Source organism: Haliotis asinina, chromosome 1 (genome assembly GCF_037392515.1).
Source record: "Haliotis asinina isolate JCU_RB_2024 chromosome 1, JCU_Hal_asi_v2, whole genome shotgun sequence".
Classification (NCBI taxonomy): Eukaryota; Metazoa; Mollusca; class Gastropoda; order Lepetellida; family Haliotidae; genus Haliotis; species Haliotis asinina.
The window spans coordinates 51,388,188-51,510,083 of record NC_090280.1 but is presented as its reverse complement, the minus strand read 5'-3'; the positions used below and the strand labels follow the sequence as shown (position 1 = coordinate 51,510,083).

The following is a 121,896-nucleotide window of genomic DNA, read 5'->3' as shown; positions in this document are numbered from 1 at the left end:
ATTATCAACTACCAAACTCTATGGTGACAGGAATATTGTGGAGAATTCCTCTTGCTGTAGACCTCCCTGCAGACACCCATGCTGCCGTGGAGACGGTTCTCGTGTCGATATCAGCGCGAGATATCCTTTCCACGACAGCTAAGCTCTTTAATACCGAGCTCCTCCCCTTGAAAAATGTAACCAATATAAAAGAAGCATTGCGCATGCGCGTGCGAGGAACGAGCGCGATATAAACACGGGAAGTTAATTTTTGATTCGATGTCGCTAAAAGCAGTGTCATTTGTGATCAGGGGCGCTACTGGGAGTTTCATCGCACGGAATGGAATCTTGGCGACCGACCCTCGTACCCCGACCTCCTCAGTTTGTGGGTTTTCAGGGGTAAGTGAAATAACATTTTAAATTTAAAATACGCAGTATTTATTTCAGGGAAAATCTTGTGAAAAAAATGTGATTATAAACTGTGATCCAACCAATTAAGCATTTTGAAATTGTTCGGCCACTTTATCCTGTAGGCTAATGGCATCAAATTAAGAATTTTAGCATATTGTGATAGCGTTTTCCTATGTCGGAGGTGCTAATACCGACGGCACGTGCATGGCACGCGACCGTCCGCGCGGGACATAATCGAGATAAAGAATGAAGGGGGCGTTGTGATGTTCCACCGTCACAACAAGACACAGCAGCTATCGTAGTTGTTGTCACCGTCATGTACTCATGTCAAAACTATTTTGTATGCAAGTATGTAATAATAATGATATTCATAATAGGGTCATTTATATGGAGCTGCATTCTGACAGTAGAGTATTCTCAAAACGCTTACAACAAGAATGGAATTAAAAACATCCATGTTCATTATATGGATGTGTATACACATGTTGGTGTGTGGACGGTATCTGAAATGCCAGAAAAGTTCTTATGTTAGTGCATGTATTATGAAATTAACACCTTCAGCAACCAAATGTAGTAGAAGTAGTAGTGGCATCAGTAGTAGTAGTAGTAGTAGTAGTAGTAGTAGTAGTAGTAGTAGTAGTAGTAGTAGTAGTAGTAGTAGTAGTAAGGGTAGTAAGGGTAGTAAGGGTAGTTGTAATTTGGTCCCACACATTGTAGTAGTAACAGCTGCCTTTGAGCCGTAGTACTTAGTAAATGTGATTGTAATTCAAGGTTGCACCAGTCGGTACTTTAACTTTAAACTTGTAGGCATCCTCTCGATATTCGTTGAAGTTATACTGCTTAAAGTAGATAACGTATATGCAGATGGATATGATATTCGCTCAGAGTGTGTGTCAGTCCATCTTCCTTGGCAACACAGCACCGACAGGGACCAGCGATAAATATTATTTTTCATAGACAATATGTTTATTGGAGGCTCTGAACTACATTTAGATATGATACACATAGAGGCTAGAATTTGTGCGTGTCAACTTCTTTATTTTGATTTAAACGTGGTGTCCGTCAAACTAAAGAAGCTGGCACCCATGAATTCCTGCCTTTAATATGGTCATTTAAAATCCATAAATTCCTGCCTTCAATATGTTCATTTCAACTCATGTTTCTTTAGCAGGATCATTTAATTAAAACACAACCAGGCAGATATGTGACAACAATACACTCAATAATATTGAGAAGTAGAATTTTTGGCAAAGGTTGGTGGTGAATTAAACATTGTCACACATACTATGCTGGAAGTATTTTGAATTTAATTCACGGTGAAAATCATGCTATAAAAATAATGAAGAATATCTGTTTGAAACAAAGAAGTAAAAGAGAAAAAAATAATTCGATTATTCGGTTGCAATTAAAACGAAATTAATGTATGCACTGTTAGATACCAAACTGTATATGATTAAGTGAAATGGCACCATGTAAAAGGTTTTACATTATGATACTGAGAAGCAAAGGTTACATAAAAAGATTTATAGAACCAGATTCGAAATACAATATAGAGAAAAATCATAATTGTATTTAAATAATAACGTTTTAAAAAGATGGAATGTGCATTATAAAATGTTTTATGTGATTAGAATTGAAATGAAATACAGCATTATACTAATTGCTTCCTACCTAACAAAAGTAGAGGAATACAAGATATTTATGTTGCAATAACTTAGTGAAATATGAAATAAACCCACATGAGACAACAGACCATAACTCTCAAGTAGGAGAGGACACTGGAGAGCTTTATGTTGTTAAAGAGAGCTGAGAAGTGTTTAATACCGTGGGCCCAGCTGCCATGGGTGTTTGTTGTATCGTCATGCATAATATATACACGTATCCCCACGTTACACGCGAGCTCTGGAGCCCTGTATCCCAATGTTGCATGCGAGTATGCTAAAGCATATGCGGATGTGCCTTTGTGCTTCTTTGCTATTATATCATTTTTCACGTTCGACTCGCTATTGTCAAACTTGAATCGTATTACATTGCCTAAGATCGTTTGATGTGATTAAAATCGTACACTGACATACGAAAGAAAGACTTAATCTGAGATTTCGTATCTTAGTTTCTCAAAATAAACACGGGGAGGATTACATGTTTTGAGGAGGTAGAGACGCTGCATGTTCGTGCCGTATCTGCCACTGTGATAGAGGAGAAGAGAGGCTAGATACTTGGTGCTGGGTGTGTCACTGTGATAGAGAGACTAGATACTTGGTGCTGGGTGTGTCACTGTGATAGAGGAGATATATAGAGACTAGATACTTGATGTGGAGAGTGTCACTGTGACAGAGGAGAAAGAGAGACTAGATACTTGATGTAGAGTCTGTCGTTGTGATAGAGGAGATAGAGAGGCTAAATACTTGGTGCTGGGTGTGTCACTGTGATAGAGAGACTAGATACTTGATGTGGGGCGTGTCACTGTGACAGAGGAGAAAGAGAGACTAGATACTTGGTGCTGTGTGTGTCACTGTGATAGAGAGACTAGATACTTGATGTGGAGCGTGTCACTGTGACAGAGGAGAAAGCGAGACTAGATACTTGGTGCTGGGTATGTCACTGTGATAGAGAGACTAGATACTTGATGTGGGGCGTGTCACTGTGACAGAGGAGAAAAAGAGACTAGATACTTGGTGCTGGGTATGTCACTGGGATAGAGAGACTAGATACTTGATGTGGAGCGTGTCACTTTGACAGAGGAGAAAGCGAGACTAGATACTTGGTGCTGGGTGTGTCACTGGGATAGAGAGGCTAGACGCTTGGTATGGGTGTGTCACTGTGATAAGATAGATACTTGGTGCTGTGTGTGTCACTATGATAGAGAAGATGCATACTTGGTGCTGGGTGTGTCATTGTGATAGAGTGGATGTATACTTGGTGCTGGGTGTGTCACTGTGGTAGAGGAGAGACAGAGGGTAGATACTTGGTGCAGGGCATATCACTGTGATAGAGAGGCGAAATACTTGATGCAGAGTGTGTCACTGTGATGGAGAGACTAGATACTTGGTGTTCACATTTTTCATGATTTTTACCAGATACAAATCAGTTGTTTATTTATCCTAATATATTAAGGGCTGTTTTAAATGACATTTTGAATGTATCACTGGAGTCCAGAGACACAGTATCACTGTCGTCAGTTTAATATACTCAATATATAAAAGTCTCAGTCTACCACAGAAATGGCATTTGAACAGCGGGATGGGATCGCTATTTCTTACTTTTCTGTTTCTTTGGAAAAGGTCGGAAGGAAGAAATAATCAGTGAAGATTATAGTAAAAATACCTGAAAGCAAAAAAAAAAATAAAATGATTATACACCGCAACAGTAAAAATGATGCCTAATTAGGACTGACTAAATACAATGGCGTCCTCTAGGAAGGGTGATTCAAGGGTATCTTCCCATTATCACCACTCCCAGTATGACTATTCGGCATGCATACTAAACTGACGCTTCAGGTATTCTGGGCGGTGCGGTAGCCTAGTGGTTAAAGCGTTTGCTAGTCACGCCGACGACCCGGGCTCGATTCCCCACATGGGTACAATGTGTGAAGTCCATTTCTGGTGTCCCCGGCCGTGCTGAATGAGGCTTAAAACTAAACTCACTCACTTCAGCTATTCCGTCGCCAGCCATAGTTGGCACTTGGAATTTGGCTGAGTGGGTGAGTGAGTTTAGATGTAAACCGCACTCTTCAACACTGGAGGTATATGGCAGAGGTCGGTAAATCATCGAGTCTGGAAACAAAATGCAAGGCGAATCATTGAAAAACGTTGTCATGACAACCTAATCTTATAGTCTTTAAAAGACTGTCGGTAGTTTTCTTCATCTGTATTGTATGCGTCACATTGATCAGTATTTCCCCTGGTACATAGTTATCGAGTAATCAAACACTCAGACTTGAAAAAAATGTTTAAACTTTTACAGTGTGTATTATTGGTTTGTAAAATTCACTAACCTAAGCTTTACACAAGGTATTACAATGCATGGATTCTCCACCCATTTAACCAACTAGTTCCCATGAAGTAGAATTCTAAAAACACTGGAGTGAGCTATCAGTAGGTTGTATTACCATATGAGTCAAATTGCAGTTGTGTTGCATTATCAACCCGTGTATTTATTATCATCTAATGACCCTTTTATCACACACCTGTGGCGTAGTTGTTGGGAAAGTTTGTGGAAGGCGCCGCGGCACATTTGGCTTTGAAATGTTTAAACTTTCAAACCGAGGCTCTCTACAAATTCTCTTTCTTGAATTTTCAATGATAATAGTAACTAAATCTAAATTATACCACTGGTAATTTCTGTTTGAAATTGTCCATACATTTGTAAAATAATTTACACCATGGACTACTTTGCATTTCCTTATTTTCAATGATATTTATTTTCAGGAATATTTTCGGCTAAAAATTACTTTTAAAGGTTTATTTTTCATTTTTGATTACAACATGTAAACTATGTGTACACATCGGGGAGGGATGTCCTGATGTAACTTTCTTTCCAGCCTAGGTGAAATAGTTTTCTTTTTTGTTAAACAAAACATTCGCCGACATCTGCTTAACATTTCCTTGTTTAATGGATGACGTATAGGCCGTTTTACCAAATGGTAAGTAATACTACCATTGAGTGATCGGAATCGAACCCACGTCCTCACAATATGTAACCAACGCTATATCCTCTAGACTACCCTGATCGTCTCTCTACCCTTCACCATGTGGTTCTTCGTGGAATTCTAACTGTTCTCATGTTTATAACTCTGACTTCACTCAAACACGGATATCTACCTGGTTGGCGGTCCTTTGATCTTATTCTTGCATTAAGTTTGTAGCTGGCATAATGGGAAAATCATCAATATTTATATCCAAGAAACATTGTGTTTCTCTTTGGGTTACATTCCACCCCTGGCGCTTCTTCCCAAGACTCCTATTACAACCCCGCTACTCTACCTGGTCATACACTAAACACCTGTAATAAGTGGTGCGTTTTAACACCTGGAATATTGCATTAAGGGAGGAGGGATATTTTCATAGTCACCCACCTCCACCTCTGCCTTTACTGTTAGGGTATCGGGGATGAGAGGCGAATGAATAATTCTATCAGATTAAGTTTTGGTGGCATTGTTCGGGTGTGTCCAAAGCTGGCACAAAGATTATTCTGATCGTCTAGCGCCACGCGAGATGGTCACGTGTTCACAGCACGCCCCTAAGAGGTCTATCGCCCATCTGCGATGCGCTCCAGCCCAATGCGCGCGAACCCCGCCACGCCCGTTGAGTCCAATACACCTGCTCGTAACATCGATGTGGTTCACATGCTGTGTCTAGAGAGCTTGATTAAATTCTTGCGTATTCATTTCCATAGAAAGCTGGCCCACAACTATATCCCTTTCGTCGTTGGACGGGACACACATATAGCAGACTTATATAATTATTTGAAAGAACAAACCAGATCCATTTAAATTGTAAAGGATTCTCAGTGAGCCTGACACGGAGGTGAATCAAGATTTGCTTCATTTATGTCTTTTGTGTTGAAGGAAAGGTTGGGCGATGGAGAAATAATGTGTTTCACGTTCTGTGAGATCGGTTTTCCTTGCTTGTAGTCGTAGTTCTGTAACTCTTTTATCGAGTGAGACATAGTTTATTCTCTTTAAATAAACAGGAAGAAACATCAAAATTAATATTTCTTTGCAAATTTCGTGAACGAAGCTGGCAGACCGATTTGTCATTTTATCATTCTTCAGAGACAATAATGAATTTCGTCATAATACTTTTAAATATTTTAACCGTTACGTTAGCATTACAATTCGCAATCTTAAGACTTTAGGTATAAGGCTATAGGTATAAGGCTATAGGTACAAGGCGATAGGTATAAGGGTAACACATATTTATTTTTTCCTTGGCTTCCACAACCCAACTGAACACAACATTGCAATGAAGGGACTTGTGATCTACTTATAGAACACTTTCATGAACACGGTGTATCGCAGCGGGATTCGAACCCGAGTTGTCCGTGCCAATGGCTAACGAATGTCGCTTTCTGCCAGGCAATACTCTTGCAATAAATCATTTGAAATATACAACTGAATATGTACTTACATCAGAATTAGTTGTTCACCCTTCTATGAACAACAAAATGCTGTACGATTTAGCTGCTTTCTTCACCGGGAGCATCATTTGGGTTTTTTTTGGTTTGTTTGTTTGTTTGTTTGTTTGTTTGTTTGTTTGTCTTTAAATGTAAGGAGTAAAAACAAATGTGATCGATAAATGTGCACTTTTTGGTCCAGAATGAATGGCACACTTCCCTGCGGTACAAGCGTTTCATAACACGAGCAGGCAAAGAACGAGGTACACGTGCGAAACGCTCGAGAATATATTTCTAGAACATCGCGGGTAAGCGGCTCCAATAAAATGCATAATATTGTTTTATCATTGAGATGCTAAAAATATTAGAATACTCAGATTCCAATATTTCATTCTAGAAATTGTCAGTGAGATATGTACATGATTGCAAGGGGGTGAGAACAGTAGTTGGAACAGTGAAACAAATGCACGTGCGGTACATGATGAGCGTTAATTTAGACCAATACCACTTGTTCTCGGTGTTTCATTTAATGTGCACACCCGCTTGTGCTACAAACCAATACTAGTGACTAGAAACTATGATCGCTTGTTAAACAACTTTTATTCTTAGTTGAATTAAATTCTGAAATTTAAATGTTCATTTGGCAAGCTAAAGTTATGATGATTCCGAATCTTAATTTCTCTTTATTTGTTTATTATTTTGTTTAAAGTGAAAATCATCGGCATGTTCTCACTGCAAACAGACCATAGTTGTTGTACCTTCTACAGCATCTCCCTCTAAAAGTCAGTGCTCGCAGGAGTAAGACCTCAGTGAGAAACGTTACGCTCCAAATATTTGCATCTATGGAAGACATCCTGCAAATGAGGAGGAAAAATGAGAAGCTACGGGGATGTAACGCTATCCCGTTATACACGTAGCTAGGTTATTTCAGTTATTATGTGCTCTGGGCTTGTTGTGTAGTGCACGTGTTGGCAGCGCGTGACCCCCTCCCCCTTTTCCAAGCGTCTTGCTTTGACACGCGTAAAAAAGTAAACACATATAAAGTGTTACCAAGCAACCGTTTCAATTTCCCTGTCAAATTGTTTAAGAAGATATTACTTTATGATTGTGTCATATTTCAACGACAATGAAATTGTACCGTGTCTTCATGTCAGCAAATACTGTGTACACGTAAGAACCAATAAGTACATTACGCTAATTACGATCTGCGGATGTAACGACCTGGGGTTGGGGGGATCACGAACTGTTTCGTTTTCGGTCATTTTTTTTCATCCATTGCTGTATAGTTTATTCAAATGAAGTACTACAACATGTGATTCCATTGATTTAGCTGTATATTATATTTCTGTGGTGACGTTCAATTGGAATAAAACCAGAATTTTAGACATGAACGGGAATCGTGGGGTAGCCCAGTTGTTAATGCCTATAGTCCCTATAGTCACAAACGTGCTTTGCAAAATTAGTTTCCTATTTCCGTTTACTTCTTTGATGGGCATTTTTAAAGCCGAGTTGATGATATTCATAAAGCCGTCATGTCCTTAAAAAATGCCATCATTCTATATATCTGTTTAATCAGACCTGAAAGATTATTCTGTTTAATTAAACCAAACTTCGCTGACATAAAGATACCAAAACAATATCTCCCAAACCACCAACTTTTGTACAAAGAATTACACAAAAATGTTTCATTGGAAGTTTACAGCATAGGCACAGGTGTGTTAAGTACGGTGTGTCTATAGTTTTTCCGGGATAGTATGCGCTGACATGGGCGTCTACAGTTGCGTAACAACACAGTCATTTCATCCGATCAGATCGAACGATTTTCTATTGACACACCACACACACTATTAACTGCATAATGATCTACTGATGTAATTTAGCTTGAATTTGTTTTGATGTTATAAAGTCACAGCTGACGTGATGTATTTCATCCAGAACCAACACAACTTAAATATTTCTAACATCACATTTTTTCTATACATTTTTGGCATGAAAAACACTAGCATAAAACGTACAACAATAAGCGACCCGCTTGTAAGAGGCGCCAGTGCCGGCGGGCGTTCCTGCCACGAACATTTTCCTCTATTTCACCGCTTGGTTCACGTGAATCACGCTCATCGGTACACCCACCGCAAGTTAATTGAAATATTATAATTCTAAACCCGCAGTTTTCATAACTAACACATGTTGCATTGCAAGTCTCATAACAACGTTTCAATAGAAATTCGACCATTTATGAAATATGTGTTTAATCTCTGGGAGATAGTGAATATGCAATTCAACGAAAACAGCGGGAAACTACACGGTACATTTGGCCTAACGACTGTTCGTCAATGGTAGTCTGTGAGTTGTGTCTAGCACACTGAAACGTAACGTTACAAACTAATTATAGTACACCTTAGCACATAAGAAAATGTAAACAAACCTTGTTCTTTCAGCGGACTGAGATAGTTTCGGTTTTTTTGTTTCACAAGTGTCTATTTGTTTTGTTCTCCCAGATTGTCGATCCTGTAATTTTGTGTTAACATTAATGTCCATGATATTTTTTGTATTCCTCCCACTTTACATTAGCATGCAATTTCAAATATTCAAATTTGCCCACAAAATAGAATATTTCTCATTATTAGAATACCTTATAATGTTTGAATACATTAAAATTTAAACAAAGCGCATAATTTTATATCTCAGCAATCGGCTGTCAGTGTTCGCTGTGATGTGTAATATGTGGCGAGCTCAGGCGAACACCTTCATGCTTGCTGGCTATATATGCACGGACTTGGCAATGAAATGTTTGATTTAAATCAAAACAGTTTTCATGAATTAATAACCATATATATGAATATTTGAAGAGGCATTGGTAAAACAATATGCCTCTGTAGAGAACGTCTTCAATTTTTTAAGTAGCACGAATGTTTGTTCCCAATTAATAGGATATCAATGGGTAGACGTGAAAAACATGGCGCCTATTGCAGGAATCCTGACGAAGGAAATCATACAACTTCTCTGTGGCTTATAATCACAAAATACCTAATTTTAGCATAGCTCAAAATTTGCGCTTAGTTCAAAATTTGCGCAGTATCCTCATGTTCCATATTACATGTATATATTTTGTTAAATTGATCGAATTTAATTAGAATTTGGGTTGTTGTTTTTTTCAAATAGACAGTCAATTACTTTAAGAACATAATATTTAATTTTCGAATATTTCAAACAAACAAATTGTTCCCTCATCTGCCAGTGAAGTTGTATGATCACGTGGATTACAGATTTTTTCGCGTATGTGGTAAACGAATAAACAGTATATGTGTTTATCACCCTGGTTATCCCTAATCCTCTGTAAAGCGTTCTACACATTATGTTTGATGACTGTGGTGTGAGGAACATGTGTATATTCATATGGCGGGGCTGTATCATTGGTTTGGTTCGCTTAATTATATACAATTTGCAACAAATCAGAATTGCATCTTTTGCAAAGTCTTGGAATAAATGCCTCCCTCTATTTGATCTGATATCTGATCTAGCTGCTGCGAAATTGGTCCGTCTCGAATGTAAACTTATTGACAGTTTATTTGTTTGGAATCTGTCCGTTGGACAACGATCGAACATGCATGGGACCTCATGAACAAATTCTCCGTCGGCTACAAATGAAGGTTTCGGGCACCCACTCCCCAGGGAGACCCGACAATTTGAAATCATACCCTGCAACTTTAGGTTACATGAAAATATTCAGATACATGTCGTTTGTTTATGCTTTAAGATGCAGAGGATACTAGATGATCTGCCTTGTAATACTATTTTAATGATTTAGTGATTTGATGGTACAGGTATGAAAAACGAGTCTGATACAAAATGTTTTATGTGTTTTACAAAAAATGGTATTTCCCGGAAGCGAGTCCAGTGTTCTGGTATTACATGTACTCTCCAACATATATTGATGGAAACTGTCTAATGTGTGACTCTCAGCTTTCCGTGAGTCAAACAAGGTCTAAAGCTATTGTAACAGAGGTATTAGCATTGTGACGTCATAACTGTAAACAATTATGACATCATACGTCTGACATCACAATGTCTAATAACATTATAGATTTATAACATGTGAGTAATAAAAATATAAAACCTAATATCCCTGTAGTGCGTTATATGTATACAATGAAACTGACCATAGTCAGTTGCAAACCTGTGTGACGTCATGGGCTAGCGTGACATCACAATCGAATGTTGTCATTAATCAGTCTTCATCTGGATTTAGTTCATGGTGCATTTTTTTAATACCAGCAACACTGCTTGTTTTGTTTACAAAAAGAACCGGTTATGGAAGAATATTGAAAACCACTTCCCTTATTTGGATCAAAATCAAATATCTCAGAACACTTTAGACACATTGTTTCGGAAACTCTGTCGTAAAACTTTGTCAGTCCGAAAATAAGAAATTAAATACGGGGAAGTAAAATCGAAAGCTTTATACTTTTCAAGTAAAGATATGAATATTTGAAACTAATCAAGTCTGACATGATTTTTAATGTTTTATTTCTAAATAATTTTGGTCTAGTGACATGGAAGTAGATACATTTTTTCGGATATTTTGCGATCAGTGAGTGTCTGTGTATGTCATATGATTTTGTATTCCCACGAACTTTACGTAACTAACCTTTCTGTCGCATGCACGTACCTTGTTGAAGTATATTTATTGATGTAATTACATCTAGGTTACAGTAGATATTGCAATTGTATTGCAAGCGAAGGTGTAGGGACCTTAAATAGTTACCTGTGTCGTACATCAAAGGGGTACTTGTTTGGAGCTTTTTGACTCTCAATCAAAATTGTTGTGAAATTGTTCTTTTTATGATTTGAAGAACTGGAAACTAAAGATCTGATAAAAATTCCCATCAAACCAAAATTATACATTAAGAGGATCGTGTAGAAGAAGCGGAAACTGGGTATTACACGGATGACGTCTCCTCATGATGACGAGGCGGGTATTTGTCCGAGATATCAAGTTTTACGTCCATCCTTCGGTGCATGCTGTTAAAGGTTGATTCAGTGATTGAAGAACGGTTGGAAGTTTTGCGAGGGATGAGAAGCATCAAGTTAATGTGTCTGTAATGCAATTACAGGTGAGAGGAGAGCCATTTGTATGGCATCATAGATCTTAATGTACACCCTAGCCACGGACTTTTCAACGCTGAGGACAATCACAACGCGGGCAGTGCGAATTACTTTACAGTTTATGGTTCTAAATGGCGGAAATGCTGCGCTGCAGATAACGAAAATATTTTATACTCGATTGTGATCCTCTTATATGGCCATTAGCCCTGAACAAGGATATTTATGACGAGGGGTCTTTTAAGACGAGGGAACATTCATCAACAGGTGCAGTATGGAGTATGTTTGATATGATGAATAAACGATGAGACACGCACCAAATAGTAGTTATCCCTAAACAGAATGTATCGATTAAAAAATCGGAATCTTTCAGATTAACTATTTTAATGAATGGTTCATGCTTCTGGTACATCATATTTATTCTTTACAAGAAAAAAATCTTAACATTGGAATTCACCACCTACATCCTGATATATTTAGATGTAATAGTCTTACATTGTACGAATTTTTTCAGGTTTATAGAATGTTCTAAATAAATGTATTTGACCATTACAATATTTCCTGTAATTAATTTATAATACCAAAACTAGTGTTGCATTTTAAGTGTGATTAACACACGTGTATGCTTGTATAGCGCCAAGAGTGGTACATCTGTATGAATTAAGCCAGCATGGCGTTCCAATATTTCTCACAATCCAGGGGTTTTTTTTACAATTTTATTACCCAGATCAAATAGCCAGATCATGACCAGCTCTGATCAGATACGGCTTATCTAATATTGCGTTATAATTTACAGCTAATTTTCTAATATCCCCGACATTGCCAGATCTCAATCTTTGCTATCGGACCAGTCATGCATGGCAAAACCTAAAACACGACTGTGCCAGAATTATCGGTGAATCTTAGCGAACATTCCTAGGTCCCAGCATGGCGACATTAGATATGTAGAGGATGGGACCGACACGCGCAGGATGACAAACACGACACTTTAATCGAGGTATAATGTGGCTAAACTAACGAAACCGGATGATATATACATGTAACTCCTTATCTCCTAGTTTTGTGATAAGGACGGATAAAGAGATGTCGATAAAGGAAATCAGATGAGAGTGTGTTTTGGGTTTTTTTTAAATACATTAGAAAATATTTATCACAAATTCATCGAATGTAGATATGATTTGATGAAATTCTTATGATTATTTCTCAAATTCTTATTTCAAATTATTTCTTTAATACAGATTCAGTGTAATGTGTATTGTTCAGACAAGGAATTGTATTTTAAAAGTTGTCCTGATACGATAATTATGTATCTAGAGATAAAAGTAATTGAATTACCATCAGTTAGAAATTATTTTAGTTTACATTCTGTGTCAAAACATTATAAAAGGGTTTGGTTTTGTGTTAAATTTCTTCTTTCCAAAGTACAAAGTCATTGCTTGTATTTTTATCATGTTTATGGATAAAAACCTCGACGAATAAAACCGATAATACCCTAATGTTAGTCGTGAAGGTTTGAAGACAATGGAACAAATTGTGAATTCCTCGTATCTAGCATCCGTTAATTATTGCTCTACACATGTATGTATTCAAAACGTCCCCTGCCATCCTATAGACAGACCCGTATCTATTTACTTTCTGAAGGAAATGGTAAATAAATTACACCAGGTACTGTTGGAAACACAAAGGTGTTGACTTTGAGCGTCTAATATAGCAGGTGAATTCATATTTATTGAAAATAGTTTCATCAAACTAAATACCATTGGCGGGTAGGTTTCACTTCAAATGTTAAATTGGAAAACGAGACAGTGTATAAAATACTGGGCTACTGATGACAAAGGTGTCCGGTGTCACGTGCATGGTTCATATGCATAATTTTTCAATGAGTATTATGGCGAAGAATGGGCCACGCGGGATCATGAAATAATTATGAAGATCATTTGTTTTGTGAACGTTGTTGGGGTATGCGGTGGGTTGCGTGTAGCCAGGGAGTTAAACAGCTGAACAGACAGCATTACTGGGTAAAAAGATCCGTCAAGGTTTCAGGACATTCGAGCTTTTGAATAGAGGCACTTAATGGGAAAACGTTCTTTATAGTTGCCGGATGAAGCATCCGAACCCAGTCGGAAGTCCATACCTGCTGGAGCCATGCATGGGAATAAATACACAACTTCTCGTTCTCGTAGTACCGCACTGTTCACAAAAGAAGTCACGAAGACAAATATTTCTAATACACAAAATATGGAACGTTACTTAGATTAATTTTATTAAAAAAACCCACACATTTCATTTAGAAATGCTGAAGTCGATGATAATATATTAGTGGTGGTGGTTGTGGTGGTTGTGGTGGTGTTCGTGATGATGATGATGATGATGATGATGATGATGATGAAATTGCAACCGATGAAAAAGTAGTTAATATTCAAAGAATCTTTAAAACATCTAGCATCATATGCATGCATGATTTCTATTATATTTTTTATGCAAACGAAACATTTTAATAAACTGTTACACATTTTACTATGATCTTTAAAAAACAGATAAAAAATATTGTTAAAAATATTAATTTTAATAAACCCTAGCTCAAGCTAACCTTTGGTGAAGCCAAACACCTCCATCCCCAGTCTCGGTCCATTTACGGCGGGAGCTCGTAACTGTATTCTCTCACGGCATTAGACTCTCGGGTGGGTTTCATATTTTCCAGATCGAGGTTCCGCCCTCACTTAAGCTGGAACTCATTGACATGGGGTTGTCAGTGTGCACTCGCCAGTGTCACCGCACTTAAGTCAGGAAATGCATATTCATGCAAAATTTACGACCATAATGTAGAAATGCTTAGACACACAGACTTAATAATATCCTTGGGGCTTTCAAGGCATTTCTCGAGCAAGCAGATTCTTCATGTAATACACACGTCACTTACTTTATGGCAATAGAGCAATGACTGGGTCGTTCGGTAGCATTGTGTATGGAATCGGTAATGTCTGGAATCCAGAACTATAGCTACCTGTTCTCTGTGTCAGTAAACCAAGGATGTTGAAGCGTCTGTTGACGTGATAAACCACACTCTGTTGACGTGAGTGACTGAGTTGAGTTTTACGCACTTAAACATGAATACCGTAAATTATATTAATTTTCGATATGACAGCTATTACAGTTTACAAACCCTTTGATGTCTTGGAACACTATGATACCTTCCCACTTTGATGTTTAAAGAATGAGAACGACAACGGAAACGAGCCAAAACTGTTCTAAACTTATCAGTGAGTAACTCAGCACTCAGCAATATTCCAGCTTATATGGCGCTGGTCAGTTAATAATCGAGTCTGGATCAGACAAGCCAGTGATCAACAACATGAGCATCGATCTGTGCAGTGGAGAACCGATGACATGTGTCAGCCAAGTCAGGTAGCCTGACCCGACCCGATTAGTCGCCTCTTACGACAAGTATAGTCGCCTTTTATGGCAAGCATGGGTTGCTGAAGGCCTGTTCTACCCCGGGACCTACATGGGTCCTGTTGACTTGAACAGGAGATGACTTTGTCGATACAATCACATGTTTGCACGTAGAATGTATGTGTTTGAGTGGAACTGCTTGCGTCTGTCTGTCTCTCTGTAGGCTTTTAAAAAGACACTAGGTATTACAGCTTGCCGCAGATTGTGATACTGTAGTATCAGCCTTTAACGTTCATTAACATATCAAACAGTATTAACTATAGATTGTAGAATAAGTTTTTAACATCAATTAATAACTAGTGTATTGAATAGTATAAACTAACCAAATAATCTCTCATTTTCTCTCTCGCACACACGCGCGCATGCACAGCGACACAACCACACACACGCGTGCACGCATGCATACACGCACGCACACACACAAAGGCACACATGTGTAAGACAAATTGATATATTAGCCTGCCCCTGAAACTGAGACTGAGATATACTGAAATCTCCAGTGAGTGTCATATCCAACTATACACGATGTCTATTCGTGACTGTGATAAGAATTCATGATATTTTCGAGCAATAAGAGCCACAGTAAAATATGCAAGAATCTGCCCCTGACAGTGAGACTCACGCACTCTTGGGACCCAGCCATGACATACTAACTACCCATGGAATCGAGTCCCGAGTGAAACACACCTGGAACCCATCGGACATCATGGGAGGGTGGTAGCCTAGTGGTTAAAGCGTCGCTCGTCACGCCGAAGACCCGTGTTCGATTCCCAATATGGGTACACTGTGTAAAGCCCATTTCTGGTGTCCCCAGCCGTGATATTGCTGTTATATTGCTAAACCCATACTTGCGTTAAACCATACCCACTCTCTCCCTGACTTACAAGCATGAAGATCAGGTGGTGTTCAATATAGTTGGGGTTTAGTAACAACTACAACTTGTTGAGAGGCGACTACCAGGATCGGGTCATCAGGGACGATGGTTCGACTTATTTATGTCGTGACCTATGATTGGTGTGATTCGATATTCTTGATGTCAGTCACTGGATTGTCTGACCAAGACTCTAGCATCCGGATCTAGCATAAGACCGCTGTCATATATTTGGAGGACAACAAAGAGCGGCAATAAAGACATGCTCTCTACGTGATACCCACAAGGCCAAATAGAAGCATTCTTGTAGACTGCAGGAGGCTAGACTTATAGATCCAGCACACTGGATATATAGATAAACAGATAAATACATTTGTACAAAGTCAAAGATGTACAGATATATTAGTACGACCAAGATGAAACCGATAAATAGCTCCTCGGGAGATCACAAGATAGACTTTCATTAATTAATATAAACACACTTCTTTTATTTCTTACAATAGGAATAATTGAATTTAAATCCGCTTGATCGTTCAGATAAAGGTCCGCACTGTTTTCCCGAAGAACTGTGATTACTGTAACCCGATGCTGTTCGGCCTGGATCCGGATAGATGCATGCGAGATAATCAGAAATATCAACCCACTGTTAAGAATTCCGAATCTTTAAAAGATTAATAATGCGATTGCGGAGGCATTCCGTTGAACGATAGAAGCACCCAAAATAACAAGCTTGCTCTCTCGCTTTTGTATGTTGTAGCTAATCAGTGAAGTTGATCGTTATCTCACCTAGACAGTCCTCATGACTACAGTGGACAATCATTTAGCTCATAATCTTAGGTGTAAGATACATAAAGACGTATCGCTCTTTACTGATTATCGTCCTATGGTAATTGTATTGGAAGAAAGCCGAACGGCAAATTTTCAACAGGCACATTACTTGAAATTCAAATCTAAACACATTATGAAAGCGAGCGCCGGGGAAAGTGGTTATGTTGAATATAATTATACATTACTAATGCATGAAAATGATTCCAGCAAATAGCGACAAGTCTGTATGATTTCTTCTTTGATTTGATGATTGTTTCTGAACTAGATTGTCGGAAGGGGAAAATGTCCTTTTCTTTGCTGCAGCTTCGGGAAATTTGTTTCTGCAATGTGTTTTGGATTGTGCTTCAAGTCTGCCTCAATACTTGTTCCTTTTGCAACCTCTACAACATGTGTGATGTTGGCGAGGACGTCTCTACAGCACGTGTGATGCTGGCGACGACGTCTCTACAACACGTGTGATGTTGGCGATGACGTCTCTACAACATGTGTGATGTTGGCGATGACGTTTCTACAACATGTGTGGTGTTGGCGACGACGTCTCTACAGCACGTGTGATGTTGGCGACGACGTCTCTACAGCACGTGTGATGTTGGCGATGACGTCTCTACAACATGTGTGATGTTGGCGACGACGTCTCTACAACACGTGTGATGTTGGCGATGACGTCTCTACAACATGTGTGATGTTGGCGATGACGTTTCTACAACATGTGTGGTGTTGGCGACGACGTCTCTACAGCACGTGTGATGCTGGCGACGACGTCTCTACAACACGTGTGATGTTGGCGATGACGTCTCTACAACATGTGTGATGTTGGCGACGACGTCTCTACAACACGTGTGATGTTGGCGACGACGTCTCTACAACATGTGTGATGTTGGCGATGACGTCTCCACAACATGTGTGATGTTGGCGAGGACGTCTCTACAACATGTGTGATGTTGGCGACGACGTCTCTTCAACATGTGTGATGTTGGCGACGACGTCTCTTCAACATGTGTGATGTTGGTGACCACGTTGATAACACTGGTCTCTGCTTTTTCTTAATCAGAAAACATATCCCAAACCATTATGTATAAAACCTAATATGTTGAAATTTAACGAACTGTTGTGCAACTGTACACGAATTAGCGTTTTACAAAATATGTGTATATTTTGTGATAACATCATTAGAACTGCACATGCTCCCATGTAAACCATCCTTCCATCCTATCTACACTTACCTGCATATTTGTACCTTTTGTACCGAGTATCCGAGTACTGAGCGTTGTAACAGTTCTGTTCTGTTCTGTTCCGTTCCTGTTCTATTCTGTTTTGCTCTGGCATTCGTTTGCTCATATTCATTGTGTTTATATAGTAATACCTATATAGTTCGTTGTTGTCTTGTTCATCAATACAACACCTGGAAGACCTTTGTACACACAACGTTACGTGAGCATATCAGTACCACAAAAGGGGAAACTTTAGAAATAGTTTCACAAAGTATTAAACTCTGAATATATATATATTTATTGCAACAAATAAACCACCTTAATTAAAAAGGAGCTCAGGATGACCAGAAATCTTGAGTGCTTCATTTAAAGCTTTAGCACTGCTATGATGGCTAGTAGGGAAAATACGGTGGTTCAGGGACAGTGAGACGAACAAAGCATTTGTATATATTGACGTGTGAGTAGACGGAGAGATGCCTCCTTGCATGATTCAGGACTTGAATTCAGAGGTCCACAATGATATTTTCTAAAATATTTTGCGAAATATTTTCTATAATAGTTTACGTCTTACCTAACGAATACCGATGTAATTGGTATTTATCCGTGTTTGCAGTTTACTTTGCCAGCCGAATGTATAATGTCAGACCACATGCATATAAATATGTCCTGAAAAGAAATTATATCTTTCCGACTTATTTAACTTCATACTGAAAATTCACACCAAGTCGTGGGGCCCGGAATACAGGACCTATTATTCTTCAAACAATATTGTACCGGTGCTATATGGTTAAATACAGGATTCTTACAATCCAGGAGGTCATGACGTCCCCAGTACGAACCACCGAGCTACATATATGGGTGTTATCATATAAATTATCATTTTCAGTAGTGTTTATGGCCTCGAGTGCTTCTCTGAGCTGATATATACTGTTCTACATAATATCCATGTTATAACGCGGCATCTCAGTATCCCAGGATTCACATATATTCTCCATGTTATAACAGTATTTTATTATCCCAGCTTTTACATATATTGTACATGTTATAACAGTATTTTATTATCCCAGCTTTTAATATATTGTCCATGTTATAACACAGTATTTTATTATCCCAGCTTTTAATATATTATTCATGTTATAACACAGTATTTTATTATCGCAGCTTTTAATATATTGTCCATGTTATAACACAGTATTCTATTATCCAGCTTTTAATATATTGTCCATGTTATAACACAGTATTTTCTTATCCCCGCTCTTGTATATATTCCCTGTGTTATAACACATCACCTTCTTGAATATGGTTCTTCCATGGCACCAGCCTGATAACAGTATTACGCTAGTCTCCTGTGGTAACATACTAACAATATAGGGCTGTGTGAAAAAGTTGTAGTGCACTTCGTCTGCTTGTCATCCCTTAACTTCCAAAATATCACAGGCAACACTCCCATCCTTTATGCTGCTCTATATCACTTATTACTGCTCCACATCACAATTTATGCGCTTGTTAAAATCTACACCCAAACGTCACCTCAGCCGTAGTAAACGCGTTATTCATACATAAGGTTCTGTCCTCGTACATGTCACTAACTCTGGGCTTGGCACCACTTTGAGCTAACACGTCGTTGTGGAGCTGAAATATAGGTGAAAACAGCACTAAACCTCACGACCCCAGTAACTCACCCACCCACTCATACACTCACTCACTATATCACACACTCGCTCTCTCACACACATACTCACACACTCACACACTCACTCACTCACTCTCTCACACACTCACTTCTAAATGTCAGTGGAACAGTCACAGTTACTGGAGAGGAAAGTCCTCGGTTGCAGCTCCACTTCCCGGACCGAGTGGCGCCTGTAGTCAGGTCTGTGAGAACCATCTGCACATAGATTTCACACAACCCCTTATTGCGCCATCTGACAACTAAGGAAGATCAAGATTCCAATCTTCAGTAAAGCGTTTGTATCACTGTATGATACAGTAACTTCAACGATTCATGGGTAGTGTGGCCTGATGGTGAGGTATGTGGGACCCAGAGGCTGTGATATCTACTGACGATATCACCTGATATTAGATATCTGCCCGCGTGCCAGGAAGCTGTGGAAGCGAGGATAGGAAACCGGATCGAATATCAAACTGGCAACATCGATGGCGCCTAGTTGTTTAAACTCCATCAAACTTTCACTAGATGGCCGGCTCCAGGATCTACCGTTACCTGTAGCTTTCTATTTTGTAGGAAAATGGCGTGACAAACGGGAATTAATCCATCGCCGTTCGGTTTTACTTGCAGTTGGGTTCCCCGTGGGAATATTAATCTGAATTTCAAATCGTTTTGTGCATTCCATAGGCTTCGCGTGGCTCTGTCACAACGCCTTGGCATACTTCCACTGCTGCATTGCAACGTCTGCTATCAGATCTACAACTGACGATCAGCTGAAGTTTAGAATACCAACTCGTCATATTTGTCTGAAATAGTGACACCCGAAAGTATTTTCTCAGACCATTTTAACATACCAGCGAATTAATCGTCAACAATAGTATCTGGGTAATATACTGTATATACTCCCAGGCAAAAGAAACCGATAAAGTTTTTAAGTTAACACTTTGAGATTATGTAATGTGAAGATGAAAAGCCTTTTAGTGCGATGTTCATACGGTATGAAGGTTGACATAAGGATTCTAAAGGGCAGACATAATTTTCCTGTGCATGAATTTATTATCAATTTCTATGATTTTCACTGGTCCATTCATTAGATTGTCACAGGTATTCTGACCATTAGTCAGATGAAACATGTTTCTCAGGATAGTCAAGCGTGAATATATTTTTAATGCATTTTATATTTTAACGATTTTACGTCCGTGTATTAAACATTATTCATAGAGGTTTTTGTGTTTTTACGTCAGTGAATGATACTGGCATTTCTCATAAACAGTGTACCCCAGTGTGGATGGGAAACACATGTATCTATTGATTTTGTACATAATTATGCGGGAAAATTGAAACCGCCCTGTCCTGTCTTGACAAGTGACAAAAACCTGATAGACGATAGCGGTTTCCGGTGATAGTTGTTATTCTCTGTCAACCGTAGCATTTATCCCTTCTTAAATTAGAGAGGCGGTGGAGTAGACCAGTGGTTAAAGCGTTCACTCTTCACGCCGAAGTTCGAGTCCCCATATGGGTATAACGTGTGAAGCCCATGTCTGGTGTCCCCCGCCGTGATATTGCTGGAATAGTGCTAAATGTGACGTAAACAGAAACTCACTCACTCACTCACTGACTCACTGACTCACTCACTCACTCACTTACATTAGTTGTTACGTACAGATGCAGAGTGAACTCAAAAAGGGAACCCTGTTATATCATTGACATTAAACAAAACGAATATTTCTTTCAAATGATAAATTTGAATTCATCTGAAATGGATATTCCATGCAACACTCTAAACATTCTTATGGTTTTGCATAAAGTATCATATTTATTTAACTTCGATCTGTTGACTAGTTTACGCCGCTTTATGTGATATTCTGAACATTTAACTAAATTATAGAAATTATGGATCATTATAGAAAATTGGATTCAGATTGCAGGACAAGAGTCAAGAAGCACAAGAGATAGTATCAATTTCAAACGGTCATGTTCAATTCTCGAAAACCATTTCTGCATCAATGTTTATCAAGTTTATAGAAATGCAGCTTTTCTAAATCGGTTAATGAGATATACACGATAAATATTGGAATGTGTGTGACGGAATTCTTCATGGTGTCTTGTAAAGTCTGTCCCGTCAGTGAAACGAAGTGTTAATGGTATCAACCCCATGTCCTTTGTTTTACAGTTTGGTCCCACGCAGTGACGTCACAGGACCCGAGGCTCTACCCCACTGCCTTCCCCCGATCAGGCCACCCGTGTTGTCCCCTAGGTTTCATCCCGACATCACCAATAGACTCCTGCTCTGTCCCCCTGTACCTCCCCAGAACGTCTTCTATTTCACGCAGGATGACCTTGACTTTGCCCTCTACGGGTATACACCTTCCCACAATGCACCAGTGCCGTGTTCGCATGCTCTCAGCGGTATCAAGTCCAACACAATGAACAGTAAGTATTGTTGCTATAACAACGTTACGGAAATTCTACAGAACGCTTTAAACCCTTGCAATCGAACTAAAACTTTTTGGATGTGATAAGTGACGTCTAAAATTTAGATACTATGAGTTCAGGAATTGTTTTCTGTGGTTAGCGTCCAAAAGATTAATGTTGACCTCAGTTTTGGGGAATATTGTCTTTTCAATTTCTCCATAGTCTGGAATCCATTTACGTGTCTGTGTGCTGAGTGTAGTTTTACGCCCCAGTCAGCAGTTTTCCAGTTATATAACGGCAGTCTGTAAATAAACTGAACTAGGCAATCCAGTGATCAACAGCATGAACACCGATCTGTGCAATTGGGAACTGATGACATAAGTCAACCAAGTCCCCTCAGTCGCCTCTTACCTCTAGCATAGTCGCCTTTTGTGACAAGCATGGGTTGCTGAAGACCTATTCTAAACCCGAATCTTCAGGACTCCAAATGGTTACAGCATTCACAGTGTCCAATTTATGCGTCACACCGTTTAAGTTCGGGATACATCAGTTCCAAACAGAAATGTCATATGTTATGAAACACACGTGTGATATAACGACTGACATCTTGTAATTCCTGTTCTGTTCGAGACATGGAATAATCATGAAATAATGTGTTTATGTAGGCTTCAGTGGCATGGACAAGATGCTGACTGCATCAGGGGAGCTAACCGCGTCTGTTCCCTTCACCGGCTGGAGAGGTTATAGATCAGATCCCCCCGTTCACGACCTTCCTCAAGGTAATATATTCACCATTTATATCATCACTTTGTTTCCCAGTAAACATATTTATAACCCGGTTATATATTATATATTTTCGCTGTAGTTATATACTACTGGGGTTTTTTCTACTAGTCCGCTTTGCTGTAGCCTTGCGTCTCCTAGTCGCTGCTCTCTGCTCGAATCCAGTCCCGATTATGATTCTTATCTTGTCAGCATCGAAAGAATCTAGATTAATGTAAAAGTTTCTTTTATCTCAGTGACTGAGTGATTTTGGTTTGGCGCCGCTTTGAATGGTTTTATAGTTATATCACAGCTAGTTAGATATACGTGGGACGAAAGTCCGAAGTTAAGCATGTTTCACATTTGGCGAAACCCATGCGTATTGGTATGGCGGTGAAGCATAACGGGAATGAGAACAGATATCACACGCTCCTTTTGTGCCAAAGGGAGGTAACGCTTCACAGCTACCACTCCGGAAACCATTTTCACAAAGTCGTCGTAACCGCCTTACTTTACGACTGAGGACAGTCTGATGGTCTTCACACATTGTGCCCAAGAGGGGAATCGAACCTGGGTCTTCGGGTTCGAACGCTTAAACTACTAAGCTTAACTACCTAACATAAACATTCAGACAGGAATTATCACTTTGTGAGACAGACCCAAGATTCAGTGTCGGCTCTTCCATGTGTATGTCTGACTTCACCGGAAGTCTGATATCTTGCAGAGTTGTGCCTGTCTCAAGCCAACATAGCAGGAGTTCCTCATTTTGGAGTCTTCTGCCGGAAGGACATGGTCAAGAAGGGGTCAAAATTCGGACCATTCAAGGGCAAGATCGTCAACACCAGCGAGATCAAAACATTTGACGGAAACAGCTTTATGTGGGAGGCAAGTGTTTTGTTTGGTATTGATAGAAACTTGGATCCAAAATAAATATCTTGCATAAAATATAAATAAATATCTTGCATAAAATATGTCGTGGGGTTAGTTGTACTTTGTACACAAGGGGGTAAATGGGAAGTACGGGGTGAAGACCACAACAAACGTTTTGACCTAAACAGGGAATATTCTACGATACTGGCAACTACCATTCTAGTGCAGTAATCTTCACCATGACGTACTGACGAATGTAACTGTTTGGGTTGTTTTCTTGTGTTTTTGTTTGAAGTTGGGGTTGGGGGGGGGGGGGGGGTGCTGTTTTATGTCCCGGCATTACAACAAACTATTGTGGTATCGAACTAAGTGTAATGGTCCCTCTGGATTCGTTATAACCGAACTTTGCTGTGCTTCAAAGAGATAAACAAACAGAAAGACACAGGAGAAAACACTAACCCATGTTGTATTCATATTTCAATGAAATAGTTATGTGGATAGGTTTGATGTGTATTCGTTTGTTTGGATCCTACTTTGACTGTGTTTCACTCTTGTTACGTTTGATCCTTCGTTGGCAGTGTTTCACTCTTGTTACGTTTGATCCTACGTTGGCAGTGTTTCACTCTGTAAATGGTTGGTCAAACTCAGTTCATGTGAATGTTCTGTATTTAACTCAACTGTTAACAATTTACGCCTGAGCAGCTCGGGAGCAGCTTTATGCCTGGGACAGGGTGATAGAGGGTGGGGGTGGTTTGAGATACTTAGAGTAATTATTGTTTCAGTAATGTGACATATAGCAAATTCACACAGTTTGCAATCACATTACAAAAAAGCATTTCATGTTCGAACACGTTTATCGTTTGTAAATATACGAAAACTAAGACTTAGTGTATTTTCTATTTGTTATCGAAAAACACACTTAACAAAATTGGTTAGGGTTAAGAATGTGAAGAGTTCATTTTTATGAATATTTTTTCTTCAGTAAAAATCCAATAGAATATTGATGATCCTACATTTGTATGTTCAGGATAGGTTTCATGTCTCAAAATGTAGATAGTGTTAAAATATTGAAGGTGAATACCGTCTTATGAAGAAACAATTAATAAACAAATGATATCAACCAAAACTAACAGTTTACTGATTAATTATTTAATTTAACGCCATTAAAAAGTCAGTCGTTACTCCAGATACAGTTTGAGGTATTCGGGGTGTATTATGTGAAACTCACAAAGGTGATCTTGTTTTTTCCTCACAAAATCATAATCTAACAAATATGTTTGTTCCCACAGATTTTTAAAGAAGGCCGACTCAGCCATTTTATTGACGGACGTGGCGCCGCTGGAAACTGGATGTCATATGTGAACTGCGCACGTCACGTTGGCGAGCAGAACATGCACGTGTTCCAAGAGGGAGACGAGTTGTTCTACGAGGCCACGAGAGATATCTGTCCGGGCGCAGAGCTGCTGGTATGGTACGGAGAGAAGTACGTGCAAGTGATGGGCATTCCGGTCACCATGAAAGAGGAGGTCGTCGAGGGAGAGCTGGAGACTCCCAAAGAGACAGAAAGTAATTATCCAACTGGTACATCATCTGTCATAAGATTTAATTTACTGATCGTTTTCAGTATAGTCAAATTCCTACCATGTTAAGCTGTGGCGATGACAGTGAATCTGTCAATCACTGATTTGTTCGGTCCGGACATCTACAGGTTGATGTGGCAGGAGAAACAAAAAACAATAAATTTCCCTGCCGCCGTCGGTTCCAAATGTATTCTTATGCATCAAATACTCAATAACACTCGGGAATTGGCCAACACATGATGTTTATCGACAAAAAAAAGTCAACCAAAGGGTTTTACTGTCGGCACTCGTTTACATCCGAGTACGAGTACAGCAGTGAAGTGTCATCAGCTGGCCGTTGCAGCTGGTTCCCATGGCAGAATTTGGAGTTGCTCATTTGTGACGTCATTGAAAATCAAGCAACTGTTATGTGGTGCCCTGCTGCTGACAATAAAAGTATCCAAGCCGTCACAGATTTAGGTTTAGTTTCATATGTTATCGACAGATTGTGAAAACATATATGACCCGAAATGGCTGACCCTCTTAATCATTTCATGAAATGACTGATTTCACAATCTGTCTAACACCAGAGAGGCTCTGACAGGTAGTGTTGTATAGTATACCTGGTAAAACGTACATTGGCATGGCATGTGGCGACCATTTTTGTTTCGCCCTGGCTCAAACGAAATACACTCACTCGGTCTGTAATAAGTACTCAGTTTGAAATGCGTTAATATAGATGTTGATATTTACTTCGTGTTGAAAGGACAGAATATTCTGCACTTCTCTTTGAGACATTGATACTGTGTATGTAAGGGAAAATCATCTTGTCGAAAGGGGTTGAGTTTGAACCTTTCACTATTTCATTAATGAACATCCCGAATAAACGTGTATACTCACCAAAACCTACACTTCCCCAACTAACGTCCACAGTCTTGTAATACGGACATCAATTTCGGTATTTTACTTAGATTTCGGTTTAAGAGCTTTATTTGTGTTATATTGCCACGTTAATTGTAGCTCTCATGTGTTGAAGCGAGATCGAATACCGTCTGACTCGCATGTCTCTAATCCCACAATGCAATTCAGCAATGGAAGCAAGAAATGTCGTCGTTTTACGGCAAGTCGTAAAAAACGGGGTACGATCCAAAGCACCGCACTGGTCACACGGGAGTGTTCTGTTTATCGTCATTTGTTGAGGAGGGTTTAGGTAAAGCTCCCTCTAATAAGCCAGGCAAGAAGGCATCTGACGGACGTCATTTTTTGTTGTGCCATAAACTGGTCTAATCCTTACAGTGGAGTTCCATGTCCGAATCTAATGAGAAGCCGTGTTGACTGAGACAACGAAATGGCCAATTTGAAGACGGGGCGAGGTCCTCGGGGAGCCGTCAAGGGGAGATAATCCACGTATATACAATTGTAATTCTTGCCCAATCTGATTGAGTGGTCATCATTAGAGAGGGTGGGAGAAAAGACGCAGACAAAGTGCAGAGTGATGTGGTTTTAATGTGAATAGTATTTATTATAGTATTACAATACGTCAGAGTTATGTGTCGGGGATTTGTAAAGGCTGAGATTTGCGAGGTCATGAAAACAACACTACTGTCTGGGATGGACTGACAATGTCCACGCTTATGACCAATCTTCAACGGTCAAGCGCCATTGTAATCAAAGCGATGCCCACTTTTTACGAACGACTTTCGAATCAATTATTTTTACGCTAGCTAGGAATATATTAAGGCATTTTTAAAAATAAATTGATTTTATAAGTTAGACCCGATGTGATATATCATATTCGTGGACAGAGTGTGAAGAATTGGCAATGAAGTTTAGGTGATGATAATATATTGTAACAAGACCCCGTCTGTCCAGAGTAAGCATATCATAATCTGTGGCGCTTCAACGACATACTGTTCATGAGAATTTAAGGAACGCGACTGTTTCATATTAGAATGTTCAATCTCTGTATCATGACAAGAGGGAAATTTTTTGGTCCTTGCCTTCTTTTAAGCCATGATGGAGGTTAATATCATATGGGTGGGTCACTCAATATCAGTGAAGACACCGGGTGTTAAAAATGTACTTGTCAACTGGAACACCTTGCAGCTAGTTGTTGAACGAGGAGAGCTGTACACCTGGGCCCTCTTGTACAAAGCAATCTTAGCGCTACGACTTTCTTAGGCCTGTGTTGAGTCAATCGTTGTAGCGCTAAGATTGCTTCGTGCAAGTGGGCCCAGGAGTAAAGATGGCATTTAGTGAAAACATTATGTTTATTTTTAGTTACATGCCTGCAGTGGTGGATATAAGTAGTTGCAGAAATATGTTCATTTTGAGACGCATAGAAAACCATTTCGATTCTTTTCGTGATCGCCCGATAGGTTGCAACGCTTTATATTTAGATAGTACTTTTATGAGACCTGAAGTGTTATCGTTTCTCGTTTGATGATTGATTTCAGTAATTCAAATTATATCTTATCGACATTTTGAAAAAAAAATGAAAAGAGAACTTTGAGTAGTTTACCATTTAATTCAGACAGAATAATCATTTGACTGAAATGTGAGTTTTCCGTATGCTAATATGTTTTAACGTTGTTTGACGTAACAGGTGACTATACTGGGAATGCTTTGTTATTAAAGAATATTGTAGTCAATATGATGATCATTTCATAATGGTTCTAAAACGTGTTAGTAGGTATACCTGGCAAGAATTAGGAAAACTATAAATTAGCAAAAGTATGCGTAAGGCGAGCTTTTATGTTATGTTATGTTATTTTATTTTATTTTTGTATAATGGTAGCGACGGCCTGGTTTGGGGTACAGTTTTACAGTTATATACAAGTGTATTGCCCTTTCGCTGCTCAAAGGGACTTAAAGGGGCTTATATTAAGAAGTCTTCGGTCTTTTGTGTTTTTCTGCACAAATCCTATCAAGTAGTGTAACACTGGTTTAGTGTGAAAAATTCATTTGTTACACATATAAGTCGTTGAAGCATTTGGGTATCAACTGATTGCATCCTTAAAGGACATGGCCATAAATCAGACAATAAGTACAAGAACATGCCATTGCCATTAGTTCTAGACTGGTTCTTGTTCTAGATACTGATGGGTACCAGTGCGAGCGGTGTGGGAAGGTATTCGCCTACAAATACTACCGGGACAAGCACCTCAAGTACACTAAGTGTGTGGACCAAGGCGACCGGAAGTTCCCCTGTCACCTGTGCAGCAGGTATGGATATTCATTGCACGTGGTCCCATTGACAAACCATGATACTGCTCAAAACAAGTTAAACAGCACCCGACATTTGTATACAATTGTAGTGAACCCCCGGTGTCATTCATAGGGGTCTGGATGTCTCCGACAATACTGTTGAAGAACATACCATGAAAAGGTGAATTTTGCTACAGGAATTTGCATCGACGTTCTGACAAAAATAGTTATAAATCATGCATATTATGAATATTGTGTAGTATCTGTTGTAAAGCATACACTTTGATAAAAATACCCCACACGGTCATATTTATGAAAACTCACTGATTAAATCAGGCAATGTAAATTTACAAAATTTGTATTTGCTGAGCAGACCATGTTGCTATTACGTGTACGGGGCAGTGGGGCAGTTGTTCAAGTGCTTGCTTGTCACACCGAAGACTGGGTTCGATTCCCCCATGGGTACAATGTGTGAAGCCTATTTATGATGCCATGATATTGCTGAAGTGTTGCTAAAAGCGGCGTAAAACTATACTCACTCGCTCTTAAGAATATATTTACTTTGGTGCTTCGACTCATTTTTCGCTGCACCAAAGATGTAAGTTATTTAATGCTCCAATAATATTACAAGTAGTTGTAATTTTTCGACGTTCAGTTATTCCAAACGGTTATTTATATAGACTTCCTGGCGACCGAATGTATTCCAATGTATATAAATTTGGTCTTAGAACCCCCCAGTTTTGTCAGTGTCAGTTTCACAAACAGCTCTTGTACCTTCAGTTTAAGCAGGGCAATTATTTCAGAGTTTTACACAGAATTTCTGCAGGCGACAACATTTTGAATGAGTGGAAATACCATTGGCGTTAGGCATCGGTTAATGACGACACATGAACACTGTATGACACAAAGATCACACTATATATGACAAAGATCCCTACTCAGGGTCCCGTACCACCAAACCATGTTAGAGTGACGACGATCTAAGCCTGTGTTAGGCGTGGCAGTCAGGGGCGCCAGGGCGTTAAGATCGCCCTGTGAAGCCTCCTTCGTACAGGCAAATTACAAGGGCTTCAACAATATCTATTATATTTCTCTACGTATTTCTACATTGTTGTTTTTCCAGATCGTTTGAGAAGCGTGATCGTCTGCGTATCCACGTGCTGCACGTGCATGAGAAGCACCGTCCCCACAAGTGTGCTGTGTGCGGCAAGAGTTTCAGTCAGAGCTCCAGTCTCAACAAACACATGAGGGTGGGTTTGCATGTTTCAGTCGGGGTTTGTTTGTAAATTTGTTTAACACAGGGGAAGTCCAGACCAATGTGATATCGTATTCGCTTTCAAGAGTGTTTCACTTGCACAGACAGCCGTTCCGATGCCTGTGCAGTTACGTGTACAATATTACAAACAAGGGAACTGATGATCTGAATGTGTCAGCCGTTGAGGTATAGATTTACAAGACGGTCGCATTGCGTGTTATCGGGATAGATCTGTGTTAGGATAGCTCTTCAGCAACCAACAAAAGACGACTATGCTTGTCGTAAGAGGTGATTAACGGGATCGTGTGTTCAAATCGCTGACTTGGCTGACACACGCCATCGGTTCACACAGATCGAAGCTCGTGCTGTTGATCACTGGATTATCTGGTCCAGGTTCGATTATTTACAGACCGCAGCCATATAGCTGGAATACTGCTAAGCAGCCTAAAACTAAACTCGCTCACTAATTCACTTCACTGAGAGTGTGCACCGTCCGTTCCAAGGTGTCTTGCATGCGTCTCCCAACATGGCGAACACAACGGATGTTGAGCTTAACACTGTGTGCTTCACGTGTGCTTCAAAATGGATTCGAACAGAAGGCATCACGTATATTTAAAGAATAGCTTGCCAGAGATTTTTACATAGTGATAATAATAATGATTAAAGTTGCAGTCAGATAGCGGATGTATTGAGTTATCTGCCCTTACGCCTTCGGGATCATTATTACGATACAGCAAGAAACAAATCCCCAATGTTGTAATACTGCCATGTGTTTGATGCTGAGTGTGTGTGTTGTAGGTCCACAGCGGGGAGCGGCCGTACAAGTGTGTGTACTGCAGCAAGTCATTCACAGCCTCCTCCATACTGCGCACGCACATCCGTCAGCATTCCGGCGAAAGGCCATTCAAGGTGAGGGACAACGCCAGTCATTACCAGGAGCAAACTGACATTGTTGAAACCTTGATTTTTACCTTAATGTATCGGATTCCCCTCCTCACTATATAACAACAAATATATTCTGTGAGTGAGGAAGAGCGACTTGGGGTTAGGCCTGTAAGAACAGCCCTCCGTGATTTTGCTGGATATTGCTGAAAGCCATGTAAAACAATTCTTACTCTGCAAAGCACATGACGGCGGGACAAGTTTATTGGGATAATATTTCCGTCAGATCAAAGGAGTATTAACAAATTCAACCTTACAATTATATGGAAAGTACCAGTCACACGTAAACATGATGATATTTGGATTTGTTAACCCATTTCATCTAAGCCGCCTCACTTTGTACTGCCGTGCCCAAGTCTCCCCCCCAAAACAGAACAATCTCTTCTTTTCCCATTCTTGACGTACGTAGGTTGCCATGTTTGCATATGTGGCTTCTCCTCACGTGAAGCACTTCGCTTGACAGTAAATGTGCACAGATAACCAGATAAAATGGTTGCTGTTTCTTAAACACTCGAACAAAAAATCTGTTTTTTAGATTTATATGAAAATGTAACAGTTATGTTCTGTTTTCTCTCCGCGCGATGACCCCAGCACAGATAGAGAAAGCAGATAACCCCTTTCGGTGATCCTGTAGCGCTTTATCTGTCTGTATGGAAAAAAATGTCAATACTATTTTTCTTTGCAGTGTAAATTCTGTGGCAAGGCTTTCGCTTCACATGCCGCCCATGACAGTCACGTGAGACGCACGCATGCTCGTGAGAAGCCCTTCGTTTGTAAAGCATGTGGTCAGGAATTTGCTCATCAGTTTGATCTTAAAATCCATCTTCAATCACACATAGGTACGTTACCGTCATCAACTCGTTCATCGTTTTTGTAATAACAAAACACGGTAGGGATCGTGAATGTTTGGAAGGGGTGGGTGGTGTGGGGATGAGGGTGGGGGTCGGTGTGGTGTGTTTTTGTCGCGATACTGTATTCATCATCGTAAAGTAGATGGCATCCAAACATTCTGTCCCTTATCGGCGTATTATGATTATGATTTAGCTCTATTTGGTTATATTTCAGATTCCTCGCGTCCTGTTTGGTCCGCTTCACCATCAGATGATACACCAGTCACCATGGTCCCCATGGCAACAAATCCTTGACGTCATCCTGACGTCATCTCAGAAATGTCCATGGATCAAGCATCGTCCGAACAACTATAGGCTATACCACCACAAAAAGACAATCGGAATTTTAAGATGACGTCATACTCTATTACGTGGATTGTGGTACAGAAATGTCCATGTGGTCAAGCTAGTCATTGATTGCGTGCAGATCGTCCACAAAGAAGGACACTTGAGAGTATTTATAGCCTAGAAACTGTGCGATTATTACTTGGTATCCCCGAGAGAAAAAAAAACAGTATCTTCCCATCATAAATGTAAGAGTATTATCAAATGAGTGATCATTACTTACTATCCCATCAGATCTTGAATATGACAAGTCAGTGACAACACTAAATGTCTACTTTTGTAAATGGATCTTCACTGCATTTCGTTAGATGTATGTAGCGTTGTATACAGACGTGTCAGCGGTCGAGCTGATAACGTGCAGGTTCGTCACGCACGGTTCAATTCTCCCCATTACCGTGATGTCCGCTGTGGTCATGGTCCCAAAATGTCGACATCGGTAGAGCTGTTGGTGTGAGATCTACATGAAGATGGGGTCGCCTCAGTCACCAGAATGTACACTGTATATTAAATTATCCAATATTTATTATTGTTGTTTTCCTGTGTGTTTGTTTGTTTGTTTGTAAACATGATTTCCAGAAGATCAGCATCCGGTGTGTTCGCCATGTTGGGAGATGCATGCAAGGTACCTTGATGGCATGCGGGACCAGGTGCACACTCTCAGTGAAGTTTGTGAATGAGTGAGTGAGTTTAGTTTTACGCCGCCCTCAGCAATATTACAAAGATATGGCGGCGGTCTGTAAATAATCGAGTATGGACCAGACAATTCAGTGACCAACATCATGAACACCGATCTATGTAATTCGGATACGATGACCTGTCAACCACGTTAGCGAGCCTGCACGTGCGGCCAAGTTAGTCGCCTCTTTGGACAAACATGGGTTGCTGAAGACTAAGATAGTATTTTAGTACTATGAGCACTGTTGACAGTACTATAAACATATACAGTTGACAATACTATGGACAGTACTACAAATATATAAAGATCTCGAGTTGAATGCAAACATATTTCACTGAGTTTTGAGCTGACACGGCTTTGCCATTTGAATGGAGAGTTTTAATCTCTTTGGAAACGTCAAACAAAACACTTGCATTAAAGCTAAGCATCAATAGCTACTTAAGAGCGTTTACCGTTCTCTCGCGTGCCAAGCACCAGTGAGTGAGGAGGTTTAAGTCCGTTGTAAGAAAACAAAGATTTACAACCGATGAGACTTCACAAATGGCATATTTCATAATTCATATTCATAATAATTCCAAATGTCTTTCTATCTTTTCATCTGGAAACAGGTTTAATACCTCATAACGTACCGTACATCACGGCAGAAGACAAAAAAATATGAAAATGCCGCTGGAGAAACTGTTTTGCGCGTGCTTACGGGGTTTCTGCACGTGGGCCTAAATTATTCACACTGTCATGGCCCATAAACTAGACAATTATAAACTGCAAATGGCTCTGAAAATTGAAACATTTACGCTTTGGGGCATTTCTTTAGATTTCTAAAACTGGCCATACACTCGGTAGAGTTCGGTTTGGGAATCATTTAAGGAAACATCTTATGTATGTATCTACGTTTCCAGTTTCGAGTTTTGATTGACTGGGCCTCCGTGCAGATCCTTCTTACGGAGATAAGTTGTTTACATTTCTTTTAGTGAAATATATGTCGGTGCAACATATAGGAAAATCAAAACATTATCTGATTTCCCCTTCCACACAGTACTATATGAAATTCGGAATAATCTTAATACAAGGACCCAGGTGACGAAGTCCAGGGAGGCGTCGTTATTCGCCCAGATGTGTTGCATCCGTTGATCATGGATAAAGAGAAGACGGCAGTTTGTGTACCTTTACTGTACTCCACGTTTCAAGAACAGACATTAACACAACATGTTTGAGGTAGTTAAAGCAAGGAGCACTCACTTTGTCAAAACGCACACAGTACGCAGTTGCATTAAAAATAGACACATACGAACAAAATCGAAATTAGGTGTTTCTGGCGGGTGCATATGACTGTTGAACTGGCAAAAGGCGAAAAGCCCCATTTTTCCTTTAATTGAAAATCGAAAAGCAAATAATTCATTTCTTTCTGACAGTAGATACGAGTTATTTTTACAACAGACTTCGTCTTGGGAATTGCGGTCTGGGTGCATGTCTCAGTAGTATTAAGATACTTCTTCAAATTGCACAGTGTGTACTTGGCCAGATAACGTGGTTCATTATTTACTGCATCGCCCAAATATGTAAATGAACGCGATGGAGGAATCTCTTACAACTCTTCATATTGATTTCTTATTGGCTGGTCTATTATGTGCAAGGAATATCGTTCTCCATGAAGTTCAGAACGTAATTCTTCCTCATATTAAAGCGTGTGGCAGAATTATGCAGTTAAGGAGGTTTCAGAAACTGAACGAACCTTTTTGACGGCCAAGGTGTAAATGGGCCAAATTACGAGAACACCTGTTACACCTGCAATGTTCAGTCAGTCTGTTCTGGGTTCGAACCCCGGTTCGCCTGAGTTTGGATGATACATGTCAGACTGGGTTCACGGTTCATTTTCACCCATTTTCAATTTTCATTTAATACACTTTCAAGTAAAGGGGTGTGGGGATGATGGTGCACTCCTGTCTGTCATGCGTCATATTATCTCTCACCTTAGAAACGTTTGTGTTATATGAAGGGCATGTGCAGCAGTCTCTTTTAATGAACGAGGGAAGAATCACACACAAATATGGAATTCAGTTTACGTCAAGCTACACGCCCAACAAAAGTGCTTCATAAATTGGAAAGATGAATTCCGATTGTATTCCGCAGACAGAGAGGCATCGCTCCACCTCGGAACTACCGTCTCCTGTTACTCCTTTAGGCAAAGGCAGTAATACACTCGTGAAAACAATTCCTTAATGTATTAAAGAGGTGTTTCGTTTTCATTATACCTCTACTCGACCTTATCCGAGGTCCCAGCGGACAAGCGTTTCCTCAAACCTACGGATTTGAACGAATGGTTCCGAATGCCCCCGGGCTGTGCGGAGCCAACGCACACGATTTGTACCTGCAACTTGTTATACTCGAGAAGGCATGCGCTGCCGTGAGCTGTGATTTAATGTGGAAAATATCAGCTGTTGACAATGTAAGGCGTGCAATATAGATTTCCTATTTTGAGGCAGACTGCCAGATCCATTTATCAGACAGTTTCTATCACTTAATAAACTAAAAGTGCAGGTGATTCTGAGGATGGGTATTGCTATCATTAATAATTCATTTGAATAATGATGATTAGTATAATTATCGTTTTGTTCGCAATTGTTTATTTCGAGAACAGTGAATTCCGTTAATCCGGACTGTGTCTTTTCTTCTGGAATCATCTGTGAATCGGTGTAATAATATCAATTTATTTTCGTCACCACATAATGTTATGAAACAAAGAATAGGAATAACGAATTCAGTAACCCATGCACAGTAAGGCTAAATCAACTCTACACAGAGAGTGGGTGAATGAGTTCAGTTTTACGCCGCTCTCAACACTATTCCAGCTATATGGCAGCGGTCTGAAATAATCGGGTGTGGACCAGAAAATGCAGTGATCAACAGCAGGAGCTTCGATCTGCGCAGTCAGGAACCGATGACATGTGTCAACCAAGTCAGCGAGCCTGACCACCCGATCCCGTTAGTCGCCTCTTACAACAAGCATAGTCGCCTTTTGTGGCAAGTATTGGTTGCTGAAGGCTATTCTACCCCGGACCTTCACGGGTCCAGGATGAGTGACATTTATAATAAACTGAGAATTGAACAACATATACATTTATGATAAATGTGAGAAACAAGCATATACAACGTGGTAGACCTCTGGGGTCTGACTTATGTTTGCATACGAACAAACTGGAAAGATATTAGAGAATCCAATAATAATCCAATTGAATTTAATGAAATAAAACATATTATATTAATACGTTTCGTTGTAGTAGCAGAGAAAAATTCAAGTAAAATATTATTGAGACCGTATCAAATATATCACATCGTATTACCATCATATATAGCCACCATCCATGAATGAATTGTTTTGAGTTACATACACATAACGAGGGACGGTATGGTAACAGCGTTTGCACGTCACACCGAGGACCCGTGTGTGGCTGGCTACAATATGTGAAGGCCATTTCTGGTGTCCATATTGCTGCATTATTGCTAAGACAGAAGTAAAAAATACCATCTGTGTTTTCTCTGACACATGGACCGTCAGTGGTGGATAATTACAATGTAGATGATCATTTAATGAAGCTACATAACAATAACTGAAGCGCATGTAAAATCAATTTAATGACAGTAAATAGTTAATTCTTTGTCGGCCCGGTGGCCATATGGTAGAGCGTCTGGGAGCAAATCTGAGAGCCGTAGGTCCACACTTGCTGGGGAAAACCTTTGCACTTTGAGCTTAATCTGGGACGATATGTTTCAATTGTTTTCAAACACTTATATATACACTTCATTTGAATGTTGATGTTCATACAGATGATTGCACAAAGTAGAACCTGGCAAGAGATCTTACTAACGAAAACCTGGGAAGAAATCTTTCTAGAGAATAGTAAAACCCGTCCCTGCAATAACAAAACCTCAAATGCGGTTATTCAGGGAAAACAAGAGATGACCACATATATAGTGAAAAGCACACTTCAGGTTTACATGACTGGTAGAAACTGCTTGCACTTTCGCCCTGGGCAGAGATATAATTTAATATATTATCGTTAACATTACACAATAGCAGTAGAAACAGCACCACGCGAGTCTCTAGCGGGCATAACACTGTTTACATTCTTATCTTACAAGGGTATCTATCATGGGTAGATAGATATGATTTTGAGCTCCAGCCTTTTTTTCGGAGCGATTATATTGTTAAAGAAACACTGACCTTTTATATCTACTTTTATATAGTGGCATATCTCTATATTATTTTCTTCATGATATGTCCCACAATCGTCATTGATCTTCATTTGTTTTCATTTAGTGACTGAAAGGGGACAAGATAATGGGGAAAAAAACATCTTTCCAAAATATTGAAAATCTGATACGACAGTTAAGCCATAAATAGTCCCCCTCTAATTGTCAACATCATCCGCTATTGTTCACCTTAAACCCGGAAGTCAAGACTCGACTGCAATCAAGCCCCGCCGAGATCACGTTCTCTCCCTCTCATAAGGAGACTTACTGTCCTGTCGCTGTACGGAGTTTGCAATTGGCGGTCAGTTGCACATGTGGCGTTGGGCTTAATCTCCTTAATTGAGACAATCTCCTGAAAATCAAGTTCATAAAAATCGGCAGAGAAAACAAGAATTGGAATCGAACTCTCACGGGCCGACTTAAATTTGCCTTGCCGTGAGTCGTAATTGCTAGCTCTTTATGCGCGCGACTAGGCATTAAAACCACTGCTAAATAGTTTGTCTAGTTGTGAATTCAAGGGTTTAATTTCCGCTTTATTGCACGAGGCGACATCATAAACCGTCTTGCATCTCAAGGACTCAGCCTTAACTGTTCAAGCCCGTTACTATCTTGGTCTTCCGGTTACTGCTATTGCCACTTCCGCCCCAAGGGACCGGTCCGTACTCTTTGTGTTCTGATTTCTCAATTTGATTGTAATTAAACGCGTTGACAAAGAGAAATAATGATCGATCCCCATTCGGACATGAATACAAGATAGAGCTTGAGACACAACCTGAGCCGGTCATCTATCAAGGAACTATTTACTTTAGCGGACGAACACCGGTCTTTTTACACTGTCCTAAGTTTGAGTATTGCGCTCACGTTCGACCGTCTTATCTCCTTTCGCCATTACGATGCAATGCCAGTGAATTGAGCTGGTAAAATTGCGGTGATTGTCGCCGGGTGAAAACAAAACGGACGCAGGGCGGCTGTAATCAAGTCAACATTGTAAGCAGTAGAGAAGATTAGTGAGTGAAAGTGAGCCCGCTGCACAATGATGAATGTTCCCTTTGGCGTTCATTAAAATGAATGCATGCTTAGAACACTGAGGGTAGGAGCCTTGAGGGAGGGTTGTATTAACAGCACCGCAGAGGCCGTCCTACCAGACTAGAAACATCTTTAATATAATTTTAAACCAACTTGTGTGCGTTGTTTTTGATCTTGGGGGACGGGCTATTTGTCAAAATTTACCACATGTAATTAATGCCGATCTCATCTATCATGTATAATTTGATAAAACTTTCATATTTCACCGTGGTTTTAGTTCTAGCCAGACTTTATTACCCCCGAGGCCAACGTGAAATTCCTATCTCAATCAATCAATAGGGAATACAGAAAAATAAACACATTTGATGGTGTATTCAAGTATACAACATAAATACAACATGGTTTCACGTTCCCTTTTCTGAAACCCACTCAGAAATTCTGTTTGGTCTAAAAACAACTGCAGAAATGAAAAGAAGACGGTTTAACGGGTTTGCAAAAGGATATATCCAGAAAAATATATATTTAGGCCTTTACGGAAAGAAGGAAAGCGATATAGGTACTCATGCAGCAAGGAAATACGATACCGCTGACTTCTGTATGAATATTGACGAGTGATTTTCTCCACACCCCATAAAGATGTGTCACTTAAGTGACGGTGTTTTTTGTCACCTTCGGTGTTTTACCAGTTTTGTGTGGTTTGATGAGACTGATCGCAGAGACAAAGGCGTCTAAGTGGAACCTCGTTGTCAGAAACGCAGCCAAGCGTAAAGTCGTCGCGTCCAAGAATGTCGTTAATCATAGCGTAGATACATTCTTGATAGCCCACTGAGTCACTTGACTGGCGTTCGACTCATGTTTGGTTAACTTCGGAATGTAGAATGGCGCATCAACGGCGTAAATGTCCATTTAACTTGAAATTTAAAAAATGTTTTCTACATTTTGAAATTGATACACAACTGTCTGTTTGATGTTTTTTGTGTGAAATATTACATGATTTATTCCATAATGAGAATATTCTGCTCGTAAATGTAGATACATATAATAACAGTTGTAAGATAGGCGTGTTGTTAGTGCCTGAACACAGTGAGTGAGTCAGTGAGTGGGTGGGTGAGTGAGTGAGTGAGTGAGTGAGTGAGTGAGTGAGTGAGTGAGTGAGTGAGTGAGTCAGTGGGTGAGTGAGTGAGTGAGTGAGTGAGTGAGTGAGTGAGTGAGTGAGTGAGTGAGAGAGGTTTTAGCAGTATTCCAATATCACAAGAGCAATATCACTTCAATCTACTTCATCCCTGGATCTTACGAATAGGAAGAATCGTTGTACATCGATACAGGGGGGTAGCATTGCAATTAGGATAATGTCACACAGTCTCCGTGAGCTAGTTGGGGTGGTGGGGTAGGCCAGTAACTGAAGCGTCCGCTCGTCACGGTTAAGGCTCGATCCCCATACGGGTACAATGTTTTGAAGCCTTCTCCTGCTGATATTAATGAAAACTGCTCAAAACAGCGAAAACAAGTCACTCAACACAAAACAAGCCGGGAACACCGGTATCAAAGGCGAGCTGTCCATGGTGCCAGACTAGTGATCTATCGAACTCGAGGTGACGAGACCGAGGGCACGTCTGCTTTGTCTGCAGACCCTTCCAGTGTTGTCACAACGCCTAACGTACAATACACAGCCCTGTGCACTAAAAACCTACGAATCCATTGGCAAATAACCAAATGGTGGCCACATGAATATGTGCAAACGCCTAGTTGCGAGTAAGCCGAACATGGACAAAGTATCGTGACAACGTGTACCTGTCCACCCATCTGTGAATGGGTACCTCGTAAGGATGGGAAAGCCGCAACAGACCGCTGCGCCAATGTCTGCAAGAGTTTTGGGATGCCCAGGGAGTTGAGATTTATAAAACGATGTGCCGTTGAAACTGACATCCAATGATCGAGGAAAATAACAAAGCGCCTATGAACAGGCTACGTGTGACTCTGCGTTATATAAATAGGTTAGTAATATAAATACACAACAATATAAATACAAGTACAGGTCAAGGGCATTGGGTAGTACCTAGGACGATTGGGTCATCCCCCCATGGTCTCACAGTGCAGAACCAGTGTAAGCAGGCTGTCGTACTAACGACACGTACCGTTCCCATGACTTCGGTCACACTGGTGTGATGAACTCAATATTATTTTACGCCGCAGTGTACGGAGACCACACGACAGGGTGACAGCGTTAAACTGCCATTCTGCCATGGCTTCAGTAAATACTGGATTGTGATTTTTTAATCAAAGTCATTCAGAGGTATATAATCACATTATATACCTCTGATTTTCCAACACATTATGTATTTGTTTAAAATGTGAATAACTTGGTTTAAAATGTGAATAACTTGGTTCCAACACAGTATGTTTATCTCCTGATTGCAACACAGAAAAAGTAAAATGAACTGACGTAGAAAAGAAAGTATACATCTGGCTTTGGGAGGCTATTTTACAACAATTCCCAAACATAGTAAACATTAGACTGAGTTCTTTCATTGTGAGTTACACTTCAGAAACATTGTGTTGGTCTTGCCAAAACACCACATAGATCTTCACACAGCAGTCCGTCGGGTAAAATAAAAAGTACGATTCCGTTGAATTGCAAGAGCATACACCAACAGGAAAGCCCATCCTCGATTGAGATTGTTAGTGGTTACCCTTTGCAATCACCCGTGAAGATGCGTGTGAGAATTGATCCTTGCAAACCATGCTTCTCGCAAGAGGCGACTAACGGTTGGGCAGGCTCGCTTGGCAGGCTTGATCATTGGACCGTCTGGTCTATGCCTTATTATTTACAGACCGCCACCATATATATATATATATATATATATATATATATATATATATATATGTGTGTGTGTGTGTGTGTGTGTGTGCTGAGTGTGGCGTTAAAAACAAACAATAAAATTGATTCACAACCGTTGTAGACATGGGTTTATTTTACGAAAGCACAGAAAGTGGACTAGAGTGTTTTATTTTACACAAACCTCCTTCAACATTCACACACAACATATGAACGCACGGCGCTACACATCAGTGATGCATATACTGAGAAGAGAAAGAAACTACACCTAGTTTGTTTTCTATGAAAAAGAAGCTTGAAGAAATGTTAAATATCATTATGTCTTTGTACCCACTCATTCCCGGATGACTGGGTAACAAACTACCTGTGGTTGGGTACAAACATAAATTAGTGCAATGACGACTGAGGAAAGAAGTATATTCGCAACCACATGACCCCTTCCAAGCTTGGAAGTTCGAAGAATTTGTTTTATCTGTTTTCAGTTATGTCTAAGGCAAAATCATTACTCACGTGTTTAACACAATGTTACGAAACATATACAGGATGACAAATCGATGTACAAAATGTAGTACTTTGAAATGGCAGATGAGAATACTGTATGATATTATACCTACAAACATTTTCTTAAATAAAATTAGACTAAAGGACACACCTATGTGTACATTATGTTCAAAAGAACCAAAAACAATATCCATCTGATTTACGAATGTTGTCATGTTAAAAAGATTTGGGAGAACCTAGCCAGCTGGCTTAAGACTGGAACCGACGGCAAAATTGATTTTACACCAGAAATTATTCTACTCGGATTTAAAGGGAGAAACAATAACTCTTTAAATGCAATGTCTTTTAGTGAAACAGGTAATATACACACACAAAATAAAACAACAAGTTCTATATTTTAACCATGTAGTAAGGGAGATAGCAAAATACTATGAAATCACAAAATACAATGCATATTCTACATGTAGCAACAGCGAGTTCTTCACCTTCTGCTCATCTTTTCATAATCTGTTCAGGTGCAATAACCCAGAGAATATATTATAAGCGTATTTGCCATCATTATTGCAGCTGGAATGATGGAGTGTCTATTTCATGACTGGGATTTGTGAAAGTATGTTAAAGGTATATCAAGCTAATATCTTTGTAAGCAACTATACACTGTGTAACTACTTATACCTTCCTTGACACATACCTGAATGTACCACACATGTATCATGTAAACTGTCGAAATAAAGATGATTTAAAAAAAAGTTATTTACGTGTTTGTTTGTTTTTCTTTTGAAATCCTTTGACCATCACTACATTATATGTGTAAACGTTCATCAAACATTACCTTAAACACTAGTATCACATGGCAACAAACAACATAATATATACAAACGTGTAGATCCTTTGTAGTATTTTAGTTGTAGGAAAATCATTCTGGTTTAGAATTTTGCCCTTCGTCATCAATACAATTCTGTTGGGTTTGAAAACCAACACAAAACTGACGTTGGAGCAATTATGAGCAGCACATATTTAAACTGACTATGAACAGCTGAAGAAACCCGGGCCATGCTGGGCTCAAGTGGGAATATGGAAAGAATGAGTAGAATAGTTCAACATTATCGAGAAGATTTGTAAATATATAAACCGTGATTAATGTTCTGAACTAATACTGCATCGTCTGTGTGATATCGTTGTTCCCTACCAAAAGAGATATATTTCATACAGAGATTTCATATTCAACTTCCCCTCGTGTCTACCATAGCATTGCCCAAAATCGATAAATTGAGCTTTCCTTCATCGCGTTAAGTGACCAAAGGGAGATAACTCGTGTAAAGGTATAGCGTGCCGTCACATTCTCCAAGGCGACCCGAATGCTATATGAACGCCCATGGTTTTAACGAAGACACTCGTAGCGCCACGATCGGAACGGAGTCCAGGTGCTTTTGATTTAACATCGTTCCATGTCTACATACAAATACCGGTACAGCACAAAGTGAGTGAGGTATAGATTTCTCAACAGTCTTGTACAAACATAACAGATATCACATCCAACTGTTTGTGATTCTACGAAAGCTTAAAACTCGCTTGAAACATAAACATAATAGTTACATATTACAATTTACAATGTACTTGGGCTGCAACGATTCGGTCAAACATCGATTTGATTCGATTTTCGATATAGGACCCTCGATCATTTCGAATTGATTTTTCATACAAGTTTTTTTTTTTTTTTTTTTTTTTTTTTTAAAAAAAACAAAACAAAAACAAACAAAACACGTCAGATTTCATTCAACTGATCGAGAAGGCTTTGTAGCGTGAAATCTATTGTTATCGTCGTGATTTCTACAACAATTCCTACTGGATAATTTGCCGGGCATCAAATAAACACGTTTCGTCTTATTTCAGCGCTCGAAACTATATGACTTGGAGCCAAAACTACGTTCTGGTAATATGCAAATGATTTAAATAGGTATTCAAATATCAAATCGAAATAGTCATGATGGTGATCGAAAATCGAAACTGAGGTGTCAGATTCGATTTTCAATGAATCGAACTGAATCGCTGCAACCTTACAATTTACCTGAGGAAAAAAAGGATGTGCTCCAGATGGAACATTCCAGAGTTGGGGAAGGATTACCATGTTCCCCGACATCGACATCGTCTCCAGTTATCCTGAAGATTGTGGTTAACTCGAACCGGACACCTGTTTCGAATATCACAAACGTATACGTAATTTAGACTTCGTGATTCAGTGTCAGCTGTTAAATGAAAACTTACTGTGAAAGTACATGCATATCAACTACACGTCACGTTAACCTTGACGTCATGTGACCCCAATTTTCGTAGTTGAAGATAATTACAGATTAAAAGTTGTGGGGGAAAACAAAGTTTCCCGAATACCATGATTTCATACCATGTGTTTTAAGCTGCCATTTCCGTCACCATTTGCATTTGAATCTGAGATCAGGTTCCTATCAGTCTACCGAATGGCGGCAGTAATGCTTTGAATTGTGATGGAATGACACATGTGTATTGCGTGTCCACGGGTTAAGCGCACCACCAGTTTCCGCTTCTTCCGAAGATCTCGATGAGGTAGGTGTTCATGAACATGTCACAGGGGTCCACTTGAGCCATTCTCCGCATCCTTTGGAAGTGGTCCAGATTGTCACCGTAGACGAGTTTGATGTGGTCAATGATGCCGGGAATGTTGTCGTGGCGCTTTCCCCAGTGGGGTCTGACCTTCTGGTCGCGGAAATGGTCAACAAACTGGAACAGAAAGGATTATGAAATATTAGTTTATGCCACATCGAAGAATAACGATCGGCAATACTCGTATTATTCCGGGACTACTCAAGCCCCTTGGTAACCCACTCCGTGAACTTTGCGTTACTACCGTGTTCAATGTTAAACACGAATGGTTCCGAATGCAGTTCGAAAATTCATACGGAAATTGGTGAGTGATATAACTAGTATAATTGGCTTATATATTCACTAGGAATTCGACACCTTCTTTTAACTGTGAAAAATCCGCAGAAATCATGTTATCTTCCCCTGCATTAAGGCTTCACACCAGCTTGCTGGCTATACAAATGTTAGCATGCGCTATTTTGGCAGGTGCCCAGTTTACAAGTTCTTCGAGATTGACTATGCTATATGACACCAAGGCAAGTGCATGTAAACGCTTTACAGCGTGTGTGCATACCTTCCTGGCGGTAGGGTAGAAGCCGTACTGAGCAGGGGGTGCCAGGAAGTCGATGACGAGGGTGCGGTTACTGTCGTCGGGCTGGGAGATGTCGTAGTTACCGGGGCAGAGGTCGCAGTCCGAGTTCTCGAAGAAGCGAGGAAGGAGGGCGTTCAGTGGGGTGGAGCCGTTAGCCTTGATCTGATTCTCGGCCTCTTCGATGATGAACTGGAGGGAACATGTAAACTGGTTTAAATGACAAATGTCTTGATTCGTAAATATCAAGCTCATATCTCTCTTTAAAGTCTAGACCCGCGAAGGAGCGGGTGAGAATACTGGCCTTCGGAAACCTATGCTTCTGGTAAGAGGCGACTAACGTGATCGGTGGTCAGGCTCACTGACTTGGTTGACACATGCCATCGGTTCCCATTGCGCAGATTGATGCGAATGTTGTTTATCATAGGATTGTCTGGTCCAGTCTCGATTACTCTGGAATATTGCTGAGTGCGGCGTAACACTAAACGCACTCACTCACTCACTCATTCTCACTAAGCAGTATCGTGTGGTAAAACTTGGTGACATTTCTTGTCTTTCTGTCATAAGAAGCTGTTTAAAATATGAAATCACCCACTTGTTTGGCCGAAGCTTTTCATATACGCTTTTATAAGAGTAGGACTTCGCGAAAGGAAGTTTCAAACACACACGGAGAAACTATATATTAGAGCGACAATCCGGATGCGATGTTTATGGACGTCTACATTTAAATAGAAATCATTCTTAATGACCACCCATTATTTTATGTTCTGTTCTTTGAGACCCTCCCAACTTGAAGACCTCCCTCGCTGCGCCATGTCCACTGCGTATCTTGAGTGTGGCAAGAGGATAAGAATGATTTTATGGCGCTTCATATGTTCTGTTGATGATAACGCTGTTTCACTTTGATCCGATACTGCCCTCTCAGTGCAAAGGTTCTACGGGACTAGTTTTGCCCCGTAGCTTCCTGACTCGCTGGTGTGATAAGCTAGACTCAACAATATGTTATTCTGTAAGGAGGTTCAATATGTGGAAACATTTTTACATTTGTCAGCAATAGAACCCTTTTCTCGGCATTGAGGGCGGAACAGACAGTCACAGAAAGAGCATTTTATGAGATTCAGGATCCAAGGGGAAAGACTCATGTCAGGTGTAGACCGTCACCAATATTGTTCTGGGGAGGTACATGTAACTTCATAAAAATCATCATCCATGCATGCCACAGGGGAGCCAAACTATCAAGTCAGCCAATCACAAGTCACTAGCCGATTTATTTGTTTGTTTTGCCAGCTATATGGCGGCGGCCTGTAAACAGTGGTGTCCGGACCAGTATTTTCAGTGGTCATCAGTATCAGTCTAAGTAAACTTATCCTCAGTACTTTTCGTTACACTCCACCACTGAGTCTAACAAAACCTCATGGGAGGTCGCGTCAGGTAACCTTTGAGACTGACCAATCAGAACACAGCTTACCAAATCGCGAAAGTGCACATTCGCACATACCTTTTGAACTTTTTAACTCGAAAAGGTTCGTACCCGAACGATTCCGAATGCTATTTAGCGTACGATCGCTTCCGGGTGATGCACACGGCGTACGTACTGCCATGACAACGGAGAGTAAACAGTCGCTGAAAATAGTGTTTTTGACAATATTCAAGGAAATATTAGCTAATGGTAACCATGTCAACAGAAACCCCAAAACGTATATACTGCAGGTCAAATAAGTGTGTTATATGCTGATTTTTGTTTGTGGAGAGATCTGTGTCGGTGACCTGAATATTTTGAAAGTCCCTCCGATCCCTAAATAGTAGCCGTTGTCTGATTGGTTAAATCTATTTAACCGTCTCGCATTTGATTGGACTGTCATTGGTTGCTCAAGGGTTACCTGACGCGACCTACTACTAGGTTTTGTTAGACTCAGTGGTGGAGTGTAACGAAATACACTGAGACGAAGTTTACTTTGACTGCATCAGTATCTACGCTGCTGGGATACGATGACATGTGTCAACCCAGTCAACAAGCCTGGCATCCCATCCCATTGTCGCCTATTACGACACGCAAAGGTTGCTGAAGACCAGTCCTAGACCGGATCTTCACGGGTCAAAAGCTGGTTCCTTAAACTTGTCTGTTACAACATGGGGAGGAGAATACGAAGACGTTGACTATCCCTGGTTAAAAATGTGGGGACCTGCTGGGAAAGGTGAAATTATCGCGGCGACCTACCTGTAAGGCAGCTGCCGCTCTGGTGAATTGGTTATCTATGTTGAGCATGAAGGCGGCACTGGTTTCTGTCCCCCATCTTGGCGGGAGGATCACGGGAAAAGCGTTGACAAGGTGGTGGTAGCTGACAGTTGGGATACGTTTAGCAATGGCCACGGCCTCCTGAAAATAGGATGATGGGTCAAGACAGTTTTAGGCCTGATCATTAGACCGCATACAGAATATTGTCTATGTTTTTTTTATAGAACACGAAATGATTTATGAAACCAGGACTTAATAGTTTTAACGCAAACTCATATATATTGCATGTCTCCTCTCATCGACATTTTAGCCTTATATCATGATGGATTCGCCTCGTAAATTGTATCCATGGCAACTGCCTATTGAACATACCCTTCCTCGGAGAAGGCCTTTCTCGTTGCCTCCAGACAGTGAACCTTTAGTGGGGAGAAAGTGGGTGGGCTCCAAGGGTCTTCCTCCAAGCTCAGCCTCGCTGACGATGGTGATAGATCTGTAAATTCATCATCATCATCATCATCATCATCATCATCATCATCTAGGGGCCTAGTGGTTATGCCGCAGGCCCAAGTTCGATACCCTACATGGGTACAATATGTGTAGCTCATTTCTGATCAGACTGGCTGACTTGATTGACACATAACAGCGGTTCCTAGTTGCGCAGATCGATTCTCATGCTGTCGATCACTGGATTGTCTGGTCCAGACTCGATTATCAACAGACCGCCGCCATAAAGCTTGAATATTGCTGAGTGCGGTGTCAAACTAAACTCACTCCGTCACTCAATACCTGAGCCAGATGGAGTCACGCTTGGCGTTCCAGGCAGTGGGTATTGTGCCGTCCCTCCTGTAGTCCTCAGCCTCTGCGTCAGTGACGGAGTTGAAGGGGAACCACGAAATCTCGGTGAGGAAGTTGCCGGTGACGGTGTCGCGCAGAGCTGTGTGGTTGTAGATGATGGAATCGAGAGGCACGAACTGGTTGTGTACCTTGGCTATCAGGGTGGGGTATACCTGAGCAAACAAGAAACGTGTCACGTGGCACAACTACCCGGGTGGGGGTTGAACACTGAGTTCTATTTGTCAGCAGGATCTTGGGGATTCAGGGTAAGCTCCACGTTATCTATCGAATTGAAAACCGGTACATTTCATTTAAAACCGACCGCTTTGATATGGAGCACACTCATTCCCTGGACGAATGGACTACCTAGAGCACACCGACGAGGATGACAGACTGTAGTCAAAGGGGTGGAAGAGATATTCGGCACTGGACAGTCGTTGTAAGTTCACATCAAACCATCAAGAAACTCGTTTTCAACACAACTGGATTACAAGATTGGTTGGTTGTTTTACGTCAATCCATTTAGGCTACATAGAATGCGTTGGGGGCTACCAGATTTGTACAGAAAAAATATTTTAAAAAATATTTGTATAAAAATCCTCATCGCCGCCCCCTAGTGATAAATTATGAACAGTCCCTTACCTATGAACAGTCCCTTACCTATGAACAGTCCCTTATCTGAAGACCTGTAATTACGTTAAAACTATAACAACAGTCTTACCCGCATGCCTGCAATAACATTAAAGCTCTCCCAGAAGTCTCACCTGTATGGTGATGTCGTACATGATGCCGAACATCCCCAGGTTGCAGATGATCGCCTTCATCAGTTCCGGATGCCTCTCTATGGTGAACCGCCGGAGTCTGCCACTGGAGTCCATCAGTCGGAGCTCCCTCACGTAACCACTGAAGGTTGGGGCGCTCCACGTCGATCCCTGGTGGAACAAAGGGGAGGCTACTCTCACCCGTCGATTCAATCGCTTATGACTTATGACTCAATACAATCGATAATGATGATGGAACTTACGTTATTTAACAACGCCGGCTAACATTAACGTTTCCATTGAAATAATATACTCGTCTGACATGTTTCGGTAATAATTCGTGTGTACACAATGTGTTAGTGAGTGTGAGGTTTGACGCCGTGTTTTTGCAGTATTCAATCAGTGTCACTGAGGAAGACATCAGAAATGACCTTTAAATACTGCACCCATGCGGGGAATCGAAACGGGGTCTTTTTAAATGCTTTTCAAAAATAATAAACCTTATCTATTTTTGTTTAAAATAGTTTAACACTGAAGCAGCTATCGATGTGCTCCTGGCTGCCTTCCCAAATGGGTTTTAAGAAACAGGATATACTTTCGTAGCTCACCAATTAATACTTGTTATAAATATCTATAATTGATAATTGTAGCTTAATTTATAAACAAAACATGTCCAAGGACACGTATCATACATACACGGAAGACAATAATTTCACTTTGTAAAAACTGCATTAAAACTGAATTCAGGTTTTTTTTGTGACCAGATTATGTTTTGAAATACAATGGAGGTCAACTGACGTGTGTGGCGGCGGCAACCATCCCTCCCAATGTCTCGTTCACGTTGAGCGGCTGTGACAGCATTGTGACATCATTCCGAACCATAAACTCATTCAGATCGTATTCGTACACGCCAGTCATAGCTGTCAACGTCTTGTAGTTCCGGACGCTGTTCTGTAACAGAAACATACATAATGTATACAGAGGAACACAGCTATTTCGAAACCTCACTTTCTGGACGATTTGTCAGTGTGAAGAAACAAGCATTTAAACAGCGACTCAGTGGATTGGGTTTCTCCATGGAGAAGGTCAGAGGTTAAATATCCAGTCGCGTCTTACCAAAGCTTGTTAAAATGTGGTACTTGTTATACTGGTGACTGGCATTACTAGTACTAGTTTTTAGCGGCATAGCTTCTTAGAAATGGCTGCATGGTTTCATGACGTGTTCATCCCTGATGAAAGAGACAAGACTTGACGGTTCCACACAGTGAGTCCTAGAAAACATACCTCGGGGTTGATCTGCATCCGGGGCCCGTCATGTCTCTCAAGATCTCGGACATCCATCATGATATTGCCTTCGTCAACATACAGAGGTGATCGGCTATGTCCGGCCCCAGTCGCCCTAACGCGCATGCCCAGATACCTGGCCACCAGGATGATGCGTCTAACCTGGTGAAAAAAAACTTTTCATAATATACCATTAAAAAAACTAGAGGATATTGGATTTACAAGACTGATAACATACCCATGTTGAAGCTGAGGAGGAAACAGATGCCTGGAGCAATTAAGAGAAAATGTGATGATGTATTCCATTCCTTTCGAAATGTTTCACCTGTCTGGAGGCAGATATATATGCTACTTTTTCTCATACACATTTGGCAAGTAAATGTTCGCAAAATGGAATATCTCCCACTTTTCTAAATAGTATAGGTTAATCAGCAAACATCTGTATTCGTTCAGGGCTGTTTAAACAGAGCGGAAGTAGTCACATAACTAGACCATCAAAAATAACACATACTCAAATCCAACATGCTCATATGCTACTTTAAACGACCCGATGTCGTTATGTATAGACGGAGCCTAGTACACACTAACCTGGTAGATGCTGGTAGGTGCGGTGTAGAAGAGGTTGTCGATAGTGATGGTTTTGTCCCAATTGACGTAGTGGTAAATCTCAATTATTGGCTCCCGCCCGATCAAGATTTTGAGGATAGACAGAAGACTGCGCATGCGATAGTACACCTCTGAAAGCAAAAGTATAACATGTCAGTCGCCATACAACTCAAACACAAATTCAGGACAGACCGTACACTGGTTTTACACAAGCGCCATGTTGCCGCTGAAACGTTACTCACGCACGCACCCTTTTTTTTCTCGACACACGTGTTTGTTTATAAACTTCCTCAGTGTCTGCCCAAGTGTTTTATATGATATACCTTATGTTTATTAATAATCTGATATCTACTCAATATAGACAAATATCATGGATGACAACTTCTTTAGTTCGTAAATGCGACATTCCTACGCAGAATTAGTTATCCATAAAGGTTGTCTGTGTTGTATTTCCCAGCTTCTAAGTGCCACTCGAAAAAACTAACATTTCTCGCTTCTAGTGTCGGTCCTTTATGGAACGGACCTCGCGTTAAGGAGTTAGCGAAAGATGCCGAATAGAACAATGAAGTTTGAAAGAGGAAATGAAAATGTTTCCCTACCGTTACTTCTCTCAAACTCCGTGACATCTCGTGCATGGCGTCGACTGAGGGGCCCCATGATCTCCGACAGAGCTGTTGGTTTCCTTATCACAGAGCGCTTGGCTGCAACACATCAGTATATGATACAGTAAGGCAAACAATCGCCTGTCAAACTCTGATGTGTCGAACTTGCGGATATCTCGAAGTATTAGCTTTATTCAGATTTTTTTTTCTTTATTCACATATAGCAAAAGAAACGGGAGCTATAAAAATGAAATCTCATAAAAGTAAGCGTTCGTGTTTACCTCTCGGGGCGGTGGGGCAGCTTAGTGGTTAAGGCGATGTATCGTCACGCCGAAGACCAGGGTTCGATTGCCCACATTGGCACAATGTGTGAAACCCATTTTTTGTGTCACCTGCCGTCATATTCCTGAAATATTGCTTAAAGTGGCGTAAAACTAAACTCACTCACTCACTCAACGTACCTCTATAATTGGCTGGCTCGTCCCCCAGAGGGACAATCGTGTCTTCCAGGCCTGCAACATACACGGTAATGTGTCAGAACATCTAGGGAAAGGTTGACTGGAGCTGTAATATACCCGGCCAACCAGGTAGGACCACGTTACCCGTGTTATCATGATCAACAGGCCCGTGCAAAGCTCCACATACAAGCAGACATTTGCAGTGCAAGATCACAGTGCAATCGTACAGATCTAAACTTGTCGTAGTTGATAAAACATGCGCCTTTTTTTCTTTTTTTTTTCTTTGTGTGTGTGTGTGCGTGCGTGCGTGCGTGTGTGTGTGTGTGTTCAGATGAATCTAGAACGTAAATCCTAGCCTTGTCAAATTCCAACACACACACACCCTCCAACCCTCTGCACCGCACCCCTCTGCACACACATCCCACTGTACTTATCATGGTATCACGTAGATTAGAAACCACTGCATGACAAATCGGAAACTAAAATATGACACTGTCACCGTAGAATGAATTGTGAATTAAGAATAAGGTCAAATTATTCAGTTACCTTCAAGACTGTCATCGATAACACTGCTGCGGAGCGATCTTGACCATGTCACGGACATGCATGTTGCAAGACAGAGCGCGATAGCCAACAACACCTTCATGATGAACTGTGAAGTAAAATATTAATTCATGACTGGATTTAGTTGTAAGAAATGTCATCATCTGCAAGCGAATTCTTATGTTACTGTATGAAACAATGGTAACTTGCTTTTGTTAAATTACCGCCTTGTTGAAAATGTAACGTTTCATAATCTTCATAATGATGTAATGATAGATTTGTTTAAACCGATGTCGTTCTCCTCAATGTTAGATCTGTGAAGGTTCGGGGTAGAATAGGCCTTCAGCAACCCACGGCTGCCATAAAAGGTGACTACATGTATGTCTTGTCGTAAAAGGCGACGAACGGGATCCGATGGCCCGGTACCCATAAAACAGGAGAAATGGGACGACTGTTTCATAGAAAGTGACCGTACCTCCCCGCTATCTGTACTGTAATGCTTGAAAAAGCTGTAAATACTAGAGACTGAATGGGACACCCAACTCCACAAGTACAGACACTGAACAGGGCGCCCAACTCTACAGGTACAGAGGCTGAATAAAATGCCCCCATGGTTAAACAGTCCGATCGAGCGTAAGACCAGGGGTCATACAATTATACACTATATCCAATATGTAATTACAATCCGCAATTGTAATAATTTCACGGAGTAGATGTTTATCATATTTTTTATTCTCGTGTAACATTTTTTCTATTCATCATAATTCCTAGCTTTGAAACATACATCCAAACAAACCAAGCGACTAGAAACATGCAAAGCCGAACAACTCAAAATATTACCAAGTCAGCCAAAACTTGAATAAATAAGAGAATAAGTCACACACACACACACACACACACACACACACACACACACACACACACACACACACACACACACACACACACACACACACACACACACACACACACACACACACACACACACACACACACACACACACACACACACACACACACACACACACACACACACACACACACACACACACACACACACACATGCAAACGTTATACCTTACCTTGCTCTCTGAAACGTTATGGCTTTAATGTCTTAGTGTCTGATATTTATACGCTAAATATAGTCTTACAGTACACGTGAGTTATATATATATATGCGCCAAACCTCCGTTCAGGACACGGAACGGAATCTAAAGAGTTTGTTCCGTGTACGGGTTCCCTCCCTCCCCATCCCAAAAGCTCTCACCCCCTCCCCCCTCTCCCCACGACGCACCGCTCAGCAGCCGTCCAATCGCAAAGTAACTTACATATATCAAACTTGACAAGACTCGTTTCTAACTCATGATAGGGGCATGATGTTATCGCTATTTGGCCCTGACTGCACCACTGTGTTTTACTATCGTTTTACTTAGAACATATATGTCATGTGCTACGCTGTGATTCTGTGAAGCCCTGTGTAATCAAATGAAGATTTCAGATCCGGATTGGGTCGGTGAAGGTAACTCGACAGGTAACTCACGTGACTGGCGATCTTATTGAGGTCACGGTGACCTCTGGTAAATGAGAAAGTCAAATCGCTGCTATCAGTCGGGAAAACTTGGAGACGAAGACGCTGCATTTTGTGAGTTTTATGTTTTCAAATAATTGCTTGCATGTAATTAGCACATTTGACTGGGTTGACTGCTAGTAATTTGTCATAAACGGTTTGAGTTAAAAGTCTTTAAACTTGAGAGGAACCGAGAACCAAAATGCAATATGCCAGAGTTTAATTTTCGGCTGAAGATGTTTGAGCAGTGCTTAAAATATCTGCACTATGGCATTTGCAATAAATGCTATAGAATCACACAACTGCGGACGTGTATCTTATAAATCATATGTTGAAAATTGATAGATTAGGGGCGTTTCGTCTCAAGCAGGCGTGTGGTGCTGTAATCTCATGAAAATGTATGCATTTGGGTTTTTTTCGACACATACATGCTAAGGCCATTTCGTTACGTATCGGACGTTATGGCGTTTAAAAAGATGGGTTTTATGACTTATAACAACGACAGACGTTACATTTAACAACAATGGACGTGTTCATATTAATCAACAACGGACGTTATGATCTTTAACAACGACGGACGTTATGATCTTTAACAACCACGGACGTTATGACCTTTAACAACCACGGACGTTATGATCTTTAACAACGACGGACGTTATGATCTTTAACAACCACGGACGTTATGATCTTTAACAACCACGGACGTTATGATCTTTAACAACCACGGACGTTATGATCTTTAACAACCACGGACGTTATGACCTTTAACAACGACGGACGTTATGATCTTTAACAACCACGGACGTCGACATCATTATCTTTAACAACGACGGACGTTATGATCTTTAACAACCACGGACGTTATGATCTTTAACAACCACGGACGTTATGATCTTTAACAACCACGGACGTTATGATCTTTAACAACCACGGACGTTATGATCTTTAACAACGACGGACGTTATGATCTTTAACAACCACGGACGTTATGATCTTTAACAACCACGGACGTTATGATCTTTAACAACCACGGACGTTATGATCTTTAACAACCACGGACGTTATGATCTTTAACAACCACGGACGTCGACATCATTATCTTTAACAACGACGGACGTTATGACCTTTAACAACCACGGACGTTATGATCTTTAACAACCACGGACGTTATGACCTTTAACAACCACGGACGTTATGATCTTTAACAACCACGGACGTCGCGATCATTATCTTTAACAACGACGGACGTTATGACCTTTAACAACCACGGACGTTATGATCTTTAACAACCACGGACGTTATGACCTTTAACAACCACGGACGTTATGATCTTTAACAACCACGGACGTCGACATCATTATCTTTAACAACGATGGGCGTTGTTACGATGATATAACGTCCGTGATATTCAACGGTACACTGATGGGACATATTTTATTAATATTTTATATTAACTCCCTGGTTCCTTTACGTGCGGGGCAAGTTAACGCCAAAGTCGTCAATGGCGAATGTTCACGACACAATCCTGTTTTGAATGAATAAATGTACGGAAACTCATTTTAACTCACAGCTAGATGTAAATGTTTCCGAAGAAATGGTGGTTGGTGCGCTGACAGGTGCCATCAGTTCATCATGTCTCGGTGCATGGCGTTTTTGCAGACTGTGAAACAAGAAGAAAATACGTGATTTAGCGCTACAAATTCTGAGCAGGGCCTAGGGATTTTGGCTCGGAATCAAGAAATCACGATTTTTCGAGTTTCAGAAGAGCCTAGCTCCCTAATTCGATTTCTGTGCTGTATGTCTCGGTTTGTATGCAAATCTCTTGGCTTGAAACGTGTGCATGCTTTTAATGGGATTATCACAGTGGTCATTGTTGAATTGGCCCCGAAACGAACTTGGTGTGTAGACCTCGTAATATATCCCTTTCCTTTCATACAGTTCTAAGACGCCGTTAGTGACAGTACATCATGGCGTTTTTTAGCGTTATAAGCCACTTCAAGCGTGGCTAAAATATCTGTGGATACTGTACAGAATGGTGTTAATACCTAAATGAACTTTTAGGATTTGAAAGTCCTGCATTAAGTCAAACCGGCAGCTGACATACGTTGGACATTTTAAAAAGAAATGACTGGTATCTTCCACCGCAACATTACAAAGGCAAGCTTTATTGTCAGATAAATTGATACGGAAAATATCATTTAAAAAACTACACGAATGTCTAAATTTAGTTTGTACAATATATTAATCTTCCTTTCACCACGTAGGAAATATTTAGGAAATTTATCAGGTGTTTTTTTTTCAGATAATTTATAATGATTATTTATGATTATGTTAATGAATTCACACATTTCAATGTTGGGGACAGATTATTCGATAAGCAAGCAATATCATAGATCGATGACTCGTGGAGAACTATGGTTCGAAACTTTGGTATAGGCAAATATATTGAGAAATAGTTTCAGTATATGGTGGAAACAAGTCTGTAAGATACACAGGAGCTTGCATACCTGTCAGCTCTCACGCTTTTGAGCTTCATGTCACGCACTCACTCGCAGGTACCAAAATCTCACGCATTGAGAAATTTGACCCCACCCCCACCACAATTCAAAATTAACATTGAGTTGTTCAGTAACATAAATGCTTTGTTCACTCGTCCCTCGGGGCCTGTGAACAACTTGTATCGTAGAAGCTAACTGATTTAACAGGATCACATCCGATATGTGTTTAGGTCGGGCACAACAGACAGTCCATAACCGGACGTAACTGCGGAGACACGGAATATGTCACCCTCCATTTTTCCCTTTCGTCTCTATTCATAAGTAAGTTCTAAGAAATGAGTCTGTGATTCATTCTTCTCGACGTTTTATTTGGAATCCGGGTATTAACCATACGTGATTCATATCTGACGGTTTCTATAAATTCATGTTCCCAGTAGCATGACACATCCGACGTAGTATTCTTCACCGACTGACTCGCAATATGTAAACCTAGTAGTCACGGCAAACTTGAAAAGGAATCATAACATATCACCACGGGAACGCATTACAAATATCTCAATTTCGAATTACCATGGCAATTTTTTACAGAGGCACCTCGCTAAACCGGTTTTACATTAATATAGTGTCTATATTCACAGTAACCTGTTAACATGTTACACCTGCAAATAGCAAATATGGAGATTATAAACAGCTCAGACAGTAGATGTAGAAATGAGGTTGAGAGTAGGTTAATGTTTTATTCGTTAAAAAGTAACATTTTTTTAAATGGTGAAATAATACAACGAAGTATTAACAAAACACAATAGACGTATTAATGGTAAATGTTTTAGATCTACAAAGAGTAAAAATATTAGATGTAAAAAGAGCAGAGTGAGTGAGTTGAATTTTACACTGCACTCAGCAATATTCAAGCTATATGGTGACGGTCAGCAAAAAAAAAGTCTGGACCAGACAATCTAGTGATCAGCATCATGAGCATTGATCTGCGCGATTGGCAACCGATAATATGTGTCAGCCAAGTCAACCAACCGATCCCGTTAGTCGGAGCGCGGCGTAATACTCGACTCACTGACTCACTGACTCACTCACTTACTCACTTACTTACTTACTCACTTCCTACGACAAGCATAGGATACTGATGAGGCAATCTGACCCGGACTTTCACGGGTCAACAGTAGTGGGCAGAAGGATGTACTAACAGTAATATTTGAACATGCATCAATGAAAAGTAGATAAAGGAATGGCAGATATGTTAATAACAAAGTCAAGAGTTTTAATGTTTTCATGTATGATCAGTAGTGAGTGAGTGAGTAAGTGAGTGAGTGAGTGAGTATGATGTTACACCGCTTTTAGCAACTCTCCACCAGAAATGGGCTTCACACATTATACCCTTGTGGAGAATCAGACCCAGGGCTCAGCGTGACGAGCAAACGCTTTAACCACTAGGCTAGGCTACCCTAACGCTCCATGAGAACAGTAAATGTAATATTCGTAACCACCGTATGAATGGTAACTGTGCTTTATGATGGTCGTGTTTCGTGTTCTGTATACGATACCGTTCAGCGTAAATTCACTACACTACACATGGGGATGAAAGTGCAAGCCATACTTTGTTAAATATAACAGATGTAGCTAGTGGATGTAGCAACATTTGAGAAGGAAAATGTATTGACAGTACGGTAGATTTTACTGTAAAAAAGATAGATGTGTTAACAATATAGTAAGAATTTGTACTGACAACGCTAGACTTTACAATAGTAAAGATGGAAAATACGTTGATAGAGGCTGTTTTCCCCTATACGTATTTGACTATATGGAACTTAGATAGACAATATTAGCCGTTGACTGGATCAAAGAGTCTAACATCTGACGCGTGTCCTTGACATCCGGCGCGTGTCCTTGACATTGTCCAGTCGTACGGAAAGTGAATGATATCCGTATACCATTAATACAACGAAGGTTCTCGAACCCCACATGACCCCAGTGACGGTCTGTGATTGATTGTGTCCGGACCTGTGGAATTCATCTACTGTAGAGGATGCACTGCGTCCCCTGTTATACATGTTGTCGCGTATGTACCACTATAGGGTCTTGTGGTGAGAGGTTTTATTTGTTTAATTTAATTTAATATGTTTAATAAGTTATGTTATGGTGGTACACGGTGTTTTGGTACACATTGTGTTGATGGGGAACATTGTGTTTAGTTACACGTTGTTTTGAGGGACTATGTTGTTGTGTCGACCAGCTATGTGTTATATAGGGGTTGTGGTGGTAGCCTAATGGTTAAAGCGTTTTCCCGTCATGTCGAAGACACGGGTTCCATTCCTCACATGGGTACAGTGGTACAAAGGGTGAAGCCCATTTCTGGTGTTCCCGGCCATGGAAAAAGAAAGAAAAGAAAAAGAAAAAGAATGAAAGAAAAAGATAAATAAATAAACAAAAAAGACACGCTTACAACAATGTTCGTTCACGGGGCCTTCAACTGAAACATGTTTATAAAATAATTTCATGCCAAATTATTCTCTAACATTTAAACATTTATATGTCGTCTTTAAACATTTATATATACTGGTATACCAGTTCATATGACAACAGTTCATTTGGCGTACATGCATTGTGTGTCACAGTATTGCTGATAATGGGTTTTGTTTAACCTCTGTTTAATTTGGGTAATACATATACATTTTATATATATACTTTTTGCTATCATATATATACCACGTAACATTATAAAAACAACGAATAAAAGAATTTGACACTAGGGATACCAAACATTCTTCAGGATCCAGATAAATCAAAAGCTAACATTAAATTCTAGTTGTCGTACAGCGGTTACATTTTCGAAGCTCTCTTAGCGCTAAGATAGTCGTAAGCTAATATCAATGTAACAATTTTTGTTAATGTAACAATAAGAACCCTGGTTATTAAATGAATGAGGTTGTCAGGGTCGGTTACCTGCATCTTGCCATCATACGCGCTAAGAGTGAGAAGCTCCGACTAATGCCAATCACTGGAGTGTCTGGTCTGGACTAGGCATTGCTGGAATACTGCAGATTGCGTCGTAAAACAACCCTCTAACACAGACGTTGCAAATAATCAGCGAAACTCTGGAGTAAATTTAGTAACACGCCATGCTAAACAGTAATCATGTTCTGTTTCCGGTCAGCCTGCTAAATGTAAGGATAAAACCCGAAGTTAGGCATGTGTCAGACCTTTACCACTTTCATGCAACCCGCGAGCACAGATCCGGTGCTGAGGAACCTAAAACATGATCACGGGATTCAAACATGATCTAAGGTGTTGTACCATTGGGAAGCTCAGCCCTTAACCATAGTGTTGAGTTGGTTGGTTATGTGCAGGCAATCCAATGGTCTGTTTGTGGTACAACTTCTGCTAAAACATACAGAGGAATGCTGTTTTGTAAACACATAAATCATAATGGTAATAGCGACCACAATAGCCTTCAGCAAAACTTTTGGGTGTGACCTAGAATTGCAGATAAATACGAGTTCATGAACATGTCACATGGGTCCACGTCCGCCTTGCCACGTGCAGCCATGAAAGTCCGGATGTTGTCTCCGTACACACGGCGAATGTGACGAATGATTCCGGGAATATTGTCGTACCGTTTGGGCCAGTGAGGGCGGATATCCTCATTCTCGAACGCCGCCATGAACTGAGGGAGAGAAGAAAGGAGGATTAGCGGGCTGTGTGAGTGGCGTTAAAATTGTGTAAGATCTGAGTCAGTGTGAAATCAGGGTTCGTGTCTATTGAGGCGACAGAGCGTCGGTGTCAAGACAACCTGAAGGCGGCCTACTCGGGTGGTATGTGAAGCCGTGGTATCAGTTGGGTTGTGTGTGAAACGTAATAGGACTGAGTGGGTTAAAATGTAATGTCACATCGACATTGCAACGTATGGTGTGGATATATGTCAGACGTTTTGTATTTAGACAAGCGACGTGAGACAGGGGCGTACCCACGTACAGACATGAAGTGTAGACACAGCTGGAAAAACGATTGTACGAGACGTCTAAGTGCAGGTGTGCGTGTGTGTGCGTGCGTGCGCGCGCGTGCGCGCGCGTGTGTGTCTTCTTCAGGCTTTTTCATTCTAAAGTGTGACCAATTCTACTAGTCCGGGGGTTGGGTTGTGATATTAGTTCACCAATCAAGAAAGTTCAAACTTTGGCTTGTAAACATTTACTTAGTGTTAAAATATCTACCTCTAATCGCATCGGCCTGGGTGAGTGTGGCACATATCCTGTTAATTTTATTGCTTATAAACCTTGCACTGAATATTCGTATAAACTGTTGAATATACCAGCATCCCGTCTACCTAGAACGTGCAATGACTCACCATTAGATGCTAGCCATGGTGAAACAATTGGATATCAAAACATATTACTCTGCTCCATTATTACTTAACTATAAGGGATTAGGAGATGTATATTAGTAGCTTAAATTCTTTCCTGTCTAAATTTATGATCAGAGTTCAACATGTATGCTATCAAGAATGGTATAACCCGCTATCATCAATTTCTAAATTCATAGATTTAGCACACGTATAGATTTAGCACACGTGTAGATTTATCACACGTGTAGATTTAGCAGACGTATAGATTTAGCAGACGTATAGATTTAGCACACGTGTAGATTTAGCACACACATAGATATAGCATACGCATAGATTTAGCATACGTAAAGATTTAGCACAAGCATAGATTTAGCACACGTCTAGATTTAGCACACGTCTAGATTTAGCACACGTATAGATTTAGCATACGTATAGATGTAGCACACGTGTAGATTAAGCACACGTATAGATTTAGCACACGTGTAGATTTAGCATACGTATAGATTTAGCACAAGTGGTCCCTTGCACTTCGTCTGTGGAAACAGCAATATGTTTAATGGTACTTGTAGTTAGGTAACTAGATTTTTTTTAACAAATCAAACATTTTGATTTTCTAACATTTGCTTTAGATTATTAAAATGAAATATTATGCAACGCCACTGCATCTTACGCTTTACATATGAAAGCTGTAAAAGGTAATACACAACATAACCTTGTGTTGCATTTAGATAAATTGACAGAGTCACTGGAAACTGTATTCGTGGGCAACGCAATGACCATTTGAAAACAAATTACTAAAATCTCGAATTAGGCCAAAGACAAAACTATTTCGGGGGATTTATTCACGAACTGTTGTTTGGCAATCAGATTACTAAACTTCTTTTGATACAGTTTGACTAGTATCTAACACATACAATGTTTTCAAGAAAACAGTTGTAAAATATAAGTGAAAACTATTTTCAAAAGGCCTGTTTATATTTCAGGGGATTTATTCACGAACTGCTTGGCAACCAGACAACTAAACTTCTTTTCATCCAGTTTGACGAGTATTTAACACATACAATGTTTTCAAGAAAACAGTTGTAAAATATAAGTCAGAATGATTTTCAAAAGGCCTGTTTTTGTCTCACATAAGCCTAATTTTAGTTAAAAATAGTGATGTTATTTATCGTCTCACTTGTACCGATGTGATGGCCATGAAATGAATGATGTTAGCAATGGTAAAATGTCAGGGGTCCAAACATGCTCTGTACACTTTCGTTTAATCGACCATATATGTCAAACATGGTATCCCTATATATGCGATATGTGCTAGCGCTGGGACGGGTCCAAATATTCTATCCGGGCACCACACCATCTATTACCCTACCCTACCTAATCTGATATACGTTTTGCTTTTTTCCTACATCAAATTTGTAAGAAATGACAATATATTCTTCAGGTCACAGGCTGAAAAATTTCGAGTTTGTCATATCTTAACAACGCATTGCATTCAAAACAGCTGACTATAAATTATGATAACACAACCTTTTTTATATATTTAATCATAAAAGAAAAACATGTTATATTGTTTAATCTATTAGACACGTGATCATAACGGATCCGAGTACTGAAACGGGTACCCGGAAGATCCGGGATATCCCTTGTGAACATACATAAATAATGATAAATATAAGGAAATCGGCAGGGACCGAGATGTCAGTTCGACACATCCGAGAATTCGTCTCAACCGAGTTCGAGACAATGGGGTTCGACTGTATATGTCATGTGATTGTCTTACATATTGCACTTCAGGCTTCTTGTTCTTCCCATAACCTTCAGGCAAACTGTAGCGCAAATGGGTGCGCAGCATAGAGAAAATGACCGCGAAGCATATATGAAGACTTGTCATATTCCCTATGCTGCGCCACCCTATACTTGCTACAGTTTGCCTGTGCCCTTATCAGTGGTTGATATCTTATGTTTCAAACCACAATTCTCAGTGCTATGTGTGTTATATTTGTCAACGTATTAACGAGGAACTATTTTTCACCACTCCGTTGATAACTGTCGTGACAAAATACAAACCACTTGGACAGCTGATAAGGGCTTGTTGAAAAGGGAGGCACTGTGGCGTCACAAATGTAGGCATTATACAGACCATTTACTGATTCGTGCCTAGGACGAGTCGTGAAGGCAGAAAACAATATTTTACTAGTTTTACTCGTGAAAACATGGATGTCAGATTTTATAACATGATATAAACATCGTATTTCACGCCAAGCATGAACTAGTAGAACTAAGTTATGAGTGGGGCCAATATTATACATGAATGATAAGCGTGAAGTATTTATATATGTCCTAGCCTTGCTCTCCAAGGCTGTACTGAATTCTAAACCCACTGGATGTATAGTAATTCTGTCCTTTAAAGACGCATGTTAAGATAAGTGGATAGTCTTATTTATTTATTTATTTATTTATTTATTTATTTATTTATTTATTTATTTATTTATTTATTTATTTAAGAATGAAGGTTTTATGGATATCAACTTCTTTATTATGGGAACACAACGTTTCGGAGTTAATGCTTACTCCTTCATCACCATCCTCCTTCACCTGATGAAGGAGTAAGCATTAACTCCAAAACATTGTGTTCCCATAATAAAGAAGTTGATATCCATAAAATCTTCATTCTTCTGTATTTCACTTCTAAATGCCCTTTAAAGACTTGATCCATTTATTTGTTTATTTATCTAAAACATATCTTATGAACTATTAATTACTTGTTCAAGTCTTATGCGAGGCGTCTGGTATCCGTTATATCCAAAGGTAACTGTCTTGATGCTACAACTGATCACCAGAGATCGGTGCAGTGGTGGAAGGTTCGTTCACTTATCAAACCCTGGTTTGATCCCCTCACTAAGCTAGATGCACGGTGTATACCGTTTTGGACAACACAAAACATCGCCATAGCACAATTGCTTCAACTAACAACCATTGTCCTGTACAGAAAATCTCCCATAGCACGGAACTCAGTAGTCCGGTATACCTGCATACCGACCTATCACCTGTCAGATACAGATACCGACATCCCGATCGGCACTGTGGACGAAATGTACTGTAGTTGAACAGAGACGGAACCATCGAGCCTTGCGTTAATATTGTAAGCAAAACACCCCATGGTATCTGTATGGATCAGTTGCGTTACTTGTATGTACCAGAAGTGATCCTACTTCGTACCAATGCTTTGTTAATCCTGACTTTTGTTAATCCTAATACAGTCCGGATTTGCGGGGGTTTACTGCTATCTGAATTGAATGGATAACGACGTCGTTATTGATCGGAACGATGTTACCGGAAATGTCGTTGCAAACAATAAGAATGTCGATGTCCATAATTTTTTCATGGTGGTGTGGTAGCCTAGTGGTTACAGCGTCTGCTCGTCACGCCAAAGACCCGGGTTCGATTCCCACATGAATACAATGTGTGCATCCTATGTTTAGTGTCCCCCGCCGTGACATTGCTGGGTTATTGCTGAAAGCGGAGTAGAATTAAAATAACTCATTCTTCCAACTTAGGGCTGCTTACTTCTTTGTTGCTGTTTCGGTGTTACCTTAATGGTGATGTCGTAAAAGCCGGGTTGCCATGGAGGCGCTAAGAAGTCGATTACGAAGGACCTGCCGGTGTCGCCAGCGACGTTGAAGGCTGTGTTTGCGGGACAGAGAAGACAGTCGACGTTGAGAACGAATCGGGGAAGGAGAGCATTGATAGGGGTGGTGCCGTTGAGTCGAATCTGCCGTTCTGACTCTTCAATGATGAACTTGAAACAGACAAAAAGACAAATATATAAATGTGATCAATTATTCCTTCGTTTGTGCATGAAGTTTGTCAAATTTGGTTGACTGCGCGTTCTCTTCCCAGACTACACAAAATCGTTGCTCCACTGCTTGAATGGTTTACATGGAGGCATTCAAAAATGATATTGTGTTCAGTCTGGTTTCTCGCCACCGACAACCGTCTGTTCCTAGGTGGCTGCCATTGGTATGTACCTTAGTCGGCAAATGTGTATCACAATATATGTAATTACTTTACTTTTTTCCGCACTCAGTAATGTATGCGTGAACGAGGTTGTATTTACTAGAATATCAGCATCATAAGCAAATGCACCCATATATACTAAGCTATCCAGATAAGCGGGGTAAAAGTTTGTATCATCTAGTGTTTGGCCCTTATTCTCGAAACATTCGTAGCCCTAAGAATTCTTAACTTTAACCGTAACCAATATATTGGTGAGTGAGTGAGTAGCATTATTGACGGCGAATGGTCTTAAGAAGTTTCGTAGGGTTACGAACGTTTCGGGAATACCTAGCCACGTACATCGTAAAGTTGTGTGTTCATTAATACAATGAAGACAGGATGAAAGGTTACGCTTGGCTTCATCCAAGAAGGGCCATCATTGGTACCGCACACTGTTTACTGGACGTAAAACGGTACGCCCATACCACGGTATGGTACGTACTGCGGTGCAAGACCTTCGATTCAGTCAATTTCGGTTCGGTACGCGAGATATGATAATATATATGATAAAATATGAAACCCGACAGTACATTGTTTAATAGGAAGGAAAACATAACCATACTGTTTGTTAGTTTGAATAAGCTGTCATATATGACTAGATTGAAGAATGGTGCCGTTTACGAAACAAGTGTCAGGATTATTTTATGCTCCGACGAAGAGCGACGCTTGTACGAGAGAACTTACACTGTTTGTAAAGTATGTATAAAAGTAATTCATTTCTATGGAGGAACGACAATAGCTATGAAATCTAGTTTATGTTTAACCGCGCACGTGAACCCTGCCTATCGTATATAATATCCCGGAACTAGGCTTCCATTCAACACCATACCACGTGACATAATACTGCATAGCCCCGGGTGCAAACATACTTCTTGTTGTCTGAACACGGATGTCGACAGATACCAATACAATGGGGACGGACAGAGGAGCGTCAAGGCAAAGCTGATCAATAGTGTCATGGGTGTGTGTAAGCTCTTCATTGGAAATCGCCTTCAGCATTTTTATTCGACCACAGGCCTTCCAAATACATGTAAATGAACGTGAGGACTGCAGTGCCACTCTTGTAGAGAATCTGAACGAGGCCACATGTAACCCGGAGCTATGTCGAGAGAAAATGCGCTTTCAGATGTTCAATATTACCTATAGATCTACAACATGACATCTGATACTGAAACCACGGCAGACTGGCATTAACACTTTTAACCAATTCGGGTTGGACTGTCACCTGAGCAGTGACTAATGTTATACAAAACCTAATGTTTTACAATGGACTTCTATATCACCCTTATAGTATCTTGAAGCCTTAAATCAACATTATAAACACAATTTGTGGGAAGGTTAATCAATTCCTTTTCGGGATACAAGAAAGTTGAACAACCGCAGTTCCGCACCAAAAGTCACCTAACTGAAAATATGGATGCACTCCTTCAGCATACAAAAGTACTAAATATCGAAACATATTGTACGTTTTTAATTACTGGATTGATGTATATTTACCACACAAAAAAATCTTACACAAAATCATCCAATCACTGCTGTCAGAAGATTCTGCCTGCACAACGAAAAGCTTTTGCTAAACTGGAGAATATGATTTGGTATAGTATAACACCGCACACACCTGCACAGCCCTGGTCGGCCTGTCAAAGTCCTTGTCTATATTCATCATGAATGCCGCACTCGTCTCCCGGCCGTGTTTCGGGGGCAGGATGGTGGCAAAGGCGTCGATAAGGTAGTGGTAGCTAACCCGTGGCAGAGAACGAGGAATAGCCACGCCTGCCTGCAATAAAGAGAGGGGATGAACTTCAAATCCTAAATGTACGAGGTGTATTTGGGCGTTTGGAGATTTGCATAGTACATGTAACTGACATACTGCAAAACAGCCACTTGTACATGTGCCCTTCTCTTCTCCACTGAATAAGCTCTGATCCCCTCTCTCCTTATTAGCAAGAGATGTCTGGTCTTCGATAGATCTCTCACCATGCAATACTAACTGAACGTATACAATACCAAATAAACTCATTGGGAGATTGTAGGAAGGGCAAGGCAGTGGAGACAATAATGTGCTTGATGGACTATGAGACCCGTGCTGCAGATATTGCAGTGATACCGGAGACCACCATGGGGGTGGTGTCTGAGTCCCTTGAAGTGAAAGTTGTCATACATTCCTGTAACATGCTTGGAACGTATCGTACACCTACCTAATGATGGGGCGCCTGCATATTCATATGTCACCATGTGGGTGGAACCATGGTCTCTGGTGGAACATGCCAACCAAATGATGGGGCGCCTGCATATTCATATGTCACCATGTGGGTGGAACCATGGTCTCTGGTGGAACATGCCAACCAAATGATGGGGCGCCTGCATATTCATATGTCACCATGTGGGTGGAACCATGGTCTCTGGTGGAACATGCCAACCAAATGATGGGGCGCCTGCATATTCATCTGTCATCAGGATAGGGTGGGCATCTAGATACATTCAATATACATTCTATGGGTCCTATTCCTTCACGTGGATAATGGGGTGAGCTTAGTTTTACTCTACTTTGGCAACATTCCAGCAACATCACAGCGAGTGACACCAGAAATAGGTTTTATATATTGCACCGTGGGGAATCGAACTGGGTCTTCAGCTTGATGAGTAAACACTTCTAGCACTTGGTTACCCAACGCCCCTCGCGGATATTGGAAACACCCACGTGCACACTTTGATGTATCTGGATGTCTAAGGTGAGCGTCGTCTAGGGCAATGACAAGACATTTGGCTTGTCTAATCCAGACCAGACTTTCTGCTCGTCCAAAACGATTGTCTCTACGGGTGTATTGTTGATGTAAAATAGTACTCGCCATCTTCATTTTAGGCAACTGACGGATCCACAGTTATCTCCCTTCACATTAGTGGTTGTGACTGTTCAGCAACTGCACGAGGTTGTCAGACTGGCGAGGCTCTGTTAACATTTACTCATACAATTCGACTTGGAGAAACCGCCAAACACCCACAAAGTCACAAGCCCTATCGCCCATTTTACACAATGAATCAATGAGCACAAAGTGTCCAACTGCATCCCCAGAAGGTCGAACTTTCCACCCCCTTAACCAATATTCAAAAAACATTCCTACATAAAAACAAGAGCAGAAATGAGCTTCACGTACAGTACCCATCTTCGGCGGAATAACATGGTAACATGGTAACAACATGGTAACAACATGGTAACAACATGGCAACAACATCCTACCCTGCCTCGCAGTAGGCCGGTAACGTTTCCTCCCGACAACGCCCCCTGGGTCGGCAGGAAGACAGGACCCTGGATGAGGGACGGGTCTACATCTTCCACCAGCTCGATTGTCCTGCAACAAATGTTCATTATTGTTTTAACAATCTCCATTGTCCTGCAATATATGTTCATTATCTTTTGACAATCGTGATTGTCCTGCAACACGCGTTTATGATCCTCTAAACAATCTCGATTGTCCTGCAACATATGATCATTAGCGCGTAAAACTAACTCGACTGACATTGACTTGATGCAATTTTATTGGTTAATTGTATTACCTCTGAAGTGGTTAACGGGCGACAAGTCGTTACGATTTTAGGGCCGCTTCACATCGCCCTTAATACTTTCACTGGATGATCACGGCATTAAAACACGTCTGTTCTACTGGGACTGTCGTTAAATCCCTTTATTCCCAGCCTCGAATTATCGGGATCGTTGGGAACGTACTGTAGAGTGTATCTAGCTAAGGGGAATAACTCGGTACCCTTTTGATAACCACTGCTTTGTGAAACGAACGATTTCACTGTAATCTGTATCCTTCGGACTAACGAGGTAACAGTGTGGTAGTACCGTTGTGAAGATACTTTAGGAAGAAACAGCGCCTTGGAGGACTGACCTTAACCACATGACGTCTTTCTTGGCGCTCCAGTTGCTGGGTATAGTTCCGGTCCGAGCGTATTCCTCCGCCTCGCTGTCTGTGATTCCGCTGAATGGGTACCAGGCGGGTTCTGTGAGGAACTTGGACGTCACAACGGCTTTTAGTGCCCCCGCGTTATAAAAGAGGTCCTCTATTGTCAGGAACTGATTTTCAACTTTAGCTATTTTCATCGGAAATACCTGTGATGGAAAAAGACACTGATGGTGTTATATCAATGACTCACTCCTAGTCTTTGGGTTCAGCTGCTATGAATGTCGAGATTCGCTCACGATCATAGAGAAACATCAGTCAAACATCAGCGGATCATTACAAAACTAAGGGGCGTAACCCTGGCCCGATCCTAGCGTCTTAGACAAGCTATAAAACGATGTTGCAGATAAAGATAAAATCATGCAAGTCCTTGTACTCGTGGATAAAACACTTCCCAACCTATATTTGTCGTTTTTAACGAACAGCAAACTTACCATTGCTTTTATTCATGTTCTTAAGTGCTCCAGTAATAGCTTCCTGGTTTAAGGTTCTCGTGAATAGTTTTTATTCGAAACAAAGTATTTAGGCATCATGGAAAAGTCGCGGTGAAACGTTAGCGAGGAACGATACTTTTCTGGCAAAAACTTCAATTCGGTAAGAGAGGCAAACCGGAATTGGCGTTCGCTCGTCACGTCGAAGACCCGGGTTCCATTCCCAAATGGGTACAATGTATGAAGTCCATTTCTGGTGTTCCCCACCGTGATATTACTGGAATGTTGCGAAAACGGCGTGAAATTATACTCACTCACTCACTCACTCACTCATTATATAAGGAACAAAACCAACAACCATTATTAGTCCTCATTTAAATGTTTTCAATGCGCAAATCTGATAAGGTTTACCTTCAGAGTGACGTCATACATGATGCCGAAAACCCCGAGGCTACACATCAGCGCCTTCATGACGTCACCATCGTCCTCCATCGTAAACGTCCGGAGCCGAGCTCGAGAGTCGATTATTCTCATCTCAACTACGTAGCCGCTCATGGTTGGTCCATCCCAGCTTGAACCCTGGGTCGAAGGTCAAAAGTCACGCCAGAAGCATATATATTCATAAAGACTGAACTGGAAGGGGTAACAATGTTGCTGAAGAGGAATTTTCCATTTCGTACATCATGTCACACTTGCTGTTGTTTTGATGCTGCTTTGTCAAATTCAAAGTACTGAAGAGCAAAATACTGTATATATACAGCTTTATCCTCTTGTTAATATCAAATATAAGTTGAAATGAAGACACAATAAACAGTGAGTTACTGATTTCATAACATTTCCAAACAATCACCCAAATATTTGTTGTTGATTTTGTCTCTAAACGTACGTAGAAACGAAACAATATGCTGAGATTTGCACTCTCGCTTATTTTGAAAAATCAAGAAAATGCTGATAACTCTATTTCACGTTTTAATCATTTCTCTTCATGAACATCTTTCAGCAACGTGGCTGAGGGCCATTAGGCTCATTCCGGAATGACGCGAGTTGTCACGAATGTCTCTCGGGACCATTCGTCTTTACTCTCCTCTAAAATATTTGGCTTATATGGACGTAGGGCTAAATCGTTCGTTCGTCACGCCGATGGTGATAGCTCAAAGCCCATTTCTTGTGTCCCCCGCCGTGACATTGCTGGAATATTGCTAAAATCGACGTACAACCATAACACCATGTTCTTTGGCGAGTGTGGCTAGGGGGTGCGCGTGAACAAAGAGAGACAACTCACATGTGATGACGCTGCCACCATGCCTCCAACTGTGCCGTTCACCTCTATAGGCTGAGAGAGGAAGGTCAGTCGATGTCGCACCAGGAAGGCGTTCAGGTCGGAGGTCACAACGCCGCTCAGTGACGTTACGGTGTGGTAGGCGCGTGTCGCAGTCTGTCGGAACAAGAAGGAAATAAATGTGTTTCAGAAGGTCTGATTTTTTCAGGAATTCTGTTAGAAAGAACTAATGGCGGCGTCTAGCTAAGAGTACTCACCTTCATCGAATGTGTAAATCCGTATAAAACAAAATATACAGTGGAATCTGTCAAATCCGGACTCTTGGTAAACCGGGCTCCTCCATAATCAGTACAACTGTCCCGGCAATATTGTTCTTAATTGTTCTTAACTTATTATTATTTATTTTATTAATGCTTTGTAATCCGGACGTAGCTGACTTTTAATCATAAACATTAAAGGTCACATGCAACGTAAAACACAACTTTTCGGATTCTGGTACCTTTCGGTAGGCATTTACCGAAACAAATCATAAAAAATGCCAATTCAACCTATAAAGTTGAAAAAAACGCGATGAAAAAAAAGCCCGCGAAATTGCAGTTCAAACGTTTCACTAAATTCCCCCCAGCGCTGGGGGGAAAACTGATTTCAACAGCTGTGCTGCGCTGCGCCGGTGACGCATGCGCAGTGAATAGGTTCGCGGAGCTCGAAACAGTATGCATGCCCAGTGTCTGAGGTTGTGAGCAGTAGTCTAATCTTGGTTGTGTACACAAACAATTAAATAATCTTCTCGTTACGTAAAAAAAAATTGTTGATTGTGGTAAGCAGTCTCTGTCACAGAGAAAGCTCAGTGTCTGGTTTATTCACACCTTTATGTCTGCCTGCCTGTCTGCTAAAGACAATATGCAATACACAGCTTCAATCATTGACCACGTGCAATTTGAACTTAACACCTATCAGACTATACGACATAAAGAAAATAAGTTGAATTATGACTCGTGCACCCGAGTCCCGTGTCTGCCATATTATGTAATTAGGCACGTGTGATACACATGACATGTTTTTATGTCTGTGGGTTGCAAACATACTACATTCATTTTTTTCGGATGACTGGATCTGACGGAAACTGGTGCAAACTCTTGTCAGTTTCAAGTCCTGCTTTGTACTTGGACGAATGACAGATTCCAGCCACGCAGTAGTTGACCATCTCTATTGACATGATTTTTAATTGGATCGAGCGCAAATTCAGAGAACATGTATTTTCCAAACCCAACATCTCTCTGTACATTTTTCATGGATAACGACTTCTTTTAGTGCATATGATTTTGTTTGCCAACAGTATATGAATCCACACTGAAACGACGCATCAAGTACACAAAAAGAAGTTGTTATCCATACAGAATCTTACTTTCTTGTTACTGGCTATACTTCTAAAATGCCCATCAAACAGATCATTTTTCTGTACACATAATGAACCCTCAGCATATCAGCAAATGAAACAGCCAATCGGAAAACGTCGTTACACTTGAGTGCATATCCACCCGCTATGACTGGGTTCGGTCTCCCGCAGGCTTCGTTTCGAGGGAAGTGAGCCCAAGTACAAAATATTGCACTTTTGAAACGCGATTGTACGCTTATAATTTTGTTTATTCGTCTTTTTAAAAGCAGCAATGTATATTATATGTCATGAATAAGTGATAAATGTGTTTTAATAATGTTTGATTTTTTGGTTGCATGTGACCTTTAATAAATATGTGTAGAATAAGAAAGGAATCTGTGCCATATATTTAACCTGAACCAAGACCACTGTAACCAATAAGAAATTAGTACATGATTGCTTATGAACACACCACTTCTTTATGCAATGGATGCGACGTGTGGATGCATCAGCCGAAACACCCCGTTCATTGCGATAAAGGAATATTTTGGCATTTAATAGAAGCTGGGGCATACAGTATTTAATAATAGCCAATCTTTATGGACAAGACTCTATATCGAAACGTCGCACTCACGAAACAAAAGACGTTGTTATCCATAACGTTTGTCTAATATTATAATAAAGAAGGTGTCTATCCATAACTAATAATTTATGTTCATCACACCAACTTTTAATGCCACTCAAAGAAACAAAAAATATTAGTACACTACTGGGAGGGGCCTACTTTGGGAGATTTAAGGTAAGTATAGAGCAAACATTAACCAATCACTTGCAATCTCCGTGGGTGCCGTACTAATCAAATACTAGTTACCGGTTCGTTGATCTGCAGTTTCGGGCCGTCGTGACGTTCCAGACCCGTGATGTCTAGCATCACGTGACCCTCATCCACAAAGAGCGGCGCGCGACTCTGGAAGTACCCAACGGCGCGGACACGTAGTCCCAGCCAATGAGCAGCTTGGATCACACACTGCACGTGACTCACGTGCGTTGGCTTGACGTAGAAGACATTGCTGATATTGATGGTCCGGTCGTAGTTCTCGAAGTGGCGGATGTCGATGGTGGGGCCCCAGCGTCCGACGTACAGTTGAAGCAACGGAAGAACTTGCCGCATGTAGGCGTAAACCCCTGTTGACAAGGAATGAACCTGTCAGATCTCCTATCACTGTTTACGTCACAGTGTTGATTGTTTCAAACTGAAGCCATTGTATTTTGTTGGTTGCGTCCATTTCCTTATCAATGTGTTTGTTGTTGTTTTTTTTCTTCTTTGCTATGAATTGTTCAATTTTACATGTCTGCCTTATACGTGCATAAATATATCAAAATTGAATAATGAAAAAAGAAAGACAAAAATGTTTTTATTTGTAACTCTTTCGTCGCCATTGTCAGACCGCAGAAATACATGTTAAGTTATAAGATGGATAAATGACACGTCTCGTGGATAACAACTTCTGGTTTTTTTCTTTATATGACGTTTCAGGGCTAATTCGTGCCACTTCATCGACTGACGCATAAAAGTCGTATAGAGAAAAAGAATTAAAAAAACTTGTTACAAAACAAAAGCAGTTATGCGCCCATCTCCAGCCAACTTCTAACTGCCTTTCAAGAGCATTATAAGACGGAGTGTAACAGAGTATTGCAAATCTGATATACAGAATAGGCAGACATATTCCATGATTCGAACGGATCTTGATTATAGATTTAAAACTACCTGTATTCTATACAAGCAATTTAAGAGGTTTATCACTCAAAAGTTGTGGCAAAACAGGATGTCGCTTTTGTGAGATTTTAGCGATTTCTTCTGTGACTGACTGTGGTTTCACGCCACATTTGACAATATCAAGCTCATATCACGGCGGGAATACCAGAAAGGGGCTCCAAACACTGTAACTATGTGGGGAATCGAACCCAGGGCTTCTCGTGCGAGCGGACGCTTTAACCATTCAGTTCCCCATCGCCCTTATTTCTCTGTGAAAAAAAACGTCCTTTAGCTGAACTTAGTTGGCAGGTCAGGCTCCGCCATGACGCCGCAATCCACAAACGTAACTAAGCTCTTGTACAGAAGTGGTCAGGTGTAGTGTTAACTCTCAAAATACGGAAGAATGACTTTAAATAGAATTTACCTTTGAATTCAAACATGTCAGTCTGCAGTTTTATATCGCCACGTGTTGATATGCGTGAGTGTTATTAACCACTCAGGTGAGGTTTTCTACACACGGTACATAAAAAGTATCTTACGGTCACTTCTCTCAAACACGTCCAAATCCCGTTTCTCTCGCGATAGTAGTTCTTGAATTTCCTCCAGAGGTCGCAGTTTTGATCCAAGGGATTTTCCTATCAATAGAAAAATATACTGACAACTGATGCAAAATTAAAAATTGAGATATTTCACGAAGTAATTGAGTGAATGAGTCATAGTTTTACGCCACACTCAACAATACCCCGGCTGTATGGTGGCGGTCTGTAAGGAATGGCGTCTGGACCAGACAATCCAGTGACGACCATTATAAGCATCGATCTACGCTGCTGAGTGAGTGAGTGAGTTTAGTTTTACGCCGCACTCAGCAATATTCCAGCTATATGGCGGCGGTCTGTAAATATTCGAGTCTGTACCAGACAATCCAGTGATCAACAACATGAGCATCGAACATGAGCAATGGGGAACCGAAGACATGTGCCAACCAACTCAGCGAGCCTGACCACCCGATCCCGTTAGTCGCCTCTTACGACAAGCAAAGGTTACTGGGAATCTTTAAGGGCCACGGAGTGACTGCAAAGGGTATAGAGCGCACGAGAACAAAACGTGAACGAATGCGTTTCCATACCACATTTGGGAATCGAACTCGGCATGGCATGCTAACACTTTAACCACCCCACCCCAGTAAAGGGTCACACGCATAACGAACCAACTGTATGGATTTTGTTTTCAGAAATTGAAAAGAATGTTACTTTGTAGCAGTAATATTTAATGACGATAATTTGGTAAAATGGGTAAGGGTTTAGACCATATGCCTAGAAATAAATCAGATTTTAAAAAAAAAGACAATTCTCTAACAACTGCATGCAAAGAAAAGTACCTACCCTGTACAACCAGCACTATCGACAGTAGTGTCGCGAGAAATGGATTAACGACATACATTTCCACAGCGTTACCGAGAGACAACGGTGACTGGCGAATGCAGCCCATTCTTATACCTGTAAAGGTAAACATTCGTCATCCAATCTAAAGAATAAGATATCGGAATAAGATTGGGCCACATGGTATGGGAATCGTATATCCGTATCAGGTGTGCTCCGATTGGTCTCCGAATCGCGGAACCTACCCGTGGGTGACAATCTATGTGTAGAATGCGCATGTCTCAAAATTATTCTCATCCTCACCTGGGAGCGTGTTCTCGATGTGCCATTAAGAAGGTGCGGGTCTGTTCAAACACCGACGTCAGTCAATAAATAACACTCCCGAACAAAATGCGTTTTAATGAAATAAACTGCATGCATGATTCTTGTTTTTATGTTTATGTGAACATTACTGACTTACCTGTGGCACGTCCCCTTAAACCCCAATAGTCTTTAGCAATTAACACGTTTCCCTGGCTTGCCAGTCTCAAGCAATAGAAGCGGCATTTCCAGAGAGCCATGGTGATGCGCTTTAAGACATAGAAGCGTCCGTAAAACGGGGTAGTCGTCTTTTTCTCGGGATTAACTGTATACGGACGTTGATAAAATAAATTTTGTCAGCATATTTGCTAACTACAAGAGATTATATATTGTTTTTCAGGACGCAAGTCTCCAGCCCGATTCACGTGCTTCTGTTGGGAAGCGTTCGTCCCCGATACATGGACACTACATCCATTTAAAATGTGCTGTTTAATATGTTTGGCCATGTTCTTTCTCGAGTGTATGTAACATATTCATTAATGATCTGAAGAAGTGAATTCACTACCAGCCGCTGTAGCAACATGCCAGCAATATCACGGCGGTTAACACTAGACATGGGCTTCTCACACAGTGTACCTGGGTGGAGATCGAAACAGGGTCTTCGGCGTGACGCATATCATCAGTTCCCAACTGCCCAGATCGATGCTCATGCTGTTGACCACTGGATTGTCGGGTCCAGACTCGACTATTTACAGACCGCCACCATATAGCTGGAATATTGCTGAGTGCGGCGTAAAAATAAACTCACTCACACACTCACTCTTCGGCGTGACGATCGAACGCTTTTACCACGAGACCGCCCCATATTCGCCAAAAAGGTGAACATACTTTAGTATTGATTATGCATACACTCAGAACGCCGAACGATGAATATTTGCTGCGGTTTACATATACTTGCTTCCATATTTGACTCTTTCGCCTTGAATTAAGTTGCAATTTATTATGAAAAAAGCCAGATGTCTACGGAGAACTGTGTGGAGCTGAGATTCCACAAGGATTGCATAATTCCTGTTTCATGCAGGATTATGTAATTAATAATGTCATGTGATTTGTTGTCATCAATGACCAGGCAATGTCATGTGGTATGTTGTCATCAATGACCAGGCAATGTCATGTGGTATGTTGTCATCAATGACCAGGCAATGTCATGTGGTATATTGCCGGTAATAACCAGGCAAAGTCATGTGGTATGTTGCCGGTAATAACCAGGCAATGTCATGCAGTATATTGCCGGTAATAACCAGGCAGTGTCATGCGGTATATTGCCGGTAATAACCAGGCAATGTCATGCGGTATATTGCCGGTAATAACCAGGCAATGTCATGCGGTATATTGCCGGTAATAACCAGGCAATGTCATGCAGTATATTGCCTGTAATAACCAGGCAATGTCATGCAGTATATTGCCGGTAATAACCAGGCAATGTCATGCGGTATATTGCCGGTAATAACCATGCAATGTCATGCGGTATATTGCCGGTAATAACCATGCAATGTCATGCGGTATATTGTCGGTAATACCCACGCAATGTCATGTGGTATATTGCCGGTAATAACCAGGCAATGTCATGCAGTATATTGCCGGTAATAACCATGCAATGTCATGCGGTATATTGTCGGTAGTACCCACGCAATGTCATGTGGTATATTGCCAGTAATAACCAGGCAGTGTCATGTGGTATATTGCCGGTAATAACCAGGCAATGTCATGCGCTGGGTTCGTGGATATATGCGCTGTATTAATATCCTAGCATATATAGAATACATTGCCGGTGATAACCAGGCAATGTCATGTGGTATATTGTCGGTAATACCCACGCAATATCATGTGGTATATTGATGGTAATAACCAGGCAATGTCATGTGGTATATAGCCATTAATAGCCAAGCAATGTCATGCTAATAGTTGTCATGTCGTTCATTTAGGCAGAGAGCCGGAACAACACCCTGTATCATAAACAGTGGTAAATGACGCATTTGATCACATTGGTGTGTGTGAGAGAGAGAGAGAGAGAGAGAAAGAGAGAGAGAGCGAGAGAGAGAGAATATCCTGGTAGAGCGTCTTGTATTGTTCATGAGCTGTATGTCAGTATGTTCATTTCAGAGACTACCTGACCCGTATGTTTGCACACGGGGTTATGTAATGTTTGCTCATGTGGCGTTAAATGGAGACGGAGTTCCCGGTTATCTACAACGTGCCCGGGCTTACAACTAAGTACAGTTAAACTGTTCAAGTCTGAGAGGCTGCTACGTAGGTGCAAATAAATTTATCAGCAGTACATTAAACTCGGCATATAACCGAATTTTCGTTGTCTTCATTGTAATTCCTGTATTCTGTTTGACTTAACTGGTCACGTTATTCTCCATGGGTCTGGGTCCACTTGCCTCCCAGGACGATCTCTGGTCTGGACGAGGGCAGTCGAGGGACGGTGGTGTCTCTGCCTGTACATGATGGTTCTCACAGACTGGAATGGCGACAGGGCCTGCAGAAAGTCATCCAGTTTAAGCCAAAGTCTCACGGCGGCGATCTCTTCTTCATAGATGGTAGGAATGGGGGTGCCCTCTGTCTTCACTCTCTGAATTAGTGTACACTTAAAGATGCTAGCTTCAGTTTCAAACGGAATGACAGCTTGTGTGATTCTGATCTTCTTCAGCAAATAAGTTTCCACCCCGGGTAGAAATGCGTGCAGTGCACTGTGAGACAGCACGGCTCCAGTACTGCTTATTGCGACGCCTTCTGTGACAGCGGTATCTGTGACCATCAAAGAAAACATTGAGGCCACCTCTTACAGCCGCGACAACTGTTGCTTGCACTTGCTCATTAGCCATAATGGTGATAAATGTTTGCAATACAAAAGGTTTCATATGGTCGTTTACTTAGCAGCATAAACTCGGTGTAAACTGATTTGTCTTCAAAATGTTTAGACACGCTTGATTTTTGAAAATCAGAAACGATGTTCGGAAAAGATGGCACAGTTCGCGTTTATCGGCGTAGAAGAGAGCCAGTTCTAGTTCAAGAAGTTCATCCATCGGCGATACAGGAGTGAGATCACTAGACCTAATGTGCAGCCATTATCCTAGGACAGAGAAGCAACTTCGCGCTTGATCAAGATAATGCCGGATAATTCGCATTTTCGATTTTCCAAACGACTTAAGTTGTGAGTGTCTATTAAAGCAATTTTATGATGTATCATTTAGTATATCGGATGACTTGACTAGGTTGGTTTTGGTTGTTTCAGGCCGCATTCAGCAATACTCCAGCTATATAATCGAGTCTGGACCAGACAATCCAGTGACGATCATCGTGAGTACCGATCTATGCAATTGGGAGACGGTGAGCTGTGTCAACCATGTCGGCGAGTCTGACCACCCAATCACGAGAGTCACCTCTTACGATAAGCATGGGTTACCGAAGATCAATTCATACCCGGATCTTCACCAGTCGGCTTAACTTGGAGGGGTAGGTATCGTTTCAGGTGCAGATCCAATAATTACGATAAGAATGGGTAGGTACAAAATTGCACTTCTCGATCTGACACTTGTACATGTTAATACGTGTTGTTGGCATAATATGTGTACATATACAGACTTGCAGTAGGTATAACAACTGTACATGTTAGCTTATTTATACAGACGTGGGATTTCCACTTCGTACACGGAGGCTCGGTCAGACGTCTGTATTTGCGGATGTTGTTGTGACCTGTCCCATTGACTGTTTATCACAGACTGTCAGTCATTGATGATTCAACAGGTGAGGAGCGCGTGTGGCACGTGCAAATTCTCAGGTGTGTTTTCGTGTCACGTTTCTATGATCCGAAATGTCTGACCCAATGTTGACACGTGGACAGTTCTGTACCTTGGACTCCACAGAGTTATCTGGTGCACTGACGTTATCGCTTGATTTTGGGATAGTCCTATTTCATGAATCTAGCATCAAATCTTACCAAGCTGTACCCGTAGTCAGAAAATACCCTCCTGAGTCAGTTGATGACACTTGGCAAATGGCAATACGTCCTCTGGCAAAAAGGACTTCAGTGACCGTGTGACCGATGTCACCACTTACACTTATACCAACATCCTACCCCAACGCCCTTATTAACATCAGAAGTAAGCTACTACTAGAAAAGAGCTTGTGAGAATTCAGCATATTTTAGGGGGTTTGATTGCCAACACGCTGATGTCAAATGGCTTGGCATTTGGTAATACCTATATCTAAGCCCTGACGTCCAACCTGAGTTCCAAGTTCCTCTGACGTCCAACCTGAGTTCCAAGTTCCTCTGACGTCCAACATGAGTTCCAAGTTCCTCTGACGTCCAACCTGAGTTCCAAGTTCCTCTGACGTCCAACCTGAGTTCCAAGTTCCTCTGACGTCAAACCTGAGTTCGAGTTTCCCTGACGTTTAACAGGGGTTCGAGCCCCTCTGACATTCAACTTGAGATTGAGATCTCTGACGTCCAGACGGGAATTGGGTTACTCTGATGTGCATCCTGAGATCGAGTTTCTCTGATGCCCAACCGGGGCTCAAGTTGACGTGCAACCGGGCTTCGAAACATAAGTAGTTGACTCGTCCCTTCTTGAATTACTCAACTGAACTACCTAAAACGTCAGTAGTTATTGCTGGCTAAGTAACACTACTGCCTAAACATACACTTGACAAGGTTGTAGCCTGGGTATTACTGACCTCCCTTTACTCCATCCAAAGTCTTTGCTTCAGCAAGAACACACTACATGAAGTCTTTCCACACAAACAAATGCCTCATCTCATCAGATAATGGCAATCTGCCCACGACACCTATCAAACACGGTCCTGTCCCCAAGCCAGGTCAACCCTGTTTTTTTACTGTCCACATATACTCCAGTAACCAAGTCATCAGCCTTCCAAATGGATTTCTCACGACCTCATCATCGGGGGGTCTTGAGCCTAGTCCATTAACAATACCCATTTCAAATCAGTCGCACACTTTTCAAATCATCTCAAAAGGTTTCCATGCAAGAAGGTTCTTTAAAAATTTGACATAATGGGTTTGCAGGGCAATATTTCAGCCACAATAGTATCAAGTTTAGTTTTCACAGTTCAGCAACATTTCAGCAATATTAAAGCAGGGAAATCCAGAGATGAGAGTAAGACATTTTGTCAATATATTTACTCGCAGGTGGGCTACAGGATTGGCATGGAAACACATTAACCATCAGATAAACCAGTGAACAAGAGGGCAGTGGAGAGATATCAGGCTCTGCATGAGAACACTCTTATCAATCAAGTTTCCCAGCTGACTGCAAAACGTGTGGAAATCTGATGATAAGAACGGCCACTCTTCCAGTTGAAGATCTAGACTCAGTATTCCAACAGTCTACTACTTTTGGTTACTGCCAGAGATGTCTGTTGTCGAATCTTTGAGGGGCATTTAGAAGTTAAGCATGAATACCCCATGCATACACATTATACTGACTCCGAGATGACCTGTCCTAGTTGAACCCATTAATGGGTGGGTGAGTGAGTGAGTTTAGTTTCACGCTGCTTTTTAGCAATATTCCAGCAATATCACGGCAGGACCGGGGACACCAGAAAATAGGCTTCACACGTTGCACCCAGAACTAATTAATGAAAAGCACTAAGCAGGGACCAACAATACCACATTGTAACGTCTTAAGGTATGACGTGGCTAGGAATCAAACTCGTGACCTTCAGCTCTCTGAGCGGACGCTCCTACCACTACACCACGGTCCTGTCTGACACAGTCAATAAGGAGAAAGGTCAGGGATGTTATTTCAATCCATGAAGATTATACCAGAAATCAACACTATGCTCCATTATTGAAACGTGATTTCTTGAAGATTGTGTGCCAGAATTTTGCAAAAGACAGCACCTGTTAGTCCCATACGACCATAGCTATAAACAATGACGTAACAATGAGTCAATATTTCCCATACTTTCTTCTCTGACTAAACTACAGTTTATTGACTATTCTAATTCAGATCTGTCATTTAATTATTCATCCAAGGAAAATGTTTGGATACATTCATTTGCCATGGTTATTGGTAGCATACTGATAATATGAAAAACGTGAGCTGTTGGAAAAGTTTTTTCCATGTACTAATCGCATACCTACCAAAATTTTCAGTCTTTCATAGCTTGATATGTAGTGCTAATATAATTTCCATGTCCTGTGAGAGTCAAAGAGGTACAACTGACAAAAACTTCAGTTTCAAATAAAAAACAAATAATCTAATCAATTTTTTATTATTTTAATCATCTATACAAACTGTTTGTACAAATATGGCAACATCATAACAAACACTGTATTCATAACATACCTCTCTGCAAGATCACAACTATACACATATACTCACTGCCCAAACTAAGGCAACATACTTAGCTGGAATCTGTTCCTGGCAAGTTGAACCGTGCACATATACTCACTGCCCAAACTAAGGCAACATACTTAGCTGGAATCTGTTCCTGGCAAGTTGAACCGTGCCATGAAAAAGATGCAATGTGCTTATCGAGCAACTCAGTACCTCTTAGGTCACCTCGCAACTGTGAATCAAACATGAATCAATCAACTGGTAATATCTAAAAGCATCATCCTTCACCCACATCACTAAAGATACACATCAAACATGTTCTCTCTACTGAATGCTCCACAAAGAAAACTATGACATAAACTATATCACTTTTATCACAATGGTCTTGTATGTATAATGAGATTAACGTCCAACTACTTTGCTTCAAATTGAGGTAGGGTATATATTTATCTCTTGTATTATGCTTGATCATTTTGGCACAAATGTACTGACGTACATGTCTGACAAAAAACCCTACTTTAAGTACGTGTGGTTGTAGGTTATGCATACAAAGGTGGGGCACAGTGAGAATCAGCTAATTAACATCTACTGGCCTCCTGCAGCTAACATACAGATGGAAGGGTTTTCTCCCAGAGACACCTGTGTTACAGGCATGACAGACTGGTTCAACTGAAGGGACATTTTAACTAAAAGGTCTGCATCAGTGACAGATTGGTTCAACTAAAGGATCAGTTTAATAAAAGAATCAGTTCAACTAAAGGATCAACTCAACTGAAAGATCAGCTCAAGAAAAGGATCAGTGTATGAGTTCAAAACAACAACTCACACAAAAGGATTGGCTCATAAAAGCAGGCTTAGCTCAAAAGAAGGATAATCTCAATCAAAGGATCAGCTGAACTAAGCCACTGTAGAAGCCTACAGGGTAGGCTGCCAACAAAGACACCCTGACACCAATCCTCACCACCCCATCCTCTTCAGTCAGCTGCAGGCAAGTCAATGAGACCTCCTCTCAGATGAGACTTTACCAACCAAATAAGGCCCAAATTTGAAAATCTGGGATTTCAACAGTGTACTTTGGATTTAGCGAGGTCTACAGCAAAATCTGACACAGAAACCTAATTCTGAAGATATATTTTCTTAATTCCAGCTGTGATGGTGACAAATGCACTGGGCTGAAGTTCACCTTTATATGTAGTCAACAAAGGTAAACAAACATGGATTCAAAACAAAAGTTGCTTTCGGCACTGATATTGAAATATTGTCTTCATAAATGGGAGGCAAATACTTTGTGTATATACCAAGCAAATAACAAAATGTCCAAAGTGTTCTTAAATGTGCAGGATTCGACATACGTTGTAAAGTACAAAACAGTAATATTGACAATGTTGACATGATATACACATCTTGTATGGACAAGTACTTGTCAGCTTCAACACAATCTTCGCTTTTTTTATATCAAACACATACACATCCTATCAAGTGAAAAATTTTGAAAATTGTGAAAAGAAGAAAAAATGTTTAAACTACAAATAAATCAAATTTTTTAACATTCTTAACAAACTGAGTAATGGCTGTAAACCAATGTTTGTTCAAGCCTCAAATCTGCACTTACTAATTTCCCTCAGTGAAGAGACTGACAGTAATGGCTGTTAAACGTTTTTGCTAAAACTTGTTAGTTTCCTAACTATACAATTACAAGAAGAGATATGTCTGTAAACAGGCTGTGCTAAAACTACTGTGAGCCTCATGTCGACACATAATTAATTTCATGATGTACACATATTAAATTTCATTATGTACCCATAGTGAATTTCATGATGTACACAAACTAAATTTCATGATGTACACATATTCAGTTTCATGATGTACACATATTGAATTTAATGGTCTACACATACTAAATTTCACGATGTACACAAACTAAATCTCATGATCATGAATAGCTTTTTCAGTATGGCTGCCATGGATCTGAAGCTGCTGTTCAAGGTCATGTGTTATCATTGACTGAAACAAGCATATTATGTTTCCACTTCATTGATATGGGATGGGGTCAGCTAAAGAAGATAATATGTTTCGGATATCAAGGTAGTTTCATGTACACTGAGACAGACAATAAAAACAGAAACTTCAACATTCAGGATTAAATGTAAACAAATAAAATAAATAACAGAGAAAAAACATAAGTCGATTGAATACTCAGTGCTGATGGGCAAGTTTCAGGGTTACATAAAGTCCTGTAAACCTAAAAAAATGTCTTGCAGTTATTATTTCCTGTAACAAAATTGTTGACATATTCATCTATAATAACTGACCAGTCCCCATGTCTTATATCTGTAAAACATCCTTGAGTCATGTCAATGTATGAAATAAGCCAAAAACCCAGGCAGACATCAATGCCCCGGCTCACAAAGCTCTCGTAAGCTCAAGATCTTGTAACTTTTCTCATAGCATTCGTACCTCCTACACTGAAACACAGGGAATATGAATGCTACAGGAAGAGCTTACAAGAACTTTGTGAAATGGGGCCCTGCACTAAATGTATTTAACCAGATCAAACAATCAGACAAGAAAATAACTCAATTTTTAGTTACAATGCTCAGTGTTGAAACAGTAATTGTCAAGCCTAAATGTAACAGCCAATTTGAAAAACAGATTATAATATATGGTGAACTTATTCAGATGTATGGAACATATTAGCTAAAATTTTTACCAGGCTTGCTTGCTGTAAATTTGAGAAATCTTTCCCCTTCTCGGGTGGTCGTACAGGCCTTTATTTCATACACTGAACATATGTTGGAGAGTGGTTCTCGAGACAGGGATTATGCATTAGATACACCAAGTCATCTTGGCATTTCAAACTGTATTTCTAAGAAGTATGATAAACAGTAGTAAACAAGCATAAAGTGTAAGAGCTGTACTACACCAGTAAACCTTCAAACTCTGGACCAGACAACAATGGATTCTGGTAATAAGTCTGGATCTTGGCATCAACCTGTTTAGAGATGAGCTCATCAGAAAATTGACAAAAACAACAATGCTCCATTCTTTATGTCGACTGTTATTTACTGTGTTGTGTTTTCAGTAATATACTGGACAAAAATAGTCAGGGATATGTGTAGACTTTGAAATAATGAATAATGATCTGCTTATTCATTGACAATCTCATGAAATATCAACTATAAAATACCAATATCCCTAAATAATTTAGTCCAGTTTATAAGGCTCAGCTCCCTTCTGTGATCTTATGACACAAAATGAACATGATCAGGACTTAAAACTCAGATACACACGCACGCACACAAAAACACACAAAAAAAAACACACACACACACACACACATATTTTCAAGGATTTGTCCACAAACATGTAAATTTTGACAGGTAGAGAAAGTCTACAAGTCATCAGTTACAACATTTCATATCTTGTGATATGTACTCAACAAACATAATAGTGGATTCTCAGGGGTTCAACAATCCCATCGCCTGGGACAAGTCAGTTTTCATTTCGGACAATCACATAATGGTATCATACTTGTCTGTGGGCTACTAGATAATTTCTGCTTACTGTTTCAAACTGCAAATAAACTGGGATTTAATTTCATATCTGCTCAAAATGTAACCTATTAAATTTCACCATATTTAGGTTTTTGATTTGGCAATGATAGTGAAGTAGAGTTATCTTTCCTTGCTATTTATCACTTCTCAATAAATAGCCCAGGAAATAACAACATCAAATACCATGCTGATTTATACTTTCATGATTATATCATCATGAGTATGTCATGAAATCAGGCAAGTGAAAATTAGTCGGGACAAGTTACTTTCTTAAGGCCACGCGCCCTGTGGCAAGTGGCACCTAACAATTTCTTGAACCCCTGACTCTGTGTGTAACTTATATCATGAAATACATCAATTCACATCACATCAGTGCACCTGTACCTAGTGAGTGAGAATCACCACTGTCACGGATGCGGGTCTACATACAAGTATCAGCTGCAGGGGACAGTCATCAGGATTCCAGACCATGGATTCCAGACAAACCATGGATTTCCACAATAAATCATATGACTTTACGGATTACAACTTCTTGAATATGACGTTACAGTGATACTTCTTGCACCATTTCCTTCACAAAAACCTGAAACAGTGTAAGAACCTACACCAAAACATGAAGTCGTTATCCATTACAGTGTATGTATCATTATTGACTCATCAACTCTAGAATGCCGTGGATTTCAAGACTCCAGGACCACCATGGAACTACTCTATCATGAAGACCACTACAGCGGAGATGGGGTAGCCTAGTGGTTAAAGAGTTTACTTGTCACATCAAAGACTGGGTTCGATTCCCCATATGGGAGCAATGGGTGAAGTCCATTTCTGGTGATCCCACTGTGATATGTGCTGGAATATTGCTAAAAGAAATGTAAAACTAAACTCACTCATTCATTCATGACCCACTACAGTGTGTGGAGATTTGCAATGAAACTGACATCAGATCCTTTGCAATGTCTCTATGGTGAACATACAAACAATGTACAAAGATCATGTTCTGTGATTTGCTGAATAATCTATAATTAGACAATAACAATACCCTTGTGTGTGTTCACAAACATGATCTGCATTTAAAACAATATGTAGATTTGGATGCTACTATATCATTTCAGGTTACCAAAATGTAGAAGACGCATGTCTATGCACACTTGCTGATTATCAACGACTGCAAGTTACAACAAGCTATGCTATGACAAATGCATACACAAAAATGTTAATTTTGATACTGACCTAGTTAGAACTTGGGCTTAACATTTTTTTAAATTTCTCAGGAAGAAGAAAGTATATAAAAACTGCTTAGCAACTACAGACAGTTTAGTGAAAGGTAGATAATTCCATGTCAACATTGAGACAATCATAAAAGAGAATGACCACCGAAACACCAGTTTTACCAAACAAACCCAAAAAGTATTGCTCATCCTGATAAATTTGCTGAGACAGCATGTTTTAAAGATCTATGACGTGACAAGAAGCTAAATGTCCATGGCTATACAGGCACCTTTTCATTCAAACATAAAATATAACACTGTATCAACAATATGTCAGCCATGTTTTACCCTTTTTTTAACAAATAATATTATAACTATGCCTAAAATAAACTTTATTAGTATCTTAATATCAAATATTATTATTAGTCTTAACTCTTATCCATATGAACAGGTACGAAGTGAGACACACTGATATGAACTGTATTGCCAGGACTGTGTCAGGAAATCTTTTAAATTTATATATTTATATTATTTTATATAAATATTTATATATTTTATATAAATCTGATATATTACATAACCATCTTCCCACACTCTCACCCTACAACAGATAAAGTACAGTAAGCAATGCTACAAAAATGGTTATCGCATTGTATTTTCTCATCTCAACTATCATCAAAAGGCTGATATAAAATATCAACTAAGGTATCAACTAGTTGAGATTTCAAGCTTCAATAAAATCACCAATCCAGCACCATCATTTACAGAGTTGAGATGAGAAAATACAAGTCAATAACCATTTATGTAGTATTGTTTACAGTACTTTAGTCCTTGTAAGTCCATGCTGTGTCAACACAGTACTCAATCATCGAAGTTATCAACATGAGATCTTTACTTGGTCTGGGACTACCACACCCCTACTACCCTACCCTAACCTGTTATTTTAATTCCTGACATCAAACTGTTAACAAATTCTTCAGCTCAGAGGCTGCAATTTTGTTACAGTTTTTCAATATCTTAATCATCTATTATATACAAAACAGCTGACTGCACAATTATGTCTAAATCTTCAAAGTTAATACAGCCTTTTAACCATGAAAGAATAACATATTACATTATTTAAGCTATTTGTCATATGACCATAATGGGTTCAGGTATTGAGACGGGTACACAGGTCCTACTCATTACTCACCCGTCTTGGATATCCGGGTTGCCCGCCCCAGCCCTAACCTTTGCCTAACTTTGACACAGTGCTGTATCTCTGAAAGTACATTCACAGTATGTGGCTTCTTCATTCTGTTTGCAAACTTGAGGAATCGGAGCAACACACCTGATTTTTGTACCTGGAAGTTGAACAGTAATGGGAAGTTCTGAGTGGAGAAAATAAGGTCAGTCACCAACAGACCATGCAAGGTCAAGGGGTGAATTCCATGCTATGAAACAAATGAACAACCACGTAAATGAATATTTATATCTATGCAATATTCATTTGATCAAAATACATGGGGGATTTCACAAGATCGGAAGGGGTGTGAAAATTAACTGCCAGGGTTATTTTCACATTTATGACATAACAATTGCTGCTTCCCAAACTATAATTAATGACGGATATTTAATCACATGATTCCCACATGGCTATTAACAGACCTTGCATAAAATACTATGTACACTCAACTATTTTCAAGGGAAAACATGATTGCTAAAAGACCTTTTACACATACATTTCCCAAACGCTGGTCACATAAATCACTTTATTCAAGATTCCAGAATTCCTCTGTGCTCTAACATCATGGCTATTATGTACAATTCTACAAGGTTCTTAGTATACAAATCATCATCATCATCATCATCATCATCATCATCATCATCATCATCATCATCATCATCATCATCATCGTCATGATGCACTGAGGGAATTCATTGTGATATAACAAATTCATGTACAGTGGAAGCTGTCAAAACTGGCATCTGTCCAATCCAGCAAGTAGTCAACACCGGCAGACATTTATCATCAGCTCTACAGTCCCGATGAGTGCCAGTTTAGACAGCTTCCACTGCACTGTTTAAGTTGATATCAAGATATTTCAAGATATTTCGATGGTCATCTATTTTGTCCATTTGGACATCCAGTTCCCGCTAGCATTGACCAACTCATACACAACTAACAAGAAGCATACTGAATCATCATGGTCTTCAGAATTCATCTCAACTTTTGTCTGCGAACTGTGTACATACATATCTCACATGATCAGGATACCAACTCACTGTCTTCAGAGCAAGGGAGGTAATCCTTAGAGTTACGTCCCTTTAACCAACAGGAAACGGCCACTCTTCTGCATCGTCTCTTGCAAGGTCAGCATTTTCCATGATAACGAACCTGTTCACGTTTGGTGTCATGAGAAATCTTCCCAAATTGTCCATAATACTTAACATGTACATTTGCATCAAATACCACCATATGGCTGGAATATTGCTAAAACTGGTGTATCACAAACCTCACATTGTATCAAATCAAACTTCATCCCTGCTGTAGTTTTCCAACATTAGTGTTATGTGAATTAAGGAATAAAACTCCAGGCTGACAAGAACCTCCAACAAACCATGCAACATATCTCTGCACACAGACAGTGACTAAATACAAAACACAGTACAGATGAGGGGGTCATAGTTGGCTCAGATACTCGAGATGTGAGTTAGTTTTATGCTGCACTCAGCAATATTCGAGCTGCATGGCGGTGGTGTGTAAATAATCCAGTCTGGTCCAGACAATCCTGTGATCAACAGTATGAGCATAAATCTGTGCACTTGGGAACCAATGACATGCATCAGCCAAGTCAAAAAGCCTACAGATGTATACACCAGGAACGTTTTTGTATGCGGAAATGTCCCTACAACATTCTCATAAACAGTTGTTTTAAAGTATTTAATTCCCTTATGTAAGAAGTGACCATACACAGTAACAAATATTTCACGGTGGACAATACCACTCACAATAAGTAGAACAGGTAGCACTACACACAGTTTTGGTTTTGGGTGCTGGATTATGAAATTGTCCGCCACATAAGGTACAAGGTACATTTCTGTATTTTACTTTGTTTAGGGTACATTTCTGTATATGGAAATGTACCTTGGGTACACATCTGTAGTACCTGTACCGACAACGACCCCTTCAGCTAGTGTCCGTCAACATATCCAGTGCTCTGTACAGTAAGTGATACCTTGCCGTAATACTCTCCTAAGTGGTTGATCGTCCAGTAGTGATCTGTGAGCATCTTTATGGCACATCCAGAATGTGACTATTTACACATTTGAATCATAAAAGCATGCAAAGTTCATCACAGTAACACAGCAGAATATCAACTATTACATCCCTGAAAGTTGTGACTTTCTCCTAAATGCATGTAGCTCCTCATTCAAATATATACTCAAGTGCATAAGAAAGTATACTGCAGTAGTGTCATCAGTATTCTTTCCCCAAGTTACGATTAAATATATGAAACAATCAATACTCATTAGTAGACAATTTTCTAGCATTTGATCAAAATACATATTTTACAAATTAGAAAACAATTCCCACAATTTTTTCATGCATCTTGTAATTGATTTCCACAGGATCCAAACACTTAATGACTTGCTCAAGTGATGCACCTATTTCATTAAACATGGTACAGTATTTCCTCTATAAGCAGACAGACAGACATCCAATGCATTTGATGCCAAATCCTTAACTCATAAATGCAGCCTCTATTACCTAAGAGGTCTCTAATATTATGACACGTACAAGAAATTTATTAGTCTTATCACTAAAGAATTTGTACTTGACAAGGCAGTTCTCCTGTACCAAACTTAAACAGAATAGGCACCAGCCTAAAAGTGAAATATCCATCAACTTCTTTCCTGACATCATAGGACACCTAATAGAGAAAATCTGCACATGAATATCGAGCCTACAACAGATATTGTCTGTTTGTCACATTGTGATGTTTCTAAACAACAGTATTGTGATGACAGCCCTCACGTAACTATTCAATATGATTGTGCAAGGTGATATCACGTCCATCATATCACTTTCATCATATCGCTGTGTCAATATATTCATTGATGTTACACTAAGTGTAACATATCAGTAAAGTGATATCATTCTGATATCACATACTTATGTCGATAACACTTCTTGCCAGTCCACATCATCTCTGTGTTAAGTAATATATCACTCTACTGATAACAGTATTCATACCTTAGTAAGATGATATCATTTTTTATCACATGTTTATCTCTTATCCACCACATTTCTTGCCTCATCTCTCTATGCTGATATCGTATTAAAACATATTATCATTGCGTGTCTGTGAGACAGATCCGAGGACATTGTCTGTGACATCTGGTGGTCAGCTAGGTTCTGGTCACTTACGATAATCCCTTATACTGGAGCAGCACAGTCAGCTGAAACAAATGGACAGGTCAGCCATATTCCCGCAATATCACGACAGGGGACACCAAATCTGGGCTTTAAATATGCTACTCACATGGGGTTAGTGAGTGACTGATCATCAGTGAGATCTTATACCACTTTTAGCACTATAATTCTTATAATATCATGAAACTGACCCTGGAACTGGGCTCCACACACTGTATCCACGTGTGGAATCAAACCAGGGGTCTTCCGTTGATGATCGAACATTTTAACCACTAGACTACAAAACTGTTTCCAGATATGGTTCAAGCATGTGAAAGTTAAGAACCGCACACTTAGTTCCAAACACCCTAAATACACTGTATATTTATATTCTAGTTGTGATTTCTCCATAACGTTTTGACTGCCATGATGGTCTAGTTCACAGAATATCTGCCTAGTTTGAGGAAGTTTCAGGGTTTGATTCCCTGTGATGGCACACCAAAACACAATAAAAGATGTTACTTGTTCTAATCGAACCCTGAAACGATATTAGCTCTGACCAGTTATATTTCTTGTTTTACAGATTTTTGTCCTCAGAAACCCAAAAGCCAGGAATGGGGGGAAAAAATCACCAGTCAAGGCAAAAACTGACATGAGTTTATCAAAGGCATTGTTTTTCAAGTTCACACTTGCTGAGGTGCTTGAAGCACATATTTCTGATACAAACATTGTTAGATAATTCAGTTTAACATCTATGAGAACAGATACCAGAGTCCAACAAGCTGCCTTGGATAGTCAAATTTTCACTCCTGTTTTATTTTATTTTTCAAGCTGTGAAAATCTAGTTATTGTTTTTTTCTTATTTTTGAAAAAATACAACCAGCAGATCCATAAAACAAGAAATTGGTCTGGCCTCATTTTTTTGGTATTTCTCAAAGACAATCCCTATCTTCCCTAACCAAGAATATCACTACTGACCTCAAAACAACAGGTGTCATGGAAACAACTGAACACTGTTCATGTGGAATTAAGCATGAGAATTCTCCTATGGAATCATGGATTTCCAGGATTTACATGTCAGTTTGGTTCATTTTTTTATAAGCTAGAATCTGCATTAAAATTATTAGAGGACAGACTGGTCTTGATTTTGACTGACTAATGAGGTGTGTGCCCACCATTTATTTATTATTAAGCTCCTTACCTTGTCTTTGAGTTGCTGACACTGCTGCAGAGCCAGTGTGAATAGCATAATGGCATCGTTGAGCCACTGTACAACTGTTTCCACCTGCACAGGGAAATAAAACAAACATTAATATATGCAATGTTATGTGTGTAAACACGTTTAAACCAGTCTGACCTTCATCTGGCATTCATCTGGCCTCAGTCTGGCCTTTTCTGGGCTCAGTCTGGTCTTCATCTGGTCTTCATCTGGTCTTCATCTGACCTTGTTTTGGCCTTTGTCTGGCCTTTGTGTAACACTGGTGCTGAACATAATCACTCACCTGGTAGCGGGCTGTGACTTCGATTTTCTGTCCGCTTATGTGAACATGGTACAGCGCCAGGATCAACTTTGATGCATGGATGTAGAAGGAGAGAGCGATGTCACTTGGTACAGGAGGATACAAAACATGCTGCCGATACAAAATACAGATCGTGTCACATCATGTGATGAGCCACTGTATCATGATATGTTATGCATATAGGTTGACAACAGCAAATTAGCACTAGGTCAGACATTGTGACATACATCATATCAAAGGTCATACAGTGTGTAAAAGCTATATACCCAATCAACCTACCGGTGGAATAAACTTACCATATTTCTGTTATTGACAAGGTCTTGTAATGATTTCCGTTTTGGCAATGTCAGACTTCCTCGGCCCTTCAGTAAACTTTTCATGATGTCATCGAGCAGCTGTTGACAAGATGATAATATTCACCCAGCGAATAAACTGTACATATAAAGAAACCTATTATACAGAATCACTCTGCACACAGTAAAGCTTCTGTTATCAAGACCAAACATATCGTGAAATCAACATTTTTCTTTAAGTCAAAGATCTTTGCCAAAATCTATGTCATCATCTTCCCCAAAACCCACACTAAAATATTCTCCAACACCTACACCAACATCTTCTCCAACACCCACACCAACATCTTCTCCAACACCCACACCCACACCAACATCTTCTCCAACACCCACACCAGCATCTTCTCAAACACCAACATCCACACCAACATCTTCTCCAACACACACACCAACATCTTCTCCAACACCCACACCAACATCTTCTCCAACACCCACACCAACATCTTCTCCAACACCCACACTAACATCTTCTCCAACACCAACACCAACATCTTCTCCAACACCAACACCCACACCAACATCTTCTCCAACACCCACACTAACATCTTCTCCAACACCCACACCAACCTCTTCTCCAACACCCACACCAACATCTTCTCCAACACCCACAGCAACCTCTTCCCCAACACCCACACCAACATCTTCTCCAACACCCACACCAACATCTTCTCCAACACCCACACCAACATCTTCTCCAACACCCACACCAACATCTTCCCCAACACCCACACCAACATCTTCTCCAACACCCACACCAACATCTTCTCCAACACCCACACCAACATCTTCCCCAACACCCACACCAACATCTTCTCAAACACCCGCACTAACATCTTCTCCAACACCCACACCAACATCTTCTCCAACACCCACACCAACATCTTCCCCAACACCCACACCAACATCTTCTCCAACACCCACACCAACATCTTCCCCAACACCCACACTAACATCTTCTCCAACACACACACCAACATCTTCTCCAACACCCACACCAACATCTTCTCCAACACCCACACCAACATCTTCTCCAACACCCACACCAACATCTTCTCCAACACCCACACCAACATCTTCCCCAACACCCACACCAACATCTTCTCCAACACCCACACCAACATCTTCCCCAACAACCACACCAACATCTTCTCCAACACCCACACCAACATCTTTTCCAACACCCACACCAACATCTTCTCCAAAACCCACACCAACATCTTCCCCAACACCCACACCAACATCTTCCCCAACACCCACACCAGCATCTTCTCCAACAACCACACCAACATCTTCTCCAACACCCACACCAACCTCTTCTCCAAAACCCACACCAACATCTTCCCCAACACCCACACCAGCATCTTCCCCAACACCCACACCAACCTCTTCTCCAACACCCACACCAGCATCTTCTCAAACACCTACACCAGCATCTTCTCCAACACCCACACCAATATCTTCTCCAACACCCACACCAACATCTTCTCCAACACACACACCAGTATCTTCTCCAACACCCACACCAGCATCTTCTCCAACACCCACACCAACATCTTCTCCAACACCCAGATCAACACCAGCATCTTCTCCAACACTCACACCAACATCTTCTCCAACACCCACACCAACATCTTCTCCAACACCCACACCAACCTCTTCTCCAACACCCACACCAGCATCTTCTCCAACACCCACACCAGCATCTTCTCCAACACCCACACCAACACCTACTGTAACTCACCAGTATAACCTCCGTCCCTGACTTGAACTTGTAGCTGCCATCGTGACTATTAAGTGTCATCATTGCCATGCATAGGTGGTTCCCGGCATCCTGGATCTGTAATATCACAAACCCATGACGATTCAGGTTAGAATTGGTCTTTAATAACCCATGCTTGTCATAAGAGACGACTAACCACACTGAGTGTCAGGCTCGTTGACTTGGTTGATGCTCAAGCTGTTGATCACTCAACTGTCTAGTCCAGACTGAATTATTTACAAACCACCCCCTTATAGCTGAATATTGCTGAGTGTGACAAAAAACCAAACACACTCACTCACTCTTGGTCAAATGTCATATCATGTACTTGTATCCCTATGTCCACCTCTTCCGTACCCGCAGCTCTATCCATACCCCAATCTAGACCAGCTCCACCAAAACATCCATTTACCACAGCTCTACCCATAACCTCATTTACAACAGCTCCGATCATACCTCCATCTACCACAGCTCTATCTATATCCCCATCTACCACAGCTCTACCCATACTCCATCTACCACAGCTCTACCCATACTCCAGCTACTACAGCTCTACCCATACCCCATCTAACACAGTTCTACCCATACCCCATCTAACACAGCTCTACCCATACCCCATCTAACACAGCTCTATCCATACACATCTACCACAGCTCTACCCATACCCCATCTAACACATCTCTACCCATACCCCATCTAACACATCTCTACCCATACCCCATCTAACACAGCTCTACCCATACCCCATCTAACACAGCTCTATCCATACACATCTACCACAGCTCTACCCATACCCTACCTACCACAGCTCTTTCCAGATCTACCCAAACCCCATCTACCACAGCTCTACCCATACCCCATCTACCACAGTTCTACCCATATCCCATCTATCACAGCTCTACCCATACCCCATCTACCACAACTCTACCCATACCCCATCTATCACAGCTCTACCCATACCCCACCTACCACAGCTCTTCCCAGCTCTAACCATACCCCATCTACCACAGCTCTACCCATATTCCATCTACCACAGCTCCACTGACCTGCTGCAACTTCCACTGCGAGTCCTCCAGGATGCTGGTCTTGTAGATGTGGTGTTCTTTCCCCTGTTTATGTTTAAAGTTGATATCCTGAAACACAAGGTGGATCAGTAACCATCTACCAGCACAGCAAGTATCTCACAGTACTATAAACAACATATCCAGGAGGGTACAATATAGAACATATCCAGGAGGCAATATAGACATATCCATGTTTATAAAATACATGACATATCCAGGTGGGTACCATACGACATATCCAGGTGGGTGCTATATATGACATACACAGGAGGGTACTGTATGACATATCCAGGTGGGTACTATGTATGACATATCCTGGTGGGTACTATATATGACATACCCAGATGGGTACTACATGATGCATTCATGTTGATACCCTCTATATAACATATCCAGGTGGGTACACCATATATCACATATCCATTTGGTTATTATATATGACATACGAGGGGATGTCAATAAGTTTTGAGCCTTGCATAGAAAAACACAAAATATTGGTATGAACAACATTTATATTTCAACATGGTCCCTTTGTGAGTCAAGACACTTGTTCCATCTTTTCTGCCAGGAGCTGATGCCATCTCTGTAGAAGGCGCTATTTTGGACCTCAAACCAAGCCTCAGTAGCAACAATAAGTTCATTATCATCCTGAAATCTACGACCGCGCAAGTGTTTCTTGAGATTTGGGAACAGATGGTAATCTCTTGGTGCCAGGTTTGGAGAGTAGGGGGGATGCGGCAAGATTTCGTACCCGCATTCCTGGACAGCAGCGGCTGCAATGCGAGAGGTGTGTACTGGAGCATTGTCTTGATGTAGAAGAATACGTCTGATTTTGCCCCGACGCTTCTCCTTGATTGACTGTCACACTTGCCTCAACAAGTTAGCGTAATATTCCCCATTCATTGTTCTTCGTAGATGACGCCTTTGCTAGTCCCAGAAGACTGTAGCCATTACCTTCTGCACTGATCTGGAGGCTTTGAACTTTTTGCTCCTGGGAGAAGTGACATGTTTCCATTCCATGGATTCTTGTTTGCCCTCAGGATCATAGTGGTGGATCCAGGTTTCTTCACAGGTTACTAGCCTAAAGTGAAAATCTTCTGGATTCTTGTTGTATCTGGTTAGCATGGAGTTGCTTATGGTGACCCTTGTTTGCTTCATTTCATCTGTAAGCATTCTTGGCACACATCTTGTGCACACCTTAGACATGATGAGATGTTCACGAAGAATTGTCTCGATGGATCCGTGTGAAATGCCTGTGGTCTCCTCTAACTCGTGGAGTGTGATTCGACGATTTTCCAGCACAAGTCTATGCACTCTGTCAATGTTTTCCTGACTAGTGCTTGTTGTTGGGCGACCTGGACAGGGGTCATCTTCCCATAAACTGCTGAAAGCCTTTCTTCAATGTTCTGGACCGAGTTTCCTTCAAGAACTAAAAACTTAATTACTGCTCTATACTCAATTTTATTCATTTTCACTGCTGTGAGGGGGGTCTCTTTCTGTCAATGTGAGCTGCTCAATAACTTCTGAGAGGAGGATACCAAAACTTATATATCACATCAGCTATACCCCAAGGTTCAATGTCGTACCATAGGCTGTGACACCTGGGTATGAAAAATGCTCAAGGCTCAAAACTTATTGACATCCCCTCGTATCCTGGTGGGTATTATACATGACATATCCAGTTGGGTACTATATATGACATACACAGGAGGGTACTGTATGACATACACAGGAGGGTACTGTATGACATATCCTGGTGTGTACTATATATGACATATCCAGGTGGGTACTACATGATGTATTCATGTTGATACTCTATATAACATATCCAGGTGGGTACACCATATATGACATATCCAGGAGGGTACTATATATGACATACCCAGGTATGTATTACATAAGACATATCCAGGAGGGTCCTATATAAGACATATCCAGGTGGGTTCTATATATTACATGTATACAGATACTCACTGCTTCAAATATTGAGTCTCCTTTCAATGTGACCATACACTTGATGTGACCCGTGCCACTGCAAAACAGGTAAAACACAGTTAAAACAATCACTTATTGTCCTCCATCAGCTCACAATAAAACACCTATTTGTGTTTGTCTCTGTATGGTGGTGTCATCTATCAGCTGAATCAGCTGGTTTACTGTTGTTGGAGGAGATAGATGTCAATATCCAGATATACAATGTAGACATAATGTCAATGCATGACTCGATCAGCAACCTGGAATAGGGTAGTCTCTCATTAACTAAACCTGGCTAGCCAATGATTTCACTGGTTTTACTTACTTGGGACTGTTCATAAGTATCCGCTGTGCCTTGATCTGTCTCAGGTCTTGAGCTGGGGAAACGTGGTGAAACAATGTTATAGTTCCCCATATATGCAGTCACATCACGCCCGAGGCCAAACAAACACACACACATGCATGCACACGCACACATGCACATGTGCACACATGAACGCATTCACTCACACACACACATACACACACAGTATAGTATTTAAAATACCATCAATAAAACCTTGTACCACAAAAACCTTTTTCACAGTATATACTTAAATAAGTGAGGCTTGTGATAAGGAAGATGGAGATGCTGATATGTTGCGGTAAAACAATATTGATATGTTCAGTAAATTTGGTAAAATATCTCAGTTTCAGAGTGGACAGACCGACAAGGCTAAATACCCATAACACTGACAAGGTCAAGGTGAAATGATAGATATTATTAATCACAGAGCTATTTTCCAGCTAAGTCAGACTGGTCCAACTCAGCCTAACATTGGTATTCTGGGAACATCTTATGCCTAAATACCCAAAGGGCCAAGTCTTGGCCATATATTCTGTCGACCAACAAAGAAACTTATGCACTGTCTCATCCCATTTCCATGAGTTTTCTTCAAAGTGCTACCAAGAGACTATCATTAAATTGATTAAATTAGATTAAACTATCTGAGGTCACAGCAAGATGAAACTAAAGCCTTCAGTACAGACTTTCAGAGAAGACTGGGCCATTTAATGTACATATTCATGTGATGGAGATAAATTTCTTTTATCGTTTCTTTCCCCAGCAGCCAGATCTGATAAGAACAAAAAATACACCTCAAGCAATTAAGACTTTTCAAATTTCTGGTGTGAAGTGTTCTGAAGCCTTTTGACCCTAATTTAATCATGATTTTAACAAAAAGTTTATTTCCGAAAGTCATGAAAACTCAACAGCCCATTACATTATGAGTACAGGGATTGGAAAAAGCAAGAGCCATGGGCCAATTTGTACAAAAGAATACAAAATAGTCCATTAAAATTTTGAAGTTTACTACAGACACAAGGACAGTGGCCCATTCCAAATTCAGAAAATGGCTAATAATCCTGAAAAAGTTTTCTATCCCAATCCCTGTAAGGAAGGACTTTCCTCATCATCCAAACACAGAAATCTGGACATGGCATAGTCACACTGACACTTAATGATTTGAATAAACCACATGGTGAATATAACATATATATCATGAATTTATCATTGTTTCAATTATATATACTGTTTGAAATGTTATTGGCCATGTTTCTAAATGAATACAGTTTATCTGTGATTGCAAAGCAAATTAGTTAAGGCTGCATAAAAATAATTAAATATTTCTCAGGCACATTTTTTTCAAAAGTGACGAGAATGGCAGGACTTTGATTTTTAATTCTTGATAGAAAAACGTGACAAGGGAGGAACACATTTCTATTTCTTTTCTCTCAGAAATACAGCTTGGAAAGTTCAGCTTGTGTTAATGAGTTGTAGATTCAGTCACACTCATTACAGACACTGACTCTTATAGCGGACAAATGGATGATCAGGACGAGGCAAAGTCAAAATTATTTTTATTAAAATGGCAATAAAAAATTGTTACTCGCACAAACAAAAGTGACACACTGATGCCCAAGAAACATTTCACTTTTTATTTAGCCTAATGAATGAAAAAAACCGAGGTTTCCTTAACTTTTTGAGAGTAGTGTATCAGGTACTGGTTTCTTCTATTTTCCCAGTTCATCAAACAGAATCTTCTAAAATGCGAATCAAGCAATAACCACTTCTTACTCTTGCGCAAGGACTGAGCACATTATATTTCTAATCAATTTCTTCAAAAAAGAGCTGAACAATTCTTTTTTACCTAAAGCCTTTTCGTCAGGGCATTTTGTACTTTACTAGAAAACAGTGGCAAGATTAATTCATCCCTGTAGTTTCTAAAATAAGGAACACTTTTTGCTCTGAATTCTGTTACCGTTTTATGAATCTAATTGCAATTTCCACAATAAACAACTGGTAACCATGGAAACTCACCATTATCTGCACCTGGTAGTGACTGAATTGGGAACCTCTTACTGCATTCCTGGAAATAGACAAGTAAAGGTTAACCAAACACATTCCCAGAAACCATTACTGACTAATTAATCACATCAACACATGCATTGAAGGCTCATGACGTCAACAGGTCCTAGACAAGCATCCTATAAACCAACCCCCAATTAAATTAGCATGATTAGAAATCTTGAAAATCTATAATGTGTCTGCAAATAGCAGCGAACTAATCAAAACATGTTTGAATACCAGAACACATGTGTTTGTATGGACATGGTGATTTGTGAAGTATTTTTATAGAACCCACTCGTATCATGAGTAAGTTTCTTATCTAGGTAATTTTACTGTCCTTAGTACACTTATATGTAAGGAAGCTGGGTCCATTCAGACAGACGTGACGGGTGATGACTAAGATCATGTTTCAACTACGTTCAGATACATGTCCCCACATCTTGTCATCCCAACACGAGGCACTGGGGCAGCCCAGTGAAAGCATTCACTTGTTACGGTGAAGGCCCAGGTTCGATTCCACACATGGGTGCAATGTGTGAAACTTCTTTCTGGTGTCCCCTCCAGTGATATTGCCAGATTACTGAAGTGTGAAACTAAACTCATCCAATCATCTCAACAAACCAGAGGTTGATACAATGAACACCAAGCCATGTTGCTGTCATGTTTTCATCCTAACACATAATTCTTTTCATTCTATTATTTCATTATTTAGATTTCCATAAGTTTCTTGATTCATAAAACAAATGTTAATGGCAAAACCCCAATGACTGAAGGATAATCTAAATTTGCAGTAAGTTGAACACCGGACATATTGTTTTCATCACATCTTCATCTACACCATCATCAATAATTACCACTGAGATTAGAAGCTTGTCAAGAACATGCAGAGGGTAATATCTCACTACAGGATCACAGCCACCACCAGTGCTCAAGGACTAGCTCTTAACGTCTCACCAAGACATTTAACTCTAGCTTTCATGATTAAATGAGCATACTTTCACCACTTTTTCCAATATCCTGGCAACTTTTCCCAAATAAATCCCTTAATTAACAACATGACGTGTGTTGTAAGTACCTACAACATTATAAAAAGCATGTCTAAATGCATGACAGCCTCCTTTTATTCAGTTGTAATAAAAATTCACCTGAACACAGGAACCTGTTTGTGGTGATTTCCATGTTAAATCCAGGACCACTCAAAATAGATTGGCCAGCTCTGTGTATAGAGGTTCTATTGATTCACCTACATCCAACAGATCTATACCACACAACTCTGCTGCCCCGATGACACAGCTGCCGATGGAGAGGCCATCAATAATACACACTTTGCGTGAAGACGTCAAGCCGAACTTCCATACAGTTTAAAATAAGTATTTTCAGACGGAGACTCTCTTTAAGATAAACTCAGTGAATGCTTCTATTCAATTAGCTATGACATAACACAAGCTTTGCAGGCATATTGACCAGAGCTGCATTTGACCAACACTTGTATTGAGGTGGTAAAACCGACATCCTTATCACCAGTTCTAGGCCAGACAAACCGGTGTCAAGCAACTGGACACACCATCAGCCTTGAATATTACACATGTGGCCACTGAAATGATCAAGACTATCCACTTGGGCTCTTGGCCAGGGCCTAGTTTTTTTAAACAGTCTTAGTGCTAAGATAGTTGTAAATGCCATATATTAAGATTAACTTGTGACTATTTTAGCTCTTAGACTAGTAAGAGAGCTTAAAAAATCTGACTCTGCAAAGTGGACACTTTATGTGGACATTACAAGATGGACTCTTGGTGTGGACTTTACAGTATGGACTCTTGATGTGGACTGTTCGACTGTTTGTTGATGTTTTTTAACATGTTTCCGGTGATTATGTGCAGCATTTAAGCTGTATGATAATAGCCCATACACAATGGATCCTGGGCCACACAAACCAGTGGTCACTGATATGAACAACTAGAGGTCATTGATTCGATCACCTGGTCCTGGAGCTGGGCACCTGTTCTGACTCATGAAAAATACACAATTGCAAGAGCATTATTGTGTCATGAATTTATCTTTAATTCGAAACTAACTTCTCATGGCAGGTAAATTTGGAAAAATGTGCCTGTAACATTGATTTCAAAACATCATATGAGTCTCTTACATTATCTTGTTATCATGGAAATACATGGAGAGGAGGGAGAAGTCATTAATCTCAGGAAATCTATCATACAAACAATTCTTTCTAGTGCTTTCTTGAACAATCTCTTGTTTTTCAGAAGTAAATTGCATGAACTCTTCACCCCATTGACATTTGAGAGATCCATTATCGATAATCCAGACACGCAGAATATTAATCACTCACTAACAACCACTGATGAGCAACTGTTGATAATTGAATCATATACCGAAAAACTAAAAATACATAACAGATGGATCAGATTTCTTTCCCACCTCTCCTTGTTAAAACAGTTAACTCACTGAGGAAGGAAAAGGAAAAGAGACACTATGGTTAATAAGTGACCAAATTATGACTGACGCAGATTGAACATTCTTAATGTTGCATATATTGACAGGTCGGAATACAAGGAGTGAGTGAGTGAGTGAGTGAGTTTAGTTTTACAGCACACTTAGCAATATTCCAGGTATATGGTAGCAGGTCTGTAAATACTAGTACTCAAGTCTAGACCAGACAATCCAGTGATCAACAGCAAGAACATCCATCTGTGTAATTGGGAACCGATGACCAAGTCAGTGAGTCCGACCACCTGATCCTATTAGTTGCCTCTTACGATAACCTGAGTTGCCTTTTATGGCAAGCAAGTCTGGGCCTTCACGGGTCTAGAATACAGGAGTGCATGACACTTGGAATCAATGTATCTGTTCCCTTCCACTTTACCAAGAGCATAATATCTCACTGATGAGCTGGTTTGCTATATTTTACGACAACCTAGATGTACCAGGATTAACAGTAGGATGCACCACACAGCAACATCATCATGGCCACTCAAGTGACCACATTGCTAGTCCACATCAAAAGCCTACATCAACAGGCCATATTCATACAGTCTACTCTCCATGTGGGCTTTCTGTATAGATTGTTGATCAGGACTATGTGGATGTGGTCTGGAATCTCCATGTAAACTTGAAATATACAGTCTGGAATCTCCATGTAAACTTGAAATATACAGTCTGGAATCTCCATGTAAACTTGAAATATACAGTCTGGAATCTCCATGTAAACTTGAAATATACAGTCTGGAATCTCCATGTAAACTTGAAATATACAGTCTGGAATCTCCATTTAAACTTGAAATGTTCAGTCTGGAATCTCCATGTAAACTTGAAATATACAGTCTGGAATCTCCATGTAAACTTGAAATATACAATCGTGATTTGGACTCTAATTGTGGACTCTTAATGTGGGTTTTTATTCTAGGTCCTCAATGTTGTCTTGCTATGTGAGTCCAGATCAAGAGTCAACAGGGAGAGTCCACAAGAACAGTCCACAAGGAGAGATTGCAACAGATCCTCCACAGTGTTCACAGTGAGTGAGTGAGTTTAGTTTTACGTCGCACTTAGCAATATTCCAGCTATATGGCGACGGTCTGTAAATAATCGAGTCTGGACCAGACAATCCAGTGATCAACAACATGAGCATCGATCTGCGCAATGGGGAACCGATGACATGTGTCAACGAAGTCAGCTAGTCTGACCACCCGATCCCGATAGTCGCCTCTTACGACAAGCTGAGTCGCCTTTTATGGCAAGCATGGGTTGCTGAAGGCCTATTCTACCCCGGGACCTTCACGGGTCCAGTGTTCACAAGGAATGTCCACCCTGTGGGTTCTACAGAGTGCACCCTGTGGTTTCTACAGAGTCCACCCTGTGGATTCTACAGACAGTTTAAGAAACTTAATATAAAATCAGGAACACAAATAAATCTGTTTCACTTGACCACAAAGCAGTATGTCATGTCCTCAACAAAGACGTGCTGTTACAAGCGATGCACGCCTCATCTTACTGTACTTCATCCATCATGTCAATAAATTGATTTTTTTTTCTGCTTCACAAGTTGGAGATTGATTCATAATGAACACACCGAAATCATGGTGTGGGGCAGACTGGCTAATCTTTAACACATGAAAATTATAATTCTAATAAATGTTTCTGGAGACCTGAAATCTAACAAATAGACCTGGATTGTATAAATTATGTAAATAGCACTAACTGTTTTTCATGAAATATGAGATGTTGCTGCAAACTAAGTTTATGGAACAAAACAAAACCAAGAGCAGTGTATTAAAATCTCTTATCACACTGCAAACTGGATCATTATGATAAACCTTGCAATAAATAAATGTAATATAAGAACAGCCATTTGTGACATTTTGCAACCATTTGCCTGGCGCCAAGTATCGTCCATAAGGTCAGAATTCCGTAAAAGGCAATGAGACATATCATAGATATACTGTAATATATGATAGGGGCATAACTGAATGTGTCAGATTATATATCCTCAACCAGCTAGGCACCAAGAACACGCTGCCATGGAAACAGGAGTAATGACTTATTGCCTACTTACTAAAATAGATAGATATAGATATATATATATTTGTAGTACGTATATCAGACACTTATAGAGAAAAGTGCAAACTGAACACTATCGACATCAGTTAGCAGTTTGACCTAAAAAAAGCAATACTTACGTGTGTTTAAACAGAATGTAATTAGTACCTTAGTTAATATTGAATTTCCTAAAGGGAGCCAGTCTGGACATGATCAGTTCTGGTGCACACAAACCAGAGGTTGACAGCAAGAGCAACTCATTCTACTGCTAGATATGGATGGTACGCTGCGAGCCAAATCACTCAGTGCAACCGTCAATCATTACAGCAAGCATGCACATCGATCTATCAAATTTAATTTCTTTCTAGGGGTTTGCAAGTAACTATAGCAACACATATAACATATAAGGAGTTAAATACACACAAGGTTGGCCAAATGTGGGACAGCCATCAGGGAAATAACTCTAAGCTACATCGCTGAGAGTATGGCTTTGTGGGCCATTGGCTTTACACAATATTGTTACGTATAAGTTTCCTGTAAAAATATAACTTGACAAGTTTTGCTGAATATAGAGACACTGAGGGACAAATCCCTGACAAATTAAGACCTTTTTCTTGTCCAAAATGAATTTAAGTCCTTAGGGGTAAAAAGTCCAACTTTCATGCATTTTTAAGCCTGTGCACCCTGAAGAAGCTTCTCTGCCAAAGAATCACCCCAGGTAAAAGTGTCAGGAACACATAATTTAGTTCAAAGGTAAATTTCTGGAGCACTGTTCCACAAGAATCAAATTAGGAACCACAAACATCTTTTTATCTTCAACAGAGAATTTCAATTTTGCAAATCTAATGATAGCAAATCCAATGTAAGCCTTTGATTGACCACAAAAAAGTTAAAGTTATTATTTTGTGAATTGCTTTTGTGTAACATGTTCAATGTAACAAATGCATTTCTTTGAAGTCAAGAGAGTTTAAAAAGTTATTGTTTTATCAGTATTGTAGCCATGATCGCCATAGCAACACCACTCAGATATCTTAGCAACTGGCACAAGAAGTCATTTCAAAGACAAATGTCCCAAACAACTACAAGTATTGCGTCCTTGGGTGATATATGTTTGCATGATATGTAATCAATTATTTTTTCTTACAATTACTCTCTTGCTGTATTCTGACTGGCTGATAAAGGGCTGATTTACTGCCAGACTTTCAACCGCGAACAAGATGTCTGACATACTTGAAGGAGTCAAGAAGAAATATGACATTTAGTACGTCTGATCGTGTTTTTTTCAACAAGTCTGTATAATAAACGGAATCCTCAAAAATGTACTTGCAACTGAAACTAGATGTATTTGCTACCCAAGAAATAAACTTCACACTAAACCCTTGAAATATAGACTTTCAACACAAAGGAAATATGCTAGACAGATTATTATCATGAACATAGTTCCTAAATTCATTTGCTAACAATGGTAATGTTTCCTATTATATATCACCCTGTTAACTGGATAACAAAACAGCTTTGTTTCCTTACAGTTACATAAACCACCAGCCATTATATATCAGTTCCACTTTATCAATATATCGTGGTTCTAATATATTGACATTTACGGTAAGACTGTGTTCCCTCATGGCAGCAGCTGGCTAAAACATTAAACTAATTCACATAACAATTCTCATTGATTTTCTACTATTAATATCAATCAGCTGACTGTTTATTTTATATTGAATATTCCATGTGAGCTGTAAGAACTTTCATACAATAGACCAGTCAAAAATAATTAATACATACTACTGTTACACATACAATAACTGTAATTATTTTCAGCAATGTTCAATTGATGTCTTTCATAAATTCTCACAATAAATATGATTAAAGTTATGATCAATTATTAAAGTTACAGTTAATTAAATCAATTATTAAAGTATCTTGTGCAGAGAGAAGAGTGAGAGAGGAGAACATATGTATGATTCATTATTTTCAACACCGATTTTTCCCCTCAAACAGTGAAATAGAAAAGCTTAAATTCATTTGTGGCACAGGAATTACCCTTAGCCATCCCCATATAAGCTTAACCTAATCCACTATTATTCAAAATGGCCTTTCTTTATCCAGCAGAAAATGGGTACCCAGTGGTATAAGTCATGTTACTTGTTATACTTCAAGTGCCTGGGTAATAATGTGCATCATATTGAATGTGCTTAGAGCATGTACCTGCAGTGTGCAGTTCAGCACTACATAAGTGTCCAGTGGGGTACGGGACAAGGTCGTTATCAAAGGCCCAATTTTTAAATTTATAAGAATCTCATTTTGCTGGGGCAAAGCAAACAAACAGCAAATTGTAGCGAAAAAAGAAGCAATTTCCACAGTTCCAGTGGTAGCTCTCACCACCCAAACATTGTATATAAAATGTGTGATCAATCCACTGCTCATATGAGCAAACAAACAGCAAATTGTAGCGAAAAAAGCAATTTCCACAGTTCTAGTGGTAGCTCTCACCACCCAAACATTGCATATAAAATGTGTGATCAATCCACTGGCTTTCAAACTGTCTAGATGTTATTAGTTTTGTGTTCTGAGGTAAGTTATGCACATATTTACCACATACATCAGTATGGCAGTGTCCCAGAATTTTCTGTACTTGGTACTCACCATCAGTGTCTCTGAGTTCTGTGTATGTGGTACTCACCATCCGTGTCCCTGAGTGCTGTGTAGGTAGTACTAACCATCAGTGTCCCTGTGTTCTGTGTATGTGGTACTCACCATCAGTGTCCCTGTGTTCTGTGTGTGTGGCACTCACCATCCGTGTCCCTGAGTGCTGTGTAGGTAGTACTAACCATCAGTGTCCCTGTGTTTTGTGTATGTGCTACTCACCATCAGTGTCCCTGTGTTCTGTGTGTGTGGCACTCACCATCCGTGTTCCTGAGTGCTGCATACGTGGTACTCACCGTCAGCGTGTGTCGGATGTCGTCAAGGACGCTGTGTACTTCCACACCAACCAGCCACTCTCTCTCACGACGCTGCAACACATAACACCAACTGCACAGTTACAAAGAGTCATATTAGAAACTAACTCTCACATTTCTACCTCCATAACTTAATTTCTCTGGCCATGTCATCCAAAAGACATTATAATATGGTACTTGTTGGTCCCTGCCAGGTCTTCTGCTATAGTGGGTCAGCTCTGAGTCAGAGTGGTGTGTCTGAGTGGGGCATTCATGCTTAACTGTGTCATGGTATCTCAGTCAGATAGCACGATAAAACCAGCTTTACTCTGGATTAGCAGAAGCAGACACACATGCACATACATGTACATCTTCGTATGAGTGAAATATTCTCAAGTATGACGTTAAACCACATTTCATCTCACCTAAGCTCACCTTACCTCCAAGTTACTCAGTGTTATCAAAACCAACTTGAAAGTGCTGTTATGACCAATTTATCATTTTTTTTTTTGCATTTCAATGATGCAAGCACCAATTCCTTAAAGTAACCAAGGAAACAAAATTTAGATTCTTTATTAATTATAAATAACAGGATGTCATAAAAATACAATGCATGGGAAATGGTTGGTCTGCCTCACTATCCCTGAACTGCATTATTCACCCCTGTGCTCAGCCCTTCCTGCAATGCTTAAGTATATTTGAAGGAAGTCTAGATTCCCCTGATTCAGTCTGAAAGTCCTATCTCACTGGGGCTCCTTTTCAATAACGGAGGAATCATTTGTTGCCATCACAGTTATATATATATTCAGAGACTACCCAATAGTCTAGGGAAAAGGCTATCAAAGTGATTCTCAGCATGAGCAGACAATATTGTCATATCAAAGTCATTACTTGTTATAAAACTAATACAGTTTTGCACAAAACCCATTTTGAAACTTTTCATTGGTTCCGACAGCAAATAAGTTCTGAATCAATATAGTTTGAGTAAGGAATGCATCCATTGTCTGTGGACAATTGACAGGTTCAATTTTTACCCTTTTATCCAAATTAATAGCAAGAATCTTAAAAATTAGTGATCAATATTTACCCTCGTCATTTTTTTCTTAAGGGTCTGGGAGACAAGGACAAGGATGAATAATATGACTCAGAATGAACTATTTTTTATGTTTAATGGAGGAAAATGCCAAAGGAATTCCCATGGTGACGAAGATTGGCCATTCAAGTTCCTGAAGTCTGCAGGTGTACTGCTCCATCACATGTTGACTCCATGTGAAGCGCACATCTCAAACTTAAAATCAATATACAGACGTACATCAGGGTTCAAGCTCCTTGTAAAAGTCCAGTTTTCAATCACGCTAATAAAATCATGGGACTTATGGGCCACTAAAGAAAAGAAGGCTGTCGTTTTCCAAAAGAGATTTGGGTAGACTACTTTCCAGCAGAGCTACAAACCATTCAGTGATCCTCACTCTCAACATGGCTGTACGTCTGCTTAGTTGGCAATGTTTACTAAATATGTACTTACTGAATTTGATCAGTTTGATCTTTTGCAACCAGTCTGTGACAATATGAGCAAATCTATCTCTTTCTCTTTCATTTATTTTACCGCGCTGATTAATATATAAAAGAATGGGACATAAGGTATTCTATATGCATTTGCAAGAGTGTATGACTGTTCAGGAATGAGGCAGTCGCCCTTCAACATGCATCTTAAACACTGTTCAAATTTCAAGAATGGGATAGTTGGTCTTCAACATGCATCTGTGACAGTGTTTAAAATTCAAGAATGGGCATTAAGCCTTCTATGTGCAATTCTAACACTGTTTAAATGTACAGTAATGGGGCATTAGGACTTTTACATGCTTCTGTTATACCGTTTAAATTTCAAGAATGGGATAGTTGGCCTTCAACATGTATCTGAAACACTGTTTACATTTTCAAGACTGTGACAGTTGGCCTTGTACATGCATGTATAACACTGCTTAAGTGTTCAGGACAGTTAGCCTTCAACAAGCATATGTAACGCTATTTGAAGCACCTCACATCACTGCTTTGCTGCTGATTACACCACATGCTGGTCGCAACACCTGCCGTTGTTGGAATTATTCAATTGCAAGATAATTCATCAATGACAAAAGGCAATCAATTAACTTGTTTCATGTCCTAGATACTGCAACATCTCTCCTACACTGCTTTGTCAATCCAAGCCACAATATTGGGAGTGTAATGAAGGTGTTTGTGAGCACCCGCAAATAAGGCACACGGAAAAACGTGAATGCCTGAAATTGGCATGTTGTGGAGCATGAAACTGCTTTATATCAGCAACCATGCACCCGATTAGTTTTCCATCATCACTGAGAGGAAACAGCAGTCCTCGGGACTGTACATGTGATTGTCACTGGCACTGTTCACATGGCTAAAGTCTTCAAAGAACAGTCAAAGCAAATTCATGGTCCTTCAATGCCAACTTAGCTACCTTGCATGTTTCAAATATCCTGTGATGTTGTCCATGAAAAGTACTATATAAAGTTTGTGATAAATGCTCATTTGCTAAAGGGACACAGAGAAACACATGCTTAATGCACATGTTGATTCCAGAATAAACCTGGGCATTAAGAAATTGAATTGGATGCTATCAAACTGACGAATAACTAGTAGGCAAACGGAATAAAATTGCTTCTCAGCTTGCTCTTGGTGAAACGTTATTGAAATATAGTGAAGATGGATCTGAAGGATGCAGGTTGTTTCCGCTCTCCAACTCACAAGAACACACCTGAAGCATCTTTAGGAGTTCCTGATATCACTGAAAACAGATCCTCAACTACAAAATGTTTCAAAGGTCTAATAAACCCATCATTGAAGGTCGTGGAAAGTGAACTATAATTGAACACTGAGCATTTCAATTGAAATAATGGATCTAATGCTTCACAAGTCAATCAGGGGTCAACTTTTGAAATGAAGCAGTTTATAGTTTTTAGATGCTTTTCAGAAATTAAAATCTCTTTAGCTTAAATGAAAACTAGTGAGTAAGTGAGTTTGGTTTTACGTCGCTTTTAGCAATATTCCAGCAATATCACGGCAGGGGACACCAGAAAATGGGCCTCCCACGTTGTACCCATGGGAGGAATTGAACCCGGGGCTTTGGCGTGACGAGCGAATGCTTTAACCACTAGGTTACCCCTCCGCTCCATAGGAAAACTAAGTAAGAACACAAATTTCCATAGTAGATTCACAGTGTCACATTCATCATTTCCCTTTGGAACTACCCATGTGTGTCCAGTTTTAAACTGGGGCAGTGGGGTAGCCTAGTGGTTAAAGCATCTGCTTGTCATGCCAAAGACCTGGGTTCAGTTCCCCACATGGTACAATGTGTGAAGCCCCCAATGGTGGAATAATGCCAAAAATGATGTAAAACTAAACTCACTCACTCACTCTGTTTCAAGCTACAGAAATCATATAAACAGCTCTGAATGCTTTAATTGCAATGATAATTTATAAGCCTCAAAGCTTATTGGATGATTAGAAATGTCACACGACCAGATCTCCCAAGCAGGTTGTTTGATCGTCATTCTAGAAGTTGTTGAGTCGAAGCATAAGAATTTATGGATAACAATGTCTTTTTTGTTGCATACAGCAACAATTCAGTGTGAGTTCTTACACTGTTTTCAAGATCAAGGCTTCCAATGATTAGCTGATGGTTGCAAAGTCTACCTGGCATTGTGGGGAGTTATGAAGATTAACAGTGATAGTATAGAGAGTTCCATGAATGGTGTATCACTGTTAGGAGCTCGAAATACACAGCTCCACCACCAAAGAGCACTGTTCAACACATCTCAAGGTTCTCCAAGACACTGCAAAGTTACAATGCATGACAAAACATCCATCAACAACATGCCCCCCACACAAACAATGGTTCTCAGAAAGTTAGGTCTTTGCTCGTAAGACAGGCAGTTTTGTATCAATTTGTCATCTGTTTTGTTACAAGTCAACCTTTTGGGATATTTCTTGAAACAAATTCGAAAGATATATCAGCATGTTCCCAGGCATAATCTCCTCTATCTGTGGAAACCCTTCAATGAAGACAGAGTACTGCCACTTCATTACTCCACAGCTTTACAATCTAGAGCAGCAAATTAGATTAGTATAGGAGAACACTGCCGTTGCTGAATCGAAACCAAGATTTTGGATAGGGGATGGTCTGCACATAAATCATGAAGTCTAAAGGTTAGGGGGCATTGCTCCATAGGGAACATTTTTTCATGGGAGAGGGAGATGTGCATCCTCTGCAACCCACATCCCACCTCTGGATCTGCCCTTGAAAATTTTAAGTTCTTTGTTAATCATTGGATGCTGCAAAATATGCATTGTTTTCAGAGAAGTGTAACTGGTGGCAGTTTGCAGCAGTTGTTTCAAACATAAGTAGAACTACACAGCAGCAGACACCACAAATGGGCTTCAGACATTATAACCATGTGATGAGTGAGTGAGTGAGTGAGTGAGTGAGTGAGTGAGTGAGTGAGTGAGTGAGTGAGTGAGTGAGTGAGTGAGTGAGTGAGTGAGTGAGTGAGTGAGTGAGTGAGTGAGTGAGTGATCTGTGTTAGGTTCCCAGCAGTCGGATGGATCTGTCCCCTCTTCTGAGAGCAGGTTGATTGCCAGGGTCCACTCTCACCATATCAACCACTGGGTAGGGAAGCAACAGTTCACCCAGACTTCTGTTCAATCCAATTTTCAATATTGGACCCTCAATTCCATCATTTTAGATTAGATTCTTTATACAAGTAAAACAACAGATTTCATTTAACTCTCAGAGAACATTAAACAAAACATGTCACACTGAGGACATTTTCCAAGAGTTGACTAGAAAATCAGGTCAAAGCAAAAACTCCATCATCAACCTTGGACATCTACTAACAACAATTCTCATAGGATAACTAGCCCGGCATCAACCAATCATGTTTTGTCTTAGTTCAGCACTCGAAACTGGACAAGATGGGGTCAAAATTACATTCTCACAGTGTGGTTATAATTAATGAACTGGACATCCATATATTGAATCAAAATAGTTATAATGGTTATCGAAAATCAAAATAAAGGAGTACAAATTTCAGTTTTGATGATTCTTGCAGCCCTTCTACTTAGCTGTTCCAAGAGCATGTTAATATAGTTGTCACTGACTTGAGAGTACCTTACTTCCACTCATAAATACCCAGGGGTATATTTCGGATAGACATTCGTAATCCTAGTTTTTAACCCACAAAAATAACAATCACAGTGAGACAATCCTTCAGAAAAAAACTATTACATGTTTCATCAAGATCCTACTTTCTAGCACAACCTCAGCATTTACCCATAGGCTATTTATTTAATTAAAGAATTCACATTTATTCAAACAACGGCTCTTGAAATTGAAAAAACCTACAATATCAGTATTCATAATATGCAAGTACGGCATGATACATTCATCATGTTCATAATTACATTCACTTCCACTCACTGCAGTCAGTTTCCTGAGCAGAAGCCGCATACAGTGTCGTGGACCAGGTGTGTCTCGTTAACAGGTAGACAATGATGACAGTGACATATTTTACCATGCAGCAGTTCTCTTTAACATCAGTGTTTGTAAGGACATGTGAGCTTGGTAAGTGACAGTGGGAAATGACTAAGACACTGCTTTAAGCAGTATTATATGTGTCATTTCATCTGTCAGGTGTTCAATGATGCCCGCTCTACTACAACAGGTAATGTGTACCGTGGCTTAAAATTAGTGCACTTAAAGAAACATGCATGCACACATGTGTAATTCAGTATTTTGGGGGCCATGTTGTTAACAACTGACTCAGCAATAATCTAATCATATCATGGCATTCTGTGGGAATCTGAGTCCGGACCAGACAATCCAATGACATGCATTAGTCGCCTCTGGGAACCAGTCCTAACACCGATCTTCCTGGGAGACAAGTATGGGTTGTTGAAGACCAGTTATAACCCAAAGATCTTCACAAGAGACAAGTATGGGTTGTTGAAGACCAGTTATAACCCAGAGATCTTCACAGGAGACAAGTATGGGTTGTTGAAGACCAGTTATAACCCAGAGATCTTCACGGGAGACAAGCATGGGTAGTTGAAGACCAGTTCTACCATGGATCTTCATGCAAGAGAAGCATTGGTTCCTGAAGTTCAGTTCTACCCAGCAATATCACAGCGGGGGACACTAGAAATGGACTTCACACATTGTACCCATGTGGGGAGTGGAACCCTGGTCTTCAGTGTGACAAGCGAATGCTTTAACCACCAGGCTAAGCAACTCCCTTACTTCAGCATGAGAAACACACCACAAGACCACCCCACCACCCCTTAAAGGACTTTAATGTGGTTAACGTAAGTAGAAAGGATACACAGGAAATCCACATAACACATTGAAGTCTACATAAAAGATAAGTGCAGACATTAACAAGGAATATAATTCACTCCATATATTCTCATGCACATATCTGATAATTTTCTAATGATTTCTAATTTTTCATACCTAGTATTGATAATTGATAAGATTGGGAAAGAGGAAAATTAAATCATGTACATAAAATCAAAGTCAGAAATATGATCGACTTTAACAGCTTTTCCTGTATGTATTGTTAGGTAATTGACATCAGTAAAAACACACTAACTGAATGGCTAAAAACATCAAAAAGAAATACTTTTCCTGAAAACTTTGAGTCAGTGACTATGCAAGAGTTGAGAGCAGGAAGATAAAACAGTTTGTAATAATGTGACTAAATATATACGGTAGTGATAGATAACCACGACACTGAAAATACTTCCATATAAACCCACAACCAGCTGTTACATTACAATACATAGATACTTAGCAGTCACTGAAGACTGAGTTTTGTTGAACTGTTTTGACACCCAGGACTGTCTTGATATAGGCCACTGACAAATCACAATTTAGACGGGAGATTTGCCCGACTGACTGCTTTTTGAAATCGTTCATGTGAATTTAGTGTACTATATTAGCTGTGTTTGGTAAGAATGTGGTCCACAATCTGAAATCTCACTCCGACTCAAACTAAACATGGTTCTTTCACCGAAAGAATTCAAAGATCCGGTGAATCGTGTTACTGTTAGTATTCGAGTCAGGCCTTAATCGTATCTATCCTTCGAGGTGTAAACAAATCACGGTAACTCAGTCAGTATTGAAGATCAGAATCTGATTTTCTCCACGTAAGTAAATGAATATATGATGAGTACACACATAAAATTTCAAATGAGACGAATACGTGTTCATGACGAAAACACTCATATATCTTACCAGACTTTCCAGCTCCGAGTCCACGTCCGCCATGATAGCTCGTCGTGTTAGGTCAAAGGTAACAGGTCACGGGTCATGGGTCATGGCAGGCAGGTTCGACATCAACGTTTCAATCACCGTTTCCATCGAAAATAAACACGTGTGGTGAACGAGTTCTTACGTCATTTTTTACTGTAGTACTCAATACACAAGACAAAACGAAGTGAAATATTTCTAAATATTGAGCTTTAACTGTTTGGTTTTTTAACCATATCGATTAAAATACACGTGAAGTTGAGTGCTGAAAAAGACTATCTCAAGGAAACGCATCCCCTAGCTCAACAGACAATCATCCTTCCACGGACCAGGTATGTATCGATTGTATTAAGATAATGTATTCAACCACGCTCGCGGCCTCTTCTGGAGCAGAATGCTTGGGGCTGCTGATTAGGGTGGTGGTAAAAGCGTTCGCCCACACTGAATATTCCAGTTCGATTCCCGGCAACGTTACACTATGCGAAACAGATGCATGGTGGGACATTTATGGTCATGCCATGGATATAATTTCATAAACTGATCCATTCATAGCAATGTATCTAGTATATAAATATTGCAACACCTGGTTCAGTTATCGTCCAACGGTTACCTAAACCTGGGCGGATACTATCGATAGATCTCCAGCGCCCTAGACATTTCACAATAACAGTGGCCTTTGTCAGGTGCTTTGATCTGGCTTAAAATAGGCCTATAGCTATGCTCATGATTTTAGTCGCCGGTTACCCTGCCACGCGTCACTTGATATATACTGAGGGATACAAATAAGGGAACATATGAAAGTACAAAGGTTCCTTTATTCTTTTCCAGGTTTCTCCACAGGTTTTGTATTGTACTATGGATGAAAATTTCAAAACATAGGACACACTGCGATGAAGTGGTACTCCGGAATTTCTTCCTTCAATATATATGTGGACTGGCGGGTGGCCAGGCTCGCATTCGTAACTACTCACCTCTTTCCGTAACCTGCAAGAATGCCGGAATGACCAGAGTAGTTACGAATGGTCAGGCTCGCTGACTTGGTTGACACAATTGCAAGTCATCATATCCCATATGTGTAGATCGATGCTCATGTTGGTGATCACTGTCCAGAGTGTCTGGTCCAGACTCGATTATTTACAGACCAAAGCTGTGCAGCTGGAATTTTACTAAATGCAGCGTTGATTATTCTGGAAGAGGAATTTGACTTCTTACTCAAATCCCATCAGTGTCTTGTTTTCCTCAAATTTCATAACGAGGTGACTCGAATGGCAAACACACAAACCTTCGCAAACCTTTTACTTACATTACCCGTTACTCGTGTTACCCTATATCTGTCTTACCCTTTGATTGTCTTACCCTTTACTTACGTTCCCTTGCACTTGTCGTACCTTCTGCATGTCCTGCTTGTACTTGTCTCATCCTTTACAGGCGTTACCCTATACCTCTCTTAACCTTTACTCGTGTTCCCCCTTGTTTGCCTTACCATGTTCTTGGATTATCCTTTACTTGACTTACCCTTTATATGTGTTACCCTATACCTCTCTTACCCTTTACTCGTGTTCCCCCTTGTTTGCCTTACCCTGTACTTGGATTATCCTTTACTTGACTTACCCTTTATATGTGTTACCCTATACCTCCCTTACCCTTCTTTACTCGTCTTTCCCTTTACTTGACTTACCCTTTACATGTGTTTCCCTTTACTTGTGTTACCCTTTATTTGTCTAACCCTTTGCTTGTATGTACATTAATCACTACGGACAGTGGTAATTCCACCAAACGGTTGTATGAATTTTGAAGCATGGTTTGATGGGTCGCTGACGAAGGACGAGGAATGGTGAAACCTGCAGTTTATGAAAATGTCTAAATTTCGTGTTTGTGGCGCTTAGTACCAGTGGGGCAAGAATGGCGCACATGCTGGCCTCACTGTCCGATACTGATTCATTAACACATTCTCCTCAAACTGTCGGAATCTTACCATCGCGTCTGTATTAGCAGACGTTTCTTACGACAAAGAAAATGTCCTTGTCGATATTGATTTTAAAATGGCATGATTTGTAAACCTTTCGACTCGATTCCAATACTTTCCATAAAACGCATATGTTTCCCAAATATATTCTTCTTAAATTTGCTATCAGTCCGTGGAAAGTAACAAAAAGATATCTATAGACTCTCCAAAAACAATAGAACATATAGATCTATATATTTCATTACAAAAGCGTAGGGTTTGTTTGTGTAGCAAATGCGGAACTGTGGCGTTATATATAACCCGATATAAACTCTTAATCTGAACATCTCGATATGTCACCTGTATCATACCGGTTCACTGAGATCAAAGGCGGCAAGACGACGCCCGGGTCGTGTAGGCTTGGCTCGTCACGCATTTTCTGATTGTCAGACTGACAGGTGACCTGACACGAGAGCATGCAACACGCGAGGTTTGTCATGAAGGAAGCAGTTGTCAAGAAATAATTCTGGTAATTATGTATGAGGAATTGTGATCTCCGATGCTGTAGTGAGTTAAAACTATTGTTGAACGAAGTCATCGTTCAGGACGTAAGTTGTGTATTTTCCCTTTTAAATTAAAGGTGCTCTGCTCCATGTCACAGTGAGTGAGAATGCTTTTACGTCGCTTTTAGCAATGCTCCAACTGTATCACGTGGGGCGCACCGGAAATGGGATTCAGACATTGTACCCATGTGGAGATTCGAACCCTGGTTATAGATGTCTCCGCTGGGCTATTCCACTGTGCGCAAAGAAGTATGCCCTAGGCAAATGTATTGGTGTCCAGCTATTAGGTAACATTATTTCTTGCTCTCCTCATGAGACTCGCGAATCCAATCATTAGTCTTAGTGATGATGAAGACCTTGGTGCCCCACTATTAAACAGTCATACTTGGGATCTTGATATGAGCAACTATCATAGTGCCCCAGCATTTAACAATCCTACTGGTGATCTCCCTTGAGCACCTGCCACGATGACCTACTACTGGGCAACCTATCAATGCACTTCCTCGAACACAGCCCATGATGTCCTACCATTAGGCAACCCTACCAGTGCCCTTCGTTGAACACATGTCATGATGACCTGCCACTGGGCAACCCTGTCAATACTCTTCCTTGACCACATGTCATGATATCCTCCCACTGGGCAACCCTGTCAATGCTCTTCCTCGAACACATGTCATGATGTCCTGCCACAGGGCAACCCTGTCAATACTCTTCCTCGGACACATGTCATGATGACCTGCCACTGGGCAACCCTATCAATACTCTTCCTCGGACACATGTGATGATGTCCTGCTACTGGGCAACCCTATCAATACTCTTCCTCTAATGCACGACATGATGTCCTGCCATGCAGCGACCTATCACTTGAGAGACTGCGAACTGATAGACGGACATATTTGAACTATCTTGTTTTAGCTGCAAATTGAGCTGACTTCAAACCTCAGTTCAAAGGTACCAAGAAGTGACCTCGAGTTGCCAGACGAGTGGAGGCAACGGTGGTGCGTATTCGCTATGAGTACCAGCAGCCGGATCCGTCTCGCTGTTCAGGTATCACAACTGCAAAAGAAATAATTTTTTTTCATTTTTCTCTATTCAGTACCTAAGCAATCTTTTCGAACATGATTTCTGAAGAAGTGGATCTGATGAATTATGTGATCAGATTCTTTAAACAGGTTATCTAACCTTTGGTGGTGAAACTCCGCAGGCACTGACTGACTAACAGAAGCTAACAATACTCCCAGTAGCGTCAGCAGAACTGCCGAGAATGACTTGCAGACAAGCGTCATCTGCAGTCATTGATCTGATAACTGGTTGTATTAATCTGACAATACAAAACCTCCAACGAGTGTGTTTAATTCTGTCTGCTATATTTGAGTATGGGTAATATTCCGTACGTTCCATGTTTTACTGGGGACTGAATGAGATGGGAACTGTTTGACTCCGTGGTCGATACCTCCAGGGACGGTGCCCCGGAAGAGGAATTGCCGGATTGGTTGCTGTCAGTGTATGAGACTAATTTTGACCGATCTTTGTAGGAAGGCAAGGACTATAGCGTTTTCATGTAATTAAAAATACTGACATGCTGAGTGTGTAAATAAATGTGTGTTAATTAATCGAAGCAACACCCCGTGTACTTTGTCGCTGCACTGTTGGACAAAACGTTTTCAAAACTTTTTAAAAATCGTGTTTGAGAGGCAGTGGGATAGCTTTGCAGGTAAAACGTTCGCTCGTCACGCATAAGGCCCAGTTTCGATTCCTGACATGGGTGCTGGAACATTGCAAAAGGTGTGGTAATTTCTGTGGTAGACCTGTGGACACATGTTTCACAAATTTGTCCCATCGGTGAGGTCCCACACAATTTTCCCGGACTCGCCTTGCATGCGATTGTGACATGCACCACCTTAATGCGATCGCCCAAGTCATAAACACGTGAGAACGATTCAGTACTTGCTAATCTTACAGCCACAATCGTACAAATGATTCAGCTTTTATGACATATTTCTCATAATTATAGAAACGGTTGAAAGCCCATTGAAAACTGGAAGACAATCATGTTTGAGTTGCTTTAGCCAAATGTTCTGTCTTGAGCCAACGTTCAGTCACTGCCAAATGGCCTGAACTTGAATAGTTCCTTCCAACGTGTCAGTTGGAGTTGTTTTGTGTTTTGCTCTAATGGGGATTATAGTACTTATAGAACGTACACATGATAACGCAGGGAGATAGACCATGCCGCAATTTAATATATCCCGTATGGGCTCACTTCAAGTTAACCAATGCTTGAGTTAGTTTTGCAGCATCTAACATCGGGTTTGTGTTGTTTTTCTGTGACCGGGGATCGAACCACCGACCTTTCGTTCTCCGGACGGACACTCTCTCCACTAAACCATAGTGGTCGTCTCCACATTGAGACCACTTTGGTAAAATTTCTGTTGTACGTCGGTCGGAACTACCGTGTCTGGAACCTCATGGGCTCCTGGTTAGTGGTGCACATTCTACCTGTAGTTTCACTGCGTCTGTCAACAATCACGAGGAAGAGATAATTTTATCGTATAGGTTGCCTTTCAATTGACTGGCGCTATGGCTGTTTTCAATGATCCGTGATCCATTCATATTGTTTATAGCATTATTCTAACGTTTAAATTCAAATATTGTTTACATGAAAGTTTGTCTCTCCAGATCAATATAATATTCAAAACATACTTGTGTCGTGACAGGAGAGAGTAATGATGTATAGCACTCGCTCCCTCTCTCGCACGCACACACACACACACACACACACACACACACACACACACACACCCTTGATGGGTTCGAATCCCAGGTTCAACTTATTTAATGTGTTCCAGTGCAATAGTCCTGCTTGTGTCTCTCTCGGCGTAGTGAACGTGGCTGCATAGTGTATACAATCATGGTATTCCACGCTCTTGCAAATATTGTACGTCCATTCACGCTGCAGTTAATGCATTTCACCGTAGTTAATAACAGTTTTCGTCAGTAGTTATTACAATTTATTACCCACTGAATGTCTCGTATCTTGCCATATTGCCTCACTTGATATAAATCAGCTCGGTTCATTTCGTCATGGCTTCATGAATCAGAATAAATAATGCTTTCAGCGTGTCGACACTCCTTAAAAACTTTTACGCTGTCATATCTACAATTTCGTTTGATTTGATGTTAAAATTGGTATCATTCAGAAATGCAAATTCACCAAATCGATTCAATCTCCCTACAATTTGAAAACCCATGAATAAAACATGCTGCTAAACGGTATGTAGGATATGTTTGATTTGGTCACATGTTGTTGGTTTTCTGAAAGTGTATAGAGTTACAGAAACAAACAGGCAGTTTTCAACAATGTTGCTTTTAGTATTTCAAATATAATAGTCATAGTGATGCTAAATAAAGTTTAATTTAAAAAGTTTACTATTTTCTAGTCGCTGGGTTAAAGAGAACCTGCAGCATGTTTTTTGCTTTTATTTCTTCCTTGTTTGTTTGTTTGTTTGTTTATGGGGGGATGGGGTATGGAGCTTTGAAGTTGTTCGGAACTTGTACATTCGCCGACCACGTTTTAAAAAAGATAGGCATAAATCCCTTGCAGAAAACCAAGTATTTAAATTCAAATACGACGTTCGTGATGGAACTATATGATCACACATGTTCAGGATGACAAATCCTAAGTCATACATTCTTCCAAACAATTCGATTTCATTATCAAGATTTTCTGCCAGAATTCTTGACTTCAGGTGAGCATACAGACTGTAGGTGATATCATGACTATGGATGATATCTTGAATCCAGCTGATTGTTATTACTCCAGATGGGTACCTTGACAACAGTTGATATCTTGACTACAGGTCTTTAACGTGATGATATGTATGATAACATGATAATGTGATGTTGGCTTCATGTGATATCTTGACTTTAGGCGATATATTGACTAGAGATGACATCTTGACTTCAGGTGATATCCAGATGACCACGTACACTATAAAGGACGACAGGTGACATTATGATTACAGGTGAGTCCCACGAGCACAGGTGAGTATCGTAATTATCGGTGCCCTACACTGAGCTGGTTGAGGGCTACTGTGACCTACATACGGTTCACACACTAGTATTGATTACAGTGATGTATACAGGTAAGTACCGTAATTACAGGTGAGTACCGCCGAGTCTTACATCAAGCTGGTTGAGGGCTATTGTGACCTACATACGGTTCACACACTATATTTGAATCAATCGATAATCCAGTGCAACCGAGAGTGAGAGGGGCGAGACCAGATATGAAGTCTCGTCTCTAATCACACGGCAAAGAAAGGGAGAACCGCGGCCCAGCGAGGTCGTAAGTTTTTAAGCAAGCGCCAGATACTCTAGTTGCCACTACTTAGCCGAGCTGTGCTAGTTATGGGCTCACACGTCGCAACAACATCGACGTGACCTGCTCCAACACCAGACGCGGAGAAGTCGCAAATTGAACCGTTTTACTAGATCCGTCTTGAAGGAACAACTTTGTGCCGCTGTAACTCTCCTCATCGTCAGTGACGGCACAGCGCCGTCACACACAAAGCCAATCACTTAGGGTATTTTATCGGTTCGACAGCATCCCATCGACCAACAATCGCCAAGCCGATTACTGAAGCCTAATTGTTTGTTCAATCGATTCTCTCTAAGCCAAGGGTGCTTTGGTCGGTTCTCGTTCTTAAGGCCCGAGTCTGGAGTTGGTGTCGAATTTTATAGCACATCTTCTTTTATCTACATGAGGAAGGGGATGGGTGTGACGACCGAGTGCTGATCAAAGGACAGGAAGTGATGATCATGGCCCGAATGTGTTAAGTCCTTGAGGGGGCATTAACACGGTCGGGTTTCATGGGTAGAGTAGTACTTAGAGGATGCATCTTCAGTAACGTCAGTAGCGTGCCCGTCCACTGACGAGGACTTGGTGGTTGCAATGTAGATGACTGTAACAGTCTCGTTTCTCAAATGGACTGAAACTGAGTCAGACTCGATGTAAGGAAGACTTAATTTTCATCATTTAAAAAATCTGCCAATACTGAAAAATAGTCCATTCCGTATTATGTAAATATTGCCTAATAATAATAATATCAGCTGGTAGTTTGGCTAATAAACCACTCAAAAGGTACCACAGGCACTTGTACGTGACCCTGAAGACCTGAGTGAGTGAGCTGGGTTTTAACCCATGTGTGTGGTTTTTTCAGATATACAACGGCGTGTGATATTGATTTTTTTTTATTAAAGTCTCAGTTACACAATCACGAGAATTCCCATCTCGCCTGTTTTTTTTAATGGTAGCTACGCCCATGACCGCTCGCCT

At 40.4% G+C, this 121,896-nt stretch overlaps 4 protein-coding genes across 6 annotated transcripts; 1 reads left to right on the top strand and 3 right to left on the bottom strand.

Moving 5' to 3' along the window:
• Positions 1-319: 319 nt before the first annotated feature.
• Positions 320-32,424, top strand: LOC137293466 (PR domain zinc finger protein 14-like). Its single transcript, XM_067824024.1, has 10 exons — positions 320-378; positions 21,813-22,081; positions 22,720-22,833; positions 23,541-23,701; positions 24,976-25,252; positions 28,341-28,470; positions 29,576-29,702; positions 30,506-30,616; positions 31,335-31,488; positions 31,715-32,424. The coding sequence occupies exons 1-10, from the start codon at positions 320-322 to the stop codon at positions 31,792-31,794; spliced, it is 1,482 nt and encodes a 493-aa protein (XP_067680125.1). The 3' UTR covers positions 31,795-32,424.
• Positions 32,425-42,927: 10,503 nt separating this feature from the next.
• LOC137293455 (uncharacterized) lies at positions 42,928-52,827 on the bottom strand. 2 transcript variants are annotated; one of them, XM_067824004.1, is made up of 13 exons: positions 52,786-52,827; positions 51,707-51,812; positions 51,164-51,214; positions 50,700-50,801; positions 50,083-50,231; positions 49,495-49,656; positions 49,009-49,161; positions 48,214-48,381; positions 47,402-47,622; positions 46,988-47,105; positions 46,598-46,756; positions 44,365-44,571; positions 42,928-43,928 (listed from the first exon to the last, which is right to left on the bottom strand). In XM_067824004.1, exons 2-13 carry the CDS (start codon positions 51,804-51,806, stop codon positions 43,710-43,712), a joined length of 1,809 nt encoding a protein of 602 aa, XP_067680105.1. In that variant the 5' UTR covers positions 51,807-51,812; positions 52,786-52,827; the 3' UTR covers positions 42,928-43,709. The 2 variants fall into 2 exon arrangements, with proteins under 2 accessions (XP_067680105.1, XP_067680114.1); XM_067824013.1 differs by lacking the exon at positions 52,786-52,827 and adding an exon at positions 52,544-52,563.
• Positions 52,828-56,485: 3,658 nt separating this feature from the next.
• On the bottom strand, positions 56,486-78,447 carry LOC137293442 (uncharacterized). 2 transcript variants are annotated; one of them, XM_067823982.1, is made up of 12 exons: positions 78,355-78,447; positions 74,821-74,929; positions 74,364-74,477; positions 73,521-73,616; positions 72,097-72,410; positions 69,854-70,006; positions 68,983-69,150; positions 68,069-68,289; positions 67,414-67,525; positions 65,794-65,952; positions 63,712-63,918; positions 56,486-59,444 (listed from the first exon to the last, which is right to left on the bottom strand). In XM_067823982.1, the coding sequence occupies exons 2-12, from the start codon at positions 74,918-74,920 to the stop codon at positions 59,232-59,234; spliced, it is 1,857 nt and encodes a 618-aa protein (XP_067680083.1). In that variant the 5' UTR covers positions 74,921-74,929; positions 78,355-78,447; the 3' UTR covers positions 56,486-59,231. The 2 variants fall into 2 exon arrangements, with proteins under 2 accessions (XP_067680083.1, XP_067680090.1); XM_067823989.1 differs by lacking the exon at positions 74,821-74,929 and having other exon boundaries at positions 57,897-59,444; positions 78,355-78,444.
• An 8,921-nt stretch (positions 78,448-87,368) lies between these two features.
• On the bottom strand, positions 87,369-114,102 carry LOC137280151 (protein rogdi-like). The gene is made up of 11 exons (XM_067811864.1): positions 114,039-114,102; positions 106,733-106,804; positions 99,210-99,258; positions 97,176-97,227; positions 96,851-96,908; positions 94,859-94,945; positions 93,795-93,890; positions 92,000-92,098; positions 91,686-91,814; positions 91,385-91,468; positions 87,369-90,230 (listed from the first exon to the last, which is right to left on the bottom strand). The coding sequence occupies exons 1-11, from the start codon at positions 114,069-114,071 to the stop codon at positions 90,195-90,197; spliced, it is 795 nt and encodes a 264-aa protein (XP_067667965.1). The 5' UTR covers positions 114,072-114,102; the 3' UTR covers positions 87,369-90,194.
• Positions 114,103-121,896: the final 7,794 nt, after the last annotated feature.

Coding starts and splice junctions, on each gene's coding strand:
- LOC137293466 (XM_067824024.1), top strand. CDS start 320: ATGGAATCTTGGCGACCGACCCTCGTACCCCGACCTCCTCAGTTTGTG. Junction 379..21,812: donor CAGTTTGTGGGTTTTCAGGG/GTAAGTGAAATA, acceptor TTTGTTTTACAG/TTTGGTCCCACGCAGTGACG. Junction 22,834..23,540: donor CGTTCACGACCTTCCTCAAG/GTAATATATTCA, acceptor GATATCTTGCAG/AGTTGTGCCTGTCTCAAGCC.
- LOC137293455 (XM_067824004.1), bottom strand. CDS start 51,806: ATGAAGGTGTTGTTGGCTATCGCGCTCTGTCTTGCAACATGCATGTCC. Junction 44,572..46,597: donor GAGCGGCAGCTGCCTTACAG/GTAGGTCGCCGC, acceptor TGTTCCCTCCAG/TTCATCATCGAAGAGGCCGA. Junction 43,929..44,364: donor TCTACCCTACCGCCAGGAAG/GTATGCACACAC, acceptor TTTCTGTTCCAG/TTTGTTGACCATTTCCGCGA.
- LOC137293442 (XM_067823982.1), bottom strand. CDS start 74,920: ATGGCTCTCTGGAAATGCCGCTTCTATTGCTTGAGACTGGCAAGCCAG. Junction 74,478..74,820: donor TTTAAGGGGACGTGCCACAG/GTAAGTCAGTAA, acceptor TTACCTTTACAG/GTATAAGAATGGGCTGCATT. Junction 69,151..69,853: donor TGGTGGCAGCGTCATCACAT/GTGAGTTGTCTC, acceptor CCTTCGACCCAG/GGTTCAAGCTGGGATGGACC.
- LOC137280151 (XM_067811864.1), bottom strand. CDS start 114,071: ATGGCGGACGTGGACTCGGAGCTGGAAAGTCTG. Junction 97,228..99,209: donor ACTACCAGGTGCAGATAATG/GTGAGTTTCCAT, acceptor ACGTTTCCCCAG/CTCAAGACCTGAGACAGATC. Junction 92,099..93,794: donor CAGGGACGGAGGTTATACTG/GTGAGTTACAGT, acceptor TCTTGTCAACAG/CTGCTCGATGACATCATGAA.